This window comes from Plecotus auritus, assembly GCF_963455305.1.
Source record: "Plecotus auritus genome assembly, chromosome: 4".
Classification (NCBI taxonomy): Eukaryota; Metazoa; Chordata; class Mammalia; order Chiroptera; family Vespertilionidae; genus Plecotus; species Plecotus auritus.
In genome coordinates, this window is record NC_137775.1 from 191,281,786 (window position 1) to 191,423,142 (window position 141,357).

The window sequence follows — 141,357 nt, forward strand, 5'->3', positions numbered from 1 at the left end:
AGCCGCGGCCAGGGCTTGCGGGGCCTCCTAACACAGGTGCCGCGGCTCCGTGCCCGCGGGGCAGCAGTGGGTTACTTCCTCCCGAGGAGCGCTCGCTCCGGTTCCTCTCGGCTGGAGACCTGCGTCTCCGCTTCTTGATGCAAACACGTGCTCCCTGGGTGGTTGCTTGCTTGGCGAAACCCTGAACGTCAAGTTGCAAAGTCTGAACTCGCTCCTGGCAGAGCCCGGGGCACATCGCGGCACCCCGGGACACGTCGCGGCACCCCGGGACACGTCGCGGCACCCCGGGGCACGTCGGGGCACCCCGGGACACGTCGGGGCACCCCGGGACACGTCGCGGCACCCCGGGACACGTCGGGGCACCCCGGGGCACGTCGCGGCACCCCGGGGCACGTCGCGGCACCCCGGGGCACGTCGCGGCACCCCGGGGCACGTTGGGGCACCCCAGGACACGTCAGGGCACCCCGGGGCAGGCTTTGCTCCAAGGCTCCTGCGGGGCAGCAAGCAGTCGCCTTACCTTTAAGTGTGATTGCAAGTACCCGCTGCCTCGTTTCTGCTGGTGCGGGGTTTTAAATCATGAACTGTTTCATCATAAATATGTGAATCTTTTGTCTGACGTGCTTTCCTGACAGCTTTGTCTTAAAGCCTGGGCAGTGTGTGTTTTATGTTAACAATGCATTTTCCGCCGAAACCGGTGTGGCTCAGTGGATAGAGCGTCGGCCTGCGGACTGAAGGGTCCCAGGTTCGATTCCGGTCAAGGGCATGTACCTTGGTTGCGGGCACATCCCCAGTGGGAGGTGTGCAGGAGGCAGCTGATCGATGTTTCTCTCTCATCGATGTTTCTAGCTCTCTATCCCTCTCCTCTCTCTTCCTCTCTGTAAAAAATTAATAAAGTATATTTAAAAAATTAATTAGAGTGTATGATTTATAGTAAGGTGTAATGAAATGAATATTGAATTAGATATTATTAAAAAAACAAAACAAAAAAAAACAATGCATTTTCCGTCACGATGTCTTGCTTCTTTGGAAGATGTTCCACTACCACCGATACACCAGTTCTCCCGAGTTTCCGGGAACCCGAGGTGAATGCTCCGCTTAGGGCTGTTTCAGGAGCAGCATGCGGAGGGACAGACAGAAGGCGGGCGGGGCCCCGGGCTGGCGGAGAACTCAGCCTGGAGAGTCCGGGAGGGTCTGTGAGGAGGGGGCCCCAAGTACTTCGTTGTCTGGGTGAGACCCGCATCTACCTCTCCGTCTATTTCCCAATAGTTGCCTCCATCTCATCCGTGGATACTGTGCGTGGAGGTTTAAACGATCTCTCTGCTCATTGCCCCTCTGTTATGGGCAGCGCGCTGGCGTATTCCTGCACACGCGCCGCGCTGTCGAACTGACATTGTAGAACCCTTCGCGGCTAGCGTGCGTTTGTGAGCTTGCACTCCCCCAGGTGCCGTACACTGACACGCCTGGCTGTGTGTGTCATCCCTGGAGGCGCGCACACGGAGAGGAGAGCCGCGTGCGGGGAGGCTGCGAGGGGGAGAGGGCCGAGGGCAGGAGGCGGGCGTGTGGGTGCTGTTGGATCAAGTCTCAGCCAGGCCACTGGCTGACGCCACAGTGGACGTGCATGGTCACTTCTGCCGTGGCCTCCATGGGGCCTGGGGTGCTGGTCCCCGGAGCCCGAGGGCCTGGCCAGGGCGGCCCGTCCTCCCTCTCCTTCCTCAGGGCCTGTCCCCGGCGGTGCGGCACCCCGGTGGCAGGCGCACCGTTTCTCTCTCCGTCAGCAGTGACAACAGGTGGGTTCTGGTCTGGACGCTCGGCCTTCATGACCTCCCATGACCTCCGCCCTCTACAACCCGCCTTCCCCTGGTCAGGACAGGACCCCGGAGGCTGGGCAGCCCCACACAACAGGGACCCTTCTCCCAGAGCCTGGCCGCCCACGGCCTCCGGAACGCTCGGCCGCACCGGGCTGGGCCAGCACGTGCCCCAGGCGCTGCCCCCAACCCTCTGCCTGGTCAGAGAAGGGCATCGGACCTCATTCGCCTTCGGAGCGCACGCGGCCTTTTATTCCCACGGGCCCAGTGGGGCCCAGCACAGCCCTCCCACGGCTGAGGGGAAGTCTCGCCCGCTCGGACGGCAGCTCCTCAGTAGCCTACAGTTTGCCTCCTGTTATTGAAGGGGTTGTAGGGCTTCACCGTTGTGACCATCCGGGACAGCGGCGCCTGGCGACGGAAGAGGGTGACGGCCATGTCTGTCCTCAAGACACTGGAGGAGGAGAAAGAAACGAACACGTCAAACAAACAAGCACGAAGGACACCACCTCGTCTCCCTCAGCGGAAGGTGCCCACGTACCAGAGAGAGAACGGCAGAGGGAGAGAAACGAGGAGTTATTAGTCATTGTGTGCATTGTTTCATTGATCACATCACATGCATTATATTGCAATCCGTTTGTTTTCTAATATGTTTCTATTGATTCCAGAGAGGAAGGGAGAAGAGAGACAGGAACATCAACGATGAGAGGGAATCATCGATTGGCTGCCTCCTGGAGGCCCTACAATGGGGATTGAGCCTGAAACCCGGCATATGCCCTGACCGGGAATCGAACTGTGACCTGCTGGTTCACAGGTCGACGCTCAACCACTGAGCCACACTGGCCGGGCTGCAATCGGTTGTGTTGATTGAGAATCTGTGTCTAGAATTATAGTAGGTGCCAAGAATACAGAAAACCCAGCTAAAAGGGGGGAGGCTCTCCAGAGGCAGCGGAACAGCCCCAGGGTTCCCCGTCTCTGTGGGGGGCTGAGGGTGGGAGGGACTCAGAGGGGTCACCTCTGGGCCTGGCGTCCATCCTGTCTCGCTTGGATGTGTGTCATGCTGACTCCCTTCAGCCACTGCACCCTCCTCAGCAGCCATGCCCTCGGCCGAGGCCATGCATGGCGGGGACAGTGACGCAGGTGCCCACGCACAGTGGCACCGGGGCTGCAGGGCTGGCAGTGCCCTCCGGAGACCCATGGTTTGGCCACGAGGGCCCAGCGGTGGGCTGCGGAGCCATGACGCCCTGCCCACGGGCAGCCCGCTCCCGTGAGACCACGGCCAGTCCCGAGGGCTCCTGGGCCCTTACAGATGAACGTCCTCATCTGCACTGGGAGGCGCCGCCCTCACAGGGCGCTGGGTCGGCGCTGGAGGCGGCACGCAGACTCCGTGCGCCTGGCAGACAGGAAGCACTCGGCAAGGGAGGTGGCGGCCAGGGTGACAGCCGCCGTCCTCTCCTTAATGCTTAGTTCTTGCTCCCTGTTGGGCTGTGAGCTCCTTGCAAACTGGGTCTGATTCCTGTGAATTCCAGGCCGCAGTCGACACTGGCTGACCCGCGGGAGAGCGTGGGGATTAGCCAAGGAACGCCTGAGCCAGTGAGAGGGAGCGCGGCGTGGACCGCACCTGGCCCAGCACCCGCCAGCCGCCGCCTTTCCGGGTGTCCCAGGAGTCCCCGGCAGGCAGGCGCTGGGGCTCCGCCTGAACGGCCCGCTAACTCGCCGGTCCCTCCAGGTGCTCGGCTACATCCGCGCTCTGTCCACTCCACGGCACCACGGGCTCCAGCACCTCCGGAGTGCCCCAGGGACTGTGCCCTCCCTCCGGCTGACTTCCCCATCAGGCAGGACTGTTTCTGCTCAGCCCCTGGGGTCAGGGCCCGGAATGTGCGGCCCAGAGTGGCCGCTCCGTGAGCGTCTGGTGGACGCGTGACTGAGCTGCCTACGGGAGGAGAGGCCCCTTCTCTGAGACCCGCCGTCCTGCGGGCGGACACACCCAGCACCTGAGCTTCCCTGGCCGCTGCCCATCTGCGTTTTCAAAGCCGGCCATCTCCGTGCGAGGCCGGGCGCACCCAGGCTCTCAGATGCGGGTTTCAGGTGGCCGTGGGCTGCTTCTGTCTAGCGGCGTGAACAACAGGGCCGGTGGCCCTAACCTCCCACCTCCTGTTCTCAGTTTGCAAAATGTTTGAAAATCTAGGACTTCCCACAGAGCACCGCCTCTGGTGGAAACGTGGGTGCTACCCTCGAGGAGGCGGTGTCCCTGCAGCACGCCCCGCAGCGCAGACGGTGGGTGTGCAGCGCGGAGCCGGGAGGCGGACGCCCGCTGCGAGCGCTCGGAGCTCCAGGCTGCTCCCGGCACAGCGGTGGGAATGACTCTCGCTGCCTGGGGACCGGCACCCCATTCTTCAAACCCCGCGAGTCGCCCGTTAGCAGCTAATTGCTCTGTCATGGCAGGACCATCACCAGGCGCCCCGGGTCCCTGCACACTGAAGGATGGCCCATACTCACCGGTGCACCTCGGAGTCCAGCGAGGGGACGGCGGCGGGCACGTGGGAGTTTGCCGGGTGGGTGGCCGTGAAATGGACCTTCCCCGTGTACCCTGGGATGTTGGCGGAGCTGCGGGAAGGTGAGGAGAGGGGAGGAGAGAGAAGGAAGACTGATTTGTGGCGCAGCCGCGGCACCGGCACGCACGCTCGGAGACGCAGAGGCGCGCAGTCTCTGGCGTGGTCCTGCGAGAGGTCTGGGCCGGCTGCTGAGCGGAAGGTGCAGGCGGGCTCGCCCAGGGCTGAGACACTGACCTCAGGTCTACGTTTTCTCACCACAGTGGAACCTCGTTTCTCAAACTTAATTCCTCCCAGAAGGCTGTTCGAGAAGCGATTTGTTCAAAAACGGAATCATTTTTTCCCAATAGAAATAACGTAATTGAGCCAAAACCGGTTTGGCTCAGTGGATAGAGCGTCGGCCTGCGGACTGAAAGGTCCCAGGTTCGATTCCGGTCAAGGGCATGTACTTTGGTTGTAGGCACATCCCCAGTAGAAGGTGTGCAGGAGGCAGCTGATCGATGTTTCTCTCTCATCGATGTTTCTAACTCTCTATCCCTCTCCCTTCCTCTCTGTAAAAAATCAATAAAATACATTAAAAAAAAAGAAATAATGTAATTGAATTAATCTCTTCTGGACCCCGAGTGATTCCTGCACCACCCTTCCTGGTATACCGTGCATGCGTGCTGTGCTGTTTAATCTGCACATAAACACTTGTCTCAAGTGGATCGAACCAGCCCACTAGCGTTCCAGGAATTCTTCAGACGCCGCAGCCCGGAGAGATGCTGCGTGGGCTGAGGGCAGCTCCTTATGCGAATCAACAACAGCCTCCTCCTGTGCATGGCCCTGCTGTCCCCGGAGCCCGCCCCGCCCTCAGCGCCAGCGCCAGCCTCTCTCCAGCTGCTCCTCCCAGCACCGGCGGCCGTGGCTGGCGGCTGTGCGGTGCCGTCTGTCCTGCGAGGCATCAGCATGAAAGGGTCGTCAGGTCGGAGACTGAGGTTCGGGTCGACACCCGAGAGTTTTTTCTGTGAACAACGTGGTCCAGAACCGAGCTGTTGGAGTTGGGAGACTTCGAGAACTGAGGTCTGACTGCACTTGCGTGTTTGCGGGTTTTACGTGGCGCCTGCTGAGCTCCGCTTCCCAGCGAAGGCAGGCCGTTCCTTTGGAGCCGCCGCGCCCACACCGCTTGGACGCTGCCCCACTGGCCGTGGGCACACGCCTGTCTCTACGTCGCACTCTGTCTCTCACCATTAGTGCTCTGTACGACGGCTGTCCCCTCATTCCCTGAAACGGCACACATTTAACCTGTGCAGCCCCTTACGCCTCTGCTTCCCCACCCATCCCTGCCAGCCAGGGGGCCCAGAGGGACACAGAGCGCCCGCAGGACACCCCTCTCTAAACCCTCCCCGGCACCCAGCGCGCAGTCCCCGGCACCCAGTCCAGTCCCCGGCACCCAGTCCCCGGCACCCAGTCCCCAGCACCCAGCACAGTCCCCGGCACCCAGCACACAGTCCCCGGCCCCCAGTCCCCGGTACCCATTCCCCGGCACCCAGTCCCCTGCACCCAGCGTCCAGTCCCCGGCACCCAGCGCGCAGTCCCCGGCACCCAGTCCCCGGCACCCAGTCCCCGGCACCCAGCGCGCAGTCCCCGGCACCCAGCGCGCAGTCCCCGGCACCCAGTCCCCGGCACCCAGCACAGTCCCCGGCACCCAGTCCCCGGCACCCAGCGCAGTCCACGGCACCCAGCACCCAGCACACAGTCCCGGCACCCAGCACAGTCCCCGGCCACTGCAGAGGCGAGCGCTCTGCCCGCTCACAGGCACGGAGCTCCAGGCGGCACGTGTCCTGGGGAGGCGGGCTCGGCACGGGGGGCTGCTCCAGACGCGGCCTTCCCCCCGGGGGCCGGGGAACGCGTTCCAAAGAGCAAGAACCCGCAGGAGCGGTCACGAGCGTCCCTCCCACGCAGCGCCGCCTGGCACTCAGCTCACGTCCTCGGCCAGGCCTCCGCCTCTGGGGCTGCCTTGGAGGACGAAGACGGGCGCCGCAGCACCACGCCCGGAGCACGGCCCGCGCCCGCCGGCCCTCCGCATCAGCGCCTGCAAACCACTGGGCGTGTGCGGGTCCGAGTGTCAGAGAAGAATGCGTCCCTGACAGGCTTCACGCGTCCCTTCCCAGCGGGCACCGTGACCACGCCGCCTTCGCTGCGGGCACCGTGACCGCATCCCTTCCCTGCGGGCACCGTGACCGCATCCCTTCCCTGCGGGCACCGTGACCGCGTCCCTTCCCTGCGGGCACCGTGACCGCGTCCCTTCCCTGCGGGCACCGTGACCGCGTCCCTTCCCTGCGGGCACCGTGACCGCGTCCCTTCCCTGCGGGCACCGTGACCGCGTCCCTTCCCTGCGGGCACCGTGACCGTGCCGCCTTCGCTGCGGGCACCGTGACCGCATCCCTTCCCTGCGGGCACCGTGACCGCGTCCCTTCCCTGCGGGCACCGTGACCGCGTCCCTTCCCTGCGGGCACCGTGACCGCGTCCCTTCCCTGCGGGCACCGTGACCGCGTCCCTTCCCTGCGGGCACCGTGACCGTGCCGCCTTCCCTGCGGGCACCGTGACCGCGTCCCTTCCCTGCGGGCACCGTGACCGCGTCCCTTCCCTGCGGGCACCGTGACCGCGTCCCTTCCCTGCGGGCACCGTGACCGCGCCGCCTTCCCTGCGGGCACCGTGACCGCGTCCCTTCCCTGCGGGCACCGTGACCGCGTCCCTTCCCTGCGGGCACCGTGACCGCGTCCCTTCCCTGCGGGCACCGTGACCGCGCCGCCTTCCCTGCGGGCACCGTGACCGCGTCCCTTCCCTGCGGGCACCGTGACCGCGTCCCTTCCCTGCGGGCACCGTGACCGCGTCCCTTCCCTGCGGGCACCGTGACCGCGTCCCTTCCCTGCGGGCACCGTGACCGTGCCGCCTTCCCTGCGGGCACCGTGACCGCGTCCCTTCCCTGCGGGCACCGTGACCGCGTCCCTTCCCTGCGGGCACCGTGACCGCGTCCCTTCCCTGCGGGCACCGTGACCGCGTCCCTTCCCTGCGGGCACCGTGACCGCGTCCCTTCCTGCGGGCACCGTGACCGCGTCCCTTCCCTGCGGGCACCGTGACCGCGTCCCTTCCCTGCGGGCACCGTGACCGCGTCCCTTCCCTGCGGCAGGGACACGCCAGGGCACCAGCTCTCACGGCGGGGAGCGCTTCCAGGGCAGGAGCAGGACCAACAGGACAAGCCGGTGGACCTCACGAGGCCGGAGATGGGGAGCTGAAGGGCGGGGGCCCCCACAGGAGCCACCCCCGCCCGAGGCAGCGCCCTGAGCAGCGGGAAGCTACTGTGCGGCCAGCCCCTGGGCCTCGCTCAGCCAGGGCGGCAGGTGACAGCAGCACCGGCTCTCGGGGCCGATGGTGACAGGGACTGTGCACTTCGGTGCTCACCTAACTTCGGTGGGAACACAGGGCCTTAAAGAGATCGGAGACGCACAGAGAGCCCAGCCCGGGAGGGAGGGGGAGGGGAGGGAGGACAGGGGAGGGGAGGGGAGGGGAGGCGAGGGGGAGGGGGAGAGGGAGGGGAGGACAGGGGGAGGGGAGAGGGAGGGGAGGACGGGGGAGGGGAGGGGAGGGAGAGGGGAAAGGGAGGGGAAGGGAGGAGGAGAGGAGAGGGAGGGGAGGACAGGGGAGGGGAGGAGAGGGGGGAAGGGGAGGAGAGGGGGAGGGGGAGGGGAGAGGGAGGGGAGGACAGGGGAGGGGAGGAGAGGGGGGAAGGGGAGGAGAGGGGGAGGGGTAGGGGAGAGGGAGTGGGAGGACGGGGGAGGGGGAGGGGCAGAGTGCAGACAGCTGTCCAGATGCGGAGACAGTGCCCCCAAAGGCGGGCACACTGCCGCTCCGGGGCTCGGGGAGGCCTGTGGGCTGGGCCAGAAGGCTGTGACGGTGGCTCTCGGGGCTCTCCGGTGACACGGTGGGCGGTGGAGTTGGGGAGCTGCTGAGAGCCAGGATCTCGGGTTGGCTGGTGCGGAGCCGGCACCGCCGATTCTGGGCCATGTCCCTTGGGGCTCCTTGGAACTTTCTGGAACAGCGCAGAAATGTGTCTCTCCCCAAACACGCTCGGCTTCCACGCGGGTCGCAGGCACCGGCCTCTGTGATGGCTTTTCCGCCACGTGAGCACCTGCGGAGCCGGGCCCTGGCGGGTCAGCAGAGCTGGGCGGAGGGCAGGGCGGTGAGGAGGCGGGCGGCCGCTGCGGCCGGGGAGGGCCGGGTGGACAGCAGGCACAGCTCCCCGGGGGACAGCTCCCCGTGAGCACAGCACACAGGCCACCCCCGACGTCATGGGACGCGCTCTAGCCGACTGCATGTCTCCGATGCCGAGCCGGGAGCGAGGAGGCCGAAGGGAAGGCCCGCTGCGCGGCTCAGGGATGGATTCAGGCCCCCAGAAAACGCCGTCGTCCCCGCAGCTCCTCCCTCCCCCCGCTGGGCCCCTCAGGGACCCCCAGGGCAGGCTCCCTCCCCCAGGGCGTCCGCAGGCCGCACAGCTCCAATGGAGGGAAGCAGGCGTCCTCAAACTACGGCCCGCGGGCCACATGCACCCGCCGAGGACATGGATCCGGCCCGCCGGGGGCCGCTGCCTGTCCTGCTTAGCAGCCGACGCGTCCCGGGCCCGCAGTGCGCATAGGAATTTGTTCATAGTTTTTTTTTAAACTATAGTCCGGCCCTCCCACGGTCTGAGGGACAGGGAACTGGCCCCCTGTTTAAAAAGTTTGGGGACCCCTGGCCTAGAGCCATGGGACGCTGAGACCCTTGAAGGCGAGGCACCCCCGGAGCCCCTCTCGGGAAGGCAGAGAGGAGTCCGCGTTTTCATCGCCTCTCGCTGCCTGTCCTCCGAGCCTGTAACCTGTGACGTCCCCACACCGCGGACGTGTCCCTGCGGGTGAACGGGAAGGACCCCTCAGTGTGCCCTGGTGTGTTCACCGCGGCGGAGCTGACAGCAGGCCCGCGCTCCAGGGGGAAGGGAGCTGGGAATCAGAAAGGAGGGCACAGGGTGTGGCTTAAAGGCCAACCAGCCCGCAGAGGACACGGACACAGCATGTTACATGTGGAATGCAGGCATGTCACACGACCAGAGCCTCGGAGCGCACACGCCTCTGGACTGCACGCGTGACTGATGCCGCGGGGAGCGCTGCGCCCAGGCTCCTGTGGGGCGTCCGGAGTCGCCCGCTTACCCTCCGCGTGCCGGGCGCTGAGGTCCCGGTCAGGCCCGCTGCTCGGACGCAGGCCCGGGGCTCCACAGAGTCTAACCCAGCCGTGGGCAAACGACGGCCCGCGGGCCGGATCCGGCCCGTTCGGCTGTTCTATCGGGCCTGCGGAGCAGAAAGAGCGGAGGGTTCTCTTGCTCTCCCCTCCGCTCCTTTACTTTGAATTTATATTAGTTCACACAAACACTCCATCCATGCTTTTGTTCCGGCCCTCCGGTCCAGTTTAAGAACCCATGGTGGCCCTCGAGTCAAAAAGTTTGCCCACCCCTGGTAAGTGCTGTGCCCAGAGCTAACTCAGGGGCAAGCGGCGGCACGGACCCCATGCCAGAGGCCGGGCGGGGAGCACCACCTGCTGGGCATGCCTGCCCTCCCGCCGGGGCCCCGGGCCGAGCCAGGAGAGCTCTGTCTGGGCACAGCGGCCGCGCGGGGAGGGGGCGAGTCCCGTCACCCGGACTGTCCTTCATGGAGGCTGCTGGCAGCGCCCGGGTGGACGGCGAGCGGCCCCTGATGGCCTCCGGCTCAGGAGGAAATGCAGATGCTCACCTGGGGCTCCCAGAACCCCAGGGGCCAGGGACACGCCCGCAGACGCTGCCCTGCCAGCCGTGTGCCCTCACACAGGCACCCCTCACACGGGCACCCCTCACACGGGCCCCCCTCACACGGGCCCCCCTCACACAGGCACCCCCTCACACGGGCGCCCCTCACACGGGCGCCCCTCACACGGGCCCCCCTCACACGGGCCCCCCTCACACAGGCACCCCCTCACACAGGCCCCCCTCACACAGGCCCCCCTCACACGGGCACCCCTCACACAGGCACCCCTCACACGGGCGCCCCTCACACGGGCGCCCCTCACACGGGCGCCCCTCACACGGGCCCCCCTCACACGGGCCCCCCTCACACAGGCACCCCCTCACACAGGCACCCCTCACACAGGCACCCCTCACACGGGCACCCCTCACACGGGCCCCCCTCACACAGGCGCCCCTCACACAGGCCCCCCTCACACGGGCACCCCTCACACGGGCACCCCTCACACGGGCCCCCCTCACACAGGCACCCCCTCACACAGGCGCCCCTCACACAGGCCCCCCTCACACGGGCACCCCTCACACGGGCACCCCTCACACAGGCCCCCCTCACACAGGCACCCCCTCACACAGGCACCCCCTCACACAGGTGCCCCTCACACAGGCACCCCTCACACAGCCTAGATGAGACCGAGAGGAAGGGCCGTGCCCGCTCCAGCAGGACGGAGCCCCCGCACTCAGCTCCCAGCGGACCGGCCGCGGGTCTGGACCTCATGCAGGTGGCATGGCGCTGTAGTGCCGTTAGCCGATGCGGCTTTATGGAGACGACACACTTGGTTTAGAGATCCACATATGTGTATTTGAGCTCGCAGGCAGAGCGAGCACGGCAGGCAGTCTGGCGGAGGTGACTCTGCTGGGGAGGGACCAGGGGAGGCGGTCGGGAGGGCACACGGTGGTTAGAGACATTCCCGAGATACTATTTCTTTCTTTTTTTTTTTTAAAATATATTTTATTGATTTTTTACAGAGAGGAAGGGAGAGGGATAGAGGGTTAGAAACATCGATGAGAGAGAAACATCGATCAGCTGCCTCCTGCACACCTCCCACTGGGGATGTGCCCGCAACCAAGGTACATGCCCTTGACCGGAATCGAACCCGGGACCCTTCAGTCCGCAGGCCGACGCTCTATCCACTGAGCCACACCGGTTAGGGCCTGAGATACTATTTCTCCAGCATGGCTGGGCAGGGTAGGGGGGTGGGTACAGCACTCACTTGTTACTCTACTTCATATGGAACGTGGAACACGGCATTTTGCATCTATCCGTATTCCATAATGAAGTTGGAAAGCATTTCTTTGTGAAATGAGGGACATCCATAATACAACAGTAAAGATACATTTTTTAAAAAGGTGAAGAACAGGTTCAAAATTGAAACCTGAACGAAGGAAGAAACTCTGCAACCTCGCAGGCCCTCTAGTGCCCGACCTGGGTAACTGCAGTTCGCGTCTTGGATTCTTTGGCCTGATCCCCTCATCGCTCTCCAGGGCCAGGGAAACAGCAAACAAATGGGGTGACATCAAGTCACACAGGCTTTGCACACAAAGGAGAGCATCAGCACCCAAAGAGACACCTGCTGAGTGGGAGGACATGTTCCCGGGAGCCATCTGACAAGGCTCGGTGTCCTGAATTTATAAAGAACTTCACTCCCCTCCACACCAAAAACACGCCACACCATCCAACCGGAAAACGGGCAGAGGGCCGGAACAGACGCGTCTCCAAAGAGGACACACGGATGGCCAGCAGACATCTGTGATCATGAAAGCGTAACATGCAAATGGGCCCAACGGCCGAACTGCGGAACCACCGTCTGGATGACCACATCATGACGCCCACTGGCGCTAGCCCGGCCAAGGCGGGTGCAATGTGATTGGTGGGGGCCCACCACTGGCCCACGATCGCCCCGCAGAGGGAGGCCCAGGCCACCGGCCAGCAAGGTGATCCATCGGGGGCTCCACGATCGCCCCAAAGAGGGAGGCCCAGGCCACCGGCCAGCAGGGTGATCAATCAGGGGCTCCACGATCGCCCCAAAGAGGGAGGCCCAGGCCACCGGCCCGCAGGGTGATCCATCGGGGGCTCCACGATCGCCCCGCAGAGGGAGGCCCAGGCCACCGGCCCGCAGGGTGATCCATCGGGGGGCTCCACGATCGCCCCAAAGAGGGAGGCCCAGGCCACCGGCCAGCAGGGTGATCCATCGGGGGGCTCCACGATCGCCCCAAAGAGGGAGGCCCAGGCCACCGGCCCGCAGGGTGATCCATCGGGGGCTCCACGATCGCCCCGCAGAGGGAGGCCCAGGCCACCGGCCCGCAGGGTGATCCATCGGGGGGCTCCACGATCGCCCCAAAGAGGGAGGCCCAGGCCACCGGCCCGCAGGGTGATCCATCGGGGGGCTCCACGATCGCCCCAAAGAGGGAGGCCCAGGCCACCGGCCAGCAAGGTGATCCATCGGGGGGCTCCACGATCACCCCAAAGAGGGAGGCCCAGGCCACCGGCCAGCAAGGTGATCCATCGGGGGCTCCACGATCGCCCCAAAGAGGGAGGCCCAGGCCACACACGGGCAGGCTGCAGCGAGTGGGCAGGCCTCCCTCTGCGGGGGCGACCCATCAGGGGGCTTCCAGGCTGTGAGAGGGTGCAGGCCAGGCTGAGGGACCCCACCCTGCCCCAAGGGCATGAATTTCGTGCACCAGGCCTCTAGTATGAAAACAAATGCTCAGTGTCACTAACTGTCAGAGAGAGCAAATTAAAACCACGAGGTATCACTTCACACCCATCAGAAAGGCTATAGTCAACACACCAGCAAGCACGTGCTGGCGAGGATGTGGAGAAAAGGTCACCCTGGGCACTGCGGGTGGGACTGCAGGCTGGGGCAGCCGCCATGGAAAACAGTGGGGGCGTTTCCTTTAAAAGATAAAAAATGGACCTGCCTTATGACCCAGCGATCCCACTTCTGGGAATTTATCTGAAAAAACCCAAAACGCGGATGGGGAAGAATGTCTGCAGCCCTGTGTCCACGGCAGTGCTGTTTGCAGTAGCCAGGCCGTGAGGCAGCCACGTGCCACCGGGAGGCGAGGGATGGAGAGGCTGGTGCTGTGCGCACCGAGTACCCCCCCCCCCCCGGCCATAAAAAGGAGGAAACCTGACCATTGGCGACAGCATGGCTGCACCTGGAGGGCGCTGTGCTCAGTGAAGTCAGGCCGTCAGAGAAAGCAAGTACCTGTGACCTCACGTACACGTGGAATCTAGAAACAATACACGCACACAAACCAAATGGGAACGGCTCACAGATGCAGAGAACAGACTCATGGGCCGGGGGGGGGGGGCTGAGTGAGGGGTGAAGGGACCAAGAAGCACACCTGGGAAGTCCCACCCCAGTCACGGGAGGTGAGTACAGCACAGGAAACAGCCAGTAAGACTGGGACACTCCACCCGGGCCAGGCGGGCAGGGGATAGCGAGGGAGCCCCTTTGTAAAGTGTGTGACCGTCTAGCCACTAAGCTGTCACCCGAAACAACACATAATAACAATAAAAAAAGCAGAATTAACAGCAAAATGGAGTAGATGGCCCCCTCCCAAATGTATTCAAGTTAACAGTAAACTTCACATCCAATGTTAGAAATGCTGCTGACTGCTCTTTGCTCTCTTTGAAGATGACCCAAGAGGATGTTGCCATATTTGGTAGCAAAAATGCTTCATAAAACTATTCAAAATTCAAACTTGCATTTCAAAGGAGAACCATTATTAAGTTTTTATGCCTGTTGAGTATTTTTAGTTGCTTTGTCCCATATCCTGCCCTTAAAATTTTAGAATGACTCTGTTTAATAGCAGTCCTTTCCTTTCAGAACTTACTAGAGTCCCGGTGCACGAATTCGTGCACCGGTGGGGTCCCTCGGCCTGGCCTGCGGGATCGGGCTGAAACCAGCTCTCTGACATCCCCCAAGGGGTCCTGGAAGAAGGTGCAGGCCAGGTGAAGGGAACCCACCGGGGCCAGGGAGAGATGTGGGAGGTTGGCCAGCCAGCAAGGGACCATGGGAAGGCTCTAGGGCGTGTCCGGCCCGTCTCACCTAGTCCCAATCTGCCGGACCCCAGCAGCAAGCTAACCTACTGGTCGGAGCGTCTGCCCCCTGGTAGTCAGTGCACGTCATAGTGACTGGTCGACCGGTCGACTGTTTGCCCCCTGGTGGTCAGTGCACGTCATAGTGAGCGGTTGAGGGGCCTTAGCATATCATTAGCATATTAGACTTTGATTGGTTGAACGGCGACCAGTCGACTGGACACTTAGCATATTAGGCTTTTATTATATAGGATGGGAGAATCACCAGCTGATCCCTCCTCTGGACCCAGCCCCACGTCGAGGGCTGAGGGGAGCCCCAGCAACACGTAACCTCCTTTGAACTTCAGTCACTCAGGAAAGTCACCGTTCTCCTCAACCCACGTTCAGAGCGTATTTCTTCATTTAGAATATAACCCACCGCCACACTTCATGCTGAACCATCAAGTACGGGCAGCGACGGGGGACTCACCAGCTTGTGTTTGAGTAAAGGATTTTGGAGCTCCGAGGCCTGGCCAGAGATGTGATGTCCCCAGAGGGATTGTCAATGTCGTCGGCGGTGGTGGACTGCACGTGGCCGCTGGGGGCGTGAAAAGAAAAGACGGCAGAGGTTTCTTTCTAAGAAATACGGAAGGAACGGATAAACAGTGTCCTAGCTTCCCCAAATTATTTGCCAAAACAGATCAAAAATTGACAATGCCAAAAAAAAAGAAGAAGAAAGGCATGAGGATGGAACCATTTGCCTAAAAAAATAGGGAGGGGGTTTCTCTTTTTCAGACCAGGAGCTGCCGGCTCCTGTGAATGTGAGTTTGGACCAGAGTGAGGCGAGTGACCGCCTGTGCTTCTGAGCAGAAAGGCTGCTTCTGCAGAACTGACAGCCCGTCTGCGGCCCGCACGGCCCGTCTGAGGTCCCGAACGGCCCGTCTGAGGCCCCGCACGGCCCGTCTGAGGCCCTGGGATGACCCGTCTGTGGCCCCGCACGGCCCGTCTGAGGCCCCGCACGGCTCGTCTGAGGCCCCGCACGGCTCGTCTGAGGCCCCGCACGGCCCGTCTGAGGCCCCGCACGGCTCGTCTGAGGCCCCGCACGGCTCGTCTGAGGCCCCGCACGGCCCGTCTGAGGCCCTGGGATGACCCGTCTGTGGCCCCGCACGGCCCGTCTGAGGCCCCGCATGGCCTGTCTGAGGCCCCGCAAGTCCCGTCTGCGGCCCCGCACGGCCCGTCTGAGGCCCCGCACGGCCCGTCTGAGGTCCCGCAAGTCCCGTCTGAGGCCCCGCACGGCCCCTCTGCGGCCCTGGGATGACCCGTCTGCGGTCCCGCACGGCTCGTCTGAGGCCCCGCACGGCCCGTCTGAGGCCCCGCACGGCCCCTCTGCGGCCCCGCACGGCTCGTCTGAGGCCCCGCACGGCTTGTCTGAGGCCCGCACGGCCCGTCTGCGGCCCCGCACAGCCCGTCTGAGGCCCCGCACGGCCCCTCTGCGGCCCTGGGATGACCCGTCTGCGGTCCCGCACGGCTCGTCTGAGGCCCCGCACGGCCCGTCTGCGGCCCCGCACGGCCCGTCTGCGGCCCCGCACGGCCCGTCTGAGGTCCCGCACGGCCCGTCTGAGGCCCTGGGATGACCCGTCTTTGGATCGGGGAGGCGGCCTGGGCAAGGCAGGGTGGGACCTGCAGAGCTGGCAGGGTTTCCGGGGAGACAGAAACGGCCACCAGCAATGCGCCTTTCTACGTCTCTGAGGAAAGTCCTGGGAAAACGTTAGGATTCTGTGACAGAGCACGCGCTGTCAAAGAAGTGAGGACATTCACCCCCATTTCGATGTGGATCGAGTGATTTCAGATCAGGAGGAAACGTTACTTACGTGTAGAGAGGAATGTATTTGCTTCTCGAACTCGGACTCACACTTAGGAAAAGAGAAAATACGGCAGTTGAGTTCTTAATATTAACGTACAGAACCTCCCCTGGTCACGTGTTTCTTTTTCAAATAAAAACCAAGTTTTCAGGGCCATCTAGGAACTGGCCTCCAATGTGAAACAGGGTCCCCGAGAGCCGTGGCTGTAAGTGGAAACCCAGCGCCGGCCACACCGGCTCCCGGCTCGCAGGGACACGTCTCTGCTGACGCCGTGACCCAGCGCCACCGCGCACCGCCCCACGGTCTTCCTTTCGCTCTGCGCTCCCTTGGTGACCGCACAGGGACCGTGGGTTGCAGTGAGAACCAACATAAAGGGACTTTCAAAAGCAGAAGTGCCATTTTTTAGACTAAATGAAAACGATCGCCTACGTGGAAGGATGTGTGATAAGCCCGTCGTTTCTGGCGTTAACAGAACCCTGAAGAAGACTATGACACCAAGTTGGATAAAAATAATTTCTAACCCCCGACGCTCACAGACGTTGCCACATTGGAACACTTGGTGCCTTCCGGGGGCACTCTGGTGCTAGGCTGTGCTGCTGAGCAGTCCAGCCTTCAGGGGGTGAAGAGGCAGGGCGAGGGGCATGGAGCGTGCGGGCCTCTGAGATGCCCTCCCCCAGGGGCCGGGCATCAACTCTTGATAAACATGGGACAGTGGGAGGCCCGGGGGTAAGCAGATTAGGAGACACAACTTACAAATTAACTGGTTTTGCTGGTACCAAGAAAGATCTTGTTTGGAATCTGTCCCAGAGTCCGCCGACCATCTGAAACCATCAGAATGGGGACAGACACTTACAGAACAAGTCACTGTACGTGGCAGTACGTAAGCTCCGCCCGCTGTAGTTCCTCATACGCTAGCCCGGCCTCTTCATTGGCCCATCACCCCAGAGGCAGGCCCAGGCCCCCCAGGAAAAGCATCCCCAGCCCCCTCAAAACCCTGCTGGCTCCAGAGCCACTCCTGGTCTCAGGTCCCCTAACGCCAGCTGTTTTCTCACAGCTGGGACTGGCCGTATTCCCCCCCCTTTCAGGACGAAGCCCTGGGGAAGGTCTGGCTGTGGTTTTCACCCCAGAGACTGGGCTCACTTGGCTCCACCTCCGTGCCCCCGCTGCAGCCCCAGCCCCGCCCCTCAGCTTGGAACCGCATCATGCGGGAAGGACTTCGGATAGCGGTATAATTAACACCATTATCTGTAATAAAATGGCCGAGATATAATACTTCCATGTGGTTGAGAAATCCTTTAAAAAAAGTGATACGTTAGACACTTTCTTTTGTCCTTTAATTGAATTTGTGGAAATCCCCGGGTGAGACCATATTAAAGCTGTTTTCCTCACTTACTATCTTTTCCTCTGTAAAAGCTGAAGGGGTTTTGCAAGACAATGTGGGCTGCTTAACCTGTGGCTGTGAACCTCTGAGGGTCCATGGCGAGGGCTGTACCTCAGTGTCACTGGTCCCTTCCAGTCCGACGGACTTGATGTGCACACATTAAAACTCCATGAGAAATGGGGAGGGCGGGACGGGCGAGGGACAAGTGGGAGCAGATGTGCCAGCACAGAGCTGGGCTGCTGGGAGGCTGGCAGTGAGGCCTAAGGTGATAAAAGCTGGTGGGTCCTTGGGATTCAGCCTGGAAGGGACGGCGATGGAGGCGGTGGAATACCATTTGCAATAGACAAGGCCTGAGGAGGAGCGTGGCCTGAGGTCTGAGATGGCAGCACAGGCCACACGGATGGGTGATGGAGGGCGCGTGGGGCCGGGCCGGAGGAGGGCCGGGCCGGAGGAGGGCCGGGTCGGAGGAGGGCCGGGCTGGAGGAGGGCCGGGCCGGAGGAGGGCCGGGCCGGAAGAGGGCCGGGCTGGGCCGGAGGAGGGCCGGGCTGGAGGAGGGCTGGGCCGGAGGAGGGCTGGGCCGGAGGAGGGGCAGGCTGGAGGAGGGCCGGGTCGGAGGAGGGCCGGGCTGGAGGAGGGCCGGGCTGGGCCGGAGGAGGGCCGGGCCGGAGGAGGGCCGGGCCGGAGGAGGGCCGGGCTGGAGGAGGGCCGGGCTGGGCCGGAGGAGGGCCGGGCCGGAGGAGGGCCGGGCCGGAGGAGGGCCGGGCTGGAGGAGGGCCAGGAAGAGCAGGAGGGCCAGGCCGGAGGAGGGCCAGGAAGACCAGGAGGGCCGGGCCGGAGGAGGGCCAGGAAGAGCAGGAGGGATGGGCCGGAGGAGGGCTGGGTCGGAGGAGGGCCGGGTCGGAGGAGGGCCGGGCCGGAGGAGGGCCGGGCCGGAGGAGGGCCGGCCGGAGGAGGGCCGGGCCGGAGGAGGGCCAGGAAGAGCAGGAGGGATGGGCTGAGGAGCCTGTGGGCCAGTGAGGGAGACCCGTGCAGGTCAGGGGGACAGACTCACTTTGTGCAGAGTGCTGGCTCCATGGGAGGAAAAGAGCCACACTGCGGGAGGGGCTCCCTGGCTGTGGGGGGCCACCCCCCCCGGATGGACCCCGGTGCTGAGCACTGAAAAGAAGGGCCGTCTCTATGGACACCGAGGCGGGCTCTGTGTCCCCGGCTCAGGACCACCCCGTGCAGCCTCGGAGAGCGCAGCGGCTCGCTCCGTTCCGGGTAAGCGCGCCCTCAGCAGGTCCTCTGGGGCACAGTGGTCACCTCTCTGTGTCCTCGCCACTGACTCCTCCTTTCCCCCCATTTCTAAAATGAACACTGTCCATGCACATGACTCTGAGGAAGGGCCAGTCTTAAACAAAGCGTCTCAAATATAACACAGATGATATTAAAGTACTTGAGCTTATTGGTAACTTCTATGGTTACGGCACTTTCAGTCCATACGTGTACAGATTTACTTGTTCTTCCCATAACGCTTAGCAATAAAGGAAGTCTTGCTGTCGCGCAGCGTCTGGGAGGTCAGTCCGGTAGTCAGCGAGACCCGGCGCCGGTGGCCCCTGACCTGAGTTAACGCTGGGATCCGCTCGTATCGCTTCTGGGTGAAGCACTGTGAGACCTGGTCGGCAGCTCTTTCCACGGTCGTCTCCTCCGGATCGAGCTTGGGTGCCAGCATCTCGTCCCAAGGAACGCTTTCATAAGCTCTACGGAAGTAGTAAGCAATCGCGTTTTATGGAAAACACGTGTTCAGTTGGCATAGTTCACAATATCATACGCTGTCCTCGGCAGAATTCTAAGGTGCCCCCCAAATCCCTGCCCCCACTGTATAGGCCATGGATAGCCACCTCCCCTCAGGTGTGGGCGGAGCAAGTGGGTGTGACAGAGTATCACTCTGCTGATTTGTATGGCAACTGCATATGGCAAAAGGGATTGTGCACATGTAATTAGGGTCCCTAATCGGTTGAATTTGAGTTCATCAAAAGGGAGATGATCCTAAATGGGTCTGATCCAAACGGGTGAGTCCTAAGAAGAGACAAAACCGCCACAGACACTGCACAGCGTCCTGGGACAATCCCTGTGGCCCCGCGGCTGCGAGGAGCTGAGCTCTGCTGAGATCGTGTGGGTCCTGAGCTGCCAGCCGGAGCGACCTGGGAGGCTGAGGACGCAGCCGTGGCTGACACCGGGACCCCAGGCTGAGAACCTGAGCACTGAACCGGGTGGGGCCGCCGGGCCTCTGCGCTCCAGAAGGTGCGAGAGAAACGGGGAGGCTTCCAGTTGCTCAGCTTGTGGCCACGTTACCCGGCAGTGGAACCCCACACTTACATACGCCGCCCAGTTTGCGAAAAGCCGCCACGGTGCAGACGCCGGGCTCCAGCTCCCTACCTGTCTCAGCTCCCCGCCCCCCCGTGGGCCCTCCCCGCGGCGTGCGGCCTTACGTACCCATTACACACCGTGACACCCAGAGGTATCTCCCAGCACAGGCCTCTCCCAGACCCCAGGTCAGTGCGCCGTTGCCTGACTGACAGCCACGTGGATGTCCAATGAACATGTCTGTCTGGCGTGTCCAAACGGACACAGGAGCCTTCCCACCACACCTGCTGCACCTGCATTCACGTGGGACGTGAAGGCGTGTTCACCGCGTCCAGCTGCACAGCTCAGACCGAGGGCTCAGCCCTGACCCCTCCTCCTTCAGACCCACCATCTCCGCGCTGGGCAGTGCCGGCTCTGCCTTCCACACACGCCCCGGGCCAGCCGCCGCCTGCACCCCTCAGCACCCTGCCTGGAGCCCCTGCTATGTGTGTCCCAGCTGACAGCATCTCCTTTCATCTCTTCGTAGGCTTCTCTCTACGACGTGAGCTACTGACTTATCGTGCTTGTTGCTTACGGTCCACCTCTTTTTAGGATCGGAGCTCTGGGAGGTGGCAGAGCTTTACTTTAGTCACTGATGAATCTGAGTTCAGGGAGTAGACACACAGCAGGTCCACTATGCATTTTTTAAATGAGTAAGTGAATTCCGCGCCCAGCTGTCCCTGCTGCTGTTTTCTATGACGCTGCGCTCACCTCCTCTCCCTCCCCGAGCATTTCCGTTCCGTTCTGTTTGGGTTTTCCTTTTTTAGTAAACATAGGTTTTTTTTTTAGATTCTCCCTTCACCTGTTTGTGTTAGCAATAACACAAGTAACTAAATATCTGTGTCTGATGTTTTCTGAACTTCTCATAGGATTCAGGATAATGTAGACACAAAGGGGCTATTTCATTAAGCATAAAATAACATTTTTAATCAAAATTCTATTTGAAAAAGTGCTTACTTTTGTGTTGAGGACTTATAAAACAAGTCCTTTGCAGCGCATTTCTTGTTTGGCTGTGAAAGTGGCTCTCCGTCCTCCTAGAAGGCATGAACACAAAACAGACAAGACGTAAATGGGAATGGACAAGGCCCTCCAGCCACCAGCTCCCTTTTCCTTTCTCCCCTTTCTTCTTTGACAGCATCTTTTGGGTCAACAAGTACATGCTTCCCAGCTTTCCTCTACTGCCTGGGAAATGCACGTTTTGTATATATTCTCCTACTGATTAAGTTAAAATAGCCGAAACCGGTTTGGCTCAGTGGATAGAGCGTCGGCCTGCGGACTGAAAGGTCCCGGGTTCGATTCCGGTCAAGGGCATGTAACTTGGTTGCGGGCACGTCCCCAGTGGGAGGTGTGCAGGAGGCAGCTGATCGATGTTTCTGACTATCTATCCCTCTTCCTTCCTCTCTGTAAAAAATCAATAAAATATATTTTTTAAAAAAAGTTAAAATTTACAAAGATGTATATTAAAGGTAACATAAAGTCAGATTTTTATGAGGAAGCTCTTGAATTTTTAATGTTGGCAAATAGTGTTGAATTCCATAAAATTACAACATTTTAAAAAAATCTTCTGTCTAATAATGCAAGCACATTAGTTCTGAAATATTACCCTCGTCCTATCATCCACCTTATTTTATCAGAATTCATTCACTGCTGTTGTAACCGCTGCTGTTACCGTCTTCGATGGTTCCCTTTATGTAGGTTCACCACCACGTGTGCCAGTCCTCTGCCCACTTCTGCTCCTGGGTCCTCCTTGGTTTTCCCACTGGCCCTTGGCTCTGTTCTCACTAACGTTCCATTTTCAGTAATTCCTCCGAGGACGCCAGCTTCCTCCAGCCCTATTTTTTAACTCATCTTCATGTTTGAATAATGCTCTAGACGGGTTTAGAGGTCTAGTTTAATGGTTATGATTGTTTAATAATAAATACGTCTCATTGATTTTGGACTGTACTGTTCACTGACTTTGGACCGCACTCAGTTTAATTGCTTGCAGGTGATCTGTGAGCTCCCCCCTCACCCTGCCCCCCCCCCCCCGCACCCTCAGGTTATAGTTAGGGCATCTGTATTGGTTTTTCTACAGTTTCAAGATCATTTGTTTAGGAGAGACTCTAGATCTCTGTTCTTCTGTTTTCAGACTTGTTATGCTTCTTCAGTCTGAGGATTCATGTCCTCCGAGCTGGTGGCTGTCAGCCATGGGCGTCTGTCACTCCCTGCTGCTGGAGGAGGGTGCATTGCCAGCGATGGGGGTCTGGATTGGGCACGACCAGCCTCTACTGCTCAGTCCTCCCCTAAAGCACAGCTGTAGGGATGGCACAGATAATGCCAGATACACCATGACGGTGAAGGTCTGCCCGGTGCCTGGTACATAAGGCGTATTTTTACAAGTGGTAGCTATTCAGGCTCGAGTTATAAACAACACAGACCGTGAGCTGAATGGGGTACGAACGCTGTACTGCACGCCCCGGTCAGAAAGCTTACTTTACAGGCCGCCTCCTCGTCGAACGTGTACGTGTGGGTGACGGAGCTGCCTTCATGCCGAGGCTGCGCAGGAGTGACCCTCACCGGGCTGGTCCAGCCTGAAAACCAACACGACAGGCTTTCCGTTACCTGCAGCGAACACGTCTTCCTCCACCAGAGCTACTCCTGTGAGGACCTGAAATGGCTGCTGGGAATTAACTTTGCGGCGGGTTATCTAACAATTTTTTCTCATCGGTGAGGACAGAACAGCTCTGAAATGTACATGTTAGGGTTGTTATAATAGTGTGGAATTGCTTGGTATTTATTCCCCGTTGGGAAATTAGAAATTATATTGAGACAAATGAAAACACACAACATAACAAAAGTCATGGGATTCAGCAAAAGTAGTGTTGACAGAGAAATTCGTAGGTATAAACCCTTATTTATAGAAGAAAGCTCTCAAACAAACAACCTTAATGTACACCTTATGGAGCTAGAAAAACAACAAACTAAACCCAAAGCTAGCAGAAGGAAGGAAATAATAAAGATTAGAGCGTAGATACAAAATAGAGAAAATTAGTGAAAGCAAACGTTGGTTCTTTGAAAAGATTAAAAAATTGACAATTAGCTAGATTGATGAGAGAAAGAAGACTCAAGTGAAATCACAAATAAGGAAACATTACAACTGATTTTGCAGAAATAAAAGTAATTATAAGAAGCTAGAGGCCCGGTGCATGAAACTCGTGCAGGGGTGTGGTCCCTAGGCCTGGCTGGCGATGGAAGCACCAGTGTCTGCCATGGAGGGCAGGTCCCAACCGACCTCTGGGCCCTGGGCCACACCTGGGCCCCCAGACCCCCATGCACCCCCTCCGCCTGAGTCACGGGCGCCTGAGTCCCCACTCTGGGCTGCCCAGCAGCACCGCACAAAAGCCAGGCGGGCAGTGCACTCTCCCCCCGCCAGCCTCGCAGACCGGCTCCTGTGCAAACCCATGGGGAGCCCGACCGGCCCGTGGTCCCGGCGGCTGTGGCCCGGCTCACCCGGAAGAGGCTGTGTGGGTGCGGGGCGGGCTCCTCGTGGGCGCACGGCACCTGAGCAAGGGGGCTTCCCCGGAGCACAAGCCCTGGCATCCGGGGGAGGGGAGCAGGGGGAGTGAGAGTGAGCTCAGCGGACACCCCACATTCTCACCGCACCTCCGTCCCCATCACCCCCGCCCCCAGGCAGCTGGCGAGAGGTGGCAGTGCATCGCCAACACCCGCCATGTCCCACACCACCCCCTGGTGGTCAGCACACATCATAGCAAGCCGTTGAACTCCTGGTCAAGGGGACAATTTGCATATTAGGCTTTTATTATATAGGATTACTATGAATGAAATAATTATATGAAATTACTGCACACCAACAAGTTGTATAACCTAGATGAAATGGACACATTACTAGGACCACACAACCTACCCAGACTGAATCATGGAGAAACAGTAAATATGAACAGACCCGTAACTTCTAAGGAAACTGACTCAGTAATTAAATACCTACCCACAAAGAAAACTCAGGACCGACCAGACGGCGTCACTGGTGAATTCGGCAAAATGTCTGAAGAAGAATTAACACTAGTCCTCCCCCGGCTCTTCTAAGGAAAATAAACGAGGAGGGGACGCTTCCAAACTCATTCTATGAAGCCGACATTACAGGGATGCAAGAGCCAGACCTTATCCCTGCTCAACGCTGAGGCAACATCCTCCACAAAATACACAGAAGAGCATCTGAGGGCACACCAAGAGGACTGCACACCGTGACCGAGTGGACTTTATTCCTTGAATGCCAGAAATTGGAATTCTGCACTATTGGTGGGATTGTAAAATGTGGCGGCTGCTGTGATAAACAGGGTGGTAGCTCCTGAAAAAATTAAACGTAGAATCGCCATGGGATTGAGCAATTCCACCCCTGGGTACATATTTAAAGAATTGAAAGTTGGTTCTTGAAGAAATATTGGTACATGTGTGTTCATAGCAGCATTATTCACAATAGCCCAAAGGTGAAGCAACCCAAGTGTCCATTGATGGATGAATGGGTAAAAAAAGTAGTATATGCCTAAAATGGAAAAGTACTCAGCTTTGAAAGGGAAGAAAATTCTGACAGGTGCTAACATATGGACATTGTTGTCCATGATGACATTATGCTAAGTGAAATAAGCCAGTCACAGAAAGACAAATATTCTATGATTCTACTTATATGATGTATTCAGAGGAGTCAAATTCATTGAGAAAGCAAAATTCTGGGTTCCAGGGGCAGAAAGAGGGGAGAACTAGGGAGTTAGGGTTTAATTGGTAAGAGTTTCAGTTTTGCAAGTTGAAAAAAGTTATGGAGCTGTATTGTGGTAATGGTTGCACAATGCTGTACTTAATACCAATTAACTATATGCATTTAAAAATGGCTGATAGCTGTGATGGGTGTCATAGTGACAGGTCGTTACGGTCGTTCTGGTTGCTGGCTTTTTATATATAGATAGATAGATAGATAGATAGATAGATAGATAGATAGATAGATATTAGGATGCTGAAGGTAGGAAAATCACAGAGGTTGCAATAGGCAACCTCCTTTTTGTCTGTGACAAGGGCGACGTCATCTGTTGCAATGCGAACAAAGAGACCAACCAATAAAGGGTTTGAATATGATTAGGATAAGTTTGGAATACTTGATTGGTGCATAAGAAAGAAAGCCAACTCTGAACAAAGAAGAACTACTGCGTCAGTTAAATGTCTAGACAAGGTTGGAACTGGGCAAGAAGTCAGCCATCTAATCTTTTATGATTTGGCTTTGGTGTTTATGAAAACCCACTGGAAAGCATACTGGGCGGTGATACAATTAATTCTGAGAAGATGTGCTTCCTTATCAGAATGCATTAGGAATGACATGTATTTAAGTTTGCTGAAAACTGAGAGTACTTATTTATAAATAATGACTGTTTCCAGGATCTACAAAGTCATTGAAAGCCTAGGACAAATTATATTGAAACCAATCCCTGAACTCCTGGTATTATTCTTTGAAAATGTCATTAGCTAACAATAATAAATGCTATTAACTGAATGCTTTACCACGTTCCAGAAATTATGCTAAGTAGTTTACATGTTAACTCATTATTTCTTACACTTTATAAGGAGTATTATTGCCAATTTAAGTGTAAAGTGACTGAAAACTCTATAGACTTTGCTTAACTTTATAATATCTAACATTTATTGGTTCCTTCCTTAATGTCAGACATGTTTACATGAATTACACTAAATGGCCCTCACTATAATCTCATGGAGTATTTTTACTAGCATGTGAGCTTATTTTACGAATAAGGATACATGGACATAGAGAGATTGGTAACCAGCCCAAGGTCACAGTGAAAGCAAGCTTTGTGCCTGAGCCCGGATTGCCTGACCCTAGAGCAGCCGTGGGCAAACTACGGCCCGCGGGCCGGATCCGGCTGTTCTATCCGGTTCTCTTGCTCTCCCCTCTGCTCCTTTACTTTGAATTTATATTAGTTCACACAAACACTCCATCCATGCTTTTGTTCCGGCCCTCCGGTCCAGTTTAAGAACCCATTGTGGCCCTCGGGTCAAAAAGTTTGCCCACCCCTGCCCTAGAGCCTATCTTCTGAATTCTGTCGTGCTGATCCCAGTAGCACAGTAAGGGGGCTGGGTGAACTCTGAACTTGGTTCTGAGATGCTTGTGCAACCTCTGTTAACCCTATTTTAGTGGGAAATTAGCTTTAATGAACTATGTCTTAAACTCGTAATTTGTTGGAGGACAGTTCTTAGAAGAACTTACAGAAGCAGCCCAGCCTCCTGCTCACAGGAAAGCGGCACACTGCCTGCAATGGGAGCGCTATGGAAAGGAGCTCAGTTCTTCGAAGGAAGACTCCTCCACAATGCAGACGATTACACACGGAACGTTAGCAAGAGCGTGCGCTCCAGGCCTCGCCGACAGGCTAGAGAAGCAGTTGCTCGTTCAGAATCAGTGCAATGCGCTGTCTGGTGGACCTGAACTCACCCATGGTCCCCTCATGCTCTTCCTGAAGACAATTCTTCGCCTTAGATAGTATTTGATTCTTAGTAATACTGTTCTTCCCTAAGTGGTATTTCCAATGGATTGTAAACTAATTATTTCTTAAAAACTGGTAGTTGGACCTTATTTACACTCTTAACATGAAAATTCCAAACTCAGGTATTTCCCTAAGCCCCGTTAAGTCAACAACTGGAGTGAGTGCATATTAAAAGCATAATTCTTAGCCTATGCTTACTAGTATACGTCCCCAAATTGCTCTTTTTGGTTCAAAAGCGGGTACCTGGAGGGTAGGGCTTGGCAGCGTGATATTGTGGCGTTATTTCTATTCCCTTTACCTTTTTCCTTACCCCTTTTTCTGGTCTCAATTGCCTATGGCTTCTCTCCATGCAGTGTCAGGAACCATGACTCCCCACCGCTCCGCCATATGCTGCTGCCACCGTCCCTCCCCCACGGCCTGCCGGGGCCTCTGGGCCAGGCTGCGTGCGCAGGAGCAGTGCGAGGCTGCTGCAGCCTCTCCTGCTGGGGGAAGCTCCGCATCTCTCCGTGCCGTGTTTGGCCATTTCCTTTCCACATGCCCAAAGATGCTAGTCTCTTTGCGCTTCCTGTCTACCAGACACACTTGCACACAGGACTAGTTCCCGGGCCTTTCCTCTGAAGCCGTCACACTGCTGCCAGGCTGGTGACAGTCTCTGGGAGCACCTACCTAGGGCATGGCTGTCTGCAGGTTCACCGATTGTGTCCCCAGAGCTGGGTGGAGCTATTTCTGAAGGGGTTGGTTCTCAGCTCCTATTCTCACCAGATGCCAAATTTCACAACTACTTTCCCATTCCTTTTCAGTCCTGCATAACCATCAGATTTACTTTCTCCAGAGAGATAATGAGGCATGCTACACAATTACCAAAGTCAAATATAATTTGCCTTATGGTACAATTAGGTTATCTATCCTATATGATAAAAGCCTAATATGCTAAGTGTCTGACTGTTTGACCAGTCGCTATGATGTGCAATGACCACGAGGGGGCAGACGCTCTGACCAGTAGGTTATCTTGCTGCTGGGGTCTGGTCGACTGGGACTGGGCAAAACGGGCCGGACATGCCCTGGAGCCCTTCAGGGGTCCCTCCCCAGCCCCAGTCGTGCACTGGTGGGGTCCCTCAGCCTGCCCTGCACCCTCTCACAATCTGGAACCCCTCAGGGGATGTCAGAGAGCTGGTTTCAGCCCAATCCCTGCAGGCCAGGCTGAGGGACCCCACTGTGCACAAATCCGTGCACTGGGCCTCTGGTATTTATATAACAAACTAGAGGCCTGACGTACAAAATTCATGCAAGGGGCTCAGCCCTCATAGCCCCGGCTTCGTCTGGAAGGTCGTTCGGCTGTCTGGTCTAATTAGCATATTATGTCTTTTATTATTAGAGATTACCTGACATGTAATTTGTGTTGGTCACTTATACTAATGAATGCTCTTTTAAACACCAAGTATTATTTTACAGATAGGTTTATAAAAGGCTTATCATTTTTACTTTTTCCTTACAATTTGTAATTTAAAAATAAGATTTCCTTATTTGGTTCTTTACAACTTTATGTTAAATTATCTACTGAATAATGAATCTTATATCCATGCTCCCTCTCCCTGGTTTCAACGTTTAAAAATTAGAAAGCCAATGTCACTTTATTTACCTCCAAGTCTTGCTCTGATGGAACTATCTGAGGTTGCCCTGGAATTCCACTTTCTGTCTTGTTTCAGTTCTTCTAATAAAATTTTCTGCCTTTTTAGCGTCGTTTGAAATCCCGTATCTGGCCTGGGAACTCGTTGCTGAGGTTTCACGTCGCTAAAACCCACCAGACTCGGGATGGTTCTGCCGATGCCGGGGTTTAACTCGGCGTCGCCGCCGGGACTCATGAACCCTGAACAGGGATCGCCTAAGGTCACGTCATCCCGGAGCGGAAATAACGGGTAATCCGGCCCATAGGGCGGGGGGTAAGGGTGGTGTAAATGATAGCCCGGTACGAATGAAGGCGGATAGGGGTGAAATTTAAGGAAAGCCGGGTTGCATCTCCTTTCCATCCGAGCACAGTCGTGTCTGTCCTCAATGCCTCTCACGAAGGGCATGTTCATTTTCCTTAAGAGCTTACAGTAGTGTGGGTGGTCGGTAGGCTCGGCAGCCTTTGTCCCTGAAAGAAGGCACCGTTCGGAGACACTTATCTTCCCAGGAGTGGGCTGTGCACGCATCTCCATCGCTTTCCTTGCAATCTGTTTCTGATGACTCCTTTCTCCTGAACAATAAAACATATATTTCCAATAGTTGAGAACTAATTTATCCTAACGGTATTGACTTGACTTTCTAAACGGCGACAAGGTAGGGTTTTTGGGTTGTTTTTTTTTTCCTTTTTAAGGGAAGTTATCTTTTCTCTGCCCAAGGAGTATGGGGCAGTAACACAGCAGGGCAGGAAAAAAACAAACCAACAGAACAAAGCCCTTGTTGCTTAGCAACAGCCGGAACGCGGACACACCGGGGGGTCCCTCCTTTCTTCCTGGGAAAGGTGACAATACACCTTGTCATTAGGCGTTTTTGTCCTCCAGTTGCTGGAAGCTTCGTTCCTGAACGTATTCGTTTGCACCGGCTGAACCGGATGTCTTTCTAGCGACTCTCCGCTCCGATTGGGTGGCTCCTCCCAGCGGCGGGAGAGCAGGGACGTCCTTCCCTCGCACACGTGGCGGCTGTCAGGGCCCCCTTGGGCTGACAGGTGGCTTCCTGCCCATGTTCTGAACGCGGGCCATACCAGCCTACCTCCCCGGCTGCGTGTGGATGGGAAGCCATTTTCCGTCAGGCGGCTCCTCCGTCTTCCCACGCAGCCTCCTCCCGGGGGAGGCCTTGCGTGCCCCCCCATCTCGAGTGCCGTGCCTTCATGTCCCCAGTGAGCTCCACACAGCGGGGGAGCAGTAGGGGCTCCATTCCCGACACCCGCCATCCTCCCGGCCGCCGGGCTCGGACTCACGCCGCCGCCGGGCCCCCGGTTCCGGCCCGGCCCTCGAGGCCGAGGCTCAGTCCGCCCCCGGCTCAGGCCTTCCCTCGGCCCAGCAACGCACGCAGGGAAGGCGGGCTGCCGCCCGAGGCTGTCCCCTCAGCTCCGGAACCAGAACCGGCTAAGGTCGCTGGTGCTCCCGGTGCCACGGTGGCCCGGTGCCCAAGGCCCCTGCGCGCCCAGCCGACCGTGGCTCCGCCGCCATGTTGGCCCGGCCCTGCCCCCACCCTGCCGGAAGTGGCAACCGGTACTTCCGGCCGCCATTGTTCTTCGGGCCTCCATTCCAGTTCGCCGGTGGGCGGGCGGGTGGGCGCGGGCTGGCTAACGACTACGAGAGTCCACGGTCGGCAGGCGGCGGGCGGCGGCGTGTGGATGGAGGCCTGGGCCCCGGGCCTGGCGCGGCGGGGCCGGCGGCGGGCCTCGGGCTCCCCGCTCTCCCGGGCCGCCTTCGTCCTCCTGCTCTCGGCCTTCCTACTGCGGGCGCCCCCGACAGGTGAGCCGGGGCGTGGCTCCGGGCGGGCGTTTGGGTCACGTGACCGCCGAGGCCCAGGGGCAGGGACGGGCCGGAGGGGCGTGTGCACGAAGGGCCGCCCAGCGCCCACGCCATGGCCGTGGCCGTGGCCGTGGCCGTGGCCGTGGCCGTGGCCGTGGCGGGGCTGCGCCTCCGGGCCCTGCGCCCCCGCTGGGCCGGGACCTGCCCTGCTCGGCTCCCCCAACACCCGAGTGTCGCTGCCCGCGGTCCTGCAGCGCCCCCTGTCGGTGGGAGCCGTGAACACGGGGGGACTTGGGGTTCCCTGAACCCTGGGCTGCCGCCATCGGTTCTCCGGAGCCCAAACCCTTGCCATCCTGCTGCAGACGCGGACGGGCACACACGGAAGTCAGCGTGAACTGATGCCATCTCCCTGGAAAGGTTTTGGCTGCGTTCTTTTGTGTTCAGGTTTCAGGCTTTTTTTTTTAAAAAAAGAAAAAGTAAAACGTATCTCCAGTAAAACGTATCTCCAAGCACGAGAGGGATTTGTTCAAAATGCTGATTGTTCCAATAAGGGAGCAGGTGAGAAGTCCCCCCCCAAGGACAGGCACGGAGACGGGCAGGGGCGGTGGGTTGGCTGAGGAGGAGGAGGGGGAGACGGAGTGAAGATGGCGGGCACCCCAGAGGCCAGGCCTCAGGACCCTGGGGACCAGCCTCCTAGTGAAGGTGGGGACCGGCGGTCGCTGTCCAGTCCCCGGGGGAGCAGGCACTTCCGGCCGTGGCTTGCACAGATCTGGCCATGTCTCACTCCAGGGGGGACTGGGGGCGCCCCAGTAAGGTCAGACCGGGGGGCGGCAGGGTGCGATAAGCAGGCTCCATCAGCCTCCGTGCTGTGAGCAGGAGAGACCGATATTGATGCAGCCTTTTTTTATTATTTATTTTATTTTTATTAAGGTGTTATATGTGTACATATCTTACCATTGCCCCCCCCACCCCACTCCCATACGTGCCCTCCCCCCCCAGTGCGATGCAGCCTTTGAATAGCGGACGCAACAGGCCGTTCCAATCCTGCAGCGTCTCCCTGCGTCTGGAATTTGGCCTCATTTTGCGGACGAGAAGACTGAAACTCCGCGAGTTTAAAGGGACTTTCCTAAGGCCCCAAAGTGGCCGTTATGCTTGAAACTGGGGTCCTCTGACTGGGAGAACCACACCCCTTTCCCTTACTCCCTTTCTGTTAGAGGCCCCTTGGGGAATGCTGATAGCGTTCTTACACTGTTCCTCCCGCTAGTTCTGTGCACCTATTGTGTCCATCACATATGCTCATTCATCGATGACTGGAGAATATCAGGGTATATTACGTTTAACAATCGTTATTTAATATTTACTAAGTGCCAGGTGCAGTACTTCATCCTGATTCTTGATAAGTTGACATAAATACTGATCATACTAGCCATGGAGCTTGTAATCTGGTAAGGAAAAGTGTGTATGCGCACACAGAACGGTAATTCATGGGGAGCGGGTGTTATCAGAAGGGTGCTGACGATGTACTGTGGAAGGTCAGAAGTGACCCAAACGGAAGGTTTGAAGGAGGAGGGGACAGGTGACCTGGCCTTGAAGGATGCCGGATTTGGACTTTTATAAATGAGGAAAGTATTGTAAGGGGATGCAGTAAAAGCGGGCGGCGAGATATAACAGGGGCAGCAGCAGACAGAGTCATCTTACTGGAGCATGGAAGGGGAGAAGAGCTGGAACATGGATGCCAGGTGTCGGGGACATTGATGGATGGCTTGGCCCTTCAACCAAGATCAAGTATCCCCCTATATAATAAAAGCCTAGTAGGCAAATCGACCAAACAGACCAGGAGGCGGGAGGCAGGGCTGGCGAGCCGGTGGCACTAGGCCAGCCAAGGCAGGTGCCAGTGGGCAGAGGGAGGGGACGGCGATCGGGGTCGTGGCCTCGGAGCAGTGGGAGGAGGGGCCAGCCACTCGCAGGCGGGCGCTGTCCCCCTATCAGCCCGCGGTTGCCTCCCACAGAGGGAGGCCAGACTGCGGCTTAGGCCCGCTCCCCACGTTGGACATCCCCCAAGGGCTCCTGGTCTGTGAGAGGGCACAGGCCGGGCTGAGGGGCCCTCCAGTGCACGAATCTCCACGCACCGGGCCTCTGGTACTGTGACAATGTACTGTTGGAATAGCTTGGAATCTCTCAGGAGGCAGATGGTTGCTCATTTCTTTTCTTTTTTTCATAGTTGGATATTTGATTCGATTACCCAGAGGCTTTAGCCTGACCCAAGATTCACTGAAAATAGTGGGATCACCAAATTATCCAGGTATTAATAGATAGATATTCGGTAATGCTTAGCAAGTAACTAGCATTTGTTTAAATTTTCTCAGTGTTGTCCAAAAGCTCATGTTCTTCCATGACCCTAGACTCCTAAGGCCCTTTCCTTCTAGGACCGTGGATTACAGTTGTTTCCATAGAGTCAGATTGACCACGTCTAATTATGTAGCTGCTTAAGTGTGCAAAACTAGTTATTTTTAACAGTTATGTCATTAGAGTTGCCTATAGTGTTGTCTTGTTATGATGTAATAATCCCCATATTATTAAATGTATATAGTTAAAATATACGAAAGCTTTTTTCAAATGAAATCTATGTATCATAAAGATTTTGGATTCATAATATTTTGCAGCAACCACATAAGGTTTAGCAAATAAAAATTTTTTGTATGTTTTCTTACTGAGGTAAAGTCACATGCCTTAAAACTCCCCCTTTAAAGCACACAATGCAGTAGATTTTAGTGTATTACCAAGTCTGTGAACCATGAACACTGTGTAATCTTACATGTCATTGTTCCATACGAAATGCCAGACCCATTACGTGACCACGTTCCGGCCCCTTTAAGCCACTAACCTGCTTTCTGTCGCTGTGAGTTTGCCTGGACGTTGCATGTAAGTGGACTGACACACTGTGTGGCATTTTGTGTCCGGCTTCGTTCACAGTGTAATGGTTTCCGGGCCGTTCATACCGTGGAATGTCTCGGGGCGTCATTCCTTCCTATGGCCGAGTGCTGTCCCACATGTGGATGTACCACTCGCAGGCCCACCTGCTGGGGGTCTGGGTGGTCCCCAAGCACGGGCGTGATGGGCATCCCGGGCCAGAGTCCCTGCGGGGCCGGCGTCAGTTCCCTGCGTGTGTGGAAGGGGCTCGGGTGGCGGTTTGATCTGCATTTCCCTCGGCCGGTGACGGCGGACTGCTCGGTGCTTGTGGGCCGTGTGCAGGCCTTCTCTGGAGACATGCTCATGCAAGTTCTTGGCCCATTTTTAACGGGGTTGCATGGTTATTGTTGAGTTGGAAGATTTTTTAAATACATTTTGGATACTAGACTCTTACCAGATATTTGACTTGTAAATACTGTCTTCCATTCTGTGGATTGCGTTTTCATTTTTAAAGTAGTGTCCTCTAGAGCACACATCTCAGACTTCGATGAAGTCTAACTTCCTTTTCAGTTGGGTGCTGGTGCTTCAAAACTTTGTAATCCGCAGTCACGCAGTCTTCTGTAAGAATTTCGTAGTTTTTCCTCTTACAACCAGGTCTTTGACCACTTGGAATTAATTTTGCATGTGGTGTGAGGAAGTGGTCAACTACTTCTTCTTCTTTTGCATGTGGATATCCAGTTGTTCTAATCCAGTTGTGGAAGAGGTTTTTCGCTCGTGATTGAACTGTCTCGATGCTCTAGTCCAGGGGTCCTCAAACTTTTTAAACAGGGGGCCAGTTCCCTGTCCCTCAGACCGTGGGAGGGCTGGACTATAGTTTAAAAAAACAACTATGAACAAATTCCTAGGCGCACTGCGGGCCCGGGACGCGTCGGCTGCTAAACAGGACAGGCAGCGGCCCCCGGCGGGCCGGATCCATGTCCTCGGCGGGCCGCCTGTGGCCCGCGGGCCGTAGTTTGAGGACGCCTGCTCTTGTCGGAAGCACTTTACCACAGATGTATGCGTTGTTGTTGTTTTTCCTAAATTCTGTTCCATTTACCTGCATCTACTGTTAGGCCAGTCCTACACTATCTCCATTACTCTTGCTTTATAGTAAGTTTCAAAATCATTAAGGTTGGTGCCTTCAAATTTGTTACTTTTAAGATTGTTTTGACTATTCTGGATCCCTTGCAATTTGATATTAGATCTAGAATTAACTTGTCAATTTATGCAACAGAGAACATTGGGATTTTAACATGGGTTGCATTAAATATGTAGATCGACTTTGGGAATATTACCACCTTAACAGGTGGTAAGTCTTCCAGTTCATAAACAAGGATTATTTTTCCATTTATTTAAGTCTTCTTTAATTTCCCTCAGTGCTATTATGGTTGTCCGTGTACAAGTCTTATACTTCCTTTGTTAAATTTATTGCTAAATATTTTATGTTTTTGATGCTGTTGTAAATGGGATGGTTTTCTTAGTTTAGTTTCTGGGTTGGTCATTCTGATTGTATAGATACACGGTTGAGTTTTGTAAACTAATGTTGCATCCTGTCACCTTGCCACCTTGCTGAATCACTTATTAGCTTTATTTTTTTTAGTGTGGGGTGTGTGGGGTGGAAACACCACATCATTTGCAAATAGAGGTAGTTTTATTTCTTCCTTCCCAGTCTGGATGTTTTTGTTTCAGTTGCTCCAGCTAAAAACTCCTCCCGTTCAGTATTGAAGTTAGCAGATACCTTAATCTACCCCTAATCTCAGGGGGAGAGGAAGACTGAAGTCTTTGCCCTCTGGGTACAATGTTGGCAGTGAGCGCTTCGCAGAGGCCCTTTATCAGACGGAGAAAGGTTCCCGTCTGTTCCTGGTGGGTTAGCTGCATAAAGATGAGTGTGAAAGGGGTTGCATTTTGTCAACTACTTGTTTTGCATATATTGAGATGATAACGGAGTTTGTCCTTTATCCTATTGATGTGATATGGTACTGAATGATTTTTGTATTTTGATCTAACCTTGCATTCCTGGGATAAAAAGCAATTGATAAAGATGTATAATTCCTTTTTATGCTGCTGGATCTGGTTGCTAACTTTTTAAGGATTTTTGTCTGTAGTCATGAGGGAAATGTATAGTTTTCTCGTGTAGTATTAGTCTGATGTTGATCTTAGGGTAATAGTGACTTTATTAGGTGGGATGTGTTCCTTCCCATTCTGTTTCTGGAAGAGTTGGGAGCTATTGTTAATTAATTCTGCTTTACTTGTTTGTAAAAATTCACCAGTGAATTTATCTGGGCTTGGACTTTATGGTATTTTTTTTATTATTACTAATGCAAACACTTTGCTTTAGGTCTACTCAGACTTTCTATTTCATACGGATTCGGATGAGAAATGAGCTACTAACTTTATTGAGGGTCACATGTATGTGATGGGTTGCTTCTCTCTTGCACAGCTGGAGGGGGGATGGGGGTGGGGCAAGTCAGAATGCTGCAAGCGCTCAGCTCATGGCCCGTGTACTGGTTCTCCAGGGTCGGATTGGACAACGGGAACGTGTGGCCTCACAGGTGTGGAGACTGGGAGTCCCATCATGCAGGCAGGGCTGGTTCTTCTGGGTGTCTTAGCAGAAAAAGGTCAGGTGCAGATATAGAACTATCTTAATACTTTATAATTAAAATAACATTCTGACAATAAAGTAAATTAGTTATGTGACCCCTTAATAAAAAGACCAATGCATTATGCTCAGATTGAGATATACACACACAAATAATATATGTGTATATTTTTAATGTTACAAATAATATATGTGTATATTTTTAATGCAACAAAATTCAGTCCTTACTACGGAATAGCAATAATCCAAGCAAAACTTATGGAAACGTGTAATCCAAGCTGCAAACACGGAAGCACAGACGGCTATGGGGCGTTTTCACATTGTGTTTCAGTGAAAGTGTATGTAATGATCCATCAGAAGAGTCCACACGTGTTATGTGTGACCCAGAGGCTGCGGAATTCTGAGCTGATAGACCCCGCGTTCCAGTGGCACGGGCCCAAGGGGAAGATTGTCTCAGGTAGGCCTTGTTTCCGTCCGCGGCGCTGAGCCGCTGTGTCTGAGATGTTCTAAGAGCAAAAAGAACGTTTGTATCTCGTAGGCCTTTACCTATTTCCTCACTTCTTCTTCCTGCCATTTCCTTGTGGAGTTGTAACCATCAGTGTGGATGGCGTGCCCGTTTTTCACAGCCTTAATTTTAGACACAGACATAACTGCTTGCAAGTTCTCTAAGCATCTACTGGGTATATTCCAAAAGGTGTTACTTTTTTTCAGAGCTCATAAAATCATTTTGGTTACCTCAACCAGACTCACGTTAGTAAAGTATACATGAAGAAGCAAATATGATTCGGGTTTTTGTTAAAAATACAAACGAACACTTTGAGTCATATACTTGTACTAGCATGATTTTGCTTGGTTGTATACAGCCCCACACCGGGGCAATTCAGGACTTTATTAGTAGTTATAATTTTATACTTTTGAGTTTATATTTCATTCTGATCAAAATCCTGACAATATGGATATTTGATTTTAACTTAAATATTATTATCAAATTTTTTTAAATGACTAAATTTAACATTGAATATATTATATCAAAAACATGCTTTTAAATATACTGCATGGTTTGGTAATGGTTGTGTATTAATATATTACTTGTGCTTATAAGAGAGTTACTTAGCATTTGCATATATATCCAGAGGAAAAAGTGGACTCAAGATATATCTGAATGGTAGCCTTGCATTTTTCACATTTTTGAGAAACAAGATCTTATTCTCATGCAGGTACTTTTCCCACGGGGCAGATACTGTTGGTATGACTGATTCATCAACATTTCTCCATTCAACTTCTTATTTAGTGGTTTTGAAATGCAGATCTTATTTTTATTCTAATGTTTCATTTGCTAAAAGCCAATTTATTTTTGCAGTGCAATTCAAAACGTGTAGATGAGCTTAGCTCTGTTCTTTTCAGCCTTGAAAATTCAGATGAATGAATTTTCATCTTGAAGGTCTGTTCAGTGAAGCACTTAATCATTTTTGCACATCTCCTGAGGAAGTTTTTCTTTATTGCTCTATTCCCCTTCGTTCCTTCCTTCCTTTCCCGCCCCCCCTCCTTCCCTCCCTCCCTCCCCCCCTCCCTCTTTTCTTCCTTCCTTCCTTCACCTTATTAGAATATTGATATGGTGCTTGTGGATGAAAACGCACAGGTTTACTCTGTCACCTTGGATGGAGGAAGGAAGAAATACATTCATACAAAGACTCGCTAAAGAAACATTCATGGGAAATGTTTGTTTTGTAGCATGTTTTAATATTTTATATAGTTGAATGATCTCAGCTGTACCTTACTCTGAAACATCTGATATATACATGTGTGTATAAGATACATGCACGTTATGAAGCATGATAACACAAACACATATGAGCCTGCTATGCAAGTCAAGATTGACAGTTTGAACCTCTTAATAAGGGGCTTTCAAAATTCCACTAGTCTTTTCCCAACCCCTCTATCAAGTAAACACTATCCTGAACTTGTACAATATTACTTTTTAGCTTTCTCTATACCTTTACCATACATATACTAGTAAAGCACACATTCAAATACATATTATGTATAAATATATGTGTATGTATTTGCAAGAGTACGTTTTCACATTTTTATTCTGAATTTATAAAAATAGCGAACATACGATAGCTGTCAGGAGCTGGCTGCAGTTCTCAGCAGTTCGCACCTAACTAATCCCTCAGCTCTGCAGCAGCCCTTGCCGTAAGCGCAGCCACCGTCTGCACTCCCCACATGGACACAGCTGCATGTATGTAGATCTGAACAGGTATCTGAGGGTGCCCAGTTCTGGGGCCCAGTTAGAAACCGGTCCTCGTAGAATCGTCTCTTGCCACTCAGGCGGCCACACAGCTGATGCACTGAGGTTAGTGACATTCTGACACCAAGGTCACCCTGGCACCTGCCGTCATCAAACACCAGATGCACCACAGTGACGCCCCCAACTCCTTTGAATGGTCCTGCGGACAAGTGGTGACGGCTTTCCTTGGTTCAGAAAGTACTTGGTTGTCTGACCCTAACCTCCTCACGTCACTAAGAAACGGCCTCCTCGCTTTCTCCGTCAGAGAACAGCACCACGCACATCACCACCACGGGGAGCCTTGTGTTCCAGGACTTCGAGGAGAGCATGACGGGGGCGTACACGTGCTTCCTGGAGTACAAGCCCACCGTGGAGGAGGCGGTGAAGAACGTCCAGCTCAAATTCATCGTGTATGGTGAGCAGAGCGCCTGCCGCGCGCCACCGTTTCTCCGTTTGCCGATGTGTAACTACTTCACCGTGTTTGCTTCCTAGGGACTGGGTCACCTTTATCTCTCAGTCCCAGGGGCATTGCTGGCTGCCTCTGTTTTACAAAGTCCTTTGTGGGGTCACGGGGAGGCAGATCTGCTCTCTTCAGGGCTGTTTGTGTAGACAGTCTATTCACCCTTAAATCTCTAAGACGAAAGTGAAAATAATTCCAATCCTAAGCGATGTTAGGGAATTTAAACGAGTTACTGTTTGTGAAGTGCCTGGAATAGCGTTTGTCAGTAGTGTTTAGACACATTGTTTATTAAGTTGGGATCTATAACAGCTTTATTCTATGCAGGGATTTGTCTTGAGTAGCTGCAATGTGTTGGAATTGCATAAGTAACTGTTGTGTGTTGCTCTGTTCATTTTTCGCAGCGTATCGTGAGCCTCGCTTTTTTTACCAGTTCACAGCTCGATACCATTCAGCTCCTTGCAATAGTATCTATAACATTTCTTTTGAGAATAAACTTCTACAGATTTTAAGCAAACTGGTTCATGACATTAAATGTGAAGTTTCCTTACAGAAGTCTGAATGCCATCATGTTAAAATGCAGAAAGCTGGTTTTCAAAATGAATTGTTTTTTAAATTTGCAGGTAAGGATATACAATTCTCTAAAGAATACAGCTTGAGGACAGGAAGCCAATGTTAAGACCTATGAATTACCAGCAGTGGTTTTCAAATGTAAATGTTATAACCTGAGTATGTTCACGTTCTCTACTTTGACTTAGTTCTAAGAGCCCCCAAATAATGTTCTACTGGTTTATGTACTTAGTGAAAAGTTTGTTCTCACGTAACTGAAACCTTGCTATGAAACTTTACTTTAGAATGGAATTTAGTGTAAGGAATGTCTATTACGATATTTAGCTACAAGGTGGAAATACTATGCTATCATACATTAGACCATGACCAAATGTAACGTGTTTTCTCAGTCTCATGTTTAGATCCTGACAAAGAACCCAAGCCATGTGACGACCATACGTGTGACCATTCCAGAAGGCTCTCTAAGGTGTGTGTGTGAGGCGGTGGGTAGGAGAACAAACGCGCATGCCCAGTGTGCGAGGCGTACGTAAGCACCTTAGCGACTCGAAGAACACCTCAGTCCCCCACACACTGAGGGAGTTCAACCGTGATAGCAAAACTTCATACAATAACAAATGCTAAGCGTTTAACAGAAGTAACATTTTGATGAAATACTTTGAAATGTAACATTTTGACTGTATTAAGATGATCCCCATTTATTTGGCTTAGGATGAAAATTATGCTTTAACTCCCAGCAGCAATTTAATTTACTTGTTTCTTTCACATTATACTTAACATATTGTCATGCGCAGTAAACTTATGGTGATATTTCCCTGTCTCTAAGTGTCCTAAATGACCACATATACTTTATAAAATTATTTTTAAATATTTGGAATATTAAATTATTTATATTGTGGTGATTGTAAAACTTTCCAATTAGAGGTGTAGGCATTGCACTTGAAAAGGTGATGATTTCTTTCTCGTCATTTATTTATTTTTTAAAGTATATGTTTTTCTTGAGTATATTGGGAAGACATTGGTTAATAAAATAACATAGGCCTCAGGTGTACAATTCTATAATACGTCATCTGTATATTGTATTGTCTGTTCACCCCAAGTCAAGTCTCCCTCGTTACCATTTATCTCCTCTATACCTTCTTGTACCTCTCCCACCCGCCTTCAATCTATATTCTGTCCCTATTCTTTTCTTAGAGGGAACATAAGAAACAGGAATCTGATTTCAATGGTCACTTTCATTCCCATCGGGTTTTGTGAGATCCTGTTTCATTGATATTTATTTATTTATTTATTTATTTATTTATTTATTTATTATTGGATGCAGTGTTAGGAAGCTCAGTATTTCCTGAAACTTTTAATTCAAGTTCGGCAATTAAACATAGTTCATTAGGTGCCATATTTCTATCTCTAATTAATCCTTAAGCACTTCCTTAAATAAAATTGACGTTTGACCAATTAAGTATCAACGAATTTATTAAAAGCTCAAGAAAACCATTTAAACTATAAAAAGATAATAATTGAGTAAGGGAATTAGAGTTGTATATATGTGTTGAGAGAAGTGTATGGAAAACATTTTAATAATTACAGACATTTTTTTAAAAAATATAGTTTATTGATTTATTTTATTTTTTTAAAATATATTTTATTGATTTTTTTACAGAGAGGAAGGGAGAGGGATGGAGAGCTAGAAACATCGATGAGAGAGAAACATCGATCAGCTGCCTCCTGCACGCCTCCCACTGGGGATGTGCCTGCACCCAAGGTACATGCCCTTGACCGGAATCGAACCCGGGACCCTTCAGTCCGCAGGCCGGCGCTCTATCCACTGAGCCAGACCGGCTTCGGCAATTACAGACATTTTTATGGGAGGGAAATAACTTGTGTGGTGTTCGAGGAGCACCATTAGTGGTTTGGGTCAGCGAGAGTCCGTTCATCCGTGCTCCTGACTAGGTCAGAGGGGAAGCCAGCTGGTGAGAACCGAGCAGAACCCACTGGCTTGTAGAGGCTTTGAACCCATGGCCACACCTCTTGCTTCAACAGGTAAAATTGTCAGTCACTGAAAAGTATATACCCCTTGTTAATTTTATTAGTCAATCCAGAATAATTATTACAGACAAAAATGTAATTAATGATAGGTCACAATGATGCTGTGATTATCTTTAAATTTAATTGTTTTGGATCACGGATCTGGAAGTTGTGACCTGTTTGAACCTGATTTTTGTTGGTGGAGAGCGAGGGGCTGCCTTAGGACATACCCTCCTTAAAGACGCGGGAAGCACTTGCTTTCAGTGCGTTGGGTTGTTCGGGTGCTTTTCCTGGAAGGCGTTTAGTTTCACAGAGCAGTCTGGATTCCGCTCTAGGCCCTTCCACATCGCCTTCAAAATCCCAAGCCCAAACGTGTGGGTGTGTGCCCAGGTGGAGTCGTTGGGTTGCGTGCGGCAGGGCATTTGGAAGTCGTTGAGGTCTGCACTTGACATTCTTCAATTTTCACATGTTATCTACATCCCATGAATGCAAAAAAGGAAAGAAAAGAACCTCAAGAATGTGGGTTCCCCTGCTTCCAAATACGTAAGCAGCCTTAGGTATTCTAAATCACACTTATTTATGAAAATAGCTTTTCACGTTGTGTTTCTGTTTTAGGCTAAAAATCTCATAGAGAGATTTTTTAGTCAACAAGTAGAAGTTCTAGGCCGACGTGCAAGTCCGTTGCCTGAAATATACTATATTGAAGACACCCTGCAAATGGTCTGGATTAACCGCTGCTTTCCCGGGTACGGAATAAATGCTGGGAAGCATCCAAAATGCCCTGAGTGCTGCGGTAGGTCCTGGACTGTGCTCCCCGCTTTGCGTGTATGAGCATTCGCTTGTGTTCGGTATGCCTGGTGCCCGCCCAGCCTGTGTTACCGCTGTGTAATCACTTCTTAGTTTATTGGAGGTGGTGATTGAAAGGCCTGAGTCCGAAGACAGGAAAGAGAAGGGCTGGCTGGGTTTCAGCCGAGGGGTTAATACAGCAAAGAGGGTGAGGCGTGCTGGGCAGTGGCCCGGGGGTCGGGGCGGGGGGGATAGTAGTTATGAGCCAGAGTTCTTTATCCAAAAAAGTCAAGTCACCTTTCCTGTAGACCCATTCCTGATGAGCGTCCATGTGTGTGGTCTGGATGAGGTGTCACCTGCCTCTCTTCCTCTTGGAAGAAGTGCATGGATTGCTTCACTCCCAGCTGGTTTCCCGACTTTGGATCCTTGCCCCAGAGGCTCTGAGCCGCTGTCTGGTGCTGTGCGTTTTGGGGGTTTGGGCAAATGGCCAGTGACATACACCCACCATTTGGTGTCACACAGAGTAGCTTCACCCTAGCTTCTCCCATTGTCTCCCTCCGTGTCCTTCTCCCCTGATGACTTGGGGCCTCCTGGCTCTGCTCTCACGGAAAATCAGATCATTGGGGCCACCCCGTCTGTAGCCTTTCAAGATGGGCTTCTCCCACTAACGTTGTACTTTAAAGAACATGTTAGCATCTTCCTCAGTTCCACTTAAAGAGAACAAAAACGTTAGGCTGTTCACTTGGAGAGAGAGCCACGTTCGTATCTGCAGCCCCACCAGGAAAAGCGTCTCCTCTCCGTGTGCACTGACCCCACACAGGGCCTCGGCCAGCATTTCCACGTGTGTGAGTGTGTGTGTGTGTGTGTGTGTGTGTGTATGTAAGTGTGTGTGTATGTGTGAGTGTGTGTGTGTGAGTGTGTGTGTGAGTGTGTATGTGTGTGTGTGAGTGTGTGTGTGTGTGTGAGTGTGTGTGTGTGTGTGAGTGAGTGTGTGAGTGAGTGTGTGTGTGAGTGTGTGTGTGTGTATGTGAGTGTGTGTGTGTGAGTGTGTGTGTGTGAGTGTGTGTGTGAGAGTGTGTGTGAGTGTGTGTGTGTGTGTGTGAGTGTGTGTGTGTGAGAGTGTGTTTGTGTGTGAGTGTGTGTGTGAGTGTGTGTGTGTGTGTGTATGTGTGTGTGTGTGAGAGTGTGTGTGTGTGTGTGAGTGTGTGTGTGAGTGTGTGTGTGTGTGAGTGAGTGTGTGTGTGTGTGTATGTGTGTGTGTGTGTGAGTGTGTGTGAGAGTGTGTGTGAGTGTGTGTGAGAGTGTGTGAGTGTGTGTGTGTGTGTGTGTGAGTGTGTGAGTGTGTGTGTGTGTGAGTGTGTGTGTGTGTGTGTGTGAGTGTGTGTGTGTGAGTGTGTGTGTGTGTGAGAGAGAGGAAGCGGGCCATGGCACAGGCCTGTGGAAACATAACATTGCAGCATTAGAATCTCACCACAGGTGTGCCACCTTAGACACCCTTATTACTGCAGCAGATAAGTCTAGCTGACCGTTTAACCAGTATTTTTCCCTTCTGAAGTATCATTCCCCAAATAAAATGTCTGTTAATACTGAAGAACTCTGTGGAACCTAGGATGGAAAATTCTTTCTCTGAATAACAGCTTAAGTATTTTGCAGTTTGAAAAATATGTGTAAAAAGAAAGCTGTGAGGTTAAGTAATAGACTCGGGCCCAGATCCAAACGATGGCATGCGTTTTTGCCTCACGGTGCGGGAAAGGGTCCCCTGAGGCCCAGGATCCCGGCCGCGGGTGCCGCGAGGCCCTGGTGACCTCAGGTGCAGGGGCAGGAGGAGGGCGAGGAGCAGACCTGCCAGTCGGGCTGGGGCGTCACGTGACTGCCGCCGCCCCTGCCCAGTGGGAGGAGTGGGCCGTGAGCGTTCGGTGACACCGAAGCTTTTTGGTCTAAGTCCTCGGTTTTTCTACCTTCTTTACTTTCTCTTACGCAGGGTAACTATGGTAACATTCACGATATGATATATGTTATTCTGATGTTGGGGATGATCAAACTCAGTTAAGTTAGGCTAAGTAATTTTTTTTTTCAAAATTACCCATCTAGCAATTGATAGAAATAGACTTGAGTTGAGATACTGTTAGGAATAGGGCCCATACCCTTCCATATTTGGCTGCTTTAACCGCTCAGTCATGCTGTTGTGGGCAATGCCAATCACACTCGGTCCACCCACCGTCCGAACCTCCGTGGCTGCTGCTGAAACTGACAGGACGGCCCCGTCAGCCTTTAGGCTCAGCATCATGTGACCAGTAAAACCGTTGTAGCTCCCAGTCTTAGTCTCAGCCAGGATGGGAGTAAAAGGTTAAGACTTTCACGTATATGAAGTATTCCGAGCGGTCAGACTTGACAGAAACAGGTGGCAGAATGGGGGCTGCAGGCTGGGGAGGGGGAGCGGGGGAGTGTGATGGGCCTGGGGCTGCAGCTTTTCCCCGGGAAAACGTTCTGGAGATAGTTGGCCAGCAGGTGAGGTACTTAACACTCCTGGGCACACCTGCACAACGGCCAGACGTGCATTTCACCACAGTGAAAAACAAGACATTTAGAGTACAAGGAATCTTCTTAGAAAGTGGCCCTCGTGCGCGGTTGGCTGGCGCGGCGTGAGGGACACGCTCTCCCCCTTGTTCTCTCCGCAGTGATTTGCAGCCCCGGCTCCTACAACCCCAGCGACGGGACGCACTGCCTGCACTGCAACCGCAGCCTGCTCTTCGGGGCCACGTCCTGCTTGTAGGCGCTCCCCGCGCCGGGGGCTGGTTAACACGGACATGTAGTTTTGAAATATTAATACATAATAAATCACTATTATGCCAAAATTAAATGTATCAGGTTTTACCAGAAAACGGTGTCCTCGTTTTACTTGCAGCACTCAGCGTCCGCGTGTTTTATGAGCGGAGCATCCAGGATCCCCTGCTCATTCGTGTGAGTCCAGAATACTCCCTGGTCATCGCTCTTTAAAAATCGTCGCAAAAACCGCATCAGGCCGGCGGGGAGCTCTTCTAGAAAGAGCCCAGCTCCCTGCACTGGGCCGACTGCCTCAGGCCCCCCTGTAACCTCATCCCCTTCATGCAAGATGGGATTTGATTGCTATGGGTTTGACCCTCCAGAGTTCAAAGTCACTTTTTTAAAAGCCTGTTAGTCTTCTTATTGCAATTTTCTGCCACTTGTATGAGGTTTCACGCCAACAACGCAATGGGGGCAGTCTTTATGTTTTTATTTTAAAGTCCTTTAAATTACCTTCTTGACGTCTTGAGAATGGAGTGATCATTGTGTGCACCTAAATGAAGGTGTGAACTTCCACTATGAGGTGACAGAGAGAAACAAGCCATTTCCTTCCCCAGGAATGCCTCTGGGGAGGAGGATGGGCAATAAAATACAGTTTACCCAACAGAAGCAGTGCTCACCACTCACTGCGTTTCTGACCTGTGAAAGGTACGGCCCCACCTCACTTTCCCCCACACCGGGAAGCTGTGTCAATACGAAAAGCTGCCAGAATTGTAAAGACTAAGCACCAGGGGATACACGAGTACCTGCCACAACCGCGGGGCTCCCCTTCCTACCCGAGCGCTGCCCATCGCCCAGGCCAGGTGCCCCCGAGGCCGGTGTTGGTGCCGCAGCGGGGGGAGAGGAGTGGGGGGCTCGTTCATGGAGAGGGCAGTGTGGGCGCCAGGGGGCCGGCTGCTTCTCGCTGCACTTGGTGGGGAATATGACGTTGGGGCCTGAGACCCGGAAGCTTCCTGTGGCTTCCAGGGAAGCAGGCCCTTCTTCCCGCAGCGACAGCCAAGCGGACTTCGGGCCCAGCGGGGAAGCACCTGCCCGCACCACCTCAGGCCTGGCTCGCGCTAGAGGCCAGGCGGTACTTGGGGGAGACTGGGACCTTCCAAACAGGCGAGGCCGGGGAGCTGAGCGCGGGCTCCCAGCAGCCTCCTGGGCTGCTTGTGCCGAGGCAGCCTTCCTGCCCGAGGAGAGGACGAGGGTCCCCCTCCAACAGTCGTCTTGCCTTTGCTCCTGAGCCCAGACCTGACCTGAGTCCTGGCCGTTTGCAGGGTCTGGTTCCCCGAGACCTGCCCTGCACATCCAAGGCTCGCGGTGTCGGGGCAGTTTGTGTCAGACGTCCGGGGGACACAGGCCCTGCCAGACACACCGCGGGCCCGTCCCCCCGAGTTCTGTTCCGGAGAACCCTCTCCCCTTGAGTGTGGGTAGGACCTGTGACTGGACCGGAACAGAGGTGCAGACGGGGACAGTCCCTCGTACGATGACATGACACTGAGCGGGACGTGGGGTGCACACAGCGGCTCCGTGAGCCACGGGGGAGCATGGCGTGTGAGGAGCGGGGCTCAGGCGGCCCCCAGGCAGGGTACTTCCATGAGCAAGTGGCTCAGGATCCCCCGGTTCCCCCTCGTGCCTCCCGCTCCTGCCTGCACCTTCCAGCTCGTGGGGACTTCCCTGCGGCACATTCGGGGGGAGAGATGTTTGAGCAGACTTCCAGGTCGCTGACAGCGCCCCCCGGTGGACAGCCACAGGCACCTCGGGGCTGCCGGGGCGGAAAGGGACAGGTGCACCTGCCTCCCCACTTGGGGAATGAGGGCTGACGGGGGTGGAGCTGCAGACATTTGTAAACAAGCCAAGGATCGGAGACTTGGGAGAACAAGAGCGGAGTCTGTACGAGGTGCAGCGAGGAAGGGGCAGCGCAGAGCAGCCCTGAGAAACCGCAGCGCCTGATCAGCCGGACAAGACGGCCCGTTCTGCAGCCCGTGGCGGCCACTGGTCCTTGTCATGGGGACAGAGATGGCGTTCTGCCTGGCCACCAAGGTGTCACCTGACCAAGCCCTCTGGGTGCCCGGCATCCCACGCAGACAGCCCAGCAGGGAGCCCCGGCGGCAGGCGGCTCCCCGGCGGGTTCATCTCGGAGGGGCCGGCGCCCCGTTTACACTGGAGCTGGGTGTGGGTGCGCTCCAGGGTTCCTGCCAACACCACCCTCTGGGAAAGCACCAAACGCTCTTTATCGCTGTCGCTGTATCTATCACAACATGGCTGCGGCCCAGGGCGCTCGTGTGACAGGAAATGAGCGATGGCAGGGGGCTTCCGCTCAGGTAATGTACGGTTTACACCACGGACCCCGTTTCCCGGAGCATCTGGACTAAGGGGCTGTGGGGAGCCTGTCAGACTGATGGTACCAGCAGAGTGGCATCGCTTAGTAAGGGAGGTGCCGTCCTCCTGGGCACGATGTATGCTCTAAATCGCCAACAGCAGCAGCTGGCCACGTGCCCCTCATTGGTTTTATGTCTGTGGAGCCACGGTGATGGTTATGAGAGGGCCTGGTGGAAGCCCCTGGAACTTTCCCCCCCTCTGTGACAGGCATAGTTGGCGGTGCTGCTTCTACAGCTAAACTCCTGGGTCCCCGAACCGTGCGTGTGCTGGAGGGAGGGCGGTAGGAATGGCTTCTCACGATGGCGCCGTGTTGAGTAGCAAAGCATGTCTTGTGTCTGCGGTTTGGGACAAGGCGAGCTCAGAGGTACTGGGTGAGGGAGGGACGCTTCTGTGAAATTGTCACCCAGAACGGCCACCTCCTGCTGCTGAACCAGCCGGGCAAAGGGAGGGGACTGGACTGGGTACAGGGCTGACCCAGCCTTCCGGGGAAAACGGCGTGCCCTGACACCCGGGGCGGAGGAATGCCCCCGGCCCTCCGTGCACGTCCTGGGGTAGAAGTGGATTGGAGCCGAAACCGGTTTGGCTCAGTGGACAGAGCGTCAGCGCGCGGACTGAAGGGTCCCGGGTTCGATTCCGGTCAAGGGCATGTACCTTGGTTGCGGGCACATCCCCAGTGGGAGGTGTGCAGGAGGCAGCTGATCGATGTTTCTCTCTCATCGATGTTTCTAGCTCTCTATCCCTCTCCCTTCCTCTCTGTAAAAAAATCAATAAAATATATTTTTTTAAAAAAAGTGGATTGGACGCTGCAACACCCACTGCAGGAGGCGCTGGGGATGGCAGAGTGAAGGTGTCACAGCTCTAACCAGGGCCTCTGTCCTCCCCTGCGAGGGGGGAAGGGGCTGGTGACCCGCCGCTGCCCTCCACAGCCACCACCGCGAGCACGGACGCCTCCTCTCCCGTTCCCGACACGGCTGCTGCTCGTGCCTTCTCTCCCGTTCTGTCCCCGATCGAGCGCATCAGGGTTACAGTTTTTACTGTGGCACCTCCTTTGTCCCGGGGGACATTTAGAATTCTATTTCTTAATTTGCAACACGGGAAGAGTTTTTGTTTGGCTCTTCTCATGACGTATAGTCTAACTGAACTGGTGTCGGGATTTACGTTCTGTGTGATGTCAGTTCTTCATAATGTATTATGGCTCGGCGTAAAGCCTTTGTTTGTAAATTTTCCACGGATACTTTAAAAAATATGTATTCCATAATTTTTTTCAAGAAGAATGGTGTACATGTCCACTAGGTCAGCTTTGTTAATTATAATATTCAGGTCTTCTGTATCTTTTATTATTATTTCGTCTCCTTTTCCTTCCACCAGTTAAATGTAAAAATATTACCCTATAAATTATAGCACACATCCTTATCAAGATCTAATAATTGTTGGTCCTTCACCATTTTATAAGCTTGTCCTTTAAGAATGCAGTCGACATAAAGATATTCTCAGTTGAGTAATAGCTGAAAAATACTACCACTTCTAGAAATTCATTTCAAAATATACCAAAAGTTATTCTGCAGGCAGAAGAAAATAATCTGCAATAAAAAGTGAAAGAAGGAATCAATTAAATCACAAAAATGGGGATACAGCGAAATCAATAGTGGCTATTAGAAAAGTAATAGTAAAGACTTATCAGATTTAAAATACACCGAATTAAAATACATCTAAACAACAGAGGTGTAAGAAAGAGGCCAAGGGAGAAAAACGGTACTGTGACTTTCGCACTGTCTGTAGAAAGGATGGAAGCCTCCACATTAGACTTGGTGGGGCCCCTGTGGGTACTGTCGTGATCTATAGGTGCTATTTCTGTGTCTAGAATTCTAAATTAGCAGTTACTTTCCTTCTTTACATTGGAAATATCCAACTGTCTCCAGAATTTCATGGTTCCTTTGGATACCATACCATTACAATTGTTTGTTTGAGAGTGGAATCTGTACTTGTCTTCCGCTGCGTCTGGGATTTTTATGTCCCTTGTTTCACTGTAGTGCTGCTACTCTGGAACTCTTCACTGCACATGGTCCCTCAGCTTCAGGGGACTACCAGCCATTACCTGTTCAGTGTTGCTTCTGCTCCATCCTCTCCCTACTCACCTTCTGTAGCTTTAAAAGCTCACCACATTCTTTACTCGCTTGTGCTTCCTTATGCATTTTCTGCATATGCTTCTTGTGGGTGCTCTGTCTTCAAGTTCACCATTTTCTCTTAAACTATGTCTAATATGTTGTGAAACTCATTCAACTGAATCTTTAATCTTAGTTATTATGTTGTTCAGTTCCAGATTCTTATTTGGTTCTTTTCCATTTGATTGGCCTGTTAGGTTTCTAAGACTCTGCTGAGATTTGCATTTTTATCCTGTAACTCCTTGAGCACAGCATTGTTTTCTTGCATGGAGTCTGATTATTCCACTCTTTGGAGACCCTATAACCCTGTCCCTGTTGTTCTTGGTGTCTGCCCTTTGTGTTCAGCTTGTCTCATAGGCCTGGCTGCCTCCTCAGCTTTGATAATATGCTTTATCTTTGAAATTGTGGGTAATCATAATTTAGGGCCAAAGCTGTGGTCATTCTGAGGAGAAGTGGAGTCCACTGAATGGAGTGCTGAGATTTCTGTGCCCATTCAGACTTCAGGCATAGACTCACTCAAGAGTTCATTTGCCTTATCTCCCCTCCAGTCAGTCAAGGGAACCCCTATTTTACTGCTTGCTTCAGCTGGATGGAACAATGATGCAAGTTGTCCAGCTCACCCTGCTCCTTGGTCTAGGGCAGCCGTGGGCAAACTACGGCCCGCAGGCCGGGTCCAGCCCATTCGGCTGTTCTATCCGGCCCGTGGAGCCCAAAGAGCGGAGGGTTCTCTTGCTCTCCCCTCTGCTCCTTTACTTTGAATTTATATTAGTTCATACAAACACTCCATCCATGCTTTTGTTCTGGCCCTCTGGTCCAGTTTAAGAACCCATTGTGGCCCTCGAGTCAAAAAGTTTGCCCACCCCTGGGCTAGGGGACCATTTAAATTCATGATTAGGAGACAAAGTGATGTCAGTGAACATGAAACATGTATGTTATGTGTCCACCCAGCAGGGGTGCTTCAGATGAACAGAAACAGTGCCCATTAGTTACCTGACACCTGCATTTCCCAAGCGACAGAGCATGGAGGTGACACCAGCAATAAGGTGCAGGACAGGAACATTATATTCTGTGAATCACACTGGATCTTCTAAGGACAGACACTACCTATGCCTCTGCAATGAAACAGAATGTGGGCAGGACCCCAGGAGACATCAAACCCATGATGTCATGACCTGTTCATGGATGGGTACAGCGTTCCGAGGTGTGAAGGAGGATCAGCCCCCAACAATGTCACGTGATGGGGTCGGAACTGAAAAGGTGCACAGTGTGGATGGTGGACAGCACGGCATTTTAATCTGTACCTATAGAAAACATCGGTGAGCTCTCTGACAGAGGGGTATAGAAATACATCGCATAGAGAACAGTGAACTTTTCTGTACTTGCTCTGAAAATAGCACGTTTATTGAGAGAGGGGCTTCACGCCCAAAGTTCTCGGTGATGTTTTGAAATATATCCATCTCCTTCTCTTGCAGTAATTGTCACCAAGAAAAGCAAAAGTACCAACAACTCCCCATGGTTCCTCATCCAAAGTCTCCTTTTGGGTGGCACTTCCCAGAGTCCTCCAGAATGTTCGCATCAGGGAAGCGTTCCAGGAGGAGCCGGCGTTTCCGTGCGAGGGGCCGGGGCCTACCGCTGCCGGCACTCGTGTCGGGTGCACATGGCCTGCCGCTCGACCCGCCACGTGCCCTCCTCGTAGGTGCAGTGGCAGACGGTGCACTCGTCCGTCTTCACCTCTCGCCCCGCGGGGATGACGGCCGTCTCTGCAAAGCAGTTGGGACCTGGAACACAGAGACATGTTTGTAGTGTGCGCACACAGAAGTACACGATGGACTCAATCAGGCGGCCGGCCTCCCCGTCCACGTCTCACTCACTCTCTTTTACGAAGGACACAGGCGTCCTAAGCGAATGGGAAGCACCCCCACTCTCCTCCTGAACCAATGTTACTTAAAAACTGTCCGAGTGACAGACAGCTGTGACGTTCACTAACACACTACCCAGCTGGGGCCTTACCCACAGGCCAAGTCTGCGACCATTTGAGTTCATTAATCCCAAACCATCTTAGCAAAAACATAATTAACCGTGACTTTCAGAGCCCCAGTCTTCTTCTTCAGGCACATTTCGGAGTGAGAGTTTAACACAGCGAGCTGCTGGAAACCACCTGTGTCTCGTGCAGCTTCCACAGCACGTGGGGCGGCTTCTCAGGGGTGGGCAAACTTTTTGACTCGAGGGCCACCATGGGTTCTTAAACTGGACCGGAGGGCCGGAACAAAAGCACGGATGGAGTGTTTGTGTGAACTGATATAAATTCAAAGTAAAGGAGCGGAGGGGAGAGCAAGAGAACCGGATAGAACAGCCGGATCCGGCCCGAGGGCCGTAGTTTGCCCACGGCTGGGCTAACCAGTCCCCTGGAGGGCTCTTCACACGCGTCTCAGCCCCAGAGCTCCGGAATCCCAGCTCGGAAACTGGCTTTGGGAACAAATTCCTGGGTGCTGCTGCTGCGGCTCTGGGACCCCAGCTGAGACCCGCCGCCCGTGCACGCTGCCGGCTGCATCCTCCGCAGGTGCCCGCGAGGACCGTGGGGATGCTCAGCCCACATCCACCGGGAGCCCCTCCACCCACACGGGCGCCACGTCCGCCTTTCAGGGGAGGCTGCGGCCAGGGAGGCGCTGACACCAGCAGTTCGATGCTGTGCCCCCACTCCTGGCTCCGATGCCGGCCGCCGCTGGGACGGGAAAGCCTGTGGGCACTGCGGCTGCAATGAGGCCCCTGAGCCTGTGCGGGGCGCCAGTTCGCACCTCCTTCCTCTGCCTGGAGCGGCTGAGAGTGCGCTCGCCCCCCGCGTGTTCCGGAGTGTTCCGTCACGGCTGCTGGCCTCCAAGCGAAGGCAAGGGAAGGAGCCTCCCTGAGGGCCACGGAGCACCGGGCCCACGGCGACAGGCACGTGCTGCCGGCCGTCCTCGCAGAGCTCAGCCCGACTGGGGGGGGGGGGTAGCAGTGCATGGGGGGGGGGGCAGGGAAATGACGGAGGCACCACTGGAATTCGCTACCTATTTCAGAACAACACCCGGCCGGTGTGGCTCAGTGGTTGAGCACTGACCTATGAACCAGGAGGTCAGGGTTCGATGCCCGGTCAGAGCACAGGCCCGGGTTGCGGGCTCCATCCCCACTAGGGGGCGTGCAGGAGGCAGCCGATCCGTGATTCTCTCTCATCATTGATGTTTCTCTCTCCCTCTCCCTTCCTCTCTGACACCAATAAAAATATATTTTAACAAAAAGGAAAGAAAACGACAACAAACAAAGGTTCAGATACGGCCACTGGTGCCAAGAACGTGACCACTCACCGGGGAAAAGAGAGGCCTAGACAGGAGGCTCCGACACCCAGTTTGCGTTCCGTGTCCCCCACCAACAGGTCAACCAGGACGGTCACAGCACAGATCGCCCTCCCTGACTCGGCTTTGACCTTGAAAGGGCCCCCCGGAGGCTGGTGAGCGAGCTGGGAAAGGCCCTGTCTGCCAGCGATTCTCTCATGTGATCGCCAGGACCACGTGGAGGGTGCTGGTCCCACACCCGCCGCTCCAGCTCCTCCGGCGCCGCCTCCGGGTGTGCAGAGCGGCTCCGGGGTGGAGAGCGGGGCCCCGCGGCGCCCTGCGGAGAAAAGGTGGTGACACGAGTCCGAACCTCCACGCCGTCCCAGAACCCGGCAGAGCCGCGGGCCGCCGGTGCACGGCCTCAGAGCAGCACCGCGCTGGGAGCGCGGACTCGGGTTCGATGCGGGCGTGGCAGGCCCGGCAGACCCTGGATGGGAGGGGGCCAAGCCGCTCCAACCTGCAATAAGAGACTCGCTTCCCAGCTAATCAGGCCCCGTTTATTCGCCCCGAGTGAAACGGTTGACAGGTGACGGCTGAAGGCAGAGTAGGGCTGGCAGGAAGCAGGAGGAGGAAGAGGATCTTAAAACAGGTCAAGGCTCCTGAGACAACAGCACAATCCTCCCCGCTCCAGGCCGCCGCCCAGCCCAGCCAGCTGAAGGCTCCCCCAGGCGCCTTTCCGCGCAGCCCCGCGGCCTGGGCTCACCCACCGGTTGGCAACCGCTGTCCTAGAACGTGAGGGCGATGCTCACCGTGTGCATTCAGCGTTCGAAGAGACATTTCTCCATCCACGAGCCGCGTAAGAAAAGAACTTCTGAGATTGGTGCTACCACCGACCACAGAGCAATCGCCCCGCTCACAGCCTGCCGGGGGCGGGCCCGTGGTCCGGAGGGTCCGCACAGCGAGAGAGAAATAGCCCAGCACCCTTGCACTGAGTCACAGTGTTTGGAAAAGACAGACACATTTCCAGCAAGCAATCCAAGAACGTGTCCGTGTAATCAAGCCCGATTACGCAAGGCGGTCAGAGACACCTCTCCCGGCCGCGGAGCTGCAGAGCTCTGGCCGTTCACATCCCCCAGCGAGGAGCGCAGCAGCAATTCCCCAGCCACAGGCCGCCCATCTCTGCGGAATGTGTTGAATCAAAACGTCTGAAAAGAACTGGGTCATTTTGTTAAGGTTCTCATCTCACTTCAATAGTTGCCACAGGTCATCCTCCGAAAAGCCAATTTCTCATGTCACACAAAGCAAATGACCTGGACTTTGAAGGCTAAAGATTCCAGTGATTACTGGCCCTGTTCTTTAGCAATAAACTGTGCGCACATTCTCACGTATTTCAAATGTTGTCCAAGGGCAGGACGAAGGTAGTGTGAACCTGTGACCTAAATTCTCTCTGAGAAGAATAAACTCCATGTATAAAGAGAGGTGTGGGGTTTTTCTCAGCGTGCATATTACATATAACTTCTGCATATCAAAATGCGGGAAGATTTTGCCAGGCCCAAAAATATTTGTATAAATTCCGTGCACATGTAATCATAGTTTTTAAACATGGTTTGAAGAAAAGCTGTAGACAAAAACAGTACTGGAAGGGTAAAAATATTAATGAAAACCCTCAACCCACACATTTCTCTCTCAATTTATTCTTCTTCCACCTTTTGTTACCAGTTCGGTGTTATAGACGTAAATCCAATTCTTGAGATATCTGGATAAAACGTCCTACCCAAATTCAGTTTGATGGCTCGGTGCCCTATTGGGTTAGTCTGGGAACAGAATCCCAGACTGTGGTTAAACTCAGAATGAAAACAAACATTTCTCTGGCTTCTAGTCATTGTCGTCTACAAGTCTCCATTTTTATTGCTATTAGAGAGAGGGGAGAAGAAAGAGAGAGAGAGAGAGAGAGAGAGAGAGAGAGAGAGAGAAACGTCATTTGGTTGCCTCCTGCAGGGCCCTGACCGGGGTGGAACCCACAACTTTTTGGTTCAGGGGACGACGCTCCAGCGAACTGAGCCACGCAGCCAGGGCCGAGTTCCCCTGTCCCCCCCAGGGGTGGGTAGCCCAGGAGCTGTGTTCTCCTCTGCAGCACTGCAGATGACCTTGGATTTCTCACACAAGGAATTTGGTCATCGCGCCATTGTAAAAGCTTCAACTCGGTGTTTCTTCGGGTTTAAAGACTGATGGTCATTGTAACAAATTAAGTGTGGAAAAGGGAATGAACATATTCAGACGGTTTGCATCTGTCCTTCGGGTGACAATACAGCACTCCATCGCCTGGCTTCTTACATTTTCTAACTGGCTGTCCCTCCCTGGTGCAGGAGCACTGCTGACCTTCAGGCTCAGCGACATCGACAGCGGCTCTTCCTGTCCCTGGTCCCCACGAGGGACCATCGCACCAGTCCCTGGGGCCCTCACCAGGCCGAGTCACTGCGGCCTAACGGCTCAACATTGCCCTGGTTTATGCCTCTCTCTCCATTTCTAGAACCTAAGGGACTTCGCTCTGTTTTTCTTTCAAACTAGGCTGCATATTTCAAAAGCAAAGCAAACCATCTGTCCGTATATACACATATGCCCAGTCTCTGCATTTGCAATAGAAGGAGTTTCATGGACCTCAGCTCCATCTGCCTGGTGACCAGAAACCCAGCGTATTCTCTGTTGATGCTTCAGCACACAGTACAGACATTGACACTTAGTAGGCCTGCTCCCTGACTGTTGCTGGGCACACTGACATGATGGGGTCCCCCTCTCAGCTCTGGCTCTGCTTCCGGCCTGGGGTTCTTCCTACGTGATGGACACTCTCTGCCTGGGTTCATTCTCCATATAATTGGGTGATTGTATTCCCACAGAGTCCCCCCTGGAAAGAATTAGCCGCTGGGAAGGAAGAATAGAGGACACTGGAATCCCCAATTAACTGCACCAAGTCAACCTTGACGTCTGCCCCGAGGCCCACGAAACCCGTGAAGAGTCATTCATCAAATCGGATTTCAGCTCACGGAGCAACCCTGCTCATGGAGTAACCCTGCTCACGGAATAACCCTGCTCACGGAGCAACCCTGCTCACGGAGTAGCCCTGCTCACGGAGTAACCCTGCTCTCGGAATAACCCTGCTCACGGAGTAGCCCTGCTCACGGAGTAGCCCTGCTCACGGAGTAACCCTGCTCATGGAGTAGCCATGCTCATGAAATAGCCCTGCTCACGGAGTAACCCTGCTCACAGAGCAACCCTGCTCATGGAGCAACCCTGCTCTCGGAATAACCCTGCTCATGGAGTAGCCCTGCTCACGGAGTAGCCCTGCTCACGGAGTAGCCCTGCTCACAGAGCAACCCTGCTCATGGAGCAACCCTGCTCTCGGAATAACCCTGCTCACGGAGTAGCCCTGCTCACGGAGTAACCCTGCTCACGGAGTAACCCTGCTCATGGAGTAGCCATGCTCATGAAATAGCCCTGCTCACGGAGTAACCCTGCTCACGGAATAACCCTTCTCACGGAGTAACCCTGCTCACGGAATAACCCTGCTCACGGAGTAACCCTGCTCACGGAATAACCCTGCTCACGGAATAACCCTGCTCACGGAGTAGCCCTGCTCACGGAGTAACCCTGCTCACGGAGTAGCCCTGCTCACGGAGTAACCCTCCTCACGGAGTAGCCCTGCTCACGGAGTAGCCCTGCTCATGGAGTAACCCTGCTCACGGAGCAGAGGGGGACGTTTGGGAGAAGAACAAGCCCACCTCAGTCCCAAACCCTACCCACCAGCGAAGTCCCGGAGGACCACTGCTGATCTCAGCCAACCAATGACTTTACCCAAGATCAAGGCCACATCTGGCCTCTGGCCATGATGACCCAAAGGTCACTTCCTGTTGTAGTAAAATACAGAAATGTTTTAAACTGCTTAAAGAATGTCTAAAAACGTTAGGAAGGTTTTAAAGTGTTTGAGTTAACTTTCCTGGAAAGTTAAAGTGTGGTATTAAGGACACGTTCCCCACTGCCCTGAGCGTGTGCGCCCCGGAGATAAGGATTTGAACTTCAGTTCCGGACTCAGAGTGACCTGTACTCTCCCCAGATAACCACATGCAGCCCCTCGCCCTGTTTGAGATGAACACGTGTGCATTGACGTCACTCGTTGATAGCCACCTGAACTGCTGCAGGTACGAACAGGCTTTAAAAATAAATCCCGGCCCGCTAACGGCGCTCGCCTGTCCAGGCAGCCACAAAGGCACGTCCTTTTGTCAATCCGGCCAGCAACGCCGCTCCACGCGCCCCTTCCTGCCAGACGACAGAAGAACAGCTAGTACCTCCTGATCCAGACACGACCGAGCTCTCGGGTAAGGGACGCTGGATCCCTGCATCCGGACCGGGCCAGCCCATCTGCCGGACCCCAGAGGACAGCACCACCGGGCTCCCGTTAAGCCTGTACCCGCAGCACCAGGAACGTGTGTGAGTAATACAGTGCTGTGTGATCTGCCATTGCATCTGTGTCACGTGGTGTCATTCCTCCGGCAGTTGATGGAATTACTGTGCGTACGCTTAAAATTTAAAGTAAAGCTTCTGGTCTTCTTGGTCCTGAGCCTGCCCTTGGTCCTGCTGGCGTAGAGTAGCCTCTTCGCTAGCAACTCCTTGAATGTCCCAACTCCTGCACGGTTGAAGTTTATCACAAGGGACGCCTTAGGTAACGCCCCAGATCCTTTCCCGGGATCTACGTGGGACCCTTCCACATTCACCTCTCGGGCCCGGGCCCCACCTCTGACTTCCAGAGCCCAACCACCAGCTGGACAACACGGACCTCCGTTGGCTTACAGAGCTTAATACATCCAAACCTGGATGCCGGGCTCGCCCCACCCCATCGTGCCCTGCCCGCCCACATTCTTCTCCGCAGACACCAAGCCCACTCCTGCAGCGGCCCGGCGGAGCTCCTTGGAGATACCTGAGCACCTCGCATGCCCCAATGCAGCCCCTCAGCAAATCTCAGCACCCCACCTTCAGCATTGCTGCGTCTCTACTCCTGACCCTGGCCACTGGGTGCCCTGGACTCTGCACATTTCTAACTCAAGACGTACGGGGTCTGTAGGGGCAATTGTGGAAATGTCCTCCTTCCGCGTGAAACTGGGAGAGCGGGATCTCCCTGGCTGGGCCAGTTTCTGTTCTGCCACCTTCAATCCTGCAGCTTCACGGCACACCCAGGCTGGACACGTGGCCGGGGAAGCTTAACGGGCACTGGGAAGCTCATTGTCAAGAAGCTAATACAGCCCTGACCGGTGTGGCTCAGTGGATAGAGCGTCGGCCTGCAGACTGAAGGGTCCCGGGTTTGATTCCGGTCAAGGGCATGTACCTTGGTTGCGGGCACATCCCCGGTGGGGGGTGTGCAGGAGGCAGCGGATCGATGTTTCTCTCTCATCGATGTTTCTGGCTCTCTATCTCTCTCTCTTCCTCTCTGTAAAATATCAATAAAATATATTAAAAAAAAAAAAAAAAGAAGCTAATACAACTTGAGAAAGTCTCGACAGTGTGAATTTTATCAGGAGGTTAAGGACCCCCCCACACACACACACACGCGTGCACATGCACACACACATGCACACACACGCACGCACGCACACACACACCCTGCTGTGCTCTGGAAAACGCTGACTGCAAAGGCTCCCTCCCTCCTGCAGGGCCGGGAGGAGACACACAGGTGTCCTTGCTCCCCCGTGAGCAGGCACAGACCCTTCAAATTCCCCTTTCCCCTCCAGGATCAGTTGAATTGATGTCAGCACTGGCAACTCAGAAGAACCGTGTTAACTTCTCTCCGGGGCCCTGGACGTTGGGACCCCATCTGCTTAAGAAGCACATGGCTCAGCGCCTGCCCCCGGAACAGGCGGGGCCCAGGAGAAGGGTCCTGTGGTCTCCTATCCCATCACGCCCCCTCCACCCCACTTCCCACCGCAGCTCTCTCTGCCTGTGCGCCCTCCCGTCAGAGGGGCCCACTGGCCTAGCGGCCGATGCCTGCAGGCCTCCCGGTCACGGGTCTCCCGTTGGCCGTCATCCGGCCCCGCGATCATCTTTCTGAACACGTCTTTCTTACCGTCTGGATGCTGTAATTCGTGCTGGGCCATCTTGTGGCCAGAAGAGGGTGTTAGGGTTTTTCAGCGTCGCAGAAGCGCGGCCACCCGTCTGCGCCCACCCACGTCCAGCAGCCGGAGGCCACGCCGCCGCAGCGTCCGTGTCCGCGGACAGCAGCCTCGTCACTAGGTGTCTGTTGACACTGAGCCAGATCCGCCCCATGTTCTACCGCGAGGGCCACGCAGCACAAAGCCAGCCCTTCCCCACGAGAGAGCGATGTGCTCCATGACATTTCTCCCCGGGAACCTCGGCTCTCTGCTGCGGTGAAATGACCGTCACAGAACCACCGCGTTCGCCATGTCACCCTGAGACCCTGCGTCCAACAGGGTGGGGCGCTCCTCCGAGGCCTGCCACGGGCAAAGTAAAAAATGCCAACTATCGGCACTCCGGCCAGCCAGCGTGGCTCGTGGTGGAGCATCGACCGTGGACGGAGGTCACCGTGAGGTCCGGGCCAGGGCGCAGGCCCGCGTTGTGGGTTGTGGGTTGTGGGCTCCATCCCCAGTCGGGGGCGCGCAGGAAGCAGCTGATCCAGGGTTCTCTCTCATCACTGAGGTTTCTATCTCTCCCGCTCCCTTCCTCTCTGACATCAGTGAAAATATTAAACGATAAATAATAAATATCAGCATTCCAGAAGCAAAGGGTAACATTTCCACAGAAGAAAATCCACACCGAAATACATGGTGACAATTCCCAAGAGCAGTCAGCGTGGACACACCCCTCGCCCCGACAACAAGCTGTGGGAACGGGGGGGGGGGGGGGGGGGGCAGCAGGCCACGGGGCAGGCACCGCCCCGGAGGGGAGCCAGAGCAGCTTCCCGCAGCCAGGAAAGCGCATTCCCTGAGGGCGCGACAGGCACCCGGTGCAGCATCGGGCGCGACAGACAGCGCCTCCGGGGGACGGGGCTGCGCACACTGTCCGGAAGCCGGAATATGGCCAGCCAGGAACACTACCATCACCAAAGGGACAGGAACCCCAGTGATCAGACAGGGTGACCTCCCGGATTCTGGAACCCCACCCAGGACAGCCCACAGGGGGCGGGAGCCAGCGAGCAGGGAGTCGGAGAACTCCAATGCACCCAGCCCCTGGCGCCCAGGGCGCGGCCATGCTAAAGCACACAGCGGCTCTTCGGTTCCGAGAACCCTACTCAGTAAAGGTGTCTCTTAAACTGTGAAGGGAAATAAACCCAGACCCTACAACTTGCAAGGACAGACAAGAAGGAGGGGGTCCCCGATTTCCTCCCGCGGGTTCTGAGAAGGGGGCCCAGCCGGGCGAGCGGAGCAGCCACAGGAGCGGAGGCCGCTGCACACACCTCCGTTCGCCGACGCGCTTCTGAGGCCAGAGCAGAGCCGGAAGACACAGAGGCCCGTCCAGGGGTCCTCAAACTTTTTAAACAGGGGGCCAGGTCCCTGTCCCTCAGACCGCTGGAGGGCCGGACTATAGTTTAAAAAAACAACTATGAACAAATTCCTATGCGCACTGCGGGCCCGGGACGCGTCGGCTGCGAAGCAGGACAGGCAGCGGCCCCCGGCGGGCCGGATCCGTGTCCTCGGCGGGCCGCCTGTGGCCCGCGGGCCGTCGTTGGAGGACGCCTGCACACAGTCCCGCGGCTGTACGAGTGACCCCACGCGGCGGCGAGGTCTGAGACCAGACGGACTAGGAGGAGCAGTAATCTCCCCAGAGGCCGTGGCGATCTGCGGGGGGCGGAGCGGCTCGGCCTGCCGTTAGCGTGCGAACCCCAGCGCGAGAAGGAGCCGGGCACACGGGGGGCAGAGCTCGCGTGTCGCCGTGCTTTTCACCTGTGAACCCGTAGGGAGCTGAGGACCGAGGGCCCGGCTGCGCCAGACCCAGAGGAGACGAGCCTTCCGTGGGCGAGGTGGTGCCCCCCGCTGGCAGCGTGACGGGAAAGCTGGAGGCAGCCAGAATGTCCGCCCGCGCCAACGGCTGTGAATGTCAAAGCCTGGGCTTGCACAGGGCACAGCCAGGGAGCCAGTCTGCACCCTGGCGCCCACCCGGGGGATGCTGGGAAGCCTGCCAGCTGCCTGGGCCGGGGCTGAGAGCATCGGGCGTGCCCTCCAAGAGTCGGGAGAGCAGACAGAAAGTGCCAGAGAGAAGCCACCCCGGAGCACGGCAGGGGAGTGACGGAGACCCCGGAGACACACAAAGCCCGCAGCCAGGGTGTGGATGGAGAAGCCTCTGACAGTTCCGAAAGCTGGCCGCGGGACTGTAACACTCAAACCCCGCACTCTCCAGCCACACTGGTGCTCAGCCCGAGAGAAAACCCCGACCGAACCCCGAAAACGCCTGAAGCCAGTGGGACCTTAACCCCCCTGAGCAGCAGCAGGGCCCAGGCCCAGGAGGGACACACCTCGCACCCAGCAGAACGGCCGTGATGGGGTACAGGGCAGGCCACCCCCAAGTATGCCACGTTGACATATGGATTATTTTGAATTAAAGTTGGTGGAGAAACAGCTGGTGCAAGAAGGACCGTCTGACACCCTCTCAACTCCTCCCCGCAGGAAAGCTAGAAATAAATCGTCCAGGAGAAGGTGCCCCCCGCACCTGGAGCGTGGAAGGCCTCCCTGTGGTCGGAAACAGAGAGTCTAGGGCAGGGGTGGGCAAACTTTTTGACTCGAGGGCCACCATGGGTTCTTACACTGGACTGGAGGGCCGGAACAAAAGCATGGATGGAGTGTTTGTGTGAACTGATATAAATTCAAAGTAAAGGAGCGGAGGGGAGAGCAAGAGAACTGGATAGAACAGCCGGATCCGGCCTGCGGGCCGTCGTTTGCCCACGGCTGCTCTAGGGCTCAGGTGTCCGTGTAAACAAACCTTGTTGCTTCTCCACTCATTCTCTAACCCAAACAGAAACTCCTTTGTTTGGTTGAATCCTCAGCGAAAACAGTTTCTTTGTATAAAAAGGTAATGAACCGCCTGCCTCCGGCACTTCTCAGGCCCCGTGGCCCTGGGGAAATTAAATGTGTTTGTTTTCCTCCTGGGACTCGGTCTCCTGTCAGCGGAATTCTTAGATCAGCCAGAGGAGCCGAGAAGGGTAGAGGAAAACTGTTTCCTCCCCTGGCGCCGAGTTTCTCAAGACTGACAATTCCAAGTGCTGGTGAGGAGAGCGAACCACCAGGACTCGCACACATTGTCCGAGGGGGTGTGACACAGTAGGTACTGACTCTTTGAAAACTGTCAACTGACTTTACACACAAATGTGTAACTCTAGGGCAGCCGTGGGCAAATGACGGCCCGCGGGCCGGATCCGGCTGTTCTATCCGGCTCTCTTGCTCTCCCCTCTGCTCCTTTACTTTGAATTTATATTAGTTCACACAAACACTCCATCCATGCTTTTGTTCCGGCCCTCCGGTCCAGTTTAAGAACCCATTGTGGCCCTCGAGTCAAAAAGTTTGCCCACCCCTGCTCTAGACCCACCCCTAAGAGACCGGGAAGGGTATGCGCACGGAAAGGTTGGCACACACCACTCGTGGCCCTGGATTCCTATGGGCGCACTTGGCCAGCAGGGGAGGGATTGTGGACGGTGGTGTGTCTCCATCAGAACGGGACTCGGCCGGGAAAGGGAACCCAAAGGCACACACCTTGGGTGCCGTGCAGGATTGTCGGTGGGACGGAAGACAAGTTCACGGATGCTTCTTGGCGAGTTCTCATGTATTCTCGACCGTTTCATCTACTTCCTTTTACACAGGAGGAAGGTGGGGCCCAGATGTGGCTGGTGATCCCCTTGGGGACACAGTAGGCACGGCAGTGGGTGGGACAGAGCCTGCCCCCCCCTTCCGCCGCCGCCCCGGCCCCAGGCCAGCTCGGGACCCAGGGCCCCTGCCTGGATCGCCGTGTGGGTCCTCATTAGGGACGGTCACAGGGCTTTCTCTCCGTGGGCGCTCATGACGAGTGTTACTCGTCGTAAGTGTTGGCCTTGTCAATGAGCTCAGTGGCTGGCTCAGCACCGGGTGGAGGGGAACAAGCACCCAGAATGGCTGCCGGAGCCGGTCCTGCCTTCGGGTCAGACACTCGCCGTCCACGAGGCTGACGGTGCTGCAGGTCGCACGGTGCAGGGGGGAAGCTCCTCGCTGAGCCTGGACCCCGCCTCTGAGCCCCTCTGAGCAGTGGCCTGTGTGGCGCCCGCATCTGCCCTCTGCCCCCGTGCGCCCACTGCAGCCCGTCCCCCCAGAGGGCCTGGAGGCGGGCTGTGCGCTGTCCCCCAGAGGGCCTGGAGGCGGGCTGTGCGCTGTCCCCAGAGGGCCTGGAGGGGCCCCCGGGCTGTGCGCTGTCCCCCAGAGGGCCTGGAGGCGGGCTGTGCGCTGTCCCCCAGAGGGCCTGGAGGCGGGCTGTGCACTGTCCCCCAGAGGGCCTGGAGGCGGGCTGTGCACTGTCCCCCAGAGGGCCTGGAGGCGGGCTGTGCACTGTCCCCCAGAGGGCCTGGAGGCGGGCTGTGCGCTGTCCCCCAGAGGGCCTGGAGGCGGGCTGTGCGCTGTCCCCAGAGGGCCTGGAGGCGGGCTGTGCGCTGTCCCCAGAGGGCCTGGAGGCGGGCTGTGCGCTGTCCCCAGAGGGCCTGGAGGCGGGCTGTGCGCTGACCCCCCAGAGGGCCTGGAGGGGCCCCCGGGCCGTGGGCTGCATGGAGCCGGCTGTGGAGACTGACGTGGACTCTCCGTCCCCGCGTGGCTCCTCAGGGGCCGAGGCTTGTGCGACATCTGTTACCGTGACCCCATGTTATGGAACCGGGTGACGCCAGGTTCAAACACAGACCCTCTTCCCAAGGCCCACGGGTCTCATGGGAAACAGAGTCTCCTAATGACAGAACGAGGCCTTTTCTCCGCAAGACAAGGCGTTCCTCAGTGAGGCCCGCGCTCCGGGCGGCCGCGGAGGGGAGTGGTGACCGATGGGGAGTGGTGACCGATGGGGTGGTGACCGATGGGGAGTGGTGACCGATGGGGTGGTGACCGATGGGGTGTGGTGACCGATGGGGTGTGGTGACCGATGGGGTGTGGTGACCGATGGGGTGTGGTGACCGATGGAGTGTGGTGACCGATGGGGAGTGGTGACGGATGGGGCGTGGTGACCGATGGGGTGGTGACCGATGGGGAGTGGTGACCGATGGGGAGTGGTGACCGATGGAGTGTGGTGACCGATGGGGAGTGGTGACGGATGGGGCGTGGTGACCGATGGGGTGGTGACCGATGGGGTGTGGTGACTGATGGGGCGTGGTGACCGATGGGGAGTGGTGACCGATGGGGTGGTGACCGATGGGGAGTGGTGACCGACGGGGTGTGGTGACCGATGGGGTGGTGACCGATGGGGTGTGGTGACCGATGGGGTGTGGTGACCGATGGAGTGTGGTGACCGATGGGGAGTGGTGACGGATGGGGCGTGGTGACCGATGGGGTGGTGACCGATGGGGAGTGGTGACCGATGGGGAGTGGTGACCGATGGAGTGTGGTGACCGATGGGGAGTGGTGACTGATGGGGAGTGGTGACCGATGGGGTGTGGTGACTGATGGGGAGTGGTGACCGATGGGGAGTGGTGACCGATGGGGAGGTGACCGATGGGGAGTGGTGACCGATGGGGTGGTGACCGATGGGGTGTGGTGACCGATGGGGTGGTGACCGATGGGGTGTGGTGACCGATGGGGAGTGGTGACCGATGGGGAGTGGTGACCGATGGGGAGGTGACCGATGGGGAGTGGTGACCGATGGGGAGTGGTGACGGATGGGGCGTGGTGACCGATGGGGTGGTGACCGATGGGGAGTGGTGACGGATGGGGCGTGGTGACCGATGGGGTGGTGACCGATGGGGTGTGGTGACCGATGGGGAGTGGTGACCGATGGGGTGGTGACCGATGGGGTGTGGTGACCGATGGGGTGGTGACCGATGGGGCGTGGTGACCGATGGGGCGTGGTGACCGATGGGGTGGTGACCGATGGGGTGTGGTGACCGATGGGGAGTGGTGACCGATGGGGAGTGGTGACGGATGGGGCGTGGTGACCGATGGGGTGGTGACCGATGGGGTGTGGTGACCGATGGGGAGGTGACCGATGGGGAGGTGACCGATGGGGAGGTGACCGATGGGGAGGTGACCGATGGGGAGTGGTGACAGATGGGGCGGTGACCAATGGTGTGGTGACCGATGGGGAGGTGACCGATGGGGAGTGGTGACCGATGGGGAGTGGTGACCGATGGGGAGGTGACCGATGGGGAGGTGACCGATGGGGTGGTGACCGATGGGGTGTGGTGACTGATGGGGAGGTGACCGATGGGGAGGTGACCGACGGGGAGTGGTGACCGACGGGGTGTGGTGACCGATGGGGTGGTGACCGATGGGGTGTGGTGACCGATGGGGTGTGGTGACCGATGGAGTGTGGTGACCGATGGGGAGTGGTGACGGATGGGGCGTGGTGACCGATGGGGTGGTGACCGATGGGGAGTGGTGACCGATGGGGAGTGGTGACCGATGGGGAGTGGTGACGGATGGGGCGTGGTGACCGATGGGGTGTGGTGACTGATGGGGTGGTGACCGATGGGGAGTGGTGACCGATGGGGTGGTGACCAATGGGGAGGTGACCGATGGGGAGGTGACCGACGGGGTCCGTGCACAGCCGTCAGCGTCACCGGTGCTCATAGCCCTGAGGCGAGGGCGTCGCTTTCACAGAATGTGAGCCGCAGTTTGCAGAGCCGGCGAAGTACGGCTGCCCGGGCACCGGCTCCTTCGCGCGGGAGCTTGTCCTCCTGAGAGACAGACGCCAACGAGGCTGGGCTGGCGCCGAGGAGCAGCCCGTCTCCGAGCAGCACAGCGGGGTTTGCGTTCCCGGCGCCGCCTGGAGGCCCCCCGGAGCGCACGGCGGTTCCCCCGGCCAGGCAGGCTGGGCCGCGAGCAGGGCCGCCGTCTCCACGCGCTCAGCTCTCCCCCGCTCCCCCTGAGGCTGGGGATGCATCTCCGCCACCTGGGCAGTGGCCCCTGTGGCACCCGCGACGGGAGCCACCTCCCCAGGAGACATCCGTGACAGCTGGTTCCCGGTGGCCCAGGACGCGCGCCCACGCGGCCCCAGCAGACCAAGGAGCGTCCCGGGGGACAGATGGCGGGGGGGGGTCAGCGCCCGGACTGCAGCCTCGGACCTGGGACTCGGGCTGGACAACCTCCGTGGTGCCTGTGGTGCAGACGTGGGGCTTCCGCGAGGGGCCTGGCGATGGCATCGCTGTGAGGATCACGCGTGGAAGTGCACCCTGCGGGCGGGAGAAAGCGCCCCGAGTCCTGGCCACAGCCGTGCGCGTGGCCACCGCCCGGAGCCCATGCGTCCCCGGACCATGGTCCCACGTGCAGGCGGGGAAAGGAAGAGGCGCGCAAAGCAAAGGAAGCTGCCCGGCCGGCGTGGCTCCGTGGCTGAGCGGCGACCTATGAACCGGGAGGTCAGGGTTCGATTCCCCGTCAGGGCACGGGCCTGGGTCGTGGGCTCGATCCCCAGTGAAGGACAAGGAGGCAGGCGATCAATGATCCTCTCTCATCATTGATGTTTCTCTCTCCCTCTCCCTTCCTCTCTGAAGTCAATAAAAAGACATATATACGCGCACACACACACACTCTCACACGCACAAACGCACACACACTCTCACACGCACACACACACACTCACAAGCACACACACACATTCACACACACTCACATGCACACACACTCACACACACACTCTCACACGCGCGCACACACACACTCACACACACTCACACACACACACACACACTCTCACACTCACACACACACTCACACACACACACACACACACACGCACACACACGTATGCGAAAGGATCCTGCTGCAAAGGCCCACCTGCCCAGCTCTGTGCCAGGGCGCTTCTCTCAGCTTCAAGGACTCTCACTCCACGGCTCCGAGTGCCACCAAGGGCGCCCACAGCCCACGGCCTCCAATCCAGCCGCCACCTGCCCTCCAAGGGCCCTGAGCCCCACGCGGGAATGACGGCGGGCCCCGCGGAACTCACCACCCCCTTCCGAACCCCCCACCCCACCCCCACCGCGCAGCACTGCCCACGGTTCCATCTGACCCGCACTGTGCACAGGGTGTGAGGCCCGCCTGCCGTCCTCATTCCGGCCTCACACCGCAGCCCCGTCACCCCCAGGCTGGGGGCCTTTTCCAGCCACACAGGCCGCCCGCAGCCCCTCCTCCCCCCGCACCTGTGTCTCTCCGCTCCCCCCTTTGCCAGGGCGTCCGTGGCCTCAGAGCAGGCTGATCCCCCCCCTGCCCAGGAACGAATGGAGCGCCCACGCCGTCGGGTGGGTCACTGTGACGAAGCATGCCCGGAGGTGGCCTCCTCAACGCCCATTTTACAGGCCCAACAAGGACGTGGGGACGGCGGGCTGCTCTCTCAGGCTCGGACCCAAGGCCTCACGGTCCCCCAGGGCGTGCGATGGCTCTTCCCACCCCAGTGGCTCTCGGGCACCAAGAACATGTACACTCCGTTAACGGGACCGAGCGTGTGCATGCAGAACAGTGCCGTGGAGCCGTTCCAGCTGCCGGGGCGGAACCCTGAGCCGAGCACCATCGGCACCGACCCTCGAGGGGCAGCGAGGGCGGCCTCGCCGGACGCCGTGAGCGTGGCGCCTTGTGAGGCACAGCCGGCCCACGGAGCAGCATCAGGAGAGGCCCAGCCTCTGACCCAGTCGTGTCACGGCGGGTTCATCCCAATGAAGCCATTCCAGGGCCAACAGAGGCCCCACCACGCGTGTTCCCCGATGTCACTCGGGTACCCCCCCCCCCCCAGCTCCTCTCCATTCAGGAAACAGACCCAGCTGTTTGCAGGGCCGCAGTCTGTCAGCTCCTAGAGCCACGCCCCTGATCCACCTTTGCATCCGCTGTGAAGTCAATCAAAGTGCCTCCCTGTTATAAAAGCAGTGTGTCCGCTCACATGCGTGTGCACACACACATGCACACACACATGCACAGACACCACACACACACAGACCCCTCTCCAAAAACCAGCAAAGAGACCCAAACACTTCACAAAACGGCCAAAGAGCACGTGGGTTACGTCGTCCCACATCCCTGCTCAGCTACACGTGCGTGTTCACCCGCCTCGATGCTCCTGGTGAAGTGACGTAAGGGCATGTGCCTCGGACACATCACGGCCACTGCCGATCAGCACCCTTCAGTCCCACTCACCGGAAGCCCCCCCTTTTCCTGCGACGGAGCTGCCGGCTTACCGTCGTGAGGGGAGGGGCGGGCCAGGACCTGAAACTCAGTCGGAACACGTGTCCCCCTGAACAGCAGGCCCAGGAGGACACGGGTCCAAAGAGAGCCGGGAGTCCCCTTTGTCTCTCTCTCTCTCTTTCTCCACTTGGTTTTGGCGTGTTGGAACTGTGTAGTCATTTGCCAGATACATGCACTGCATGTATATTTTCCAAATACGAGGGCTGCTTTGCACCAGCTTAATACTGTTGTATGATGAACAGCGGCTCTTAATTTTGGAAAGATTCGACATGAGGCCATATAGGAGCCAGCCTTTCCCGGAGAGAAGGATCTTCATATGACTCACACACACGCATGCACAGATACATTATGTGCACACTCAGGCACACACACATGCACACAGAGAGACACACAGATCATAGACACACACATGCATATAGACACACCATGCAGCTCTGTCCAGCTCACCACATGTGGTTAAACTGTGATCTTAGCCCTGACTGATTTGGCTCAGTGGATAGAGCGTCAGCCTGCGGACTGAAGGGTCCCGGGTTCGATTCCAGTCAAGGGCATGTACCTTGGTTGCGGGCACATCCCCAGTGGGGAGTGTGCAGGAGGCAGCTGATCGATGTTTCTCTCTCATCGATGTTTCTAACTCTCTCTCCCTCTCCCTTCCTCCCTGTAAAAAAATCAATAAAATATATTTTTAAAAAATAAATAAACTGTGATCTTAGCCTCCTCTTTGCAATACACAGGAGGGAAAACACACTCTAATTCCTAGCCGTGCATCTCACTCATTTCCCATGAACTTGCTTCTGATAAGCGGAGTTCCCAGCATTCGTCTTGAAAACGTTACATCCGTTTGCATTTTCTTCCCAAACCAGCTGCATCGGATTCCTGGGGGCGGTAACGCTGTGGATAACCGCCACCCAGTGGCAGTGAAGCTGAGGGGCCCTTCCATCTTTACCGCCAGGGCCTGCGTGCTTTTGTGAGCGTGGCGCCCTCGGGGGGTGCAGTTCCCCTTGGAGGGTCAGAGCCGAGCCCACAGGCCCCTGGGGGTCCCCTCTACGCGCAGGAACGGTGGGCCCCGCACGCAGACCTGGTCCTCTGATCGCCAACGTCCACGGGGCAGCCGGGACGGAGGGTCAGGGGGGACGGGCCTGGGCCTCCCCTCTGCACGGCACCCCCCACCGGAGAGACGGGAAATGTTGCAGGTCAGCCTAACACCCCTGTTCATATCTCTGGGGAAACATAGACAGTGCCGCTCCAGCATCCACTTTACCAAAAGAGAACCCTCGAGAGAGGGGGCCGCGCAGTCAACCGAGGGACCGATGGCGTCGCATTTGCTTGGTGATCATTTATTTATGTCCCAGGCTTTCTTGGCCCCGAATGTTGGCTGCTTTGATGTCAGCGACTCTGGCAGCTGGAGCGTGAGCGGCAATTCCCCTCCGTCGGGAGGAAGAGTGTTTAATGCTGCAGGTCGGTCGGAGTGAGGGCAAGGCCAGGTCACCGCGGCGGTCACCGGCCCAGACCTCCCTCTTCCCCCCGAGCCCAGTCCGCCTGAGCCACGGTCACAGAAGGCGCCACTGCTGGTGTCCTGTGACCTGTGAGCTGTCAGACGTGTAACTGTGTTTTGACGGAAGCATCCTGGGTGGGCGCGGTGCGGACAGCTGCCGTGGATTAGGCACCAAACCCACTCAATTATCGCAGAGCTCAATTCTCATAGGAACTGCTTTCACGTTTCAAGCAAAAGTTTGACCGAGAATTCCAAACACAGGCCCGGGTTGCGGGCTCCATCCCCAGTGGGGCGTGCGGAGGCAGCCGGTCCGTGATTCCCTCTCACCATGGATGTTTCTCTCTCCCTCTCCCTTCCTCCCTGAGATCAACAAAAAATACATTTTTTAAAACAACAACAACAACAACGACACACAAGAGAACTCCTGCCCTCCTCCTGAGCAGCTCCCGGCGCTGGGCCTGGGGGTCACAGCGCCGTGCACCGGGGTGTGGACAGCTGCCCTCACTCCTCCCCACCTTCTCGCTGGGAAGTAAGCGAGGACTGGTGGATGGAGGGCCATGGAGGCCCCCCGCTGTGCCCCCGCTGTGCACACGCATGCACCTACCGTTTCTGCAGATGGGGCAGCACTGGTCAGGCTCGTACACGGGGTCCACGCACTCGGTCTGGGGACACGCGGACACGGAGCACAGCACCTCCCCGCTGGCCTCGCAGCGACAGCGCTCGCACGGAGACACCTGCAACACAAGCCACAGTCTGGGCGTCCGTCCTGCCCGCACACGCCTGTCCCTTCCCGCACACGCCTGTCTCTCCCCGCACACGCCCGTCTCCTCCTGCACACGCCTGTCTCTCCCCGCACACGCCTGTCTCCTCCCGCACACGCCTGTCTCTCCTCCGCACACGCCCGTCTCCTCCCGCACACGCCTGTCTCTTCCCCGCACACGCCTGTCTCCTCCCGCACACGCCCGTCTCTTTCTGCACACGCCTCTCTTCCCGCACACGCCTGTCTCTTCCCGCACACGCCTGTCTCTTCCGCCACATGCCTGTCTCTCCACGCACACACCTGTCTCTTCCCCACACATGCCTGTCTCCTCCCGCACACGCCTGTCTCTTCCCCGCACATGCCTGTCTCCTCCCGCATACGCCTGTCTCTTCCCCCCACACGCCTGTCTCCTCCCGCACACGCCTGTCTCTCCCCCCACAGGCCTGTCTCTCCCCCCACAGGCCTGTCTCTTCCCCGCACATGCCTGTCTCTCCCCCCCACCCCCCGGCACGCACCTGCTCTCTCCCCCAGACGCTGGGAAGGCACCCATGTCCTGGGCATGTGAAACTATTCTCCAGGCACGTGGTTTGCATGGGGGACACAGGCCCGGGGTTCGGGAGGCCCCTGGGGCGCAGACACAGGGTGGGCCCCGGGTCTCTCCCCCCTCAGCTCCCAGTGGAGAGCCACACCCGGGGCTTTGGAGGAAAGACTGTGGTTTGGGTAAATATTTCACGAACGCCACGGCCTATCGAGTTCCTGCCGCCACTCAGCATGCGGACCAGCCCCTTCTCCCCAGTCCCGCCAAGTGCCCCCAACCAGCCCCCAGCACCCCCACGTTCACCTGAGGAAGACAGTGGAGGGCCCCGGGAGGGAGGGACACTGAGTCAGGAGCTGTTGGGCAGGACCTCCTGCGGCTCTCAGGGCCGCCCCAACGCCTGCGGCAGGCACCGGCGCTCCCTGCCAGGAGCCTGAGCCTCAAGGCACCAGGCCCCGCACAGCCCTTCCTGAGAGGCGGCTCCTGGCTCCGAGTGTGTGGGCCTGGCCCCCGTCACCCCGCGGGACCCTGATCCCCGTCACCCCGTGGGCCCTGCCCCCGTCACCCCGCGGGACCCTGCCCCCGTCACCCCGCGGGACCCTGATCCCCGTCACCCCGTGGGCCCTGCCCCCGTCACCCCGTGGGCCCTGACCCCGTCACCCCGCGGGACCCTGATCCCCGTCACCCCGTGGGCCCTGCCCCCGTCACCCCGCGGGGCCCTGACCCCGTCACCCCGCGGGACCCTGACCCCGTCACCCCGTGGGCCCTGACCCCGTCACCCCCCGGGACCCTGATCCCCGTCATCCGCGGGACCCTGATCCCCGTCACCCCGCGGGACCCTGATCCCCGTCACCCCGCGGGACCCTGATCCCGTCACCCTGTGGGCCCTGACCCCGTCACCCCGCGGGACCCTGATCCCGTCACCCCGCGGGACCCTGATCCTGTCACCCGTGGGACCCTGATCCCCGTCACCCCGCGGGACCCTGATCCCGTCACCCCGTTGAACGCTGCCCTTTCAGACCCCGTGCTGCGCGGCCCTCAGCCCCTGCTCCCCTCCGGGTCCGTCCCACCAGCCGAAGGGCTGTTCCTGGAAGGGCCGCGGGCCGCACAGCGAGGTGGGGTGATGGGGGGCGCTTTTCCTAGGAGCCACGCACACACCTGTCACGGTGCACCCAGGACGGAGGAGAAAGGCATGTGGGGACCAGCCCCCAGGAGCAGAGCTGCGACAGGGCTGTGGGTGGGGACCGCCCGTGGAGACGGGACCACGGCAAGCTGTTTCGGGGGCGAGGGGGCCTGGCTGACTGGGGTTCCTGGCCGGGGACGCCGCCGGCACCGTGCGGAGAAACGCTCAGAGCACGCGGACTCTCCCGCTGTCCCTGCGACGCGGACACTGAACCCCACCGCCCCGAGGGGCCTGGTTCTGCGGAGCAGAGGCGGCAGCTGCGGGGAGGCGTGTCACGGCGGGGAGCCCTCCGAGCTGGTCTCAGACGCACGAAGGATTAAGGGTGTAACGTGAATATTAAACTGACTTCCGAACAGTCCCTGAGACTCGGCCACGCGCTTCCCGCGTGGAGCACTCTGAGCTGTAAATGGAGCCGAGTGGGAGGGCTGACATCGGGGCCTCAAACTGGAGACACCTGACACCTCACAGCTGCACCCCCAGGGAACCTCGGAGCGTGACCCGCGGAGAGCAGACGCTCCCGCCCACGGGGCTCTGACCCTGAGGACCCCCTCTGACCCTGAGGACCCCCTCTGACCCTGAGGATCACCTCTGACCCTGAGGACCCCCTCTGACCTTGAGGACCCCCTCTGACCCTGAGGACCCCCTCTGACCCTGAGGACCCCCTCTGACCCTGAGGATCACCTCTGACCCTGAGGACCCCCTCTGACCCTGAGGACCCCCTCTGACCCTGAGGACCACCTCTGACCCTGAGGACCACCTCTGACCCTGAGGATCACCTCTGACCCTGAGGACCCCCTCTGACCCTGAGGACCACCTCTGACCCTGAGGACCACCTCTGACTCTGAGGACCCCCTCTGACCCTGAGGATCACCTCTGACCCTGAGGACCACCTCTGACTCTGAGGACCCCCTCTGACCCTGAGGATCACCTCTGACCCTGAGGACCACCTCTGACCCTGAGGACCACCTCTGACCCTGAGGACCACCTCTGACCCTGAGGACCACCTCTGACTCTGAGGACCCCCTCTGACCCTGAGGATCACCTCTGACCCTGAGGACCACCTCTGACCCTGAGGACCACCTCTGACCCTGAGGACCACCTCTGACCCTGAGGACCCCCTCTGACCCTGAGGACCCCCTCTGACCCTGAGGACCCCCTCTGACCCTGAGGACCACCTCTGACCCTGAGGACCACCTCTGACTCTGAGGACCCCCTCTGACCCTGAGGACCCCCTCTGACCCTGAGGACCACCTCTGACCCTGAGGACCCCCTCTGACCCTGAGGACCCCCGGCTGCTGCATCTCAGGTCTCATTACCCTTTCAACCCCCACGCGAGGCGAGTCCGTGACCCAGCTTAGCAATGAGTTCCCAGAGGCACAAGCCACAGACCTTCATTCACCCAAGCCTGCGCCTGGCCCGGCGTCATGTCACCGTTTGGTCACCAGAGGGCGGACGTGCCCTTTGCAGCCGCGGAGCCTGTCTTCCCAAGAGTGCCCAGCGCCACAGGAGCAGGTGTAGGGCGGCCCCAGCCTCCCCTTCCACTCAGACCCGGGCTTCTGTTGGCCTGGACGCGGGGCCTGGGGGCCGGGGAGGCACGCAGGGGCTGGGGTCAGCTCTGCTCCCTCACGGAGCGGAAGGCCGCCCGCAGGCTGGGCACTGCCAGGAGTCCATCGGCAATGGGGGCGGCAGCCCGAACCCCGGCCTGCGCAGCCCTCCGGCCACTGGGTACCCTCTCAGGGCCTGTCCCGCCCCACTGCCCGCTTCCCCCCGCCCCCCCGCGCCCCCCCTCCCCCCCGCGCCCCCCCTCCCCCCCCCCGCGCCCAGGGAGCCTGGAGGGTGTATGCAGGTCACGCTTCCTTTTCTGCAGCCGCCTCAGACTGCATCTCCCAGCCCGGCTCAGGTTCCTGACCTCAAACTGTCTCATCAAACCAGCCCGAGGCATCTCCACGCTCCATCTCCAAACCAGAGCGGTCCGCAGGGACAGGAGACACCACCCCGTGGCCTCCCCTCCCCCCGGCCTGCCTCCCCTCCCCGAGGCCTGCCTCCCCACCCACAGCCTGCGTCCGAGGCTCCCAGTGCTGTGCCACCCCCCTCCCTCACCCGGGCCAGCATTGGTGCCTGGACCCTGCGCCCCTCCATCCCCTCCTCCACAGAGAGAGCAACCCCCAACCAGACACCTCCCTGCCCAGCACAGCCCCTGCGCCTGGAGAAGGGACGTTTGTGCTCCTCTTTGTCTCTCGTCCTGTGGAGATCTGATTTGCACACAAAGGGACGTCATTAAGAACTGTCCCAGAAGCTGTCGGCCCCCAGGCCCAGGAAGAAGACAAGGCCCCCAGCACCGCAGAGGCACACGCAGCAGCCAGGCCCACGGCTCTCTCCAGGAGACCCCCTCGGACAACTCCCGAGGCCTCTGGGAACTAATCTCAGGCAGGGGCTCACATAGGAGGGGTGCGGAGGGGAGAGGAGCGAGGAGGGGTGAGGCAAGCGAGCTGGTGGCCAACAGCTGTGAAGGCCGTGAGGCGGGCTCCCCTGGGCGGGGCTCCAGGCCTGGTCACCTCCTGGGGACGCAGGCGGGGAGGGGGCAGTCAGACCACAGGCGGCCTCTGCACAGCCTGCGGCTGCCGGATCCCTGGTTGGAGCCCAGCTCCCAAGGGCATGGCCTTTGCAGGTGGGGCCTCAGGGAGATCATCAGAGACAATTAGAGGCAGGTGAGGTCCCGAGGGTGGGGCCCTCCGCTGGGATCCACGCCCTCCTGGGAAGAGGAAGCGGCTGCAAATGGCTCTGCTTTCTCTCCACCGTGGGGAGACCCAGAGAGAAGGGAAGGGGTGCTCTCAGAAGCCCACCGTGGCGGCACCTTGATCCCCACAGCGGCGAAGGTAAGCGTCCGTGGTTTGGGCCTCTCCTGGCGTCTGTGAGGGCAGCTTGGGCTGCCTGAGACGCCACCAGCGCCCGTACTTCGGCGGTAGAATCAGGTGTGTGCCCCTGCCCCCACCCTGGCCTGAGCAGGACAGAGGGAAGGAGTTTGGGGAGCAGCTCAGGGGCCACAGGCAGTACTCAGCCGGCTCAGCTCCACCCTGGACACCGGCCCCAAACAGGGAGGGGCGTCTCCTCCCCTCCCCCTTCCCCTGGGAAACCCGGCCAGGTTGAGATTTTGGTGGAGTTACTTTAACCTCATTCATAATCCCTAAATAACTCCTCAACGGAGGGATGTGATGTGAACAGGCATACTTATCTGGAGAAAACTGGGGGGGCGGGGGCCGGGGGGAGACAAACTCCTCATGTTAAAAAATGGGAAGATCTAAACCATTTGTTTCAGAATTAGAATACAGGGTCGTTAGAGATCAGCCATACTGGGCAGAAAGAAAAGAGGCTTGATTTTCACCGAAAGGGTAAATAACCAAGATTAAATGCCTTCCAAAGAGCGGGCTGTTAGACGATGGGTGTCAGGGTGGCCTGTGAGGCCTGGATCTCTCAGGGACCACACAGTCAAGTTCTTTCCGGGACTCAACAAAGGAGATGGGACAGTGAGCTCGGTGCAGTAACAGGGAGTGGTGGGGACTGCGGCAAAGCGGGAAAAAACCAGGCATTGAACCTGATATGCACACCTCTTCCTAAAACACAACACACACACTCACACTCACACACACACACACACACACTCACACACACACACTCACACTCACACACACACTCACACTCACACACACACTCACACACACACACTCACACACACACACTCTCACACACACACACACACACACTCACACACACACACACACTCACACACACACACACTCACTCACACACACACATATACACACACACTCACACATATACACACACTCACACACACACTCACACACACACACACACTCACTCACACACACACACACTCACACACTCACATACACACTCACACACTCACATACACACACTCACACTCACACACTCACATACACACACACTCACACTCACTCACACACTGACACACACTCACACTCAACACTCACACTCACATACACACTCACTCACACACACACACACTCACATACACGCTCACACACACACTCATACACACACACTCACACTTTCACTCACACACTCACACACACACACACTCAGACTCACACACACACTCACACACACACTGACACACTCACACACACACTCACATATACACACACACTCAGACTCACACACTCACATACACACACACACTCACACTCACACACTCACACACATACACACTCACACACACACACTCACACATTCTCTCACACACACACATGCACACACATGCACACACCAGGAGAAACAGCCACGCCTCCTTTGGCATTCTTGGCTGGGATGGCAGCACCAGCAAGCTCTTCAGCGGGGCATGGGGAGATAACCAAAGGCGTGGTTATCTTTGCCCAAAGCTGGCCGCGCTCCGGGTCGGGGCTGAGACGGCCGGCGGTAAAGCGGCTTCCTGGGCGCCGTCTGGACGCCATCTGAGGCCGGAGCCGGGTGTCTCCCTTCAGGGCGCATGGGCTGGCTGCCAATTGCCCGGCAGATGCTGGGCCAGGGCCCGTGCTGGGGACGCGGGCATCGCTGGCTCACACCGTCACCTGCATGGCTAGTTGGCGCTGAGCCCCCTCCCAAGCACCCTGAAATCACAACAGGACGCCAACCGCGGTTCCCCTGGGGCCTGGTGTCCCTTCCCACCGCAGGGCTCGCTCCCAGGACAGGGCCCGGCCAGGTCTGTCTGCCCGGGACACAGACACCCTGGCCTGGTCCCCGAGAGATGACCACCGAGTTGTGTCGCCCCGGAGGAGCAAGATGAGCCGTTTCCTTGGCTTCCTGGGGGCATGGGGAGCGGGGATGGGGGGCCGGGCTCTGCTCCAGCGAGAGGTGGGGGGTGACCTGCGCTGAGAGGTTCGCATCAGAGCACAGGTCATTCCGGGGCCCCCGGGGCCTCAGCAGCCCCCTCCTCGCAGGCCCGGGGGAGGCAGTGCTTGTGGGAATCGCTTCCCTTCCAGCCTCCCGCCTGACATGCCTGCGCGTGTGACAGCCTGGCTACCTCCCAGCGGGGCCAGCCTGTCCCTGCCAGGCCCCGTGTCCCCAGGACACAGCTGTCCACAGGGCAGGACTGTGACCAGGAGCAGAGCCATGGCTCCTGACACCTCAGCGGAAATGAACGAATGTGAGCTGTGACCTGCTTGACACTAACTCGGCGTGTCTTGGTCCAAGCCGCCTCGAACGAAAAAGCTGAGCCACCTTGGCCGAAAGAGCGTGAGATTGGAGAGTGAAATGCCCGAGCGGGGCTCTGTCAAGCCGGCGGAGGAGTGCCCAGGCCGGCCTCCGAGGGGAGGAGGGTGCCCGCAGGCTCCCTGGTGGCGCGCCCCACGTTTACTGCTGAGCCGCCCAGGCGGGAGGGCGGAGAAGCCAGCGAGAGGACCCCTCCTGGCCGGCAGCTCGGCATTTCTTACAGGACGCGAGGGAGCCACCGCTCCTGGCCGGCCAGAACTTGGGGCATCTGTGACCAGCGGCCCCGGACAGCAGGAGGGGCCTTCGAGAATGTTCACCGGTTTTCATGATTTTTGCCTAAAGCTGAGCTGCCCCAGTAATAACTTTTTTTCCCGAAACATTTAAAAGTTGTATTTCATGGGATTGCCTGTGTGTTTAAGGATACATTTCTCACCCAGCCGGTGTGGCTCCGTGGTTGAATGTCAACCTAGGAACCAGGAGGTCAGCGTTCGATTCCCGGCCAGGACACATGTCTGGGTTACAGGCTCCATCCCCAGTGGGGGGCGTGCAGGAGGCAGCCGATCCATGATTCCCTCTCATCATTGATGTTTCTGTCTCTCTCCCTCTCCCTTCCTCTCTGAAATCAATAAAAATATATTTTTAAAAAATGCTTTAAAGATAATTTTCTCAACTCAAAGTTCAGTGCAAGACACACCAACCCTTGCAAAGCTCAGAAACATTGGGCCCACCTCCAGTTCGGCGTCACCACCCTGGAGACCCCCCCAGATTTAGTCTAGTCGGGTGTCAACGCCAGCCCTCCTCACGTTGATGCGGGGCGGCTCTGCACCCTGCAGGATCTCACCAGCACATCTGGCTTCTGCCCACCAGGTGTCAGTAACCTCCCCCATCCCAGCCCCAGTTATGACCAACAGGTCTGCACAGACTGCCCCGCGCCCGCTGCCGGCCGCCGTGGCCCCGTGGCGAAGCAGCTCTGTGGCTCCTGGACCAACAGCGCTCGTCCCATCTCTCCCCGGCTCGGTGACTCTGCTTCTCGGACCTGCTCCTTCCCACGCACAGCCTTCAGGCTGTGCTTTCGAGCGCTGTCAGTAAGGACCCTCGGTGGTATGCCCCGTACTTTTGGGAAAACGGCGTTGTTCCGACGTGTTCCTGAAAGACAGTTTTGCTGGGTGTTTACATCGGAGTGGCGCTGATTTTCTCTTTCTTCTTGAAGGATGTTCGGCCACTGTTTGCGATTTCTCCTGTTGACAAGATGTCAGCTGACCCGCCTACGTGCTGCGATGTTGCAGGTGACGTCTTTTCTCTGTGGTTGTTCTCTGACTCTTTCCTGCCGTGGTGCTCTGCGCCCCACCGTATGTGGGAGGTGTGGGGGGGACGTTTATGTACCTTCCTTTAGATTCACCGGGATTCCTGAATTGGAAAATAGGGGTCTTCCACCCGAGCTGGTGTGGCTCAGTGGATAGAGCGTCAGCCCGCGGACTGAAGGGTCCCAGGTTCGATTCCAATCGAGGGCATGTACCTCGGTTGCAGGCTCGATCCCCGGCCCTGGTCACGGCACGTGCAGGAGGCAATAAATCACTATGTTTCTTGTTCATCGGTGTTTCTCTGTCTCTCCCCCTCCCTTCCACTCTCTCTCAAAATCAATTTTAAAAAATATCCTCGGGTGAGGATTAACAAAGCAAAACAAAAAAAAAAATAGAAAGAAAACAGTGGTCTTTCAGCTAGAAAGTCTGGGGTGGCCTCTCTCCCTTTCTCCCATGCTCTCAGCGTTCTCCCATGTTCAGAATTCCAAGCTGATGTGTATTCCGTCGTTTCTCTCTGTCCTCCCAAGTATGGACGCATCTCCTCCTATGTCCATCTGTGTCTGTGTTTCAGTCTGGGTCACTTCCGTCTCTGCCGCTCACTACATTATTTACAAGCTTTCCCTAACGCACTGTCAGACCCTCCAGCGAACATTCATCCAATTATCATGTCATTCGTTTATACAAGTCCTGCCTCTTTTTCAGAGTGGACTCAGGTCTGGATGCACGCGGTTGTCCACCCCGCATTTTGCTCCGGCGCGGGTTTCTCTGTGTGTTCAATGGTCTCATGGGAACGCTCCTCTCCGCGGACTCTTGCCTCGGAGCCCCGTCCTCTTGTGTGTCATTTTATCTGGACATCACTTCCACCCCCACCCCCCGGAACGCTGGGTGGGGGTTCTTTCCGGCCTGGGTGGAGAGTGCATTGCTGCTGAGGGCGTTTGCCTGTCAGACACCAGCCTGGGACCCTTTAAACAAAAGTATCCCGCTTGGTTTTGGGGGACCACTCGGAGAAGCAGGAACTTGGCTCTGCAGGTGGCTCAGCCCACCCAGGGCGTGCTCCGGCCCCGCCCCCCGCGTCGGCCCCGCCCAGGAGTGCCTCTGCCCCCCCTCCTGGCGTCGGCCCCGCCCCCCGCGTCGGCCCCGCCCCCTGGGTCTCCCCTACCCAGGAGTGCCTCTGCCCCCTCCTGGCGTCAGCCCCGCCCCCCTCCACATCGGCCCCGCCCCCCGCGTCGGCCCCGCCCCCTGGGCCTGCCCCGCCCAGGAGTGCCTCTGCCCCCTCCTGACATCGGCCCCGCCCCCTGTTTAGGCCACGCCTCCTGCCTCTGCCCCCCTCCTGGCATCGGCCCCGCCCCCTGGGTCTGCCCCACCCAGGAGTGCCTCTGCCCCCCTCCTGGCATCGGCCCTGCCCCCCGTTTAGGCCCCGCCCCTTGGGTCTGCCCTGTCCAGGAGTGCCTCTGCCCCCTCCTGGCGTTGGCCCCGCCCCCCCTCCGCGTCGGCCCCACCCCCTGGGTCTGCCCCGCCCAGGAGTGCCTCTGCCCCCTCCTGGCGTTGGCCCCGCCCCCCGCGTCGGCCCCACCCCTTTCCATCGGCTCAGGTGAGACCTGCAGATCTGCTCTGATTCTGGGGACGCGGGCCCTGACTTGTCACCCGCGCCCCGCTGTGAGGACCCAGGCGGGCCCAGGCGCCAGAGGAGGCCCATAGGCAGCTCCTGCTGCGAGGCTGACTTGCTCCCTGGATCCTGACTCCGCCTCCGGGGATGCATTCCTCTCACCGTGGCCGTCTGAGCTGTGCTTTTCAGAAGAAGATGTACCGGATTTCCGGGATTTCGTGAGTTTTGCACACGGTGGCTTTGCCGGCTCTCCGTCTTCCGTGTTCCCAGGCAAGCAGTGGTCACATCCTGTCTATAGCAGCAGCATTTCAGCCGTGAGAGCAACTGTGCAAGGGAGCTGACAGCCAGCGCTCCCTCCCCGGGCCTGTCCACGGGCTGGGCCTCCGACAGGAGCCACGGGCCAGGGCAGACGCCTGACATCATCCTCCCTGCAGCTTGGAGAGGCACGCCGTGTCCTGGCTGCACCCCAGTGCCCGACAGAAATAGAATGCCAAGCGCGGTCCGCTGGCAGCTGGTCAGCTTGGAGCAGAGGAGCGGCGAGGAGGGTTCCAGCAGCCTGGTCAGCCCCGGGCCAGAAGGGCGGCCATGGGCCGCGTCGGCCTTCCTCCAGCCACAGCCACTGCTGGAGACAGACTCCTGCCCTCTCCCCAGAAGCTGCCAGGATGCCGCTGGCACTAACAAGGAACCACAGCAACAGCAGAGCCTGCACGCGTGGCTTCACCTGTTCCCGTAGAGGCCCTCGGGGTGCCCCCTGCACCCCGCCCCCCCACACCTAGGTCACTGCCCGGTTCCTGGGGGACCCCGTGGTTGGTCACTACATCTCCCGTCTCCGGACCAGTGCCTGGCAAATAAATATTCAAAAACGATTTTGAATAAATAGATGCAAGAGTGATATTTTTAAGTTGGAATGGATGACATTTGGAGATATTCTCTGAGAGGTAAATATTACAGGAAACAGCCACTCCCTGTGACGGCAGCCCCCGCGGGCAGGCTGTCTAGAGCCCAGACCGTGCGGGGGGGTGGGGGGGGAAGGGGGGGCAGTTGCCTCCCGTAAGCACGGGAACCCGACGGCAGGCGTGTCCCCGCTGCGTGGTCAGAGCTGGAGATTGAATTGCTTTGGTGTCTCTCAGCTCCTCCTCGTCCTGTGAGGGTGAGCAGGACACTCGTTTAGCCATGGAGAACACGGAGGCTCTGACAACGGCCCAGGGCTGACCCAGAACCAGGCCCCCGCCCGCCCTGTCTTTCCGTGGCTCGTGCCCTGTTCTTGAAGCTCTAGATCAGGGGTGGGCAAACTTTTGGACTCGAGGGCCACAATGGGTTCTTAAACTGGACCGGAGGGCCGGAACAAAAGCATGGATGGAGTGTTTGTGTGAACTGATATAAATTCAAAGTAAAGGAGCGGAGGGGAGAGCAAGAGAACCGGATAGAACAGCCGGATCTGGCCCGCGGGCCGTAGTTTGCCCACGGCTGCTCTAGATTCTAGAAGCTGGTGCTCCCCCCAGACTGGGCCCCGGTGCCCGAGCCTCCCCTGAGCCAGCTGGCTGTAGGACTCTGAGTAAGGCATCGGCTTCCTAACGTGAAACTTCTCTACTTGTGCAGAGAGCGCCGGTCCAAAGCCACGTGGCTGAAGGACCACAGGAAGCCACGCCCAGTGGCGATGTGGTCAGCAAACGCCCTTTGAAAGGGGCGTCGTGGCGCAGCTCGGGCAGACGGCTGCCAGCGGGGCACCATCCCGCCTGCACCGCTGGGCAGTCTGGGTTTGTACGTGAACCCCTCGTTGGTTAAATATCTGCCCTCGTCAAACAAACGTCTTATGTGCCAGGAGACAAGAGAGCGCCGTCTTGAGCTGGAGGTGCCCCTCGGGCCACCAGTCTGCCCCCCGCCCCCCGGCCCCCGCGGGCCTGTCCTCGCCAAGGTCTCAGCGACCTAGTGTTCCGTCCACTGCCCACTGAGCCCTCCCCCGTGCCCGCAGGCCGCTCCCGAAACCCAGTGCTTCGGTCCTCGTTCCAAGTCAAGATTTCGTTCTTTGAGGGGCACAGATACTTCTTGCATCCTGGGTGGCTTGAGCCAAATAGGACACAAACTCACATAAATAAACACTTCACCAACCCGATCCAGCGTCTGCTAGACACAACCGCTGTCTCGTGCCTGCCCCTGCCTGCATGTGCCTTCCGTCTCCACGGACCAGAAGTTCCCTTGGCCACACCCAGAATGCACCTGGTCACGTGTGGTCGTGAAGCTAAGGAGGTGGCGTTGGAAGGGCAGGATTTCAGGGTCCAGCAGGCGGACTCGCCGCCAGCTCCACCACTGCCTAGCTGGTTGACACTGATCCAATTACTTCATGGATATGAGCCTTACGTTTTCTCTCCTTTCAAATAAAGAAAATACCAACTCACCAGTCTGCCGTGTAAGTCACCCCCAAAATGTGTCAAGCATACAGGTGCTGAATAAATAGTGGCTCCTTCCTCTCGTCACGACGATGGAACTTCCCCGGCGTGTATGCCACCGCCCTGGCCAATCAGAGGTCGCGTGGTGCAGACCCTGTGCAGTCTTTCGAGTTGCGTTTCCCCACCGAGTGAGGGACACGGGCGTATGGACGCCCCCCGTGTGCGTTTACTTGTTCCTGTTGAAGTGGCTTCAGACAGGAGGCAGAAGCGGAGAGTCCGGAGTTTACAAAATCTTACTCAGAACCCAAGCAAGCTCAGAGGCGGCAAAGGCACGGACATCAGACCGACGGAACGAAGCGAGCGTGCCCTTCGCCCAGCGGGATTCCCTTGCTGTGGCAAAGGTCGATACCAACAGCGTTGTCCTGTGTCAGTAATATCAGCCCTCGGGTATCCACTCCATTCGTTTGAAAATGTGAAGAGTCCCATCTTCCTCTTAGCAGCCACTTGGTCACAACGGCAATAGCGATCTATTCAGATGGAGCCTTGGATTCCAAATCTCACGGAAGGTATCTTTTCATGGATAAACTTCGAGATGCGATGTGGCAGCAGGGTTAGTCGCTGGCCGACGCTGACGCCAGAGCGGAGGGTGTGTGACTCCGTGGTCCCCGGGCATGTCCCCCGGCTGCCCCTCTCGCCGGTATCTCCCCGTCGCCAGCCCTCCAGCCGTGAGAGAGCCTTGTGAGCGGCACTGATTAATAATCCATCTGCTCCTTTTCTCCAAAGGTGGGTACACTCGCCGACCAGAGCTCCTGATCAGCTAGGAAACTCCGTGCGGACACCCTGAACGCGTACCGTCCCACCCACCGCAGAGCGACGGGGAGCCGGCTCCCGCGCGGCCTTATTGCAGGAGCTAAGTCCCACCAGGTCCCATGGGACATGGAGCCCAGCTTGCAAACCCGTTTCGACTGTCACCTCCCCCAGGGGCCGGGCTGCCCACGAGGGGAACAATCCTTTTGTGGCTCAAAATGGAACTGTGTCTTATCAATGAATTTCCAGTTTGATTCGCTGCTGGCCTGCTTGTAGTCATCGGGGTGAATTAAAAACTGCTCGGTAGAGCCTGTCAGAGTTGCCCGTGAGTTACAAGGACACAAACACCGTGACCCGGTCATGCGTCCCTGAAGGGCTGCTCGGGGTGGCTCGGACAGAATCGGGGGGCTCTGCACACGGCTCCAGGCAGGAGGTTTACTCCCCCCCCCCCCCGCCCCTGTGCCTTCTTCAGAACACTTCCGGTCAGGATCACGGTCCACCCGTTCCTCTCATCCACTCGGCCCGTGCCTAGGAGGTCAACGGGGTCAGTGACACCGCCTACAGGCCCAGTGGGCCCACCCTCCCAAATCCAGAGGCTACAGTTCTACCACCCCCCACCTCCGAGCCGGGCTGGAGGGAGACACGGGCCTGTAAGGTAAGGGAGTTAAAATGAGGTCATAGGAATTGGCCCCAACCCAGCATGGCCAGTGTCCTTATAAGCAGAGGACATGAGGACACGGCATGCGCAGAGGGATGACCGGCTGAGCCAGCCGTGGGCAAACTACGGCCCGCGGGCCGGATCCGGCTGTTCTATCCGGTTCTCTTGCTCTCCCCTCCGCTCCTTTACTTTGAATTTATATTAGTTCACACAAACACTCCATCCATGCTTTTGTTCCGGCCCTCCGGTCCAGTTTAAGAACCCACTGTGGCCCTCGAGTCAACAAGTTTGCCCACCCCTGGCTGAGCACACGGAGGAAAGGCCGCCTGCTGGCCCGGGAGAGGCCTCGGGAGGGCCCAGCCCGCCCACAGCTGAGCTCAGCCTCCCGCCCGCAGGGCTGTGCACGGGCCTTTCCCGAGTTCCAGCCACGGGCTGGCGCTGCGTTAGGGCAGGTCTCGCCGAGGAGCACGCCCTGGGAGGTGCGTGGAAATAGCACTCACTCCTGAACAACGCACCCAACAGGCAGCCCGCCCCCCCCCCCCCCCCCCCCCCCCCCCCCCCCCGTCCAGAGCTGGGCGCCTGCAGGTGCGGGTGAAGCAGGGACCTGGTCTCCTGTGAGAGGCAGCAGGGAACCCTCCGGTAGCTGGGCTCTGACCTGGACACACAAGGGAGGCCGCGCACATCCTGGACGGACGGACGGACGGGGATGCTCTCTGTTGCCAGCAGTGGCTTAGCGGGATTTGGTTGGAGCAGGAGTGAGGTCAGCCAGGCTGTGAGGAGTGGAGTCCCAATGGCTGAGGGACGCGGAGAGGTGGGGAGGGCGAGTCTGAAGTACAGGGAACCCTGGGCAGAGCGGGCAGCAGGCGGACATGTGCCCCCGAAGGGAGAGGCACGGAGGGCAGGGGCCGTCGCACTTCCCAGCACAGGGCAGGACCTGGCTCTGTCGCTCCTCCCTGCAGACACAGCCCAGCCCCACCAGTCTCCTGGGGGAGGAGCAGAGAACAGGCATCCCCAGCGCCGGTGTGCCTTCCGGGGAACAGGCCCAGGGCAGCCTCCCTTTCGCCTCCTTCCCTCGAGGACGCGGAGGAACCGATGCTCACAGCCTGACCAGACTGTACCCCAACCAGCGGTTCAGGCAGGACATGCGCTCCTCCCCGTTTCCCATACCCCCTGGGCCATGCGCCCCGCAGGCTGCGAGTTCCTGCTCTGAGCCCAGGGACCCCATAGGCTCCTGGCTCACCCCCGACTCTTCCACAGTCACCCTTCCGACACCCCCCTCTGGGCGGGAAGGGAGACCAAAATACAGACGCCAGCGGACGGACACAAAGCCCCACGGAGCTGGGGAAACGCGCGGAGACGTCCCGCCGCTCGCAGAACGGCACAGGCGGGGTCTGTCCCGCAATGCAGCCAGCACGTAGTGCGCGTCTGCCGGGCCAGGCCCACAGCTGAGGACGCGAGCAGCTCCCAACATTCCTGCCGGGACAGCCTCACGGCTGAGTCAGTGGACGGAAGTGAGAATGAAGAGTCGGTGGTTGAGCATTGACCTGTGAACTAGGAAGTCACTGTTTGATTCCCAGTCAGGGCACATGCCTGAGTTGAGGGCTTGATCCCCATTGCGGGGGGGGGGGGGGTGCAGGAAGCAGCCGATCAATGATTCTCATCATTGATGTTTCTCTCTCTCACTCATTCTCTCTCTCTCTCTCTCTTTCTCTCTCCCCCTCCTTCCTCTCTGAAATAATAATAAAAAAAAGAATGGCCCTAGCTGGTTTGGCTCAGTGGATAGAGCGTTGGACTGCAGACTGAAGGGTCCCAGGTTTGATTCCAGTCAAGGGCACGTGCCCGGGTTGCAGGCTCGAGCCCCAGTGCGGGGGCGTGCAGGAGGCAGCCGGTCAATGATTCCCTCTCATCATTGATGTTTCTATCTCCCTCTTCTCCTTCCTTTCTCTGAAATCAATAAAAATATATTTAAAAAAAAAAAAAGAATGAAGAGTCAGTTGAAGAGAGATGCAGTTCAGACTCTAAAAACAGGTTCACTGACCTGACCGGTGTGGCTCAGTGGATAGAGCGTCGGCCTGCGGACTGAAGGGCCCCAGGTTCGATTCCGGTCAAGGGCATGTACCTTGGTTGCGGGCACATCCCCAGTAGGGGGTGTGCAAGAGGCAGCTGATGGATGTTTCTCTCTCATCGATGTTTCTAACTCTCTCTCCTTCTCCCTTCCTCTCTGTAAAATAGCAATAAAATATAAAAACAGGTTCATTGGCCCTTTCATTTCCCCCAAGATCGTGCTCTTTCCTGTCTCCCATTTGCTGCTCCATCTCCCACCTGCGGAGTTTGACACACATTCTACTTAGTGACCCATCTTGAACACAGGGGTCAGATAGGAGCCCCTCCCCGACCCGGAGGCAGGCTGGCGGCATCCAGCCTGGGCCGTGAGTTACCGCGCGGGAGCGTGACATCTCCTGCTCCCTGGGGTTTCAGGGGGACAGACATCCACTCTGTGAGGCACTGCGCATTTTAGATCAAACTGCTAATAATCCCTCCGCCGACCTCATGGGACACGTTTAAGAAATGACTATGGAACTCCATACAGTGCAATCATCAATGGTAATAATTCAAAACTAACCACGTGGCTTTGATCTCATAACACTTAGATTTGCTTATGAACTGAAATCTCAAGAGAATTGTTTTGTTGGGTCCCTCCCCGTCTACAGCCCTGTCCCAGGTCCACAGGGAAGTCCCTGCTCTGGGCCTCGCCAAGGCCCATGGCCACCTCTGCCTCTGCACGTAATGCTGCACCCAACCAGCCGGTCATGGTGCCCGACTCTGAATCTCAGCGTTCTTTCTACACTTCCTACTTGACTACAGACCTGTACCTCCCGCTTCCTGTTCGCACAGCTTTGGGGGTTCAATCCTAAAACGCCTCACAAGCAGGCCCACCCTGGGCGCACCCCGAATCTGCCTTTCTCGGTGGCTGTGGCCTGGGGGACCAGCAAGATCCTCCCCACCTGCCCTTCCCGCTCAGCTCTGGGGGCTCTAGGTCCCAGGCTGCCTTCCGCCGCCCGGGAAACCCCTGGCCTTCCAAGTCCATGGGCCAAGGCCAGGCAGGCCCTGGCTCGCGCCTCGCCGGGGGTTGGAATGGTTGAACTGCCTGCAGGTGCCTCCCAGGGCCCCTGGCGGGGAGTCAGGGCTTCCCGAGTTCACTCCAGCCAGCGCATGCACGTTGGACAGCATCTCCATCCTAACCAGCGCCCCAATGCGCTGCACCTTTGGGTCCCGGGGACCGCGGGGGTAAAGGCATGCGCAGTGGAGTGACCCGCTGCGCTGGACTCAGGAGCCTGCTTCTGAAGAGCAGGGTTGCCGTCAGCAGGTTATTGAACAGTTCTGAGTCCCAGCCACCTCTTCTCCCCGCGGGAGATCGTGGCCAGTAATCTACTTGGCTGCCTGGCATGCGGTTCAGCTAAGTGGACGTGCGTTTGAGCGCCAGCCTGGACCCTGGCACGCCCAGGCCCTCCGAGGGCAGGTGCCCATACTCTCACGTTCTCGCCGAAAAGAGAAGGTTTTTACCCCGAACTGGCTTCTGGGTGTCTGCTGACCACTGTGTCCGGGCGTCAAGGAGCAGGCGCTTTCTTTGAATTTCTAGAATATTTTCAGGGTGGCCCAGCCCGCCATCTAGGGGAGTGGCTTGTTTGTAGGAAGCCTCGCCCTCGCTGGGCTATTAGCGTAAGAACACACCCTGCATGGGGACACGGCCCCCAAGAACACGGCCATGCCAGCCCCCCTGTCTGGAAGCTGGTGGAGCGAGCAGAAGGCCGGGGTTTCAAGGGGCAGCCAGGGCGCTGAGTTCACGTGGAGGTTCAGCTAGGGGAGGCCGGGCCTCGCCTCCAGAGCCCGGCCTCCCGCCCAGGAAGCCCCGTCTGTCCCAGGGAAGGCACCGGGGTTCATGCCCAGTGCCGGCCGCCTTGGAAGAGGCGGGTTGGGGACGCGGCGCAGGGATGCCCACCTCTGGGGCGCGGAGGCCGCCTCTTCTCCCCAGCGGAGCTCCCGCGCTCCGAGCCGGCTCCCCCCTCCGGGCGGGGCCACGCCGCTGCCCGCGGCTCGCCTCTTACCGCGAACTCCTCCAGGGTCTGGTAGGTCCGGCCCCGGAACTCGCAGTGGTTCCTCCGCTCCTTGCACTGCGGGCAGCACTGGCTCGTGTCCACGTGGACGCAGCGCGGGTGCAGCCGCGGGCACTGGGGCTGCGCGCACAGCGGGCCCTCCTCGGTGCACAGGCAGGGGCAGGCCGACGGGCCGGGCGCGAACTGCTCCCCGATGGCGTACACGAAGCCGCTCTCGTCCACGCAGCCCTTGCCGCGGTAGTCCGGGTACGCGTACTCGTCCGGCGGCTCCGTCGCGGGCGCGGGGTCCGGGCCGGCGGCGTCCGGGGCGGCGGCGGAGGGGGGCTCCCCGCGCGGGGTGTCCCCGCGGGGCCGGACCTGCAGGTCCCCGGCCTTGGCCCCCGCGCCCTGGGCGGCCCAGGCCTGCTTCTGCTTGCTCCACGCCTCCCGGCCGGCCAGCGCGCGGCCGCCCTTGCTCTTCCAGTCGCGGCCGCCGCCGCCGCCCTCGTCCCTCGCCGGGCGCCCCAGCTCGCTCACCCGCCCCGGGCCGTCACGCGAGGCGGAGGCGTGCTCGCGCTTCTCCGGGCCCGGCCGCTCGGGCGCCTGGGCCAGCTTCTCCAGCGGGATGGTGGGGCTGCACAGGGCCACCATCAGGCAGCAGGCGACCAGGAGGGAGCTGGACAGCGCGCCGCCCGCCATCGCCGCCGAGCGGGGCATCCCCTACCGCGTCCCGGCGGGCGGGCGGGCGGGGAGCGTGGCCGAGGGGCGAGGCGCATTCACAGCCCGGGGGCGCGCCGCCAGCCGGGAGCCGCCGTCCCTGTGGTCCCTGCGGAGAGAACAGCAGCTCAGCGGAGCCCGCGCCCCGGCCCCGCTGCCCCGCGCCGCCTGCCCGCCCGCCCGGCGCCCGCAGCTCCCGCAGCGCTAGGGGCGCGAGCAGGACCGAGCGGGCGGGGCGCGTGCCCCGCGTCGGAGCCGGCCGCGCTTCTGAGACCTCACGACTCGCGGAGACGTACATGGAAGCGAAGTTCCAGGCAAACCCGCCGCAGCGTTCCTCCGAGTCGTGATGAGCGGGGAGGCGGCCTCGGGCGGCGGGAAGCCGCGAGCCGGCCCCCCCTACTCCCCCGCTCCGCCCCACCGGCAAGTCCTGGATGGAGCCACATAATCCAGGCGCCCTGGGCGCCCCTGCCCAGGTCCTGGCCACATTCTCATGGGTTCCCAGTGGAGAATCCCCTGGCGGAATTGGGGGCGCAGACCGCGCTGGAAGCTAAGCAGGACCCCCCCGCCTGCCCCTACCCCCGGGACCTGAGGGGGGCCTTTCCAACAACTTTTAAAATGCGTCCTGTGCGGGGGGGGGGGGGCGGGGGCAGATCCCCCTTCCCGCCCTCCTCCCAGGCCCGGTGCCCAGGAGGCTGTCCGACACCCCCCCTCCTAGCGGCAGGGTGGGGGATCCCGAAGCTTGTCCCCCCCCCCCACTGGCCACAGCACCCAGCAGGCTGCTCAGCGACTGGGGCGCGGGGGGAGAGAACCCCGCGTGGGCCGTGGCGCTAAGTCTTCGAATCGCTTTGCACCCAGGAGGGGGTCATGGCGGAGGAGCCCTGGTGCCAGGGGTCGCGCTAAAGCGCGCGGTAGGGGAGCTGGGGGTGGAGGGCGCAGGCGGGGCGAGTCCCTCTCACCACCCTTGTCCCTAAAGCCTTTCTAGATCCCAAAGTTTCTGCCGCCCAAAGGGGCCGAGAGAACCCTAGACGCCGCAGGGTGAGGGCACCCCAGCCACCCTCCCCTTCCAAGCCCACCCCCCATTCGGCGCGCTCAGGGATCCCACCCCTCGCCGGCTCTCCAGGGCTCCGGTCAAGCGTGCCATCGGCTCACTCGGCCCGGCCCGGTGCACCTCAGCTGGCGCAAGTCGCCTGCATTTACAAACTCGGGGAGGAGGGTGTTCCCCCCGAGCTGCAGGGAGGCCTTAGGTGCCCAGGGAGTGGACAGCCAGCATGCGCCCCCATCTCCATCCCCGGCGCGGGCGCCCAGTCTACCTACATGATCGCGGGGCGCCTGTCGGGCTCCGGTCTCGCGGAGGGCGCAGCCCCGAGGCGCCGGCACCCACCCTCCGGGCGGCAGGGGACCTGCGCGGGGCGCACGGAGGAGAAGGCAGCCCCACCTGCGCGCCCCGCCCGGCGCGTGCGCTCGGCTAGGGCGTCTCCGTCTCCGGGGGCTGGTTCATCGTGCTGCCCGCGGCCGGCAATGGCTGGCCTGACCAGCATCAGAGCCCGTGCCGCCCTCCGTGGCTCAGCCCTGGTCGCCGGCCCTGGCTGGACCTAGCTCCGCCCCTCGGCCGGCGCGGGGAGCTCTCCACCCCGCAGCTGGGATGCCGGCCGCCACCCGCGTCAGAGGCGGTGGAGACGCCCGGAGCAGCGCAGTGGCGGGCCATTGGCTCTGAGGCCGGCCTCCTGGAGACCGCGCGCCCGCCTCGCCAGCCGCCGCCGCCTCCCGCTCCCTCCGCTGCTTGTCCGCGCTGCCGGGGTTTGGGGACCTCCTGCCACTTGCTCCCCTTCCTGGAGGCGCACCGACCTGTCTGTCACTCACTCCGCTGCCGGCCAGCAGCCGGGCCATTCTCCTTCCCTCCCTGGCGCTCACTCACTTTCCACTGGACCTTCCATCTGGGATTTTCTCTCTTACTCTTTCCTTTCCTTCCTTCCTTCCCCATTGGCCCCTTGGCTCGCCATCTGTGAACAGCTGGGTTTTGCCTCCTTAGAGAGCCCCAGCTGCCTGCCTTCCCTGCGGCATTGGGAGGCTGAGTTAGCCTAATGGGCAGCTGGGAGTTCCCCCTTTACATTCAGGAACAGTGCGAGGAAGAAACTCCTCACACCCATCCAGGTACCTCCCAGGTCTCTGCGCACCCCCACTCCCCCAGCCTCCCCGTCCTGCCCAACAGAAACCTTGGTGATGAACTTGGTTGGAAGGAGGCCCTCAGGCAGAGGCCTGTGTGGCTCAGATGTGTTTTGATCCTTGGATCTTGGGCAAGAAATGTGCTACCTTTTGGGGTAAAGGGGGGGAAATAGGCAGCTGTTCCCATTCACCCCTAAAATGGAACTTTGGGGGGATATCTGTGTCCAGGGCACTGGTTCCCACTCCTGTGTCTGGAGTCACTGAGAATGCTCAGATGCATAAACGTGGACTCTCTCCCCGCAATTCCGCCCCCCCCCACCCCGCCTTATAATGGAGAAACCAGACTTAGGTGCTAGAAGGACAGGGAGGCCCCTGGAGGCGTGGAGGGGAGCCTGCTTCTCCTGACACCAAATAAAAAGGGGGGAGGGGTTGGGGGGAGGGGGTTGGCCAGAGCACGAGCCAGATGTGGGTGGAGGGCTTCTGAGAGGCTTGCATCCCTCTGCCTTTCCCCTCCTCACTCCCTTCCTGCCCCCCCAAGGCCAGAGACAGGCCTGGTTGCTGCTCTGCTCGCCACAGCCGCCCCCCTCTTCCTGCTCAGCAGACCCCACGCGACTCACTCCATGGAGCACAGGCCCCAGTGGCGATGCAGGCCTGAACCAGCAGGCCCTGCGGTCCGGAGGCCAGGATCTGGGACTTCACCGTGTTCAGGCGCTTAGACCAGTCAACCTGCAACAGGGGCTCCATGTATGTTTACCCGGAGCGGCCACGTGCATACAGGCCTGAAGGGGGAGGGTCCGTTGATGGGAGCGGTCCTAGACCTGGAAGGAGAAGGAGGGGTCGGAGGGAAAGGAAGACCAGATGCCTCGGGTTTGCTGCTGGAAGGTGAGGCGGGGTCCTCCCCTCGAGTGAGTGTGGCAGAGGCGGTGTTTGTGACCTTGGGCAAGGCCGCATTTAACCGGCGTTCTGAACCTGAGCCCCTGGAGAGGAAGAGCTGCGAAACCTTCACCCTTGGGGGTCGGAGGGAGTAGAGGCCGCGTCCACCTGAAATGGAGGCTCAGTGGGGCTGTGTGTGCGTGCAGAAGGCTGACCACGGCTCGGAGCAGAGAAGCCACCGCCGCTGCTCCGTGGCCGCTGCTCCGTGGCCGCTGCTCCGTGACCTCTGCTCCGTGGCCGCTGCTCCGTGGCCGCTGCGCCATGGCCTCTGCTCCGTGGCCGCTGCTCCGTGGCCGCTGCACCGTGGCCTCTGCTCCGTGGGCGCTGTGGGTGCACAGGGGCAGGCCCGCTGCTGAGGGAGCAGGTTCTGCCTGTGTCAGTCTCCCAGGTCCCCCATCACACTGCCCGGGAGCCTTCTGCAGCCCCCCGCCCCCCACCTATACTCCTGAGCATGTGCAGGGTAGCATTGCATACGTGGAATTCTCTCTCCCCCCTTCGCTGCCCAGCCCTCACTGTAAGTCGCTCTGTGCCCAGCGCCTGGCTCCTGCACAGTCCCTGGCATGGAGGAGGCCACGGCGAAGGGTTATCAGACGAATTAAAGGAGAATCACGAACAGGACACCGAGGGCTTTTCTGATCTTGCCTTTGTCTCCATCCCCTGTCCCTCCCCCACCTGGCTCAGTCTGGCCGAATAATCCTGCAAAATCCTGCAGCTCTCCCTCCCGCTGCCCTCTGCCCCATCCCCCAGGCACTGCCTCTTCTCCCCCTCCCCCGAGAGCATGCAAATTAGGTTTTGTCTCCAGCTAAAGGGAGAAGAAACTCCATTCTTTCCTCGCCAGGCATAAGGCAGCCTGGAGTTTCTGGCTGTTCTGGTCCAAGAATAATTCTTGTTCTATGGCTCTGCCCTGGCTTCTGCAGCTGAGTCCCCCCCTCTCTTCTGCAAGAAAGAAGTCCTTTGAGGGTTCCGTTGAGGGCGGAGGGATTGCACACCTGGTCCCCATCACTGGTCAGGGAACAGGTGACCCCGGTGCCCACCACTGGTCAGGGAAAGGTGACTGTGGGCCAAGGCTTCCCCATCGCACTCCTGGAGTTGGTCTCAGGTCCCTAGGAATCGGCCTCTATTTTATTCTTTTTTAAAAAAAAATATATTTTATTGATTTTTTACAGAGAGGAAGGAAGAGGGATAGATAGTCAGAAACATCGATGAGCGAGGAACATCCATCAGCTGCCTCCTGCACACCCTCCACTGGGGATGTGCCCGCAACCAAGGTACATGCCCTTGACCGGAATCGAACCTGGGACCTTTCAGTCCGCAGGCTGATGCTCTATCCACTGAGCCAAACCGGTTTTGGCTCTATTTTATTCTTTACAGCCAGTTATCCGGTGTGGTCCATTTTGGGGTGATTCTCATTCTCCCTCCCAGTAAATGAACCTGCCGGCCAACATTTGTCCCCTCCAGAGGTTTGAGGAATGAGCCTGCAGGCGCTGCGGCCGGGCCTGGGACCACTCAGCACATCACTCCCGCTTTGACTCCAGGTGGAGCCCAGTCACCAACGCGTATTCTTGGAGTGTGTTTTTTTTTTTTTCAAAGATACCAACGCCGCCTTCTAGGCCGCATTCAGATCATATTCCCTCCTTGTGCCCCAAAGATATGGTTTCTGTTCATTCATCAGAAGTTTTCCTCTTTATATCCCCCCAGTCGGCCCTCCCTCCCCGTGGGGTCTGCATTCCCGTGGCGTCCGCCAACCCGGAGGGGAAATATTGGGGGAGCTGTTGGCATTGCTGCTGCGGATCATTGAGGCCTAGGTGTCGGCATCGCTGCTGGACGTGTGCAGACCCTTTCTTGTCACTGTTTCCTAAGCCATGTGATGGGACGGCCACGTACACAGCGTCCGCAGTGCGTTAGGGATTGTAAGGAGCCGGGAGAGATTTAAAGTGCCTGGGAGGGTGCGTGTAGGTGAATGCACACAGGACACCCTTTTATATGAGGGACTTGAGTATCCAGGGATTTTGGTGACTGTGGGGACGTGGGTCCTGGAACCAATCCCCCACGGATGCGGAGGGAGCCCGGCCTAAGGGTAAGGGAGACTGCGCGCAGGTAAGGGTACAGCTCGCTCTGGCCGTGCTTAAACGTTTGCCACCCGATCTCCGTTCTCTTTCTTCTGACGGCACATGCTCACTGGACCTTCCGCCAGAGAACCAGTCCCACCGTGCCCAGCCACCTGCTCTCAGGCAGAGCTGGCCGGGCCGGGGCAGGTCCTGGCCGCACGGCTGTCGAGTGGCCACAGTGGATGATGGCTCAGGGACTCTCCCGCGGTCTCATTTACACCGTGAGAGCCGGACCCCCCACTTCTGCTCGAACCATCTGAGAGCAACCGTGTGTTTCTTGGGACGTGGAGCTCATGAAACATTAAGGCTGGGCCTGCCAGGGCCTCCTGGGTGGCAGCTCAACCTGCAGTGGCGACAGCACAGCAGAAATTGGAAGCAAGTCAAGAAGGCAAACCAGCCCGAGACGCCGGGCGAGGTCCTCAGCGTGAATGGGGCGAAGGGGTCTGCCGTCCCCCAAGCTGGTTGGAACCGGCGTTCTCTATCACTTGCAAATTCAAACGCCCAGGCAAATCGCCGGGCTCACGGATGGAGCTCAGCCACAGCAGCATTCGGCAGTGGCCCCAGGTCTACGGCAGCCCCCGCGGTCCCACCACGATGCTAGGCTGCGTGGCTTCTGTTCCGAAGTCACTGCTCGCAAACGTGCCCCCGCCCTCGGGATTGAGGCCGCTGCTCTCTCTGCACAAGGATTCCCCTCACGCCCCCGCCAGCCTGCTCTGCGCTCAGAGGCACAACTGTCTGGGAATCGTGCACCGAGCCGCTGCCAGCTCGGCGTCCAGGCAAGACGCTGTTCCTCTTCCAGCTTCAGCGCCATCAGAAACGCTCTGCACTCCCGGCCCCACAGGTGGATGGTCCCTTTCAAAGGAGGAAACACCTCCCAGCCAGCCAGCCAGCGGTGTTTACTCCCGCCTTTGCCTGGGGAAGGTACTTAGGCAGGAGCAAACATAACCCAGGCGCCTATGAAAGACATTTACAGATCCGATGCCAGATAATCCCCAAAACCAACGGGACTGAGCTAAGCCTCCGGTTCGGGGGCCAGGCATGGGCGGCCGCGTCTACAGGGCTGTGTGCCCCTGGATTCTCCGCGTCTACATGTCCTGTGGCCCCTGGATTCCCCGGCATTGCTCTCTGCCCAGAGCCTTGGATGCGTGCCCAGCGTGGCTCCTGTTCGGCCCTGCTTGCTCTCACCACAGCCGCAGCATTGTCTGCCGACTCTCACGGCGGCTGCTTGCTGAGATGAAAGCAGAGACTCCGGAGTCCATGTCTCCGTGTTAAAGTCTCTTGAAAAACAGCAATTTTGTCATGAAGTCCAGCTTATCAAATGTGTGCGTTATTCATGAATGCGTGTGTGCGTGTGTGCGTGTGTGTGTGCACGCGCATGCTTTCCAAGACATCTGTACCTACTCAGGCTGAGAATAGTTTTTCCACGTTTCTTCTTGAGCGTTATAGGGTTAGCTTTTGTGCTTAGCTCTAGGAGCTAGTTCAAGGTCATCTGATGGTTTACCCAAAGTTAGAAGTCAAGGTTTATTTCATTCCAGATGGATACCTAACTTTCTCAGCATCGTTGTTGAAATGACGTTCCTTCCATATTTTCCCCCTTTTTTTTAATTCTTTTTTTAAAAAAATGTTGTTTTATTTTTAGAGAGAAGAAGGGAGAGGGAGAGAGAGATAGAAACACTGATGAGAGAGAAACATCTGGATTGGCTGCCTCCTGCAGACCCCCTACAGGGGATCTAGCGTGAAACCCGGGCATGTGCCCTGACCAGGAATCGAACCAGCAACCTCTGGATTCCTGGGTCGGTGTTCAACCACTGAGCCACACCAGCGGAACCCTTTCAGAATTTTCCAATGTTCTATCAACGATTGAGTGTATCTGTTCGGACCCCTGTTCTGTTCCATGGTGTATGCACACATCCTTATGGCAGGAAGTCCTCACCCTCCAGCAAAAGTCACGGTTTAGGGAATTACTGGGTGGACAGACGGTCTTTGCTGTTGCAACCCCTGCAGACTGGGAGTGACACGCCTGCCGTAGGTTTCTCGGTGGCTGCATAGTTTCCCCTTACCCAGCACCCTGTCTCCCTCCGGCTGCCTCCTGCCTGCACCACGCCTGCCACCCATCAGCGATGACCGAGAGCGTGCCCATGCCCTCCACCACCAGGACGGGCTTGTCCTTCTGGCGTTCAGCTCTCTCAGATTGCTTTGAAGCCACAACTCCTCAATGAAGTTTTAAAACATTTGCTTTTGACATTTTGTTGGTACAAGGGAAGGGATTTTTTTTCACATCCTTATAAATGTTAAGTGGACATGGAACCAGCCTAGGTGATTTTTAAAATGATTAGAAAAATGAAGTTTAAAGACTTAAATCAATGAAACACATCTAACAACCTCAAAGCGTATGCCCTAGAATATTTAGCTCCGTTCCTGGTCAGGGCACATGCCCAGGTTGCAGGCAGATCCCTGGGGGGGGGGGGGGGGGGGGGGGGCGGGGGAGGGCCTGCAGGAAGCAGCCAGTTGATGAAGTTTCTCTCTCATGTATGTTTCCATCGCTCTCTCTCCCTTCCTCACTCTCTAAAAGATTCAATAAAAACATGAAGGCGTTTCTTACCCTGGACTCTTTCCACTTGAGACGGATAGGTAAATGCATCAAATACTGCAGGAGACATACTTACACTAAAAATATTACATGTTGTTTATCAGAGATTCAAATTTAACTGAGAATCCCACATTTTTTGTTTGCAAAACCCGACAGGCCTGTCTCCACTGCATAATATCGCATAATACCGACTACGTACGTTAAGACGATCTACAAGAACACATTATGATGACCGTTTTCCCTTTTTACGAAATCAAAAGGTCAAAAGAGAGGTGTTAACATTCTGCTCTTCTGTGTAAGCAGGGCTTTGCAGAGGAAGATTTTGGACATGGCGTGAAATCGTTTTAAATCCTGGGTTCTGAGGAAAGGACCCGAAATTTCTTTTATTGTATTGCAATTTCCTTGAGGGAAGAGACACATTCTTTCTACTGATATTAAAAATACATATTAAGGGCACTTAAGTATTCATCGAACGGGGCATTTGGAGAATTATGACATTGTGCAAGAAAATAATCAGCGGTAATTTGATCACCCAAGGGAAGCGCCCATTTTCATGCATCCCTTTCCCTCCTCGTGTAGATCTAAGACGTGTGTGCGCACACGTGCGTGCATGTGTGTGTGTGGGGGGGGGGTGGGTAGTATTTGCAGATTATGTCTTAAACTCCCGCAGCCAGCCTTAACCACGGCTGTACAGGTGTCTGCAGCAACGGCTCTTGGTGACAGCCTGCGAGGGGGGTTCCACAGGCTGAGGATGTGCGCGCTCCATCCACATGCGCTCTCTGTCTTCGTTCTCTCTCCTCCTTGCGTCTCTGGATGGCGCTGCGGTTTCAAGTCTCCCAGTGGGACGCCCCCGCGGGTCCTTGCGGATTCCCCACTGGTCCAGGAGCAGCAGCCATCCCGTGCCTTGGGGCAGCGTTGGGTCCAGCGAACAGCTGGCTTTCCCATCCTCCCCTCCCCTCCCCCTCCCCTCCCCTGGACTGGCCCACGCACGTGGCCTTGCCCTCCCTGTACAGGCTCGGTTCCGTTCCTGCCCGCACTGGGTCACTTCTGGTGGCAGCGACGCGGTGGGGACAGTCTGTGAAGGCCGTCAGGTGGACTGACAGCGGCTCAGCACGGGGCGCCATGCAGTCGGGACAGGGTGGACGCTCTGAGCCGGGTGTGCCCGTTTTACAACGTGGAGGCAGGAACGCACCCTTCCACCAGGTGGGTGCGAGGTTGTGTGCGTCAGTGCTCGCAGCTTCTTACGCAGGAAAGGCAACTACAAGGGTTTCCCTTTCTTTTCTTTTTATTTTTATTGATTTCAGAGAGGAAGGGAGGGGGAGAGAGAGAGAGACACATCAAGGATGAGAGAGAATCACTGATCAGCTGCCTCCCCCATCCCCACCCTTGGGATCGAGCCCACACCTGGGCACGTGCCCGGACTGGGAATCCAACCCTGACCTCCTGGTTCATAGGTCAACCCGCAGTGCACTCTGGGAGCTCCCAACTTCCAGGCCATCTCCCCTGCACTGCATTCTGGGAACTCTCAGGCTCCAGACCATCTCCTCTGCAGTGCATTCTGGGAGCTCCCAACTTTCAGGCCATCTCCCCTGCACTGCATTCTGGGAACTCCCAGGCTCCAGACCATCTCCTCTGCAGTGCATTCTGGGAGCTCCCAACTTCCAGGCCATCTCCCCTGCACTGCATTCTGGGAACTCTCAGGCTCCAGACCATCTCCTCTGCAGTGCACCCTGGGAGCTCCCAACTTCCAGGCCATCTCCTCTGCAGTGCATCTGGGAGCTCCCAGGCTCCAGGCCATCTCCTTTGCAGTGCATTCTGGGAGCTCCCAACTTCCAGGCCATCTCCCCTGCACTGCATTCTGGGAGCTCCCAACTTCCAGGCCATCTCCCCTGCAGTGCATTCTGGGAGCTCCCAACTTCCAGGCCATCTCCCCTGCAGTGCATTCTGGGAGCTCTCAGGCTCCAGACCATCTCCCCTGCAGTGCATTCTGGGAGCTCTCAACTTCCAGGCCATCTCCCCTGCACTGCATTCTGGGAGCTCCCAGGCTCCAGGCCATCTCCCCTGCAGTGCATTCTGGGAGCTCCCAACTTCCAGGCCATCTCCCCTGCAGTGCATTCTGGGAGCTCCCAACTTCCAGGCCATCTCCCCTGCAGTGCATTCTGGGAGCTCCCAACTTCCAGGCCATCTCCCCTGCAGTGCATTCTGGGAGCTCTCAGGCTCCAGACCATCTCCCCTGCAGTGCATTCTGAGAGCTCCCAGGCTCCAGGCCATCTCCCCTGCAGTGCACTCTGGGAGCTCTCAGGCTCCAGACCATCTCCCCTGCAGTGCATTCTGGGAGCTCCCAACTTCCAGGCCATCTCCCCTGCAGTGCACTCTGGGAGCTCCCAACTTCCAGACCATCTCCCCTGCAGTGCACTCTGGGAGCTCCCAACTTCCAGGCCATCTCCCCTGCAGTGCACTCTGGGAGCTCCCAACTTCCAGACCATCTCCCCTGCAGTGCATTCTGAGAGCTCCCAGGCTCCAGGCCATCTCCCCTGCAGTGCACTCTGGGAGCTCCCAACTTCCATGCCATCTCCCCTGCAGTGCATTCTGGGAGCTCTCAGGCTCCAGGCCATCTCCCCTGCACTGCATTCTGGGAGCTCCCTTGCAGTGCATTCTGGGAGCTCCCTTGCAGTGCATTCTGGGGGCTCCCTGGCAGTGCATTCTGGGAGCTCCCTTGCAGTGGCCTCAGTATGGCTGTGCTTGACTTATCTGGAACTTTTCTAGCCGATTTGGACCTGAGATGCGTCACTTTGTAGCACCCAATTAAGCGCCACCTTTTCGTAGCACGGCCTCCCCGTGGAGATCACCGCATCTCCGCCTCATCCTGGCACCTTCGCCGCATCCCCCCTGCGCCGTCGCCGCCGCCGTGTGATGCAGCTTGTGGGATGAATGTTTATTTGAGGAGCTTGTCTCCTTCCCCATTTATAAACCCGGTGCGATCAGAAGCCTTACCTGCTTCACCTCGCTTCCTTCCCGTCTCCTAGAAGACGGCATGCACACAGGAGGCCGCCTGCAAATGGGTTTTAGTAAATGGATTCATTTATTAGAACATAAACTACTCACCCACACAGCCTCCCAAGATCTTTTGCCATTTTATGCCCTTAAAAGCCCATTATTATTGATAAAGCTTCTCCCCTAGCCTCTAGCTAAAGAATTTTAAATAAATGATGGCACACTGAGAACAGAAGTTATTTAAAATGATAATGCTATTTTATTTATTACAAGGAAAGCCTCGCGTTCTAAGAGAAAATGTAGATTAGGGAAGGCATGGGATTATGTGTGTGTGTGTGTGTGTGTGTGTGTGTGTGTGTGTGTGTGTATGCCTCTAAGCCTGGGAGAACATAACCCAATCCATGAATAATGGTTCTTTCTAGAAAAAGGGAATCCGTGTGACATTTCTCATGTTTGTTTACTGGTGCTTCCTGTTCTCCTGCCATGACTAGATTACTTGAGGTTGTTTGTTTTGAAGAGAAAGAAGGACATGCCACAGCTAAAGTAAACGTCAGGTAGGCATGCCATCACGGGACACCCCGTCCCCAGGTGGAAGGAGCTGCGGCCAGAGGCGCTGTGAGGAGGGGCGGCCGGTGCTTCTCCAGGAGGGCACCTGGGTTTGCAAAGCTCCCGCCTCAAGCAGTTTCTGGCCCGAGGACTTGTCTCTGCTGAACAGGCTCTGCAGAGAGGGCTGGAGTCCCTCGCAGGCCCGCTGTGCAGAGAACAGCACCCCGCCAGCCCCAGTCCGTGCGGAGCAGGAGAGCTGGCCTTTGAAAGCTCTGGAAGGCGACAGTTTATGAGCCCGAAGTGCTTTTCAATAGAAACCAAGCTGGCCCGGGGCACAGCAGCTGCATTCTCCCCGCTGAAAGGTCGCTTCTCGGAAGGCCATGCCCAGAGCTCTCTCCCTCCCTCCCCCCGCAGCCTATGGCCATCTCTACCCGCCCCGGATGTCTGTCGCTGCGGGAGCAGGGGGGCAGGTGCAGAGGGGGACCGCCTTTCCCGCCGCCTTAGCCTTAGCCATTCGCGCTCTGCAGCTCACAGACCAGAGACTCTTTGCCACAGCGTGGCCCTGGGCCTGGGTAACCAGGGCAGTGCCTGTTGGCAGCCACGTAGCAGTGCTTGGCTTTACCTAAAGGCCGCAGCTGGGCCGGCCGGGCTCTTGCTTCCCCAAATGTAAGGGGCGGCGTGGGGTCCTCATTAGCGGACACTGGGGTCTGTGCTCCCGAGCCTTGACCTTCCTGGGGAAGAAGGCGGCCGAAGATCCCAGCACCTTCACCTAGGAACACGCCTTGCTGGTAGCTGTGCGTTCAATGTGCAGCTAAATGCTCACCTCTCTCCTCTCATCTTTTCAGTTTCTGTAATTATTACTTTTTAAAGTATATGTATCTTTAGGGATTTCAGAGAAAAAGGGAGAGGGAGAGAGATAGAAACATCCAGGATGAGAGAGAATCACTGATCAGCTGCCTCCTGCACGCCCCACACTGGGGATCCGGCCTGCAATCCGGTCATGTGCCCTGATGGGGAATCCAACCATGACCTTCTGGTTCATAGGTCGTTGCTCAACCACTGAGGCACACGGGCCTGGGCTAATTATTCTTAGTTAGTCTAGAGATGTGCATCATTAATGTAGCAATACCACTCTTTGTTCTTTTTTTTTTTTTCACTCAAAAATATGTATGGAGTGCCTTCCATGTGCAGGTGTAACAGTGGGCGCTACGTGGGATATTGACTTTTCCAATGGTGAGCCAGCTGGCATTCTAGGGGTACAATGCACTTGGCCATGATTGAGGGTGGCTTTGTGTATTGCTGGATTCTGTTGGTGAGCATGCACGAAGGTGGCATGCATCTGTGTTCACAGGGATGTCCTGTGGTTTCCTTCCTTTGGCTGCTCTGCCTGGGGTCAGGCCCCTTTGCTGACCTGGGTGCGTTGCAGTGGCTTTGGGGTTTGTGACATGGTTAGTGTTGGTTGGGCTGGGACGGAAGAAGCAGCTGCTCCTAGCTTTCTGCACCGGAAGGTTAGTCCCTGTCCCATTAACTTGATTGACAGGCTCAGGGCAATGCCGATGAGACATTTTTTTTCTTGACCTGCGAGCTGTTGGATACAATTTTAACTTTTTTCAAATGTGTAGAGTTCATCTCTCTTTCTCTGTTGACATAACCCTATAGTAAAATGTGGAGTGATCCAAGTATTTAGGAGGACTTTAATGAGGTTTTACAGGTAATTTCCAGTGCAAAGGCAGCCATCAGGATCATTCATACAAGAGCATCTCAATTTGGCAAAAACACGGGTGTGATACGTGTAAGAATGGTTCGGTGGTTCTCTGCGTGGTGCTACGTAGTTGAGTTACACCTTTCTATTCCCCCTAATTTTGAAGAAGGACTCCTGTTTGCTAATTGTCCGGACTAAAGAGTAAAATTTCATTTAAATTGCACAGGTTCTCGGAGCTCTGGGAAAGCCTGGGGTGGCACCCTAGCGCTCTGCCCCTCGCCGTCACTATCCCCAGAGCTCCCGCAAGCGGCCGGGGTGGACCTGGTGTGTCCTGTCCGTGCTCCTGCCGGAGGCAGCCGGCCTGGCCCTTCACGGCTGCTGGCTCGCACGCCCCACGGCACCCCTGTGCCGGCTCCCGAGCCCTCAGGAGTTGACGAACCTCTCCGGGTTCTCTTGACCCCCGTGCTGACGGACACCTTTTGGTGTCCATCCCGAGACAGCCCACTCGTGTGGCCCTGGCTGGGGCGCCCAGCCCGCTGTCCCCAGCCTCACCTTTGTCCAGGCGCCCGGCCAGGGAAGACGCGCTGGTGGCACATTTGGCCCTTGTCCCTGCTCATTGACTGTGGGGAAGGAAATCGATTTTCCCATTCACGAGAAATGCTGACAGGCAATAACGACTCTTCAGTTAAAAACAAAAATAAAACCAATGAGTGGAGCCACCACCCCAAAGGCACACTCATGTGACCTGCGAGGGTCACCCACGTCCGTGACTCGAGCACGTTTAAGCGCTTTCAATACATTATTCCTTTTAATCGAGGAGCATCTAAGGGCGCTAACGAGGATGATGATGTATTATGGATTTCCTGGGCTGCTGGTGACAGATCTAACCTCCGAATGCTAATGCTGCGAATTCGGAGCTCACCCTGTCTGCTGACCCGAGATCCATGTCTTAGGTCAGGGGTGGGCAAACTTTTTGACTCGAGGGCCACAATGGGTTCTTACACTGGACCGGAGGGCTGGAACAAAAGCATGGATGGAGTGTTTGTGTGAACTAATATAAATTCAAAGGAAACATCATTACATAAAAGGTTCGGTCTTTTTTTAATTTTATTTCAATAGTTTTATTCATTTCAAACATTTTAACAAGAAGAATGTAAACACTAATTATTATAATTTGAAACTTCAAAAAATGGAGGAATCATAGCACAATAACATACCTTCTATTGAAGATGGCAAAGGCAAAATAAAATTGCCTAACAAAGGAAAGGTACAAAAGCCTTTCAAATTAAACTTAAATATAATAAAATAATTTAAAACTAAAACAAATAGAACAGAACAAAATGTGTAAACAGTAAATTAAATATTTTCTCTAGTGCAACTTCCAAATTATGCCGGGACGTAGATGTAGATGGCAATGTAGACTGGGTTGAAAGGTTTTTGGTCTTTAAAACATCACCTTCAGTGGGAACAGTGTTGTTGGTCTCCTTTTTAGCTAATGCTCTGATACTGTGCTCTCCAGGGGCGTGTCTCCCTACATCACCACGATAACGTGTCTCCGCATTCCCAGGGTGATGTCGGGGGATGCGTCCGCGGGCATTACAAGGAGCCTCTGGAAGATGGAGAGGTTGTTCCTTCTACTGAATGGGGATATAAATCCGCCCACTCAGAAGAAGGAGCTGCGGCCGTGTTTCCCGACGTTGCCATGTTAACACTGCTGCTGCTGGTGAAGGAGCGGAGGGGAGAGCAAGAGAACCCTCCGCTCTTTCCGCTCCGCGGGCCGGATAGAACAGCTGAAGGGGCCGGATCCGGGCCGCGGGCCGTAGTTTGCCCACGGCTGTCTTAGGTGCACGAATGGGCTCGGGCCGCAGCCCCTTGGAGGCCTCATCGGGGCACCTTCTTGCTGAACTGCCCCTCCCCGCTCCTTCCCAGGCTCTGGGTTTTCGGTGTGAGGAGCGCAGTCCTTAACCACTGGGGAGCCTGGCTTCTTCACGGGAGGCCCGGGGCTTGCCCCGTGTTTATAGCAGCTCCCGTCCCATCTCTGCAGGCCTCCCCGGGTCCATTACAGCCACGAGCCCCTCGTGTTCAGCTGGTCCTACGTCAGACTTCCAAGCGCCCCTTCCATTTGAATATTGGGGTTATCGTCCCATCGATGAGTAGCTGATGAAGTGGCCACTTCCCTGGGGTCTGACTTGGGAAGGTTGCGCCCCCCCTCGCCTCCCCGTGCGTCCCCCCTCGCCCCTCCCCTCCCCCGGGAAGAGCTGCTGTGTTACGGCCTCCGTTTTCTCGTTTTCCTCGTGTGGCTGCATTTGCCAGGGTTTCTCCTCTTAGGAGAAGCTAAGCCAGGGGTGGGCAAACTTTTTGACTCGAGGGCCACCATGGGTTCTTAAACTGGACCGGAGGGCCGGAACAAAAGCATGGATGGAGTGTTTGTGTGAACTAATATAAATTCAAAGTAAAGGAGCGGAGGGGAGAGCAAGAGAACCCTCCGCTCTTTCGGCTCCGCGGGCCAGATAGAACAGCCGAACGAGCCGGATCCGGCCCGCGGGCCGTAGTTTGCCCACGGCTGATGCTAAGCACACCGTGAAGTCAGAATGCTGCTTACGTCCTTGGTATTTGATAAGCTACTGCCGTCTCATCATTATTCACACGTAAAAAACAGAACCCAGCACACATTGTGAGCTTTGTCACTGTTATCAGAAAAATTCAGGGGGGAGTTGAACATGTTTAGAGGAACCCAGCATCACCCCAACAGGCCGCCTGTCCCAAGGCCTCCCCGAGTCAGACCGGCGCTGAGCCCCGAGGCCTCCGAGGTGGCTGCTCCTCCCACAGCACGATGCGGGGAGACCCTGCTTTCCGGGACACAGACTTTAAGCCCCCGCCCCCCGACCTGCCAAGCCTCCCTGGAGAAGGAGGACAGAAGCCTTGCTGGTTCTGTCCGGATCGGCGGGCTCCCTCACTGCGCTAAGCCATTCGTCACCTTCCTGGGATTGGTTATTTTTGCAAGAAGCGACGCCGCGCCGCATCCATCATTGGACGTCGGTCTCCAGGACGCCGGGCCCGGACACCACGTTCGGAGCCGGGCTAATGCGCGGGATGGAGGGTCGCGCCGCCGTGGTCACGGGGCACCGGGTCCCCGGCGTTTGGACGGAAATTCCTCCTCCTCCAGCACCGAGGCTCCGTCCTGTTTGGGTCACACGGGTCTCTCCCGCATTCCGGCTTCTTCTGCCACACGTGCAGGCACCGCCCTCCTCCACGGCTCTCCAAGGTCCCTCTGCGGGTGCCGTCCGAGCGCCTCCTGGGCTGTCACGTCTGTGCACGTGCCGCCCACCCAGGGCCCTCCTCGGACACCCAGGCCGGGCGTGGGGGGTGGGCGTGGGGGGGATGCTCGGGCTCAGAGGAAAAAGACAGAGATCGTGGCCCCTGGAAAAGACCCGGGAATCCCTTTCCCCAAGAGGGACCGGCCTCAGGTCCCCTTCGCCTCTGACTTTCCTCGTTCCAGCTTTTTGAAACGGAATGACTGCGTGGGTTAGTGACATAAGGAAGGTGCCGTGGCCCCGGGCAGGGAGGCAGCCACAGTGTCCTGTGTAACTGGGAGGACTCGCTGAGCCCGGCCTTGGCCCTCACGCTCTGCCCAGGGGCTACGCAATGTTGTCAGAGTCTAGACCGGCCAATCCCGAGGCTCTGAACGGAGTTAACGGAAACTCCCGAGGGAGTGTCGTTTCTATGCCACAGGCGCCAGTGTATGCCTCTGCGCTCAGGGAGGCAACCCAGAGGGGCTCCCCCCGCCACCCCAGGAACACAGCAGGAGCCCAGTGCAGCCAGAAGGCTGCTGCCCACACTGAGCTGCCCACACTGAGCTGCCCACGCCAAGCTGCCCGCGCCGAGCTGCCCACACTGAGACACTGAGCTGCCCGCGCTGAGCTGCCCACACTGAGACACTGAGCTGCCCGCGCTGAGCTGCCCACACTGAGCTGCCCACACTGAGCTGCCCACACTGAGACACTGAGCTGCCCACACTGAGACACTGAGCTGCCCACACTGAGCTGCCCACACTGAGACACTGAGCTGCCCACACTGAGACACTGAGCTGCCCACACTGAGACACTGAGCTGCCCACACTGAGCTGCCCACACTAAGACACTGAGCTGCCCACACTGAGCTGCCCACACTGAGACACTGAGCTGCCCACACTGAGACACTGAGCTGCCCACACTGAGACACTGAGCTGCCCGCGCTGAGCTGCCCGCACTGAGCTGCCCACACTGAGCTGCCCGCACTGAGACACTGAGCTGCCCGCACTGAGACACTGAGCTGCCCGCACTGAGACACTGAGCTGCCCGCACTGAGACACTGAGCTGCCCGCACTGAGCTGCCCGCGCTGAGCTGCCCGCACTGAGACACTGAGCTGCCCGCACTGAGACACTGAGCTGCCCGCACTGAGCTGCCCGCGCTGAGCTGCCCGCACTGAGACACTGAGCTGCCCGCACTGAGACACTGAGCTGCCCACACTGAGACACTGAGCTGCCCACACTGAGACACTGAGCTGCCCGCGCTGAGCTGCCCGCACTGAGCTGCCCACACTGAGCTGCCCGCACTGAGACACTGAGCTGCCCGCACTGAGACACTGAGCTGCCCGCACTGAGACACTGAGCTGCCCGCACTGAGACACTGAGCTGCCCGCACTGAGCTGCCCGCGCTGAGCTGCCCGCACTGAGACACTGAGCTGCCCGCACTGAGACACTGAGCTGCCCGCACTGAGCTGCCCGCGCTGAGCTGCCCGCACTGAGACACTGAGCTGCCCGCACTGAGACACTGAGCTGCCCGCACTGAGCTGCCCGCGCTGAGCTGCCCGCGCTGAGACACTGAGCTGCCCACACTGAGACACTGAGCTGCCCGCACTGAGCTGCCCGCGCTGAGCTGCCCGCACTGAGACACTGAGCTGCCCGCACTGAGACACTGAGCTGCCCACACTGAGACACTGAGCTGCCCGCACTGAGCTGCCCGCGCTGAGCTGCCCGCACTGAGCTGCCCTCACTGAGCTGCCCGCACTGAGCTGCCCTCACTGAGCTGCCCACACTGAGCTGCCCGCACTGAGCTGCCCGCACTGAGCTGCCCTCACTGAGCTGCCCGCACTGAGCTGCCCGCACTGAGCTGCCCTCACTGAGCTGCCCACACTGAGCTGCCCGCACTGAGCTGCCCTCACTGAGCTGCCCGCACTGAGCTGCCCTCACTGAGCTGCCCGCACTGAGCTGCCCACACTGAGCTGCCCTCACTGAGCTGCCCGCACTGAGCTGCCCACACTGAGACACTGAGCTGCCCACACTGAGACACTGAGCTGCCCACACTGAGCTGCCCGCACTGAGCTGCCCTCACTGAGCTGCCCACACTGAGCTGCCCGCACTGAGCTGCCCGCACTGAGCTGCCCGCACTGAGCTGCCCGCACTGAGCTGCCCACACTGAGCTGCCCTCACTGAGCTGCCCGCACTGAGCTGCCCGCACTGAGCTGCCCGCACTGAGCTGCCCGCATTGAGCTGCCCGCGGTGAGCTGCCCACGCTGAGCTGCCCTCACTGAGCTGCCCGCACTGAGCTGCCCACACTGAGCTGCCCACACTGAGCTGCCCGCACTGAGCTGCCCACACTGAGCTGCCCGCACTGAGCTGCCCGCGGTGAGCTGCCCGCGGTGAGCTGCCCGCGGTGAGCTGCCCACGGTGAGCTGCCCACACTGAGCTGCCCGCGGTGAGCTGCCCGCGGTGAGCTGCCCACGGTGAGCTGCCCGCACTGAGCTGCCCTCGCTGAGCTGCCCGCACTGAGCTGCCCGCACTGAGCTGCCCGCGCCGAGCTGCCCACACTGAGTGCCCACGCTGAGTGCCCACACCGAGCTGCCCGCGGTGAGCTGCCCACGGTGAGCTGCCCGCACTGAGCTGCCCACACTGAGCTGCCCGCACTGAGCTGCCCGCGCCGAGCTGCCCACACTGAGCTGCCCGCGGTGAGCTGCCCGCACCAGCACAGGTTCCTCCAGGACCAGGTGTGTCCTCTCCCCGGCTCCTCCCCCCGTGGGGACACCCGCGTTCTTCAGGGCCTGCTGCCTGGCCCCGCTTTCTGACGCTCTCACTGCGGAGCCACCTGCCATCCGTGACGCCTCTCCTCTCTCCTCTCAATGACGCCTCAAGGTCACCAAGAAGCTCTGCGTTTCCTGGGACGTGGTCTCACCAGGTAACTGCGCACGTTACCGTCCCGTTCGCTCCTGGTTCCCTTACATGATTCTCAGGCGACAGCGTGGTGCGTACTGCCGGGCGGAGCGCGCAGAGGGGGAGGGCTCAGTGCTAAGAAGACGGAGCCCTTCGTGCAGGGGGCGGAGGGAACCCCAAGCCCGTGCCAGCCTCCAGCCCCAGCCGCCTTCGAGTGCACCCTTGGTCTGTGCTGAGCGCTTACTTTCTCTCCGTCCTGTCGCTCACGTTTCCATTCCCAAGTTCACCCCATCCGCATCCGCTCCCTGCACCCCGGTCACCCTGCCTGTTCCTTAGACACCCGCATCCAAAAGTACGTCCCCGTCTTCCTTGGTAGCGATCGCCGCCAGGGAATCTTCCATTCTCTTCAGCGAGTCCTATTCGTTCATAAAGCGCAGTCCACTTCATTGTGAGGCTGAGGGCGAGTCCAGCATGCAGGCGGGACGCCAGCGCAGGGAGGGGCGCAGCGTCGTTGTCACCGGAGAGCCGCATGTTAAGGTGACAGCGCGGTGCCGCGACCACGTGCTCGGACGGCCGACACCCAGACACGGACAGCGCCAGCAGCAGGAGCTCCCACTCGTGGCTACTGGGAGCGCCAACGGTTCAGCCCAGCCGTGGGCAAACGACGGCCCGCGGGCCAGATCCGGCCCGTTCGGCTGTTCTATCCGGCCCGCGGAGCCAAAAGAGCGGAGGGTTCTCTTGCTCTCCCCTCCGCTCCTTCACCAGCAGCAGTGTTAACATGGCAACGTCGGGAAACACGGCCGCAGCTCCTTCTTCTGAGTGGGCGAATTTATATCTGCCCATTCAGTAAAAGGAACAACCTCTCCATCTTCCAGAGTCTCCTTGGAATGCCCGCGGACGCGTCCCCCCGACATCACCCTGGGAATGCGGAGACACGTTATCGTGGTGATGTAGGGAGACACGCCCCTGGAGAGCACAGGATCAGAGCATTAGCTAAAAAGGAGGCCAACAACACTGTTCCCACTGAAGTGGATGTTTTAAAGACCAAAAACCTTTCAACCCAGTCTACATTGCCATCTACATCTACGTCCCGGGCATCATTTGGAAGTTGCACTAAAGAAAATGTTTAATTTACTGTTTACACATTTTGTTCTTTTCTATTTGTTTTAGTTTTAAATTATTTTATTGTATTTAAGTTTAATTTGAAAGGCTTTTGTACCTTTCCTTTGTTAGGCAATTTTATTTTGCCTTTGCCATCTTCAATAGAAGGTATGTTATTGTGCTATGATTCCTCCATTTTTTGAAGTTTCAAATTATAATAATTAGTGTTTACATTCTTCTTGTTAAAATGTTTGAAATGAATAAAACTATTGAAATAAAATTAAAAAAAGACCGTACCCTTTTATGTAATGATGTTTACTTTGAATTTATATTAGTTCACACAAACACTCCATCCATGCTTTTGTTCCGGCCCTCCGGTCCAGTGTAAGAACCCATTGTGGCCCTCGAGTCAAAAAGTTTGCCCACCCCTGGTTCAGCCCCTTGCAAGACGGGGTAGCGGTTTCTTACAGAACGAACCCCAACCTTCCCATAGGACCCAGCAGTCACACCTGAGGCGGGACAGCTGTGGGGAGCACTTGTGTCCATGCAAAACCCTGCACCGGACGGTTTACAAACGTGTCATTCATCATCACCTGCAGCCGGAAGCAGCCAAGATGTCCTTCCACGGGCGGATGAGTGAATCTCTGGCTGCATCCCCGCCATGGGCTGCTGTTCAACGACAGGAGAAGCGGGCTGCGAAGTACAAAAAGACATGGCCGACTCCTAATGCCTGTCGCCAAGCAAAATAAGACGGTCCGAAAAGCTTCATGCTGCGTGATGCTGATGGTAGGACATTAAGAAATCAAGACTTGGAGCCAGCAGAGGGGCTGCGGCTGCTGGAGGTTTGGAGGAGGCGGTGTTGAGCAGGTAGGTGTGCAGCGTGCTGACGCTCTTCAGTATGATACTGCACTGGTGGGTGGATACATGACCTTATGCATCTGTGAAGACTTACAGACACTAACAGCACGATGAGTGGACCTCAGTGTATGATGATTTTAGAACCAGCCCTGTCCGGTGTGGCTCAGTTGGTTGGGCATCGTCTTGTGCACCAGGAGGTCGTGGTGGCAGCCCCCGTCAAGGGCACATGCCTGGATTGCAGGCTGGATCCCCCGTGGGGGGCAGGGGTGCCGGAGGCAGCCAGTCCATGTTGCGCTCTCACATCGATGGTTCTCTCTCTCCCTCTCCTTTCCTTTCTCTCTGAAAAACCAGTAAACTGTTCTTTAAGAGGAGATCACAGGGCGCAGGAGGGAGTGCACAATGGGACAGAGGGGACCGGGCGCTGCCCTAAGTAACTGGAGATCGGTGGGATCTGTGAGTCGAAGGAGGGAGTAGTTTCACTCGAGCTGTGTGCTGCGGCCGGCCGGTCGGTGGGCCTGCCTCCCGGGGCGCAGGCGAATCACCCCGAGGCCGTGGCGCGCAGGCTGGAGCGGAAAGCTGTCAGTGCAGAGGAAGGCTTGGAGCCCGGTTTCCGGAAATGTGCTTTGCCAGCCCAGGAGTGGCCAGCCCGCCAGGCTGCTGGTTCCGAGGGCACCCCGAGGGCCAGCTTTGTGGCAGGTCCGGGCTGGGCAGGACGGTTCCTGCCCAGTGGTCCCGTGGGTGCCATGGTGCCCAAGGGGGCATCTACAGAAACTGACTCCTGCTGGCCAACCCGAATAGCAGTCACGCGGCAGGTCCTGCGAGGGTAGAGCGAAGGCCCGCCTCCCTCTGCCGATGACGATGCCTCGTAACACCCATCCTGGCCGAGGCTGCCTCCTGCCACCAGGCGCCACGTGACAACCAGACTTGAGTTTCCCCTTTTCCCCCATTGACCCCCTCCGCCCCTCCCCTGCCCCTCCCCAGTCCTTCACAACCCTGTTGTCTGTGTCCATGGGTCATGCCTGTATGCATATAAGTTGTTGGTTCATCTCTTCCCACCCACCCCCTTTCCCTTCACATTATGTCCGTCTGCTGCGTGCTTCAGCGTCTCTGGTTCTATATTGTTGGGCAGTTACCTTGGTCAGTAGATTCCACATATGAGTGAGATCACGTGATACTTGTCTTTCTCTGGCTGGCTTGTTTCCCACTATGACTTGGTTGCTACCGATTCACCAAACCACAAGGCTGCCAAGGTGTGTAGCCGACATAGTTTTCAATGGAAGTGGTGTCTACAAATGACCAGGCTGACCCCGGAGGCTCACCCGGGCTGCGTCTGTGTGAGACGGTGACAGACAGACCTTGTTCTTTCCTGACGGTTCCTCAGCCCACATCTGTGACCTCGCGGGAAACTCCCTTTGGCCAGTTAGCGATGTTAAAATTAAATGCAAAATGGAGATCGGACCTGAGAATCTCCTGAGCCGACAAAGCCGTGGGAGCCACGTCAGCGAAACTCAGTCCAGCCTGTCCCATCAACGGAAGCAAAGCCAGCGGGGGTTGTCTCTTGTAAACGCCTCTGACGGCCACGAAGCGTCGGAAGCCATCGTCCTCAGAATGGCGTGAGAGAAGCGTTCTGTTCACCAATCCCCGCCGCCTGGACCCCCGCGTGGTCATCAGTCGTCAGGAAGGTTAGCAGCCTCCCCGTTTTCGCTTTGTGGGCCACCCTGTAACTCCCCCGGAGCCCCTTCCTTGTCGGAGGGCTCCCCGTCTGCACACTGTTTCTGGCGTGTGCACTGAGCTTGCTACTTCAGTGGTCCGTGGGTTGACTTCGTTTCCTCCCTGAACTTTTGAGTGAGAAGGAAGGGATCTTGGCCCTGGTTTCCCGAAGGTTCTGTGCCTTGTACTGGCGTCAGCCAACCTGATGCGGCCCTGATCCAACCCCCGAGGAGTGGCCCGACCATTCGTGGTTACGGGCAACCCTTCCCAGTGGACAGCTTCCCCAAGTAACACCAGGCTGTTCACTCTGGACAGAAGGAGAAATGCGGGAGGTGTAGCCATCACTTATTCACGGGAAAGGACAGAGGGTTCGGCCCAGCCGTGGGCAAACTACGGCCCGCGGGCCGGATCCGGCTGTTCTATCCGGTTCTCTTGCTCTCCCCTCCGCTCCTTTACTTTGAATTTATATTAGTTCACACAAACACTCCATCCATGCTTTTGTTCCGGCCCTCCGGTCCAGTTTAAGAACCCATTGTGGCCCTCGAGTCAAAAAGTTTGCCCACCCCTGGTTCAGCCCCTTAGCCAGGGTTTGGGATTGAGTGAAGGGCTTCTTTCCAACACGAACAACCAATTCTCCAGACACCAACTGGGGGCCCAACCATTTAATTCAATTCCGATACCAACTGCCTGGAGTTGGCCTCGGATTCCACGGCGCTTTCACTCCAAGGGACTGCCCCCACTTCAGACGGCAGTGGATCCTCACCGGGAGAGTGGGAGTTACACATCTGGACACTAGGGAATCCTCTAAGTGCCCCCTCGGAAGTCCAGGTTCAATGGTAACAGTCACCATGGGACCAGAAGGAAATAAGTGGGGCCATTTAGGGTTTTACCAGGTACGCAGTGCCCGTCAGTTAAGGAACTAACGGAGGCAAGGTTGTCAAGAAATAGACGTGGACGAGGGAAACGGAAATCCTAACTGCTGCCTCTTGACCAGCTGCAGAAAAGAAGGCTGGCGGCTGTGGACGTTCTTGCAGATACAATGACTCCCTCCCCCCTCCTGCATCTGAGGAGTGCTGGCCGCACTTAGGGTGTTAGCAGACCAAGACTCAAACCCTACATTTCTTTAGAAAGTCACAGAGGTAGAAGAAGCGAGCCATAGGAGAAATGGGCTCAGGAAACAAGTCACAGCAAAGGAAGGGTCCTTGGAGGAGAAAGAGAGAGAGAGAGAGAGAGAGAGAGAGAGAGAGAGAGAGAAGCCTGGGAAGTAGGGGCTCCATAGAGCGAGCCACATCCAGAGGGCTTTATCTGAGGTCTCAGGGGAGGATCGCAAGAGAATGTTCATCAGCTTTCCCTGTGTGTCTTCTCAGGGTCATGGTCTCTTCTGATTGGTCGGCGCCAGGGCAGGCGTCACTGGTCACGGAAATTCCTCCTGGTGTCAGTCCGCCACGGCCGTCACTCAGCCTGGTCTGGCTGCTTCACTGAAGCCCGGATGTCCTCTCCAGGAGGGTGATGCTTAAGGGCGTGGTGTGCCCGGGCGTGTAGCTTTGCCTGCTGCCAGGCACCCGTGACCCTCTGCACCTGGCCCACATCCTCCTCTGCTCGTGCCATCTGACAGCTGCTGCAAAGGGCAGTGCCATGCAGCCGAGGGAGGGAGGCAGGGAGGTAGTAAGATCACAAACAAGAGTGGGGCTGGCAGGGTCCGAAGTTGGGAGAACTGGCTCTTCCTTGCTGAGGCCCTGGGGTCCCGGTGCTGTGGTGCCTGAAAGACCGGAATGAGTGTGTGCCCAGATGCTCTCCTTTCTCTGCGCTGTGGTATGAAGACCTGGCGTCCTCTCGTACACGTCACTGTGGCTACTGGGTCATCTTGGGAACATGGCCAGTTTCGTAACCCGGCTGCCCAGACGTTCTGAACGAGTGTTTCTTCCGATGCCAACACCATTTTATTAAAGAAATAATTCAGCCTTTTGTAACCGAGCCATGAATCGCCCAACAAGTCCAGCCCGGCTGCCCTGGCCAGAAGCAACGCATTCTGAGCCCAGAGCACGCGTCTCCCTCACCTTGGTCCTTTGGCTCTCTGAGGAGGTTCTATCCGGGAGATTATGGGATTATAAACGCTCAATGAAGGGAACACATCCAGGTCTTTGCACCTAATTTAGCGTGAAAATAATTGCCAACATTTGCATAAGATAAAAACACATTTTAGGTAGCGTGTGAACCACATGGGTCTCTGGTTACCCCCATTTTTAAAACCGCCATGAAGCAGGTATGTTGATGCGCTCATTTTACTTGGAGAGTTTACATAATTTGCTCAAGGTTCCAGAGACAGCAAACATTGGAGCCGAGACTCACAGGAGGCACTCCGCCTGTAGGGATAGCCCCCTCGCTTCCTCGCTCAGTGGGAAACAATTCTGGCTCCATTAGCATATTTATTTATATTGGATGTAGCTAAAAATGCTATTATAATGTTAATGGTTTGGCCAACTCTTCTTTTTTTTGTTTTGCTGTAGTTTTTTTTTTATGTTTAAGGGTAATTTTTGTTCATTTTTCTTTTATAATTATTGTTGAAAGTATTACATATCTATCAACTCTTCTTTTTAACCTCTGACCCACCAGATGTGGATCACAGGCCCTCTCCTCTGGGTCCCTGTCACCCTAGGAAACACCCCACTGTCGCACCAGTTCTGGGGCTCTTGAGAGAAATGGTGTATATTTCTGATACTGGAATCAAACCCATGTCCTTATGCCCGACGTGCAGCGAGACCAATCACTGAAGCACCTAGTGTGCAACAAGGGAAGGGCTTATTCTGAAAGGCAACCAAACAATGAGAAAAAAAGCCAATACCTGAATCCCCAATCCGGGGGACAGGGCAGGTTACAAGGGATTAGGGGGAACAGGAATGTGGGGTCTCTTACAGGGCAGGTTATAAGGGGTTAGGGGGAACAGGGATGTGGGGTCTCTTACAGGGCAGGTTATAAGGGGTTAGGGGGAACAGGGATGTGGGGTCACTTACAGGGCAGGTTTAATTGGGGCACCTTCGATCTTGACCATTTACGGTGAAGGAGTATCCGCCCCAGATCTTCCTGGACAGCGGACCCTTTGATTCTGGTCTTCCTGTTCAAGTTCCTGTTGTGTCACTGTCCTTAGGGTCCCTGTGTCTGTGTGTCAGGGCGAGACTTTGGTTCTGGGAGCAGCTGGAGGACGAAGTTCTCTCCTCCTCTGCACGTGCTTCCGCTGCATGACTTGCAATGTGGGTCTGTTGTCTCTGAGAAGCAACTCAGTGTCTTATTTAACAGGACAGGGCCATTTTGAGCTTGTTCTGCAGTTCCAGTATCAACATTTAGAATAAGGAATGGTGCCTAATGTAAGGACAGAAAAAAAAAGGTCTTTCTGTTTCTTTGCTGTGGCCTTCCACAACTTATGAGAAGCCTCTGGTGATTAAACCCCAAGACTGAAAGCTCCCCTGATTCCAACAGCCCCTCCATTCAAACTATAAGACAAGCTACTCTCAAGGCTACATTCTTGGAACTACCTCCTCCCTGCTGTTTTCACAACACAGGGATAGTTTACACCAACGAGTCTCTAGTTAGTAGAAAGTTCCCTTCCCCCCTAGTCTTCAAACAAGCCTCTTTTGAACTCTTCATTAACTTTTGCTCTAAGAATGTTGTACAGGCTTGGGAAAAATACTGATAAGACACCTCCCTAGGACTCTGCGGGACTATCTCCTAAAAAACGAACTCAACTTCAGCCCCAAACCTTCCTGCCTTCCTTATCACTTAGCAACAGCCAGGACTTGAGAGGTGAAGGATCCATGTGTTTCTTGCCCTTGTATTGATTAGCATTGCACCGACCCTTTTCCTTCGTGGAAAGTACAAGAAACTTCCTCGGTTGTGAATTCTTTCACATCCCATGTCACGGGCCAAGCCCTAACATCTAACACCTAAAATCACCTAACAATTATCAACTGAAAAGGTGGGTGAAAGACTATGGATATTCCTGGACTGGAGTTTAGGATATCTGAGGGAAGGCACAGGCCTACGGCACCCCCTCCTCCTCTGAAGCTGGACTTCCATCCACCTTACCCTGCTCTGCTCCTAATTACCGCGACAGTCCCCTTCTCAAAACTCTCCCTTCTCCAAACAGCTGTCTATTTTTGTTTTGTTTTTTTAAAAAATATATTTTATTGATTTTTTACAGACAGGAAGGGAGAGCATAGAGAGTTAGAAACATCGATGAGAAAGAAACATCGATCAGCTGCCTCCTGCACACCCCCTACTGGGGACGTGCCCGCAACCAAGGTACATGCCCTTGACCAGAATCGAACCCGGGACCTTTCAGTCCGCAGGCCGACGCTCTATCCACTGAGCCAAACCGGTTTTGGCCTGTTTTTGGTTTTTAGGAACATGGCTAAAGGGAGACTCTTTCCTTGCTTTAGATTTCTCCTTCTTTTTTCCTGTACTTGACAACTCTTTCAGAAACGGGAACCCCACAGGGAGGATTTAGGGGACATGGAAGCATTTCCAGCCAACAGCCATGCCGTACTTCTCCAGGAATTTTAAATTCTGTCTCCAGGGGAGCCCTGGGATTTGGAGAGTTGAATTGAGACTCTGGATTTTCGATAAATCTTTTTATTCCCACCCCTGCTAAAGGGCAAAGCTTTTATTTTTCACATTTCTCCTGACTCCAGCCAAGCGACGTTTTCTTGACTTCAGGAGAGTCGGCAGCCAGAGGAAGGTCCCGTGTCATTTAGTCGCGTAATATTTCATTTCTGTCCTCAGAGGTGTTTTACAGCTTCTGCGTTTCTCATTCCCTTCCTGCCAACCCATGGGGAGCAGCGGACTCCACAGGCACTGCTGCCTTATTTGTTTTCCTTCCTGACTCGTGGGATAATGTGATCAGTCGTTAATGAAAAGGGCCGAACCAAGTCCAATTTACATCGTGATCACGCGCACTCGTTTCTCCTGAACCAGGTCCACAGGCTGGAACTGTGAGCCAACACAGCTTCCCGTGAAATAAGACAGAAAAGCTCGGGCCGTCTGGTGAAATGCCAGCTCTGACATGCTCTAGGTGTGGAATCCTGGGAAGTTCTCTTTCTCTCCGAATTGTAATTCCCTTTTCTGTGAAAGGCCGCAGGCTCTGTGGAGGTGTGTCATGGCTTTCGACAGCCACGTAAAGCACCTCTCACGGCGTCTGGTGAGTAACGGGTGGTCAGCGCACGCTCACGTCCTTCCCAGTGTTTTATGAAATGGGTATCCGAAGGCAGGGAGTGCGAGCACGTCACCTGTTCCCACAATCGGAACCAGCCAAAGGCTCCGTCTCTGCTCCTCACCTCTAGTGGCCACCCACCACCCTTCGTGACCCTATTCTAAGCCCTCGCAGGAGGAAGGTCTCTCTTAGAACTGAGATGAAGGGAGAGCGTCATGGGTGTGGGTGGCGTGCAATTTGGGGTTTTGTTTGACTGTAGCCTTTTCCCTGCCAGCCGCCATGCCCCCTCTCCTCGGTTACCGCCCCAGGTGAAGAAGGCCCTTGGGGCCCTGGCTGGTTTGGCTCAGTGGATAGCATGTCGGCCTGCGGATTGAAGGGTCCCGAGTTCAATTCCAGTCGGGGCACAGGCCTGGGTTGCAGGCTCGATCCTCACTGGGGGGCATGCAGGAGGCAGCCGATCAGTGATTCTCTGTCACCATTGATGTTCCTCTCCCTCCCTCCCTCTCCCTTCCTCTCGGAAATCAATACACACATATTTAAGAAATAAAAAAAGAAGGCCAGTGTGGGAGAGCTCCTTATACTCTGCCTCCTGGCTCCCACCACGGGGTGGTCTTCTCCCCTTGTGTGTGGGCGGGGTCTGTGGCTTGCTTTTCTCCAGTAAGAATATGGCAAAGGTAATGTTGCTTTCGTGTTCCATTTGGTAAGATTGCAAGTGGGTCTTTCTAGAAGATTCTACGCTGTTCTTAGAACACGGCCCCCAGACGGATAGCCTGTCCACGATCCCTCAGCAAAGCAGAGCACCTCTAGGGCCTCCTCCGACCCTGGGTGCTTCGATAGTCAGAGGCCCAGGTTCAGAAGCTCGGCCAGAGGTCCCCCCCGTCACCCACCCCAGGCTCCGGCTTGCACCTCCGTTCCCTCATCACGGCCACCCCTGTCTCAGCGTCGGCACCGCCGTGCACTGCTGCTCCTGAGACTGGCACTTACTGTGTCACCCGATGACGCCTGGCTGCCTCCTGACTGTGGCTCAGCATGTCTTGGACGGACTATCTGGAGATGAGGCCTCCTGCTCGTCTTCCTCACGCCCCTCCGGGCCTGTGTCCTGGGCACCTCGGTGGCTCAGCCTGGCATGGCCCTCCTCAGCCCTCTCTTGGTCCCTGTCTTGCAGGGGCAACTGTCAGAAATGTTGTGGTTGTTCGAGGAGGTGTGAGAAAAACAGACAGAACCCAGTTCCCTCCCCTCCCCCCAAACTGGTGGATGGAGTTTCCTCCTCGTTCATGTCCATTAGCTTGGCTCCCCCACTGCCTGGTAAGGTCAGCTAGGATGCTGCCAACCAATAAATTTACTGATTATCCTGGCTTTTGTCCACTTCGAAAAATGATGAATGCACTGCCCCAGTAGTGTCCCATCCATGATACAATTTTCTGAGAACTTTGGACAAAAGATAAACTCTTATTCCCAATATAGTTAAAAACAAAAACAAAAAAAACCCAGATAGTCTCTTCACATTGGGTAACATTTAATGGGCGATCTTGGGAGAAATGAAAGGCTCTTTATGCTTCTCCACCAAAGCAGTTCCCTGCCGACAGGAAGGAGTGAGGCGTTTATTTGATCCAAGACTGAGGGCCAGCCCAGACCAAACATCTCCAAGGACTGAGAAAGTGCTCGAAGATTGGCGGCTTTGCGACCCATTTTCTACACGAGAATAAAAGCCGTAAGGAAGGTGACGTGGAATCCGTTGGTGGTAGAGTCAGGAGGTGCGGAAAGTGCGGTGGAGACATCGCTGCGGTCGGATGAAGAGTGAAATGGAGAGATTCGTCCTTTTTTTTACGCTGAGGGTGCGGGAGCGCAGACAGGGAACACAGTCCACGGAGGTGCGCCCTTAAAAGCGAGCAGCGCGGGGTGTCGGTGCTGTCTCCCCCTGACACGGGAGTGCTTGTCTCTGGAGGGGCCGTTTCCACAATCATTGGCCTCGGCTCGTCGCCCCTCCCTTATCACCCTTAGCTCTTCGCTTTGGTATTCACACCGCAGAGGCGGGGTCCCCTTGCTCACCCCTCAGCGCTGAGCTGTGCCTTGTGCTAGTAACACAGCTGGTAACCGCTGGCTGGACACAGGCAGGGGCTTTCCGTGTGCGTGCTGCTGTCCGAGAAGAACATGCCTCATGGCCTGCTAATCCTTCGTGGGGGGAAGAGGGGTGGAGGCGAGTCATCCCGCAGATCCATTGATGGGCGAGGAAGCAGTCAGTGCTGAGAACGAGACTCTGGGGTTGTTGGTGACGCAGCAAGAGCTGACAGTCACAAGTCCCCGACAGCGCCCCCCAGATCCTTTGGCTTCACTCCCCACCACTGGTCCCTGGTCATCTCCCCTGAGTGGCCTCCGGAGGGTGGCAGGCTCCTGAGCAAGCGTGTGGGTGCTGGTGGGTTCCTACTGGCCGGAACGCCTGCAGGGCCTCTCGTCAGCCTTTCGTCGCCTAGTCCTCCAAGAGAAGATGCTCACCGCAGGGATTCGGAGCCAGACCGCCTTCCCCGCGGACACGGACCTGGCCGCTGACACGTGGGTGCACACCCTTGCTCTCTGCGTCCTCACCTGGGAAATGTGCGCAGCACTGTCTCCTAGGGCTTCCTGACCATCACATGAATCACACGCCACATAAATCACACGCCACATAAATCACACGCCACATAAGTCACACGCCACATAAGTCACATGCCACGTAAGTCACATGCCACATAAGTCACACGCCACATAAGTCACATGCCACATAAGTCACATGCCACATAAGTCACACGCCACATAAATCACATGCCACATAAATCACATGCCACATAAGTCACATGCCACATAAGTCACACGCCACATAAGTCACACCCCACATAAATCACATGCCACATAAGTCTCACGCCACGTAAATCACATGCTACATAAATCACATGCTACATAAATCACATGCTACATAAGTCACATGCCACATAGTTCAACCTGCTCAGGAGGATTTGCTGATGACAAGTACTCTTTTCATGTAAGATTTACACAAAAGTCACTTTATCTTGAGCGTTTGCTATTCCCGCCTCCGGGCTGTGTCTCCCTGTTCTCGGAATAAAGCTCCGTACTGCCCTGTGACGGGGGGACCTTCAGCCTCTGAGGGGACACTGTCTCTCAGCGCCGGTTGGGACGGAGCAGGGGCCGCGTCTGCCCAGTGCTGAGCTGACCTCGCCCTGCGCAGTGGCCTCTTGCTGCCCCACCTGAAACCCGGCTCCCCAGGGCCAAGCCCACGATCAGCGTCCACGTCGGCCCGGCCCCCCGACCTCTGACTGCGCCTCTGTTCTCGTCTTACCACCGGGAACCTGTCCTTCGCAGTTTCATTCCGGAGGGATGGGATGGACGTGATCATTCCTACGGGGGAGTAGGCACACTCAGCTGGTGCCCTTCTGGGGCCAATAAACCCACGAGCGAGTAATTTAGCCTGAAGACGAGGAGTGTAAAAAGCGTTTCCGTTCTAACGATGCGTTCCGTGTAACGCGATCGTGTGACGTTTGGGGACTCGCAGGAGAGCCCTCTGGTGGCTAATTTAACACCTGTTACACCGGGGAGGCCTTTCTCCCCCGTTCGCCAGCGGTGCGTTAATTATATTGCTCTCCCACAGAAGGGGAAATAGAGGGATGCATCCCCGCATTAAAGAAAACCAAATCAAACGTCGGCTCCCGGAGTCCTGCTCTGTCCACACATTTTCAGGAACACGGACGGGCAGAAGGGGACGAGCCCGCGTTCCCTGCGTGCCCTTCAGACGGTTCGCAGCCCTCCCTTCTCGGCAGAAGCTGTGAGGGAACGGCACCCGGTCTCCACAGCTGGCTGAGCGCTTCAAAGCGACTAATTAAGTAGAAAGGATTGAACGTCTAAAGAAGAGAATGTCATGTGCACAGGAGACAAGCGATGCCGCTTCCAAGTCCAAGAAACGTGCCTCTTGCTCGCCGCGGACATTGGAGCGCATTCTCCCGGCGGCTCGGGCGGCTCGGCCTCAGGATGGGAACAACAGACAGTGCTCACTGTGGTCCGGCTCAGGGGCAGCCTCCGGCCCAGTGGCTGTTCCCGCTGCCCAGTGCCGGTCGGCGAGGAACATGATAACGCGCGCCTCTGTCACGGGAGGGACAGGTGTCGCTGAGGTTGCTGCCTCATCCCCCATCCACCGTCCCCTTGACCGTGTCCCTCTGAGCAGCCGCCTGCCCTTGGGGGCCTCAGCTGGGCCAGCGGGGGGAGGAGCGATTATTGGACTCACTTTGAGGAGCTGAGTGGGAAGGTATTTCAGAGGGTGGATTATCAGTCGACGCGGTAGCATCCCTTTGTGGGGAGGGAGCGCGGGCGTATCGAGATACATGATTTACAGGCCACCAAGTGTACTTGCTTCGAGTATAGAATGCTCCCGTGTCACTCACTCAGAAATCATCCCGCAGTCTAACCTCAGAGCACTGTTATAAACCCCCTAATGCTTGTACCTATTACCCATCACTCTCCACTTCTGCCCACTGTCTCCCAGTCCCCTGGCCCACAGCCTGAGGCCGCCACGAATCTGCTCTCTGCCTCTTAGACTTGCCTATTTATAAACCTTTTCATTTATCATGGAACTGGAGGCCTGGTGCACGAAATTCATGCACAGGGGGCGGGGTCCCCTCAGCCCAGCCTTCACCCTCTCCAATCCGGGACACCCTGGGGGATGTCCGACTGCTGATTTAGGCCCAATCCCAGGGATCGGGCCTAAACCGGCAGTCGGACATCCCTCTCACAATCCTGGACCGCTGGCTCCTAATTACTCACCTGCCTGCCTGCCTGGTCGCCCCTAACTGCCACCCCCTCCCACCAGCCTGATCGCCCCTCACTGCCTCTGCGTGCTGGCCTGATCGCCTCTCACTGCCCCCCCTGCCAGCCTGGTTGACCTTAACTGCCCCTCCGCTGCCAGCCAGGTCACCCCTAACTTCCCCCCCTCCTGGCCTGGTCGCCCCCAACTGCCCCCCCACCCCACCCCTGCTGGCCTGGTCGCCCCATGCAGCCTACTGTTCAGTCATTTGGTCGTCCCTCACTAACCCCCCTGCCAGCCTGGTCGTAGGCAGCCATCTTGTGAGGGCATGAGGGTCAATTTGCATATTACGTCTTTATTATATAGGATTATAAATTCCTGGACTTTGTCCCGGCTTCTGTCCCTGGCCCAGGTTCTGAGGCTCTTTTCATTGATTTGAGAGAGAGAGGAAGGGAGAGCACTGAAGAGAGAGAAACATCCATCAGCTGCCTCCTGCACGCCCCCTACTGGGGATTGAGTCTGCAACCCCGGCATGTGCCCTTGACCGGGAATTGACCTGTGACCTCTTGGTTCATGGGTCAACATTCAATCACTGAGCCACGCTAGCCGGGCCCCAGGGCCAACTGTTCAGGTTGCCGCTTGCCTTCCCCAAGGGCCGATCGCCCCCGCCTCTGCCAGCCCCTCCCCTCCCCGGCTCCATCTGAGACCCTGGAGGCAACACGGCCAATTTCCCGCCCCCACCCCCCCCCGAGTCTTCTCGCCCTTCCTCTCCCCCATCACGTAGACACGTGCACTCCGGACACAGCCCCCGCTTAGCATGTACTTCTCTCATCGGGCTCGTGGTGGCCCCGCTTCTGGAGGCGTGGTCACCAATCACAATCATTAACACTCACCTGCGCTGGCTAACACCGGCCTGCAGAGCAACTTAAATGCATTCACTCGGCCAGTTAATTGGAAAACAAGTTTACACCGACGCCCCGTCCGCAGCGTGCGGGGCAGGAAGGGGGCGCTGGGCAGTGGGCCTACCGCTCAGTGAACGCACCGCGGGCAGAGCCGAGCCAGAGCCGGGTGCCCGCTGGCTGTCAGCCCGGCTGGGGGCCGCTGGCTCAGTCCCCGGCACACGCAGTACGGGGTAATTAGCTATGCAAATCAGGTAATTACGGACATAAATGCCCCCCCCTGTCTGCTGGCCGGGGACAGCCAGGTCTTGAAGGACTAATGAACCATCTCCACGGGCTGGCGCCACCTCGGCAGGAGGAGAGACGAGGTCCAGCGTGTCTGCCCGCCCCTGGGGCTTTGCAGTGACTCCCCTTTTTTAAAACTGATCTCAGAGAGGAAGGGAGAGAAACATCCATGATGGGAGAGAATCATAGATCGGCTGCCTCCTGCTCGCCCCACACTGAGGATGCAGCCCACAGCCCGGGCACGTGCCCTGACCGGGAATCGAACCCAGGACCCTTCAGTTCACAACCCAACGCTCTGTCCCCTGAGCCACACCGGCCAGGGCCGTGCACACCTCTCTCCTTCACTGTTGTCTGTCTACAGCGGACTCTGGTCGTTCACGCAGGGAATACGCTGTCTCTTGGAGAAAAATACGTTCGCCCCTCACTGAGCAGGCCACGGAAGCAGAACGTCTGTCAAGCTCTCCGATGGCATTTGGGAGTCACCACGGCCCTGCCCTCTTCCTGGGCCACAACTCTCCAGAGGCCTGTGTTCCACGTGGTTTCATGTGTGTAGAACGCATTCGTTTTCCTAGAAAGCGCCGGGAGTGTGGTGATGTGACTTACAAACGGAGGCAGGAGAGGGTAGGAGACCCGCCGGGGGCAAAGGGCGGAGTGTGGGTGAGACTCGGCTCTGTGTTATCTGAAATCTCGGGCAGTTTTGTTTTTCAAATATATTTTTATTGACTTCAGGGAAGAAGAGAGAGAGAGAGAGAGAGAGAGAATCGTGGATCGGCTGCCTCCTGCACGCCCCACACTGGGGATGCAGCTGCAACCCGGGCCTGTGCCCTGCCTGGAACAGAACCCTGACCTCCTGGTTCATAGGTCAACGCTCAACCCCTGAGCCACGCCGGCTGGCTGAAATCTCAGGTACTTCAGAGAGAGCATGCCATGATCACAGAAAGTGGTAACTTCTCACCCAGTGAGAACAGAAGCACCCCCGCGGGGTTCACTCACAGGAGCAAGCACAGTGACCTTTAGCCTGTTTTGGGGGCCACACCCTCTTGGCCAGCCTTTCCCGACCAGGACGACCAGGACGGGCCTGACCTGGTGGTGAGCAGGGTCCTGAGCAGACTCAGACTCACGTCTAACTGCTTGGGCGTGTGGGCGTGTCCCTGCGTCCACCTGGCCTTGACCAATGAGCACGTCTTCGCCTGGCACCGTAGGATGAGGGGGAGGAAGGGGGTGGGGTGAGCAGCGAAGGGGGGCTGTGAGGGACGTGCTGACCGCAGGGAGGAGGAGGGCTTGGGAGCCTCCAGCGTCTGGCAGCATGGTCCGCGGTCCTGGGAAGGGAGGTGTGTGTGATGGGGGGGGGGGGGGGCGCAGTGTGGAGATGGGGGCTTCTCTGCGTTCCCCAGAGCTCGCTGCTCTCAGTGAGACGGGAGTGAACCTGATGGGCGTCCTAGGGATAACGTGAGGAACATCCGGTCCAGGCGCCATCGCATTTAGACAGAACAACGGCCGCCAGGAATAGATGCGAGGAGGCTGGCGTTCTCTCCCAAGAACCTCAGAGCACCGCCTCGCCACGGCGGAGAGCAGACGCCGCCTTCGCTCTTTCCTCCACAGGCTAATGTCCTGTTACTAAGAAGATAGACAGTCCGCAGTCCACACGTCTTTCAGCCTGGGTGATGCTGAAAGCGGCCGATTCCTTTAAAAGGAGAGCTACACGCGGTGAGCCCATCGACAAGGAGGTGCCAGGGCACCGGGAACAGAGAACCGGGTTGCAGGGCGAGCTCTGGGCTGGAGCGGGAGCATGGGGCACCGGGAATTCAGCCAGGCGGATGCTGTGGCTCCAGGATTTCATGAGGACGAGCACAGGGCTGTGAGGTGCCCTGTCACAGGTGCCCATGTAGGCAGGGTCCTACTGGCTGACGAGAATAAGATTTCTGAAGGATGGCGATATAGTTGCATTTATTTGTGAAGTTTTAGAATTCCCTGTGATGCGTACACCTGTGGCACGCTGGCTAGTTTCTCTGCAGGACGGTCTGCGCGGTGCAGAATTAACAGAGCCGAGGAGACGGTCGAGCAATGCCACCACGCTGCCAAGCCGCAGGCAGGGCCGGTACCGCAGGTGCCACCGTGGGTGGATGAGGCAGGGGCATTGGTGTGCGTTTGCTTTTTAATTAAACACAACAGGTATCACTCACATGACACGGCGTCGCTGAGAAGCTGCGCGTATTCGTTATAACGCGCCGGACTCTCCGTGGGAGCTGGTGAGGGTACAGATTTAAAAGCGATGCTTCTTCCTGTTCCCACCGTTAACATGGCTCTATGACCCCCGGCCCAGCACCCCCGCCGTTCTCCTGTCCTCCTCCGTCTCCAGCGCCCACCCGCCCGCATTGCTTCTGTGGTTGCCCATCAAGCCAGCGTGTTGCACACGGACATTCATATCAAAACACGTCACTTGTCCATCAAGCGTTAGCACGTTCCGTGACGCTCTGGATGGTGAGCACCTCCTGGTTGTTGGGTAACCAGCGACGGGTCAACCGTAGTTAATTCGCAGTTGACCGGACCCCCTCCTGGCGTCCTCTCCGCCCGCCAGCACCTGCTCGCAAGTCCACCGAGCTGCAGGGTGGAGCAGCCGGGAGACGCCTCCGTGGACGTTCTGCAGCTTCAGCAACTGCTTCGGCCATTTCATTGGGCAGCCAAGTAGGCGCTTCTCCTGGGACACGCTCGCCCCTGCTCCCCGCAGGACAGCGTCCTCTCCGGGGAGCGCCCTGCACCCGACCGGGCTCCTGCTGGTTCGAGAGCCACGGCCAGGAGCACAGGGGCCAGAACCCGGAAACCTCAGGAAGCAGAGACCTGGTGACAGTGAGACAGGCAGACGTCTTGTCTCCCCGAGTCCTTGCACCCCCCCCCACCCCCCATGTGTGGCCGCCAGGGATCTGTAGCTGCAGAGACCCCACCTCTGATTCAGGAGGGACCCTGTCAGCTGAGGCGCATCAGGGAACAGCGTCGGGGCCATTGATCAGCCAGGTGGTGGGCTCCTGGCTGGAGGTGCCCCGACACAGTAAGCTGACGACCCTGCTGTGCCAGCCGTGGGAAGCGCCACCCGGTCCTCGGGCCCGAAGCACGCGGCCCCAGCGCCGCTGCTGAGCATTGAGCATCTCTCGGGGTGAAGGCAGCAGCGCGAAGAGGCAGGAGCCCCGGGAACCCCAGAAGCCACTGCCCTGCCCACGGCAGGAGGAGGAGTGGCGGGAGACCTCGGCTACGGAGCGCACAACGCTGCTTCACGATCCGGAGAGTGGAGTGCGTTTCTGTTTATTTGTCTTTCCAGCTGGAAAGGTGGTGATGACCCAGGACGGCAGGGGCACAGGTGAGGAGAGGTCGTTTGAAGATAAATAATGGCGAGGAGAGGTGGCCACCGGCACAGGCGCGCCGGGAGCAGAAGTTACGGGGAAGCGGACAGGCCGCGGGCACAGCGGGGAACGGACGCAGGGAGGACATCTGTGGGGCGGTCTGCCTCCCCAGGAAGAAGCGAGCTCCGCTGAGCTCACTTATATCCAGTTCAGAGCACGGGTGCCCGAGGGAGCCGGGAGCGGAGTCCAGATCCGGCTGATTCTGCGCTATTTTTCTCCCGTGTTGCGGCCGCATCTCCAGGCGGAGGAGGCCCACGGCCCGCGATAAGGGAAGTCACAGAAGATGCCTCTGAGCGGCGGCTCACGCAGGAAGTGTGCTGTACGGACGGCCTCCCGCCGGACAGGCTGTGCCAGGAATAAACGAGCGTTGCACCTTATCTGTTCGAGGGTTGGAGCCAGCCAGGCCCCGGGGAGCGTGTGCTGCGTGTGAGCCCGGGAGATACGTGTGTGTCTGCAGAAATCTGGACCTGCCTTTGAGTTATGAAACTCTGAACAGCCTCCTGGGGATGCGCCCAGTGGATGAGCATTGCCTCTAACCCAGTGCAAGGCTGGTAAATGCAGGGGGGCGGGCAGGGAGGGTTACGGTGTTGAGTACTCAAAGCGCAGTTATTCTTGAATGACGATGTATTCATGATCGTATTATTTTCCTCACAAACAACCGCACGCCTACTTGGCCCCGCCCTGCGCGTTCTGGGGGTATACACAGAGCTAAGCTCTCCTGCCCTCAGGCCCACGGGCGCTGCGGGTGTGGGGGCGGCCTCCCATCGCTGACAGCAGGGAGCTGAGTTTTGTTCTGAATGTGGGTTGATTCGGGAGATGGATGATAACTTGTCGGCTGCGTCCCTAGAGTCCTGGCCGCCGGTGGGGACGCAAGGGGGTTCTCTCAGCGAATCATTCGCTCTCCTGGCGTCCACCGGCTGCAGCCTTCACTGAGGGGTTAAAGTTCAAACACATTTTTCTGGGAGAAAAAGCTTTGATCACACGTTTCTATTGTACGATTTTTTACAATTATTGTCTTAGAATATGTTTCTATTGATTTCAGAGAAGTGGAAGGGAGAGCAAGTGAGACAGAGAGAGAGATAGAAACACCAGTGATGAGAGGGAATCATGGATCAGCTGCTTCCTGCTCACCCCACACTGGGGATCGAGCCCGCAACCTGGGCATGTGCCCTGACGGGAATCGAACCCTGACCTCCTGGTTCTTGGGCCATCACTTAACCACCAAGCCACATGGGCTGAGGTGTACGATTATTCTTTTTTAAAAAAATTCTTTATTGTTTAAAGTATTACATATGTCTCCTTTCCCCCCATTAATCTCCCCCTGGCCGCTCCCACCCCCAGCACATGCCCTCACCCCTCTACTGTCTGTGTCCATTGGTTATGCTCGTATGCACGCATACAAGTTGTACGATTATTCTTGACACGCAGTCGTTGACTTGGATTGGATGTGAAGGAGAAGGGAGCTTTGTTTACCCACCGTCAACGTCAACTCCTACTTAGCACGAGGGCCAGGTGGTCACAAGGTCATGGCGGGGGTATCTCTCCCAATACCATGGGGGTTTAATAAAGTTTTATTTACACTTGAACTAGTTGTCCGTGTGATTAAGAGGGAAGAAAAGGAGCCGAGAGTAACTTAGCGTTTAAGCGGTGCGGGCCCCAGAGCAGCAGGACTTGTGTGCGCGGCCGCATTCTGTCCTCGCAATAATCCCGCAGGAGGCGGTGCGCTGCCTTCGTCCCCATGGGAACGTGCCGCTGGGGAGACAAACCACAGAAACTCACAGAGCACCCACGGCACCAAGAGATGCCCGCAGAAGAGAACGATGCCCAAACGTGGTGTTCTTTGGGGAAGGGGGTTATAATATTGTTAGAATATTCAGGACTGTAAACGCAGGGCGGTTTGAAGACCCATTCCTCATTTAGCACAGATAGAAAGACCGTGGTGTTACTAAGTCCGGACCATAATGACTGATCCATCACAAAGCATTCAGAACGGAGGTGGAAATTGGGCAGGTGAGTCCAAATATTTTTTTTATATATATTTTATTGATTGATTTTTTACAGAGAGGAAGGGAGAAGGAGAGGGAGAGAGACTTAGAAACATCGATGAGAGAGAAACATCGATCAGCTGCCTCCTGCACACCTCCCACTGGGAATGTGCCTGCAACCAAGGTACATGCCCTTGACCGGAATCGAACCCAGGACCCTTCAGTCCACAGGCTGACGCTCTATCCACTGAGCCAAACTGGTTAGGGCTGAGTCCAAATATTTGAGAGTTGTAGTCGATCCTTTGTAAGAAGGAGCAGCTGGCCTCGCTGTAGGTGATTTAACACAGCCCCGGCGCGCTCCTGCCCGACCACAGCACCCCGCACTGTCCCCGCTGAGTGGTGGAGTGGCGTGAGTGCAAGACATTAAATGGCACACAAGCTGGAGGCAGGTCCCAGGGAAGAAACCTGAGCAAATATCGGAAACCAGCGACAGAACAATCACTTCCTTTAGTGACGCATTGCCGTGATTGCTCTCAGGATGCAGTGTGTCTTCTGACTGAAGTTTATAAACTTTCCAGCAAAGAAAAGCTAAAAACTCCCCCCAAAGTCATATTCTCAGAAATAAAAAAGCGACTTCAGTAATAATTTGAGGGCACACTTGTTTATTGTTGACTCCCACCCTCGTCGGTGGCTCTGCCGTGAGCAGGGGCAGACCGGCCACTCCTGCTGGCCGCGCTCTGGGTCTGAGACGGCCCGCGGGCCCTGCCCTGGGTTTCTGGGGATGCACTGCGGTTCCTGTCCCCTCTGTCATCCCTGCGGGGGGGCGCAGCTGTGCCCCGGCAGAGACGGGAGGTGCTGGGCCTCCCCTGCTCACGGCCTCCCTCAGGGAAGCTCTGGGAGCCTGGGCCTGCGGCCTGCAATGCGGGGGCTCAGCACGGACCAGGCCAGGCCGCCAGCATCAGCACCGCAGCATCAGCACCGCAGCATCAGCATCAGCACCGCCATCATCAGCACCGCAGCATCAGCACCGCCATCATCAGCACCGCAGCATCAGCACCACATCATCAGCACCACCATCATCAGCATCAGCACCGCCATCATCAGCATCAGCACCACCATCATCAGCACCGCCAGCATCAGCACCGCCAGCATCAGCACCGCAGCATCAGCACCGCCATCATCAGCACCGCCATCATCAGCACCGCCATCATCAGCACCGCAGCATCAGCACCGCCAGCATCAGCACCGCCATAATCAGCACCGCCATAATCAGCACCGCCAGCATCAGCACCGCCATAATCAGCACCACATCATCAGCACCGCAGCATCAGCACCGCCAGCATCAGCACCGCCATCATCAGCACCGCAGCATCAGCACTGCCATCATCAGCACCACCATCATCAGCACCGCAGCATCAGCACCGCCATCATCAGCACCACCATCATCAGCACCGCAGCATCAGCACTGCCATCATCAGCACCGCCATCATCAGCACCGCAGCATCAGCACTGCCATCATCAGCACCGCCATCATCAGCACCGCTAGCATCAGCACTGCCATCATCAGCACCGCCATCATCAGCACCGCCAGCATCAGCACCGCAGCATCAGCACTGCCATCATCAGTACCGCCATCATCAGCACTGCCATCATCAGCACCGCAGCATCAGCACCACATCATCAGCACCGCCATCATCAGCACCGCAGCATCAGCACCGCAGCATCAGCACCACATCATCAGCACCGCCATCATCAGCACCGCAGCATCAGTACCGCCATCATCAGCACCGCCATCATCAGCACCGCAGCATCAGCACCGCAGCATCAGCACCACATCATCAGCACCGCCATCATCAGCACCGCAGCATCAGCACCACATCATCAGCACCGCAGCATCAGCACCGCCAGCATCAGCACCACATCATCAGCACCGCAGCATCAGTACCGCCATCATCAGCACCGCCAGCATCAGCACCGCCATCATCAGCACCGCCATCATCAGCACCGCCAGCATCAGCACCGCCATCATCAGCACCGCCAGCATCAGCACCGCCAGCATCAGCACCGCCATCATCAGCACCGCCAGCATCAGCACCGCCATCATCAGCACCGCCATCATCAGCACCACATCATCAGCACCGCCATCATCAGCATCAGCACCGCCAGCATCAGCACCGCCAGCATCAGCACCACATCATCAGCACCGCCATCATCAGCAACGCCATCATCAGCACCACATCATCAGCACCGCAGCATCAGCACCGCCAGCATCAGCACCGCCAGCATCAGCACCACATCATCAGCACCGCCATCATCAGCACCGCCAGCATCAGCACCACATCATCAGCACCGCCAGCATCAGCACCGCCAGCATCAGCACCGCCATCATTAGCACCGCCAGCATCGGCACCGCCAGCATCAGCACCGCAGCATCAGCACCGCCATCATCAGCACCGCCATCATCAGCACCGCCATCATCAGCACCGCAGCATCAGCACCGCCATCATCAGCACCGCCATCATCAGCACCGCAGCATCAGCACCACATCATCAGCACCGCCATCATCAGCACCGCCATCATCAGCACCACATCATCAGCACCGCCAGCATCAGCACCGCCATCATCAGCACCGCCAGCATCAGCACCGCCAGCATCAGCACCGCCATCATCAGCACCACATCATCAGCACCACATCATCAGCACCGCCATCATCAGCACCGCCATCATCAGCACCGCCAGCATCAGCACCACAGCATCAGCACCGCCATCATCAGCACCGCCATCATCAGCACCACATCATCAGCACCGCCAGCATCAGCACCGCCATCATCAGCACCACATCATCAGCACCGCAGCATCAGCACCGCAGCATCAGCACCGCCCGCTGTGCCGAGCCGGGTCGCATGGATTTCTAGCCACTCGTGTCCCTGCCTCAGAGTCTCTGAACCCACTCAGAAGTGGACTCGGGAGCCGGGCAGTTAAAATCTCAGAACGACCTAGAAGCTGTGTTGTTGAAGATAGCAAGGTGGGGGGGCACATGGGTTTCTTCTGAGTCCCCTGCCCTGAGAGCCATCGCCCCTCGCGGGCACCTCCCCCCGGGACCTGCGGGGACAGAGCGGTGACCACAGGAGCTCAGCTCTGCAGACGGAGCCCGGGTGCGACCCGCAGAGCTGCCCCGAGAACCCTGAGGACCAGGCGGCGGGCCCTGAACCTGCGCTCAGCAAGCAGCTCAGAGGGGCGGCCATGTCGTGCGGCAGAGACGGAGCCCAGAAGACCTCCCAGAACCTCCCGGAACCTCCCGGAACACTCGCGGGTGGAAGGTGCCAGCCGCTCACCTGGCACAGCCTCTCCGCGGAAGGCTCTCGCCAGGTCCGCCACCTACACCGGCTCCTGTTTGTCTTTACAATAAAAACAGCCCAGAGCGTGAATGGTTCTGTGCCCCGGGGTGGGGGTCCCCAGTGGGCGGGGACCCCCGTGTCTATGAGTCTGGATCGGTCCACCTGGGGTCCCAAGCACCTGATTAAAAACTTCTGCTGTGCGAGCAGGTTTGGAAGCAAAGCGTGTGGCGCTCGTGGCTGGGGTGCACGCGTCGGCGGCTGTGATATTTTATTCTAATTTTATGCTACATGATATGCTCCATTGAGAATTCCTCAAACCTAACGAGCCAGCACAAATACGTTACCTCACGTAGATTAATTCTGCAAAGGACACTTTCCCTTTTCCCTAACCTTTGATTTGAATCTCTGTTGTAATTTTAAAAATTCAAATATTTTTGTTGCTTTTATTACTTCTTTGCTTTTTCAACAAGTGTCTCCACGTTGCCTTACTTTGAAGAGCCGCCCCCCCCCCCCCCTTCCTTTCAGAAGCTGGTCTCCCGCCTGGCTCTCCCGCCTGGCTCTCCCTCTCCCTCTCCCTCTCCCTCTCCCTCTCCCTCTCCCTCTCCCTCTCCCTCTCCCTCTCCCTCTCCCTCTCCCTCTCCCTCTCCCTCTCCCTCTCCCTCTCCCTCTCCCTCTCCCTCTCCCTCTCCCTCCCTCTCTAACCTGTTTCAGCCCAAATTCAGCCTTCCGGCATCATCCCTGTAATGGCCGGGACCCACACGGTGACATGTACTCTCCATGTCTATGATTTCATGCTACATTGAATATACCAGCAGAGACTTTTAACGAGGAGAAAGCAAGCAGGTTTAGAAAAATTGCAAAGAAGTTAGCGCAAGCACTATTTGAAACTTATGGGCATGTATACTGAGGAAACCCGAGCATGAGCTGGAAAACAAAAGCAGAGAACCGGAGAAGTCGGTAAATCCCCGGGCACACGCTCATCATAAGTAAATCAGTGGCTCTCACATGTATCAGCCACAATCAATCAGAACGCATCAATGAGAAGAGCATGCCATTTACCACAATAACACATAGATTCGGTACTCAGCCAAGCAGCGTAGCGTGACTTCTGTGATGTAATTAGAACACATGTAATTAAATGAAATGGGGACATAATCATAAGGTTTATAGCTTAAATTCTGTCAAAAATAGAAATGTACTAAAACGTACAAGACCAGCGAAACATAGCAATCAGAAGACGCTGAAGAGGATGCTTGGAAAATAGGAATATTTATCAGAGAATGTCTTTATTTTTCTGCTTTTATGTGTGAACTGGTAGCCCTGCACACGAATCCGTGCACCAGTAGCTCTCTGCGGGGCCTGGCCGCTCCGTGCCCGCCGCCCACAGGCTCTCCGCAGCCCAGAGACCCCTCCGCCACTGGGAAATGCAAACGACTTCCCTCCCTGTTGTCAGGAACTCTGGTAAAGGGCTTCCTTCCTCTTTCTTGGCCGGCTTTACCCCTGTGCCTCCGCCACCAGCCCCTCCTGTCGCACTCTCCTCCACCCGCTCCACCCTCTGGCCGCCCGGACGTGACCTTGCCCGGGAGTCAGGGGCCACTCGACCCTGCTCAGCTCACCAGTTCCTTCTCTTCTTTTGCAAGCGTTCTGCACCCTGGCCTGGCCAGAGGCCCATCCGCGGCCTGCTCTCAGCGGCCGCCCCCCACACCTCCCCGGGACTGGGGGACTCCAGAGGGGCTGAGAGGACTTGGCGCCGCCATCTTTGTGACAGAGTGATGGTTAATTTGCATATTACCCTCTTCTTAGATAGGATACGTTTTACCACTTCTAATGTCCTCGGTACATGGCCTGCACTATTATAACTGCATCATCATTCGTCTGATTTTTCTTTTCTCCTTACAGAGTTCTCAAAGTACATGTAGCCAACCGGAGACACGAGACCCCCACTGGGAGAGCTCAGGGCGGATCCCCCCTCCACACGAATAACCACCATCTCGGGAAAGCCCGTCGCTCCTTTGAGATCAATTTCCTCATTTGTTCACCAGACAGAGGTTCCCGGAGTAACAGCAAGGGCGCCTGCACCGGGCAGCACACGGCCGCAGACGTAAACTTGGCTTTGAGGCTGAGGACACCGTCTCTGTGCCCTTCACTACCTGAGCATAACTGTGTCACAGCTTTGATAGGTGGGAAGCATACGGCTCTCGTGCAGCTCTAGGGCCCATTCTGACATCAACGGACTTCATCAATAACAAGCAAATGTGCCCGCCGGCCTGGCTCAGGGGTGGAGCGCCGACCTAGGAACCAGGAGGTCCCAGTTCGATTCCCGGTCAGGCCACATGCCCGGGTTTCAGGCTCCATCCCTAGTGGGGGGCGTGCAGGAGGCAGCTGCTCCATGATCCTCTCCCATCATGCATGTCTCTCTCTCTCTCTCCCTCTCCCTTCCTCTCTGACATCAATAAGAATATATTTTTAAAAAAATAACGCGCACGACGCAGACATTTCGGATCGCACACGTGTGACTCTGGAGTGCGGCTGCCTTCCTGCTTGGTGGCCTCGTCCCTGATTAAATGTGCTTGTTCCTAAAGCTCAGAGGGGCTGCAGCAGCTGCAAGCTCGGTGCTTGCCAACTTGACAGCAGCTTGGAGGCTGTGCAAGTTCTGAGCGCGTCGCTGTGCTTGGCAGCCATCTCTGCACACACTGGAAGCAGTGTGAGCCTGAGATGGGCTTTACAGCAAGCACGTCGGCCCAGAAGGCACCGGGGCAGAGGTCTGCATCAGACTGGCACTTCGGATAAAGAGGGTTGCGTGGAGCCTTGCTGCCTCCGGGACGCGGTGACCAGGCTTGACCTTGGAGAACAAAATTGGTTATTAAGTGTGTGGCTTGGATAAGCAAGAACAGAGGCCTCCTCCAGCGGTGGAGGAATGGTCTTCCTTGTATCTGATGTTTAAAGCTGTAGAGCTTAGAGAAAGTCAACCAAATCCCATGTCCCGGAGACCGAGGGTCACGATCCGTTTTCGCAAAATGGAAAGCACGTCAGTTCTCTCTTCTGCTTTTCCCCACTTAACGTTCAATAGGAATTGGCCTGTGTCATTGCTTCCTTTAAAAACAACGCTCATTAGATTCGGTGATTGCACTTTATGGATCGACCATGCTTGATGTGACCATTTTCTGTATTGGACACCCCATATTTAATAATGTAATTGTATGAAAATGTGCTGCAAGTGGAAATCTGTGCTTGGATTTCTGGAATTTGCTTCTACATTTTTGCCTGAAATCACTGGGCCATAGGGTGCCTGGATTTTAAGGTTTTAAAACATACTTTGGCATTGCTTTCCAGGAAATGTTTTACCCATTTCGTGTTCTCCGGGGATGGTGTGCATTCTTAATGTTATTCGTGATTAAATTTGCATGGATGCGAGCAGTCGATGGTAAAGGCCTTTGATACTCTGACCTGACCACGGGCTGCACGGTCTCCTTTCCCGCATTCAGATTTTTCTTGACTCCGCAGGGCGGTGGGGCGTCCCGGGAGGACTGGGCACGCACGGGTGGGGCTTAGGATGGAGAGCGTGAACCGGGCAAAGAGCCTTCCGAATGGGAACTTGCTGGCAGTGACGGGGACACTGCAAATAGATAATTAGAATCTGTTTGCCTACAGGGTAAAATGTTTATTTCTCCAGAGATTTTTTAAAAAAGGACATAGAGGCTGCCTTCCTCTGCTCGGTCCAGCATCCATGCTGGTCACGCAGAGGCCACAGCAGGGAATGCTGAGGGCAGTCGGTAATGCAGTCACAACGATAAGAATCGGATGGCCACGCTCACCGGCTTGTACAGAAGCGTCTCTGGATGTATCTGTCGTGTCGTCGGTCTCTGTTTCACCTGTTTTAGGTGACAGCTCTGCCTGTAAGCATTTCCGTCCCCGCTAATTCACGCGGGCCTGCATCCGGCACCCGGGCAGGCGTTTGGGGAACAGACAAAAGGAGGGGGCGCGGGTGGAGAGCGACGGAGAGGTTTCCCTCTGAGAGACCAGGTGCGGGTGCGTTTCAGGAGCGTTCCAGGGGTGGGCAAACTTTTGGACTCGAGGGCCACCATGGGTTCTTAAACTGGACCGGAGGGCCGGAACAAAAGCATGGATGGAGTGTTTGTGTGAACTAACATAAATTCAAAGGAAAGGAGCGGAGGGGAGAGCAAGAGAACCCTCTGCTCTTTCGGCTCCGCGGGCCGGATAGAACAGCCGAACGGGCCGGATCCGGCCCGCGGGCCGTAGTTTGCCCACTGGGTTAGTAGGTCCTTCTGGTCGGCTCCTTCCCAGGTGACCTGACCAGCGGAGCGTTGTCGACTTCATATTCTACTCGTGTTTTCCTACCGTTCGGGGTGTTGGGTCGATGAAGACGTCACCCTATGAACCGTAAAGTGACTTCCGTGTGTAATTAGAACACATGTAATGAAAACCAATGAAAAGGGGACCCAATCATAAGGTTGATAACCTACATTTTGTCAAAAATAGGAATCTATGAGTTAACCTGTACTGTCACTTTAATTTCACCGATGAGAAATCCCCTGAGCACCCCGGTGAGGGGGCTGGGGCTCCTCCTCCCCACAGAGCTCCTTTCTACCTAAGAGCCCTCCCTTTGAACCCTTCGCTTCAAAGTCTTCCGGGAGATGATTGTACATCTGACAAGTATTTGTTTATTGATTGGTTAATGTTGTTTTTTTTTAGTTTTTTAAAACATTTTTTTCAAAGAAAAATGTCAATATCCAGTTGGAAACATTTATTATTTCATTTCATTTTTTTAAATATATTTTATTGATTTTTTACAGAGTGGAAGGAAGAGGGATAGAGAGCTAGAAACATCGATGAGAGAGAAACATCGATCAGCTGCCTCCTGCACACCTCCTACTGGGGATGTGCCCGCAACCAAGGTACATGCCCTTGACCGGAATCGAACCCGGGACCCTTCAGTCCGCAGGCCGACGCTCTATCCACTGAGCCAAACCGGTTTTGGCTCTTTTTTTAATCTGGAAGTAACTTACTGGTTTTCTATTTCACCACCTCCCCACCTTCCCCTGACCGAGGTAAGAAGCACCCAAACCTGTAGAGAATGTTGATGAGTTTCATTGGAGCCAAACGTAATTGTCAGGGAGCAAGCCCTCACGTTCTCCGGAGGACGCCAGTTCCGCCGTTTGGGAATGTGTTTGGAGTAAGGAGGGCATGAGGAAGACGGCATGGAGGTGGGAGTCTCGGGTTCCGAGTGTTGGATTGGGTTGCAGCCGTGGGCAAACGACGGCCCGCGGGCCGGATCCGGCTGTTCTATCCGGTTCTCTTGCTCTCCCCTCCGTTCCTTTCCTTTGAATTTATATTAGTTCACACAAACACTCCATCCATGCTTTTGTTCCGGCCCTCCGGTCCAGTTTAAGAACCCATGGTGGCCCTCGAGTCAAAAAGTTTGCCCACCCCTGGGTTAGAGTTTTGTGCCTTCAGGGTGGTTACGACCTTGAGGGGTTTTACTTTGAAAGGAGTGTTGACCTGCTCTGGAGCACCAACACAGCCCACAGCAACGCGGACAGGTTGGCTCAGGAGCCCTTCGCTGAAAAAGGCACTGGCCTGGGCGGGACTACTCACCTTGACGTGCCCAGGCAGGAATTCATTTTTAAATTTAAAAAATTTTAAATATATTTTTATTGATTTCAGAAAGGAAGGGAGAGGGAGAGAGAGAGAGAAGCATCAATGATGAGAGAGAATCATGGATCGCTGCCTCCTGCACACCCCTCACTGGGGAATCCAGCCCACAACCTGGGCATGTGCCCTGACCAGGGATTGAACCCTGACCTCCTGGTTCGTAGGTCGATGCTCAACCACAGCCACGCCGGCTGGTCCCAGGTAGGAATTTGTGATCACATCACCCTGTGAGGTTACTTTCCATGGAAACTCCTTTTCATCCAAAGCCTTTGAATGCTTTCTGCCCCCTGTGCTGGCACCGGCATGGGTCATGAGAGACACGTCCAAGGTGACGTCCCACCTAGGGGAGGCCTGCCAGGTGCCCAGGTCACTTAGGGCGGCTCTGAAGGATGGAGGCCCCGGCAGCGGGGACGGGAGCGGCCTGAGCCCTTGCGGTGGGTTCTGTGGCCCAGACCCCGGCCAGGGGAGCCTGCTGTGCGGCCAGCGGTCCAGGCACAGGCTGGGCGGGGGGAGGGGGCAGGGAAGGGGCGGGCATCGCTGTCTGCTGAGCTCGACGCCTGCTGATTCTCCCAGCAAATGCTTCTCAAAATTCTTTGAAGTTGGTTCTTTCTTGTGCACACAGACAGAATTATCCTTCATTAATGCACATCGATCCCATGGATTTAGTTAAAAATTAATTCATGGATCCGTCGGCTTACAGCAGCCGCTTCATGGGATGGAGGGCACGCCGGTGACGCCGGGCCGGCTTTGAGAAGGAGGCGCTGCCCCGCCCAGGCGATGGGAACGGAGCACGTCCCTCCCCATCGGCTTCCAGGACACCGTCACCTCTGGTCTAGTCAGGCCGAGTGCCGCCACCCCCACCTACTCGCCACTTTCTGAAGGGCTGTTCTCTCTCATCCCCCCTTGTTTGTGTCTTCCTTAGGACGCAAAGCAGGCTTCTCCCTCCGCTTTCCCGCCTGCAAAGCCCCACCCTCCCAGCCAGGCGTGCCTGGGGTCCCTGAAGGCCTTCCCGTGGCCCGTCCGCGCCAGTCCCCCTCCCCCTCCTGGCTGCGTGGCCTGGGGTCTGGGCGTGTACTGATGAGCTGTTACCGGGAGCCATGCCCTCTTCTGCCCGCCTCTCCTGTGCATTCCTTGGCGACGGGGTTGGAGTCTGCTGGAGCCAGACACCCGGTGGCTTATAAAAACAGAGATTTCTCCTGGAGACCAGGCGATCAAGGGCCAGCAGACTCGTGGTCTGATGAAGGTCCCTGGTCCATGGAAGGCCATCTATTATTGACTGTGACCTGACACGGTGGGAGGGGTGGGGGTGCTCTCTGCCTATCTCCTGCCTGTCTCCTGCCTATCTCTGCTCTATCATCCTTATGACCCCATCATCTTCGAAAGGCCCCCCTCCAAGTATCAGCATAGGGGTCAGGGTTCATCGGTGAATGTGGGGGACACACTCAATCCACGGTGACCATGATGAACATTCGTATCCGTCTCCATTTCCCTAGAGAATGGCATTCCATTTCCCTAGAGCAGGGGTCCTCAAACTTTTTAAACAGGGGGCCAGTTCACTGTCCCTCAGACCGTTGGAGGGCCGGACTATAGTTTAAAAAAAAAACTATGAACACATTCCTATGCGCACTGCGGGCCCGGGACGCGTTGGCTGCTAAGCAGGACAGGCAGCGGCCCCCGGCGGGCCGGATACATGTCCTCGGCGGGCCGCCTGTGGCCCGCGGGCCGTAGTTTGAGGACGCCTGCCCTAGAGAATGGCATTCCTGGGGCAGAATGCGGCTTCCTGGGCATGCTCTCCCACACCGACTCCTGAGTGTTGAGGGGTTCGGACTCCGCCCCCCACCCCAACTCTCTATCCAGACTCTCCAGGCCTCCGCCCTGCGGCTCCCCGGCTTGTGATCACTTAAAGCTCCACTCAGCCCAGCTGCCAGGTGCTGCGGGAGGCCTCCCGCCACGGCTGCATCGCCCGCAGATGGGATCTCGTTCTGTGTTTGTTTTCCCGAGCTGGTGCTCCGCCTTTGGAATTAATGCATTCACTGCTCCCCTCAGCAGCCCTAAGGAGCACCCCTCTGCCCCCCGCCTCCTGCTCACAGAGGCTGACCACCAAGCAGGCAGGGCAGGGGAGATGAGGTGGGCAGGGGGAGATCTGGTGGACAGGAGGAGATGAGGTGGGCAGGGGGAGATCCGGTGGACAGGAGGAGATGAGGTGGATAGGAGGAGATCCGGTGGACAGGAGGAGATGAGGTGGGCAGGGAGAGATGAGGTGGGCAGGGGGAGACCAGGTGGGCAGGGAGAGATGAGGTGGGCAGGGGGAGATGAGGTGGGCAGGGGGAGATGAGGTGGGCAGGGAGAGATGAGCTGGGCAGGGGGAGATGAGGTGGACAGGAGGAGATGAGGTGGATAGGAGGAGATGAGGTGGGCAGGGAGAGATGAGGTGGGCAGGGGGAGATGAGGTGGGCAGGGGGAGATGAGGTGGATAGGAGGAGATGAGGTGGGCAGGGAGAGATGAGGTGGGCAGGGGGAGATGAGGTGGGCAGGGAGAGATGAGGTGGGCAGGGGGAGATGAGGTGGGCAGGGAGAGATGAGCTGGGCAGGGGGAGATGAGGTGGACAGGAGGAGATGAGGTGGATAGGAGGAGATGAGGTGGGCAGGGAGAGATGAGGTGGGCAGGGGGAGATGAGGTGGGCAGGGGGAGATGAGGTGGATAGGAGGAGATGAGGTGGGCAGGGAGAGATGAGGTGGGCAGGGGGAGATGAGGTGGGCAGGGGGAGATGAGGTGGGCAGGGGAAGATGAGGTGGGCAGGGAGAGATGAGGTGGGCAGGGGGAGATGAGGTGGGCAAGGGGAGATGAGATGGGCAGGGGGAGATGAGATGGGCAGGGAGAGACCAACTGGGCAGGGAGAGATGAGCTGGGCAGGGAGAGATGAGGTGGGCAGGGGGGGATGAGGTGGGCAGGGAGAGATGAGGTGGGCAGGGGGAGACCAGGTGGGCAGGGGAGACCAGTTGGGCAGGGGGAGATGAGGTGGGCAGGGGGAGACCAGGTGGGCAGGGGGAGACCAGGTGGGCAGGGGGAGATGAGGTGGGCAGGGGGAGACCAGGTGGGCAGGGGGAGATGAGGTGGGCAGGGGGAGACCAGGTGGGTAGGGGGAGATGAGGTGGGCAGGGGGAGACCAGGTGGGCAGGGGGAGAGCAGGTGGGCAGGGGGAGACCAGGTGGGCAGGGGGAGATGAGGTGGGCAGGGGGAGACCAGGTGGGTAGGGGGAGATGAGGTGGGCAGGGGGAGACCAGGTGGGCAGGGGGAGATGAGGTGGGCAGGGGGAGATGAGGTGGGCAGGGGGAGATGACGTGGGCCGGGAGAGACCAGCTGGGCAGGGGGAGATGAGGTGGGCAGGGGGAGATGAGGTGGGCAGGGGGAGATGAGGTGGGCAGGGGGAGAGAGGAGGAAGCGGGGACACTGTGAGTGGGAGGCTCAGGATGGAGGGCTGGACCAGAACTGATCTGAGAGGATCCACGCACCCGCTCCCAGCCCGACCGGCGGTCCTAGCGCCCACGTGTGAGTCCTGCCTCAGACCCGTTAGCCAATGGTGGGAAGTTTTCAGGCCTTAGCTCCCTCGTCTGTGCCATGAGGCTGAGGAGCATAGTCAGGGCCGGGGTGGGAGGGGTGGGGGATGAATGGCTGCACAGCAGGGCCTTGGGGACGGCCGCTCTTGCCGCTCACTGGGGCGTCTCTCTGGATGACTCCGGTCTGCCAGGTGCCCAAGCCGCAGCCTGGACCCGCTCCTGCACGGGGTGCGCAGACGCGGGCCAGGCGGGCCGCACAGGAAAGCTCCGCGCTGGGTGCCGAGTGGACACTTAGGGGTACGGCCCGATGCCATTACCCTTCAAACCCGGGCCGGCTCCGGTCCAGATTGAGTCTTCACCGCGCAGTCTGGGCCGGGAGAGGTGGCCACTGGACCAGTGGTCCTCCGTGTGGCTCACGGGGGGCATCTGGGGGCCGGGGCAGAGCAGGGTCAACGACCTCAGGGACTCGGGGGCACCCACGGCCGCCGCCAGCGCTCTGGTCCGGGCGCCGGGAAGTCACAGAAACAGGGGACGCGTGTCGGGCCCCACGGCAGCGTCTCCGGGGGCTGTGCGAGGCGCGGGAGCGACTGCTGAGCATCGCGGAGCCGGGAAGTGACGTGTTAGACCCGAGCTGCGGGGCTCTCCCCCGCAAGCAGAGAGGTGCTCCCGGTGAGGCCCGAGGGGGCTTCGTGGGGGCGCCGGGGCGAGCAGGCCGGAAGCCGACGCCCTTTGGCAGAGGCCGTGTGGCTCTTCCCTGGCCATGCCCTTCCCGGACCGGAGCTGGCGCTTGTCCATGGCAGGGCCAGGCTGGCGGCTGGTGTGTGTGCGTGGCCCCGCAGGGGGGGCCTGAAAGACCTCGTGTTGCTCGTCTTGTGGTTCTGGCGGCGAGAAGCCTGGCCTTGGCCTCCCCGCGAAAATCAGGGCGTTGGCGGGGCGGCGCTGCTTCTGGAGGCTCCAGGGAGGAACCCCGGC

General features: G+C 57.2%; 3 protein-coding genes across 4 annotated transcripts; 1 reads left to right on the forward strand and 2 right to left on the reverse strand.

The window, feature by feature from the left end:
- Positions 1–2,135: 2,135 nt before the first annotated feature.
- SPMIP7 (sperm microtubule inner protein 7) lies at positions 2,136–28,583 on the reverse strand (the record flags this gene model as incomplete). Its single annotated transcript, XM_080665219.1, has 9 exons — positions 2,136–2,256; positions 4,302–4,409; positions 14,714–14,821; positions 16,095–16,136; positions 16,839–16,906; positions 19,068–19,206; positions 20,810–20,886; positions 22,325–22,422; positions 28,031–28,583. 9 exons carry the CDS (start codon positions 28,581–28,583, stop codon positions 2,136–2,138), a joined length of 1,314 nt encoding a protein of 437 aa, XP_080521345.1.
- A 1,160-nt stretch (positions 28,584–29,743) lies between these two features.
- Positions 29,744–44,316, forward strand: ZPBP (zona pellucida binding protein; the record flags this gene model as incomplete). Its single annotated transcript, XM_080665019.1, has 8 exons — positions 29,744–29,870; positions 32,092–32,172; positions 35,750–35,875; positions 37,974–38,123; positions 38,570–38,788; positions 39,125–39,201; positions 41,373–41,550; positions 44,222–44,316. The coding sequence occupies exons 1-8, from the start codon at positions 29,750–29,752 to the stop codon at positions 44,314–44,316; spliced, it is 1,047 nt and encodes a 348-aa protein (XP_080521145.1). The 5' UTR covers positions 29,744–29,749.
- Positions 44,317–49,473: 5,157 nt separating this feature from the next.
- VWC2 (von Willebrand factor C domain containing 2) lies at positions 49,474–89,986 on the reverse strand. 2 transcript variants are annotated; one of them, XM_080663796.1, is made up of 4 exons: positions 89,685–89,986; positions 87,666–88,479; positions 69,680–69,809; positions 49,474–50,673 (listed from the first exon to the last, which is right to left on the reverse strand). In XM_080663796.1, the coding sequence occupies exons 2-4, from the start codon at positions 88,368–88,370 to the stop codon at positions 50,522–50,524; spliced, it is 987 nt and encodes a 328-aa protein (XP_080519922.1). In that variant the 5' UTR covers positions 88,371–88,479; positions 89,685–89,986; the 3' UTR covers positions 49,474–50,521. The 2 variants fall into 2 exon arrangements, with proteins under 2 accessions (XP_080519922.1, XP_080519923.1); XM_080663797.1 differs by lacking the exon at positions 89,685–89,986 and adding an exon at positions 88,667–88,783.
- Between the last annotated feature and the right edge of the window lie 51,371 nt (positions 89,987–141,357).

Bases quoted from the DNA above. Each gene is read 5' to 3' on its own strand.
- VWC2 (XM_080663796.1), bottom strand. From the start codon at position 88,370: ATGCCCCGCTCGGCGGCGATGGCGGGCGGCGCGCTGTCCAGCTCCCTC. The intron at 69,810-87,665 runs GTAAGAGGCGAG...CTTGTGTTGCAG, and splicing joins AGACCCTGGAGGAGTTCGCG to GTGTCTCCGTGCGAGCGCTG. The intron at 50,674-69,679 runs GTAGGTGCATGC...TCTGTGTTCCAG, and splicing joins CTGCCCCATCTGCAGAAACG to GTCCCAACTGCTTTGCAGAG.